Source organism: Notolepis coatsorum, assembly GCF_963971535.1.
Source record: "Notolepis coatsorum genome assembly, chromosome: 8".
Classification (NCBI taxonomy): Eukaryota; Metazoa; Chordata; class Actinopteri; order Aulopiformes; family Paralepididae; genus Notolepis; species Notolepis coatsorum.
The window spans coordinates 26,287,652-26,411,991 of NC_140172.1; the positions used below are offsets into that span (position 1 = coordinate 26,287,652).

At 42.4% G+C, this 124,340-nt stretch overlaps 2 protein-coding genes across 2 annotated transcripts; one reads left to right on the forward strand and one right to left on the reverse strand.

Moving 5' to 3' along the window:
- The first annotated feature begins 23,544 nt into the window (after positions 1-23,544).
- Positions 23,545-68,357, forward strand: gusb (glucuronidase, beta). Its single transcript, XM_084319961.1, has 12 exons — positions 23,545-23,773; positions 25,235-25,420; positions 37,805-37,986; positions 38,400-38,542; positions 41,612-41,799; positions 44,216-44,368; positions 46,998-47,176; positions 51,752-51,898; positions 56,786-56,870; positions 60,248-60,424; positions 61,281-61,416; positions 66,719-68,357. The coding sequence occupies exons 1-12, from the start codon at positions 23,561-23,563 to the stop codon at positions 66,871-66,873; spliced, it is 1,944 nt and encodes a 647-aa protein (XP_084176087.1). The 5' UTR covers positions 23,545-23,560; the 3' UTR covers positions 66,874-68,357.
- Positions 68,358-73,952: 5,595 nt separating this feature from the next.
- Positions 73,953-108,184, reverse strand: vkorc1l1 (vitamin K epoxide reductase complex, subunit 1-like 1; the record flags this gene model as incomplete). Its single annotated transcript, XM_084320217.1, has 3 exons — positions 73,953-78,773; positions 86,153-86,262; positions 107,991-108,184. The coding sequence occupies 3 exons, from the start codon at positions 108,182-108,184 to the stop codon at positions 78,547-78,549; spliced, it is 531 nt and encodes a 176-aa protein (XP_084176343.1). The 3' UTR covers positions 73,953-78,546.
- Between the last annotated feature and the right edge of the window lie 16,156 nt (positions 108,185-124,340).

Below are 124,340 nucleotides of genomic sequence, written 5' to 3' on the forward strand. Positions count from 1 at the left end.
ACACCTTGCATCCACATGGAGAGAGTGGGAGACGGAACTCCGCTCACTCCCAGGTGTTAATATACGCCGCAGCTACTTCCCACCCACAGTGAGGCCAGAGACATGCAAGATGGACCTGCACGTATTCAGCGACGCCTCCGAAGTAGCCTACGGTTCGGTGGCCTACTTGCGTGCTCGAGAGGAGGGAGGAGAAATACATACTGCTTTCATCCTGGCTCGCTCAAGAATAGCCCCACGAAAGCAACAATCTATCCCGCGTCTAGAGCTCTGCGCAGCCCTAGCAGGAGCGCAGCTCGCCACGTTAATCCAACGTGAACTCACCATCCCGGTGCAAAGAACAATCTTGTGGTCAGACTCCACGACCGTACTCACATGGATCCGGTCTGATTCGTGCAGATACAAGGTCTTCGTGGGAGTCAGAGTCACCGAGATTCAAGAGTTAACAGAAGTAGCGAGCTGGAGGTATGTGGACACCAAACACAACCCAGCTGACGTCATCACCCGGGGAATGTCCCTGGATGACCTCACCCGTCACAACCTCTACAGCAGGGGTGGCCAACCAGTCAGAGACTAAGAGCCACAAAAATTACTGTGGTACCACAAAGAGCCACACCATATACCAGCGTTTCTCAACTTTTTTTTCAGTCACAGCACCCTTCATGTGTTTATAGGTCTCACCCTCTGGCCTCTGAAGTTGCTAATGTCTTTTTTATTTGGGCCTCACAGGGTTAAAAGTACCCTGTGAGACCCACGGTTGCAAAATTACAAAATCACTTTTAGCCATTTAAAAAAATAATGTTTATTTAAAAAATGTTAAAGGGGAACTATTTTACTATTTCTTTCACTATTTGGGCACTTTTACACAATTCCTGTGAGTCTATGGAAAACCTAGGTTTTTTTCAAAAAAATAAATCATTGTTTTATATTTCTAATCAAGTACTAAAAACTGCATTTTTCTACCTCAAGATCTTAAGCCGTTTTGAGGCTGGGCTCCAACCACTGTGTGGCCTGGTGCCAACTGCCACATCAACTGCCACATTATTATGCAGCTGAGAAATCTCTGACATCACAGATATGCACATTTTCAGATGACTCAGTTTAGTGAGGGTGAATATTGTGAGAGGAGAATTGGAAGAATTCGCCAATATGAGAATTAGAGACATATATCCTATTAATATAAGTCCACATAGCTAAGAAACAATGGTAAACACTGAAAAAAGCCATTTATAAGATAGTTCCCCTTTAAGCACATGTATAGTCAATTGGTCCTGTTGTTCAGCCTCACAATGCTATTTGATAGTAAATGTGTTTATATGTCCCACCCTCTGGCCTCTGAAGTTGCTAATTTCTTTTTAATTTGGGCCTCACAGGGTTAACCTCTTAAGCCCGAGATATACAGTAAAAGTGAAATATAAGATTATAGAAATCTCAGGGCATTGAGTCGGAAACCGGCGCATATTGACAGGAGGAAGTGGCACAGCCAAAAGTGAGTGTAGTATTTTGAAGGAAGAGACTCAGGGCTTTCAAATTTCGAAAAACTACCCTACCCAGCTCACACCAGCCCCTGTCAATCATCTGACTTCTGGATTTACTTTTTAATTTCTCTTATTTTTTGGGATTATCTCCCACAAACCTGAACGTTATTGCCATAAAACAGAACGCAGTTAGTTTCTCTACCTTTCTGTGAACGTCTTGCAAAAAACGGTGTTGCAATATGATGAAAAATGGTGGAGAAATTTACATTATAAAAAAGATGGCAGAATTCAGTACTGTATCTACAAAACCTTCTGTTTAATCATCTTCCCTTTATTCATTTGCTTAGATTTTTCAGGTCTGGTCAATTTTAGCATGGTGTTATTTACAGTCAAAGATAATAATTTTTTTTTTAAATAGAATTGATATTCTCCTTTGGTTCATTACAATTTACTCAAGCCTAGTAACAGACACACTATTTCTGACACTGATCCATATATGTCCCTAGATTCAGATACCAAGAACATGCAAATGGACCATTTAAAAAAAAATTGTAAATGTGTATTCTACGTCCTTATGGAATGAGTGACATAAAAAAAAAAAAAAAGTAAAAAAAAAAAAAGAAAAAAAAAATTTAAACATTTTTTAACATTTTTTTTTATGGATGGAAGAGCCGCACATTGACGGGCAAAGAGCCGCATGCGGCTCGCGAGCCGCGGGTTGGCCACCCCTGCTCTACAGTGACGGACCAGAGTTTCTCAAGCTCCCCGAAGAAGAGTGGCCTACACCCACCCCACGGGAGGCGAGTAAAGAGGAGGCCGAAAACAAGAAACCTATGTTCTGTGGATTGAACACACTCGTCTCCACAGACCCCGACATAGACGATTGCCTCACCCTACAGAGTGCGCAGCTAAAGACATTTCTGTGGCACCACCCAGAGGTTCAGCCCACGACTGACATTTCAGCAGCTGACTACGAAGAAGCAGAACTTCTTCTACTACAACGAGCCCAGAGAGACTCGTTCCCCGATGAGCTAGCCTGTCTACAGGGAGCAAAGCCCGTCCCATCAGACAGCAGACTGCTCCACCTAGCCCCCGAGAGCGACGCCCATAGTCTCATCAGAGTGGGTGGTCGTCTGCGGAGAGCCCCAGACTTACCGGATGACGTCAAGTACCCGATAGTCTTGAACAGCCGACACAAGGTCACAGAGCTGATCATAAAGAAATACGACGAGGATGTGCACCACGCAGGGGCAGAGAGAGTCTTCGCGGAGATCAGACGTCGTTATTGGATACTGCAAGGGAGAGAAGCAGTGCGGCGCTTCCAGCGAACCTGTCTAGACTGTCGTAAGTGGCGAGCCCAGCCCAGTATACCCCGGATGGCTGACCTACCTCCCTGTCGCCTCCGACTCGGCGACAAGCCCTTTCACTCCACCGGTATGGACTGTTTCGGCCCGCTGTATATAAAGAAAGGAAGAGGAACCGAGAAGCGGTGGGGTATTGTATTCAAATGCATGACCACCAGAGCGATACATATCGAACTCCTTCCAACCATGAGCACAGACTCATTCCTTATGGCCTTCCGAAGATTCACATCACGGAAAGGAAAACCGTCTACATTATTGTCTGATCATGGGACAAACTTCAAAGGCGGAGAAAGAGAGCTGAGAGAGAGCTTCCAAGCTATGGGCCCAGAACTTAAGACCCACCTCGCTCCATCCCAGATTGACTTCCAGTTTAATCCCCCGAACGCACCTCACTTCGGTGGAACTTGGGAACGAGAAGTACGTTCTATAAAGACAGCCCTGTACGCCGTGCTTGGGGCCCAGACCGTGGCGGAAGAAGTCTTAATGACAGTCCTCACGGAGATCGAGGGAGTATTGAACTCAAAGCCCCTCGGTTACGTCTCAAGTGATGTAGCAGATGTCGACCCAGTCACCCCCAACACACTCTTGATGGGGCGGCTGGACCCCGCGCTACCCCAGACAATGTACAGGCCTGAAGAAGCGAACGGCCGAAGAATGTGGAGGTACAGTCAAGTACTGGCTGACAAGTTTTGGAACAGCTTCCTACTCCACTACCTACCGTCTCTACAGACCCGCCAGAAATGGGTGAAAGAGAGAGACAATTTGACAGAAGGAACAGTCGTCATGATTATCGACCAGTCACTACCCCGAGCTATGTGGCCGGCTGGCCGCGTAAGCAAAGTGATCACCGGTGCCGATGGAAAGGTCCGAGCAGCTGAAGTGCTCGTCCAAGGGCGGACCTACACCCGACCCGTGGCGAGGCTAATAGAACTGCCAAGGCTCCCTGATACTATCGATGACGACCATGACCCCATGACTTTGTGAACTGACTGACCTCACAGCGGACATTGAGTAGTGGACAGTGCGGTTAATCTGTCTCTGCTTAGCTAATTAGGTGGGACTAATTAGGGGGCGGCTGTTACGAAGGATCAGATTAAACCGAATATATATATTTATTTATTGATATATATTGAATAGTATTTGTATATCGTTTGATATCCCTTGTATATTCCTTGTACATATACACGGAATATCCCTTTAGCCTACTATAGCCCATAATAGTTCATTCTCTTATTGGACAAAAGGACCAGGCGCCAGGGGACCAGCCCCTGGCGTCAAGTTCAAAGGTACCGACGAGACATGTCCGTACTAGCCCCGGCTCCGCTCAGGGATACGGCTACCGAAATGAGAGTGGCACTATTTGTTCACCGTGCATATAAATATGGCGCAAGTAAATGTAGAAATCCCTTAGTCCTTTACCCTTCTACCCAACTTAGTAACAGAACGTGAAGCCTCACCCACGATACCGCATGCGGTGAAGTATGGCCTGTTTGGCCTTAGAATAGCATTGAGACCTCGTGCGAATTAATAGCTGAATTGTCAGAGTTTGGCACTGTACCGTCGAGTGCGACGTATTTCTATTAAGTAATAATAGTCTATCGTGTATGGTGCATCGTGCGGTTAGAGTTCTAAAGTGACCAGCATCTCCAACGCTTCCTCGTGTTATCTAGAGTCTTAACCAGGCTGGGCCGACCACATGGCGCCTTCATCCGAGGAGATCTAGACGAGGACCGAGGGACATGTACACTGGATTACCTACCCGACGACTGCTGAGCCCTATGCGGCTGGAATATATTTGCTTTGGTACTGTGATTTGTGGAGCGGATAATCGCCGACGCCTGTGAGTGTTGGATTTACCCCCGAGAGGAGTCAAGTTGAGTCGGCGCTCAGAGAGACTGAGGTCGCCTAGCTTCTTCTTCATTGTGGAGCTACAGCCTACAAGAGAACCAAGGTGTATTCATCTGCGGATCAAGAGTCTACTGCACTGTCTTCTGTACTTGAAGTCTCCCTAGATATCGTTGACCAGACGGTCTACTACCGACGGCTCTCCTACCCCCCCTACCGGCTTACAACCGGGAGGACCCCTTCCAGAACATCCCGCTATATCATTAAGTGTACCATAGATCTAATTCCCTAAGAGCCAGGTTGTATACTTGCTTCCTGCGTAACCAGAGATTGGACATTCAGTGTTGATTTGCCTACGAGTACTCATTTGCCTTACAAGTGCATTCAAATCATAAATGTAATAGTAAATATCATATCGCTGCTGTCGGGACAAAACCTCATAACTCCAAAAACCCAACTTTTCAGCAGATGAAAAAAACTAACACAGATTTGAGGGTGAATAGAGTTAGGATGTTTAGACAGATGATCGGTTTAATGCTTTCCCATTGTTTAAACTTTGTAAAACCCACACACACATATGGAGGATGATCTACGGAGTTGATTTATATAATAATTTTTTTTTTCAAAAAATGGAGTTATGAGGTTTTGTCCCGACAGCAGCGATATGTACCTTTTGCTATATTAAATATTTGATTATTACCTTTGTCTGGAACCGATTTCATTGTGGGAAAGTGTTCATCATATTTAGATATCGTGTACTGTATGGCCAGTAGTTAAAGTACATAAAGCGGTAGTGGTTTAATGATACCATACTTATCAATACAGTCAGGGAATTGTACCCCTCAGTTACACATATATTTGATTGAATAGCCTGCTTCGCTTTGATGACCTCCCAGCCCGAATAGGAGTTGATCTCAAGTGGCCAGAAAATGCAGAGCAGAGGGGTCTTCAGAGAACAAGGGTCTTAGAGACGGAGCCCTTTCTGTACCTTACTGATGTCACTGAACTCATCCGGCCCTACACCAACACCCGCTCACTCACATCTGCCGATCAGCACCTCCTGGTGGTCCCCAGGTCCAGGCTGATAACAAGGGGTGATCGAGCCTTCGAGGTGACGGCACCAAGGCTCTGGAATGCTCTCCCCCTGGACCTGCGAACTGACCCCTCAGAAAACTCCTAACCCTTATGCCCCCCTAACGATTGAGCAGAGTTGTCACCTTAGTGCATGAAAAGATTGCATCACGTTCAAGGTCATAAAAAACTTAATTTGTAATATTTCGTTCCAATTCTTTTTTTATGAATACCACTATGAACCTAACTCAACATATCTATCAAAGATTCCAAATATTTCCGTTTGTAGGGTTATGGTTAGGGTTAGGGTTAGGGTTGGGGTTAGGGTTAGGGTTGGGGTTAGGGTTAGGGTGAGGGTGAGGGTTGGGGTTAGGGTTAGGGTTAGGGTTAGGGTTGGGGTTAGGGTTAGGGTTGGGGTTAGGGTTAGGTTAGGGGACTGTTGAGCAAGTGTTGGGGTGGGCACGGGCACAGGGATGAGATTTTACCTTCTCCTAATCTTTCTGTCTGGGTAACCCTAACCCTAACCCTAACCCTAACCCTAACCCTCACCCTAACCCTAACCCTAATGGGAAGAAAAAAACACCAAGGTTTTTGCCAGGCTAAAGTGTATAACTTTTTTTTAGAGGTATTCTAATGATGATCCTTTTATATATTGAATATATATCAAAGATGACAAATCTGACCCAATTTCATGACATAATAATCAACACAGCCATCGTTGTACACAGAAACACAAATACATATAGGCAAAAAACACAAAATAGTCGCTAAGGGGGCAGAAGGGTTTTAAAAAACAGCTAAAAACACACATGTTTGGGGAGCTCCAGTAGCTCACCACGTACCGCGAGTGCTATTTCAGCGCCGTGGACAACCGTGCTCGTCACGGATCTGGGGCTGAGCGAGTTCGAATCCCGGACGGCAGCCGTGCCTTTCCCAGAGTGTCTTCCCCCCCATCTGAACCCTTTCAGCCTGCTTCTGTCGGTCGAACTTGACCAAGTATGAATGCGATGAAAAAAGCGATAAACGCTAAAAGAACCAGCTGACTGGTCAAAAGTTTTAAAAAAAAAAACACACATGTTCACACATGCTTTTGGTCATATATAGGCATCCTTTGTCCTCACTGTTCCTATAGTTTTTTTTTTTTTTTTTTTTGGTCTTTTTCCCCCTCCATTTTTCCTCCGATTTTCTCCCATCCCAATGTTAGTCGTATGCCAATTCCCAGTCCCTTCCTGGTCGCTGCGCACTTACCCCCCACAGTCAGATCATCTGGGAGAGTGGAGGCTACCACGTGCTTCCTCCGACACACGTCCAGCCAATCACCGCTTCTTTTCACCTGGCAGCGCGGATTCTCATTGAGAGGGCGTAGCGTGTGGGAGGACCACACTATCCCCCTCACGTCCAATCCGCGCTTAGCAGGCGCCCCGACCGAACTGTAGGAGTCGCTGTTTACAACGACCCGGACCCACCCCGCCAGCTTCTCCCACCCTCTGATACAGCCAATTGTATCAGTGCAGACGGCCAGCCAAGCTGGTGACAACCCCGGAGCTGTGAGCTGGATTCGAACAGGCAAATCCACTGTTCCTATAGTTTTTAGTTATTGACTGATGATTTTATTTAAATTATTTTTATTTTATTTTATTTGGTTCACTGTTTTTAACTGCTGTCTGTTATTGTTGTCATTTATTTCAGATATTTTATTTTTATATGTTATGCTGTAGTGTAAAGCACCCTGTGCATTCGTGCTGTGAAGGGTGCTATATAAATAAAGGTCATTCATTCATTCATGTCATCCTGTACCTTCATGATGTCATCCTGTACCTTCATGATGTCATCCTGTACCTTACTGATGTCATCCTGTACCTTCATGATGTCATCCTGTACCTTCATGATGTCATCCTGTACCTTACTGATGTCATCCTGTACCTTCATGATGTCATCCTGTACCTTCATGATGTCATCCTGTACCTTCATGGTGTCATCCTGTACCTTCATGATGTCATCCTGTACCTTCATGGTGTCATCATGTACCTTCATGATGTCATCCTGTACCTTCATGATGTCATCCTGTACCTTCATGATGTCATCCTGTACCTTCATGATGTCATCCTGTAACTTAATGATGTCATCCTGTACCTTACTGATGTCATCCTGTACCTTCATGATGTCATCCTGTACCTTACTGATGTCATCCTGTACCTTACTGATGTCATCCTGTACCTTACTGATGTCATCCTGTACCTTACTGATGTCATCCTGTACCTTAATGATGTCATCCTGTACCTTACTGATGTCATCCTGTACCTTCATGATGTCATCATGTACCTTACTGATGTCATCCTGTACCTTCATGATGTCATCCTGTACCTTCATGATGTCATCCTGTACCTTCATGATGTCATCATGTACCTTCATGGTGTCATCCTGTACCTTCATGATGTCATCCTGTACCTTCATGATGTCATCCTGTACCTTACTGATGTCATCCTGTACCTTCATGATGTCATCATGTACCTTACTGATGTCATCCTGTACCTTCATGATGTCATCCTGTACCTTCATGATGTCATCCTGTACCTTCATGATGTCATCATGTACCTTCATGGTGTCATCCTGTACCTTCATGATGTCATCCTGTACCTTCATGATGTCATCCTGTACCTTACTGATGTCATCCTGTACCTTACTGATGTCATCCTGTACCTTAATGATGTCATCCTGTACCTTCATGATGTCATCCTGTACCTTACTGATGTCATCCTGTACCTTACTGATGTCATCCTGTACCTTCATGATGTCATCCTGTACCTTAATGATGTCATCCTGTACCTTCATGATGTCATCCTGTACCTTCATGGCGTCATCCTGTACCTTCATGATGTCATCCTGTACCTTCATGGTGTCATCCTGTACCTTACTGATGTCATCCTGTACCTTCATGATGTCATCCTGTACCTTCATGATGTCATCCTGTACCTTCATGATGTCATCATGTACCTTCATGATGTCATCCTGTACCTTACTGATGTCATCCTGTACCTTAATGATGTCATCCTGTACCTTCATGATGTCATCCTGTACCTTCATGATGTCATCCTGTACCTTAATGATGTCATCATGTACCTTAATGATGTCATCCTGTACCTTAATGATGTCATCCTGTACCTTAATGATGTCATCCTGTACCTTACTGATGTCATCCTGTACCTTCATGATGTCATCCTGTACCTTACTGATGTCATCCTGTACCTTACTGATGTCATCCTGTACCTTACTGATGTCATCCTGTACCTTCATGGTGTCATCCTGTACCTTAATGATGTCATCCTGTACCTTCATGATGTCATCCTGTACCTTACTGATGTCATCCTGTACCTTCATGATGTCATCCTGTACCTTCATGATGTCATCCTGTACCTTACTGATGTCATCCTGTACCTTACTGATGTCATCCTGTACCTTACTGATGTCATCCTGTACCTTCATGGTGTCATCCTGTACCTTAATGATGTCATCCTGTACCTTCATGATGTTATCCTGTACCTTCATGATGTCATCCTGTACCTTCATGATGTCATCCTGTACCTTCATGGTGTCATCCTGTACCTTCATGATGTCATCCTGTACCTTACTGATGTCATCCTATACCTTCATGATGTCATCCTGTACCTTACTGATGTCATCCTGTACCTTCATGATGTCATCCTGTACCTTCATGATGTCATCCTGTACCTTCATGATGTCATCCTGTACCTTACTGATGTCATCCTGTACCTTACTGATGTCATCCTGTACCTTACTGATGTCATCCTGTACCTTAATGATGTCATCCTGTACCTTCATGATGTCATCCTGTACCTTCATGATGTCATCCTGTACCTTAATGATGTCATCCTGTACCTTAATGATGTCAACCTGTACCTTCATGATGTCATCCTGTACCTTCATGATGTCATCCTGTAACTTAATGATGTCATCCTGTACCTTAATGATGTCATCCTGTACCTTCATGATGTCATCCTGTACCTTAATGATGTCATCCTGTACCTTAATGATGTCATCCTGTAACTTAATGATGTCATCCTTTGCCTTCATGATGTCATCCTGTACCTTCATGATGTCATCCTGTACCTTCATGATGTCATCCTGTACCTTCATGATGTCATCCTGTACCTTCATGATGTCATCCTGTACCTTCATGGTGTCATCCTGTACCTTCATGGTGTCATCCTGTACCTTCATGGTGTCATCCTGTACCTTCATGATGTCATCATGTACCTTCATGGTGTCATCCTGTACCTTCATGATGTCCAGTGACACCTTCACACTCAACCTCATGCAGGGTCTTGACTGGGGAGTGACTGCGGTACCTCCGTTACACAGGGTCTTGACTGGGGAGTGACTTGTCACTCGAGGAGGCGACAGGGAGGAGAGGACACGGGCAGTAGTACCATTATTTATCCAAACAGTCCACCAGTACAGAGTTTAAGTGTCACATGTTTCCCCCGTCTCCCATTGGGTGACCCAGCCTCCAGTTACGTCAGCCTTGGTATCACCACCCTGCTCCCAGTTGCCATTTCTCCAAGAAAGAGTTCATGCTTATTTGTTGTTTTTCCTGTACGAATGTTTTCCTTCTTACAGGAACCTTAGTCAGTGGGAGGCATGGCCCTTCCTTTCAGTATTTTCTGACAAGTTGACCCTTGACCCGACAATCTCCCATCTTGGGTGCAGATGGAGGCTTCCTCTTGTAGGCCGACATTCTTGCCTACTTTACTTCATTCAGAGATGCCTGTGACCCTACATGGTACTTCTACACGTCCTATAGTTGGACAGTCTTTACACACTCAGGCGCAAAGGCATGTCGGGTGGTACAGTAGGGGGGGGGGGGGGGGGGGTCCATCCATGCTCCGATTGCATTATACCATTTCCACCCTCTATTAAGGATAATAGCTTTTTATTGTGGCATTGATTGATTGATTGATTGATTGATTGATTGATTGATTGATTGATTGATTGATTGATTGATTGATTGGTTGATTGATTGATTGATTGATTGATTCATTCATTGATTCATTGATTCATTGATTAATTGAAAACTTTATTAACAGATTGCAGAATGGGTACAATACAGTACGGCTCAATTACACACAATTGTTAAGGGGATGCAGACCAGAAAAATACTTTCATCTTGTTTACATCAGGGTCCCCCGTTTTCAATTCATAATGACATTAATGACATACGCAACATACAGATATATATCTTGACATTTCTGACATACATGACATACAGGTATGCTGTGGACAGCGACTCCTACAGGTCGGTTGGGTGACGCCGGTACGGCGGAAACAGGAAGTATCGGGGGCAGCGTGAGCCTCCCACGCGTTACTCCTCACCACTGAGAGTTCGAGCTGTTGCGGTGAAAAGATGCGACAGGCTGCCTCCTCATGTACCGGAGGGGACACGTGATGCAAGGCTTCTATCCTCACTACAGCCAACCAGTGGGAGGCATAGTCTAGCAACGTTCAAGACAGGGGAGGGAAGAATTGGAAATACGAAATTGGGATGGGAGAAAAATAAGGAGGAAAAGTGGATACAAAAAAAAGAAAATCCTAACAGAAAATATATACATACGAGGGGGAGGCATATCCAGAAAACCCTTTTTTTATATTTGCAAACTACTTTGTTCCCCTTTTTTGCCAGAACAGTAACCTATTGATGTAATGCTTTTGACATGTTCCATTGGCCTTAAAGGCATTATTTCTATGTTGTATGAGAAACTCTCTCTGCTTAGAGACTCCCTCTCTTGATAAGGTGAAAAAAGCAGAAGAAATCTTAAGGTACTGTACATTTCACAGAAGTGGTAATCTATCCTGTCACGAGCACAGTTCATCAATTTGTGCTCAATGCGGCCTCATTCAATTCAAAATAGTGCATAGGCTCCATTTGTTGAAATCACAGACGTCAAAGATCAATGACTGCCTCATGTAATAGATGTCGATACTTACCAGCCACATTAGTTCACACATTTCGTTTTTTCCCCCAAGCTCTCAGGTTTATGGAGTTCCATATTCAGTGATTTTTCTCAAATATTTGGAAAAACTATTGAATCCTACCTCCTCATAGCTCTTTTTTGGTATTCAACCAAGGTAACCCTCTGCCAAACAGCCAATTAAAATGTATTGCATACACTATGAATGAATGAATGAATGAATGAATGAATGAATGAATGAATGAATGAATGAATGAATGAATGAATGAATGAATGAACGAACGAACGAACGAACGAACAAATGAACGGACGAATGAATGAATGAATGAATGAATGAATGAATGAATGAATGAATGAATGAATGAATGAATGAATGAATGAATGAAAACTTTATTTAACAGATTGCAGAATGGGTATACAGTACGGCTCAATACACACAATTGTTAAGGCGCAGCAGACCAGAGAAAGACGTTTGTCTTGTTTACATCAGGGTCCCCACTCTTCTAACAACAAGATTAATCATGTTAAATTGTTAGGAACCCCCCCCCCCCAACAATTAAACACTAGATCAGAGAAGATGATATTTGCTATTCATGGGTCTAATGACAGATTATTTTAAAGTATGGCCACCTTTTATCACGTACCATGTTAACCAGTTGTAAATGTATTTATCTCCTGTCTGAATTAGTTCAACCACAACTTCTGTTAGGGTTCTCTGTCTTATCATTCTTTGGTACCAAAGAAACTAATAGGTACCAAAGAAATTAATTCCGGAGGTTCCCGGTTCGATTCCCGCTCCTCCCAGGCAGCGTGTCGATGTGTCCTTGAGCAAGACACTTAACCCCTAATTGCTCCCGATGAGCAGGTTGGCACCTTGCATGGTTGCCTCCGCCGTCTGTGTGTGAGTGAATGTGTGAGTGAATGGGTAAAAATAATAATGTGAGTAACAAATTGTGAAGCGCTTTGGATAAAAGCGCTATATAAAAAAGCAGCCTTAACAAATAAATAAATAAATAGTTTTGAAAAGCAGAGTCTGCTTCCTGCAGGGCTTTGACCGCACAGGTGTGCAAACCTGTGTGATGCTTAACAAGGAGGAGGGGAAGTGGCTTCATGGCAAGCTGAGACAACTGAGCCCCCCCCTTCCTCGTTCCCGGCAAGGAAACTATAAAAGAAGGAATTGTCATCGCGTCACTGTATAGAATAGAATAGAAATACTTTATTCATCCCGAGGGAAATTTGGCACTACATCATCCTGTGCGGCCTGAGGCATGTAAAAGAAGCCTATTTTATTTTGGTCCTTGACTTGGTCCTGGAATGACCTTTATTCTTTTATAGCTTCCTTGGTATAGAACGCTGGTATTCTGATGTGATGACCCTTCCTTCTTTTATAGCTTCCTTGGTATTGAACGCTGGTATTCTGATGCGCTGACCCTTCCTTCAAGCTTCCTTGATTGCCGGCCCTGTCAGCAAAAGCCACTGTTGGGACTTGATTGATTGATTGATTGATTGATTGATTGATTGATTGAAAACTTTATTAACAGATTGCAGAATGGGTACAATACAGTACAGCTCAATACACACAATTGTTTAGGGGATGCAGACCAGAGAAAGACTTTCGTCTTGTTTACATCAGGGTCCCCCATTTTCTATTCATCAGTGGTGGGACAATAGGATGATAAGAAGAGGATGGATCACTCACAGCCCTAGTGTTGCACAGAAGCTGTTCAGTGGGAGACGATGCTACTTCTTACAATGCCATTTGTCCCCCAGTTGTAACGAGGAGATAATTTTAAAATAGTTTCTATGACATCACTGACTCGTCCTCTTCTTCTTTTTTTTATCAACTTTTTCTCCTCCTGTTTTTTTTTTCTTCTTAGAATTGCAGTGACTCCTCTTCATATAATTGAAGTGACTATCCGGGCTCATCCTTTTCCACTTACCCACATGAGGGGCATACCTCATTTTCCTACAGTTTTAGAGTTGCAAAATGTCATCTGTGAATTGAGTTTGAAACTCAGAATTCTTTGGACATCCATAATGACATTATTATTATTATAGATCGCCTTTTTGAATAAAAACATGTCCTGCTTTGATTTCAGTAGAAGTTTACATGTGGAACATTGATTAGGAAAACGTGGAAGAACAAAGGAAGACATGCTGGGATAAATGACCATAGTTAAAGGGGAACGTTGCCCAATTTCTGAATTCATACATGTTATTCACGCACCCACCTAGGGCCAACCTTCTTTCGGCAACTAAACTGGCTTCCGGTCAATAAAAGGGTAATTCATATCAAATTAGGTCTTACGCACAAGATAGTTCAAAATAAGGGTCCTAAATATTTTGTCCAATTACTTCAATCGCTTCCGTGACAATCATTCATATTCCACTAGAAGGAGCAGTACAGATTTTATACTTCCAAAATTCAACACAGTAATGGGCACGAATACCTTTTTAATATTCTGCGGCATTGGAGTGGAACAAGCTTCCAGTGGCCCTGAGGGGGGAAGCTTTAGACGTGCCACAAAGAAATGGCTAGCCAGTGTAATGTAGAGCCACGTCTAGGAAGGAGAGTGAGGGCGTATCTGTCTATAGTCTCTTGTTAGTATGTGTAGAAGTTTAATACAGGTTATTGTTTTATGGGGATGTTCTATGTTTTATTATGATGCTCTATGTTTTATTATTATGCTCTATGTTTTATTTTGATGTCTGTCCATGTCCAAAATCAGGGACCATGATGGAAATAAGGGCTTGCACTTTCTCATGTTTTTAGCCCTTGGATGCTGTTTTTTACTCCACAATAAAAATCAATCAATCAATTCCTCTGGTCTAAGACAGTACAACATTATGAGTGAAAATGAGCAACTCTCTCCCCAAATCCAAAAACTGAGAGTGCTAAAACTTAAACTTGTGATGTCATCAAGTATAAAGTCTGAACCTGCTCTATAGACAATGAATTAGGAAGGATTTTTATAGATGACACTGAGAGACACCCAGGGGAATGTTCTGAGTTCATAGGTACATGTTCTGTTTCAGAACTGAGAACACTACTACTATAGCATAAAGCTCATTTGGATATAAAAAATTATAATAATAATAAATTAATAATAATAATAATCATTATATCTCTCCCGTTCAACGTCAATAGAGCAGCTCCTTGATGACATCACAAGTTTGAGTCATACTCCTCTGGTTTCTGGCTTTGGGAGAGAGTAGCTCATGTTCACAGTTCACACATATTGTTTGAACTGTCTTAGGCCATGGAAATAACATAAGAATGTTTCATTTGAGTGGTGTTCCCCATTAACCCCTTCACTGCCAGGCTACCAAACGGGTAACCCTTTCACTGTGACAATACAGGGGGTTAACCCTTTCACTGCCACACAACAAAGGGTTAACCCTTTCACTACCACACTACAGAAGGTTAACCCTTTCATTACAGTTAACCGCTGTTTGATTGATTGATTGAAAAGTTTATTAACAGATTGCAGAATGGGTACAGTACAGTACAGCTCAATACATACAATTGTTAAGGGGATGCAGACCAGAGAAAGACTTTCGTCTTGTTTACATCAGGGTCCCCCATTTTCAATTCATCATAACATATATGACATACATGACATACAGATAGACAGTACTGCTACATCTATACATTTATGACATATCAGATTTGCAAATACAGTACTGTTTGTGATACAAAAAGTGTCCAGAAAAAGAGTGTATATACATTTGACGTAGAAACTGTACATTGGAGGAGGTTGGGTGGGTGGGGTGGGGTTGGTGGGTGGGTGTAGTGTGGTAGTGAAAGGTTAACCTTCTGTAGTGTGGTAGTAAAAGGGTTGATGACAAAAATGAAAGGGGGGGGGTAAGTAAAAGTACCGTAATTGTAGTAATTGTACTGGAGCCACAGAAGAGGAGCAGCGTGTCACAATGTGTCTATTTATCCCCAGTCAAACAACTAATTGATCTATTCCTTTCACGATTAATGGATAGTCTCCAAAAAGAACTTTCTGAACATTATAATTGGCTTTTTACTTCTATTGGCACAGGATGAGCCTACTAACTGGCAGCACTGGCGTGTCCTATCATAATAGTGGTATACAAGACACACAAAAATGCATCCATAATTCAGCCAAGTCGAGATGAGAGGCCCTCTCTAGCGCCGCTGTGTGTCGACGTCACCGTCATTCCACATAGTCTCCAGCAGACGGTGGAGCGCAGCGGCGTGTGAAGTCAGCCTGTGATCATGGAGCTAGAGTTACAAAGCTAAATGTCTTTCTATTTCACACAGGCTTTGCCCTCTTAATGACCCGAATGGCTTAAGGGGGCGAAGCCAGGTGACTCCATGGGTCATCTGGTTCATAGACCATTAACCAAAAACAACTGTTTTAAAGGGGCACTTCACCAAAAAAACAATGCTGATTTATTTTGCACATAATCTCACACACATCCCAAAACTCCAAACAGTTTTGCACAAATTAATTTAGTTGGACAGTTATTGAGAGTAAGTTAGTTTGGATATGGCCACCAGTGATGTCGTCGGGGACATTTAATCATTGTGTTGTGTTACAGTAATTACAGCTCAATTAAATTATAAGGTAGCAGTCCCTATAAAACAAGCTATTGCTATTTGTTCATCTACAGTACATAATTTCATGGAGCTGTAGTTAACACAACACAAGGATTCAATGTCCCTGAAAGAAAGAAAGAAAGAAAGAAAGAAAGAAAGAAAGAAAGAAAGAAAGAAAGAAAGAAAGAAAGAAAGAAAGAAAGAAAGAAAGAAAGAAAGAAAGAAAGAAAGAAAGAAAGAAAGAAAGAAAGAAAGAAAGAGAGAGAGAGAGAGAGAGAGAGAGAGAGAGAGAGAGAGAGAGAGAGAGAGAGAGAGAGAGAGAGAGAGAGAGAGAGAGAGAGAGAGAGAGAGAGAGAGAGAGAGAGAGAGAGAGAGAGAGAGAGAGAGAGAGAGAGAGAGAGAGAGAGAGAGAGAGAGAGAGAGAGAGAGAGAGAGAGAGAGAGAGAGAGAGATAGATAGATAGATAGATAGATAGATAGATAGATAGATAGATAGATAGATAGATAGATAGATAGATAGATAGATAGATAGATAGATAGATAGATAGATAGATAGATAGATAGATAGATAGATAGATAGATAGATAGATAGATAGATAGATAGATAGATAGATAGATAGATAGATAGATAGATAGATAGATAGATAGATAGATAGATAGATAGATAGATAGATAGATAGATAGATAGATAGATAGATAGATAGATAGATAGATAGATAGATAGATAGATAGATAGATAGATAGATAGATAGATAGATAGATAGATAGATAGATAGATAGATAGATAGATAGATAGATAGATAGATAGATAGATAGATAGATAGATAGATATCCATCCATCCATCTATCCATGGATGGATCATGGATGGATGGATCGATCCTCCGTTATGGGTTGAATCAGCTCTTATCTGGTGGGCGAGGGCGAGTAGAGTAGCACAATCCAAGACAAGACTGACCTCTCGTGGCCAGATCTGGCAGCACAACATACAGGTCAGTCATCATATGAAAAGACATGAGACGCGTCAGATTGAATGTTTTAAGACATTTCTAATACGAATACAACAACGGGGAAATAATATTTGTTCAAAAGCAAAATAATAAGAAAACTATAATACAGTATACAATGCTGTTGTGTTACATTGTACATCTACATATTTCCCGAGAATTATAATTTAAGGTTTAATTCATTAATTAATAAACTGCCACGGAGGCGCGTGTGTCCGTTCTGTGCGCCACCTCGCGTGCAACTACAATATGATCACGTGATTTAAGCGTTGCTCACGTGACTGCCTCGCAATCACAGTGGTGTCAAGCTATCATAATTCAGATGAATTTCACTTTCCGTGGAGAGGTGTTGTCTTCAAAATAAAAGCGCGGAACTTGACTCAAATTCATGAGTGACCAAGTGTCAGGCAGTACAGAACAATAACAATGATATCACAATATTTTGGGGAGAACCTCTACATTAAACCTAGAGTGAATAAAAAGCTACAAAACATATGGAAACATTATTATGAAGCTTGCTGATAACAAACTATCATTACACCTGGGTAAAACAGAGTCCATTCTCTTTGGATCAAATAACAAACTCAGCAAGGCCAACGGCTTCTCAGTTACAGTGGGTGACAATATTGTCACAAGGAAAGATGAAATTAAATTACATACCTGGGTTCCATCCTAGAGGAAAATCTTTCCTGTGACAAAATGGCAACCAATTGTAGCAGGGTGTATTATCCCTGCTTTATGGGAGTGGTTGTACACGGCCACCTGGTAGCGGGACGCAGCAGAGCTGAGTCTAGCTGGATCCCCGACTGTAGGCCAGGAATGTCAAAGTGGAGGTCGAACAGCAGGAGCGGATGGGGCCTAGGATTCACTGACCTAGGGATGGTACTCTGGTCCTTCTGGCCCTCCAGGGCGATCAGCAGTAGCTCCCCACACACCCCCACTTCCCCCAATACTTCCTTAGCCCTCCCACACCTGGTGGCAGTAAGATGATAATGTTTTCTCTCCCCAAAGCAGTACCCTTCCTTAATGACCTGTAGAGACCTTTAACACTTTGGATGCCACGCCCGAGATTTCTCGGGTTTACCCCCAGCGGGTTGAATGCCCATCACAAGAATATTCGTTTTATTCGTTTTTTTATTAGCGATCTGAAATCATATTGCATCAAGTGAGCCTACCGTTGGAGTTCCAGGCATCCCCGGCGCTCAGATGTGAACAAAGCGCCCCCTATCGTCTCTCAGATGGTAAACCACCCTTTTGGATTGGACTCAATGAAAGTGAATGGGAGAAAGGATTTCTGACTCCACATTTTACTTCTCACTCACGCAGCCGGCATCGACCGGCATCACTCTGGAGCCTGAAGAGCAGCGGGGATTATGTGTTCTACTGTATACACGGTTGATCAATACAATTATAGATTTTTTCGAATGGCGATCAGGAATTGGAATAAACCATTTGGATACCATCTGATCTCAGGTAAGGAATCTATGTTATCAGTCTTAGGATAATCAGACTCGTTTTCACGGATATATAAGTGTTTCCCCTATATGTGATATAGCTGTTTTGACTGTAAAAGCCATCAAGAAATAAGAGTAGCGATTATCAGCGCGCAGCACGAGCGTGCGTGCGCACACATATACTATCTATTATCTAGCGTTTATTTGAAAACGATTCATCAATAGGCAGACAAATGACAACGTTCTAGAATATTCCAGTAAAAGGCGATTATCATAGAATGGGTTGTTTTTTCCGCGAAAACTAGTGATTTTCAAAATGCTATCAAACGGAAATGAAGCGATAAAAAAAAACAATCTGCTTTGACAATGTTGACTGGAAAATGAGTCTTTGATAAGCGACGGGCAGATTAGACACATAGCCATAATTTAAAACATAGATTAGGCGATATTAACGTTAACATTGGAGCGGATTTGGGCATTCAAGGGGGTAAAAAGGAAAACACGGACTGGCTCCCAAAGTGTTAACCATGAACTATAGGCAGGGGTGAGGAAAGGGTTAAATAATAATGAACGTTACCCGGAGGGAAAAGGGTTAGGCAAAGTGCACAGTAAAGACTCACACACAGTGTTCCCATTTACATCTCCTTTTATATAACCTGGTTCAAGGTACATGGGTATTACTCAATTGTACAAGCTATGTTCTCACTAGCACCTAGTGCTCTCGCTCTACAATACACATGGAGGAAAGTTATTCCCTAAATGAAAGCTCTTCCCACAATGACAGCTATTCCCACACCGGAAGCTGTTCCCACAATGTAAGCTCTTCCCACACTGTAAGCTCTTCCCACACTGAAAGCTCTTCCCACACTGTAAGCTCTTCCCACACTGAAAGCTCTTCCCACACTGGGCACCTTGTGCTCTCTCTATATTACAGACACAGTACGAACCTCTTCCCTCTAAGGGTTATCTACTGCTCCGCTTCGTGGTAGAGAACCAGGTAAAGAGTTCAATGGGAATTTTATAAACAACCACACATTATTATTACACTCAAAAGAAATTAACAGTGGGCCCACATTTAGCAAATAAACTCCTATCTAAAGCCGGCTTGAAATAGTTGGGGCGCCCCTATACACTGCTCTCCAGTGTGCGTTCAAAGCACCGTTTATCTTCACTATTTTTTTTTTAAACTTTGGCCATTCCGCTGGCTCTTTTTTGCGTTTATCGCATTTACTCTGGTCAAGAATGACCGACAGAAACAGGCTGAAGGGGTACAGATGGGGGGGAAGACACTCTGGGAAAGGCACGGCTGCAGTCCGGGATTCGAACTTGCTAAACCCCAGATCCGTGACGAGCACGGTTGTCCCCGGCGCCGAAATAGCGCTCGAGGTACGCGGTGAGCTACTGGAGCTCCCTATCTTCACTCTTACAGAGCTTGCTCCCCACAGGGGACTGTCTACCGAACACGTTTCCACACTCAAAACACAGCTGATACTTATCCAAGATGATGGGCCCAATCTTAGCACCACTAGTCCGGATGCTAAGATGGCAGACGGAGATCTCGCGATAACAGGCAGCGGGGCTGGGTAGACGCTGGGGCAGGTGAGCTGCTGGGGTAACGGCTTAGAGAGGCTGGAGAAGCGTGCAGTGTAGTGGCGTCCTCTGCTGGGCTGAAGAGGTGGGCCGGCGCGCATGCTAAACTGTAGTACTCGCCTAAACACAGCTAAACTGTGGGTCGTGTTGCACCCTCCTGCTATGACGCTGATACACAACTAACGCAAGGTGGCCAATGTCTACCACCTGTCTTCAGCGATGCTCGCCTGTTGATTCCTTCACAGTGTCTCTGGCACATGAACCAAACGCTAAACTACCGCAGATATTTCTAGGATAACCCGTTGTGTAACTGAGCTTATCCGGCGCATTATTCAAACACTCAACTACTGCATGTATTTCTGGAATAACCCGTTTTGTAGCTGAGTCTGTTCCTCTCCTGATGTCCTTCCTGCCCAGCGACCACCACCGCCCCCTGCCGGCACTTGTAGTGCAATGTAGTCCTGTCTCGCTATGAAACGCCAATGTTATGAAGGAGGAGAATCAGGGAGGGGTGATCAAAGAGAACCGCACGTTAATTGTCCATGTCCAGGAGGGATGATCAAGAGCGGTCAACCGGTTACAACGTCCTTGTGAACACAGGGAATGCAAAAGATTAACGTTAGACACCCTGAATAAAAGCCAGACATATTCAGGTGGCTACACAATGTAATCAAAAAAGTCAACCAACGAACAAGATTCTTGTACCGGATCTCCTCTCTGGTAAACAAGAATACCTTGAAGACTCTAACAGGAGCACTCATTCAAGGGTCTACGACTATGCGTGCATGGTACCAAAGCACCTCAAAGGCCCTAAAAACAAGACTACAAACATCACAAAACAACCTGGTCAGACTATTGCTTGACCTTATTATTCCTAAAAACCCACCTCACCCCTGCCCATTTTGACAACCAGGATGGCTTAGAGTAGACGACAGAGTACAGCAACTTGCAACGGGCCTGGTCTTCAAGATACACTACACCACTAAGATACCCATGTACATGTCGAAATACTTCCCAAAGGTCAGTGAATACCACGACCACAACACCAGAGGGAGCTCCACAAATCATGTTCAACAGTGATGCAGTGGTGGTCCCACTCGGTACCACGCCGTCCTAGCAGTTTTTTCTGAGCAGAAGTACGTACACGGATGTGCACGCACGTGCACACAAAAATGCGTTCACAATTTTCACTGGACTCGTCGCGCCGTGCACCAAGTACCCGGCACTTATCTATCACCTAGACTTTGCATAATAATAGGATACCGATAGCATAACAAAGAACGAGAAGAGCCAAACCAAAATACAAGCCCTGTGGGGGTTTGCTTGAGCTGTGGAACCTCTTGTGACAAATGGTCCCGACTGGAAAGATGAGACATTAAGTTGTGCTTCAGAAGGAAACTGTCCTTCTGTAAACTAAGTTACATTGTTAATTTAGTTTGTATTTACTTTTCTAGTTTAAGTTAAAACTACAATTACATTTAAAACATTGTTTGTTTTTCAACCATATCTGTTGACAATATAATTTCTTTATATATTGAAGGCTACATCCTCACCTGCTACCTTTTTCAGCTTCTCTATTTCAAGGCAATATTTACAAAAACTAAAACTAGTAATTTCCTATACAAACATGTTTCCTACTATTTATGCATAATAATCATCTGTTCTGTGCGCAAGCGAGGGAACATGTATGCGCATGCGCGTACACGCTCGTGCGCGGGAGCGCACGTGCACGTGGCGTCCAAGCAGTTCTGATATTACGACTGCATCCCTGATGTTCAACCCAGATTGAAACAAGGGACTTCGCAATTATGCCACAACAATGTGGAACACCCTACCCACAGCCGTAAAAAAAAATTATGTGAATCCCTACCCTCCTTCAAAACCGCTCTCAAAGAGGACCTACGGGTGGCTGCAATTCGAAACTGGCCCCGGTAAATGTCCAAACCCCCATCCATCCACCCAACCCCCTCCAATGTACAGTTTCTTCCCCCTCGAATGTATATATTTATTTTTATTTTTTTATGATCTCTTTCTCTTAAACAGTACTGTATATTTGTATGTCATGTATGTCATAAATGTCTTGATTAATTGAAAATGGGGGACCCTGATGTAAACAAGACGAAAGTCTTTTTCTGGTCTGCATCCCCTTAACAATTGTTTGTATTGAGGCGTACTGTATTGTACCCATTCTGCAATCTGTTAATAAAGTTTTCAATCAATCAATCAATTATTTGTCAATCAATCAATCAAAATGTGGGTGGAAATAAGACTCAGATACAAAACATATCCATATGATAAAGGAATCCCTCTTCTTTCATACACATGTGACTTTAAACCCATAGCAGTGTCAAATGTTAAATAAGCTGCATGTATAGCCTTAGCCTATACATGCAGCTGGCTAATGGCTAGTAGGCAGTGGTTATTTAGGCTGAATTCTAAAGCTCCCTGATATTAATTAGACACTACTATGGTCTATGGATGTAAACATGTGTTTATGAACAAAGAGGGATTCCTTTATCATGTGGCATATGTTTTGTCTTAGAGTCTTCTTTTGTTCACTTTTTACGAAGGCTATACTACATGCAGCCCATAGGCTATAACAGATAGTAGACAGTGGTTATCTATGCTGCATTCTAAAGCTCCCAAATAGGAATTGTATACTGCTATGTGGGTTTAAATTAAACTAATGTGTTTATGAAAGAAGAGTTGCCTGTATCATTTGGTAGGCTATATGTTTTTGGAATCCTCTTTTTTACATATATATAAAACCTATAGCCTATATGATATCATAGATATACAGTATAGATCATATATATATATATCATCATTATTATTATTATTATTATTATTATTATTATTATTATTATTATTATTATTATTATTATTATTATTATTATTATTATTATTATTATTATTATTATTATTATTATATTTTACTGCAATGAAGCACTCTGGGCTGCAATTCTTGTATGAAAAGTGCTATACAAATAAGTTAACGTTTATTAATATTATTATTATTTAACAGATCATTCATTTACTTTCGTTTTACACAGAAAACCTTATAATGGAATTGTGATGGTGACTTTTATTTTGACATTTCTAGTTTCCATTTTAGACCGGATGTTTCATACCTAATTTCAGATGACTTGACACACTGGTCAAAACAGCTCAGTTCAGTCTCAGTTTCAAAACTGTACAGGATGGTTGGCACACGACATCTATTATTGACATTTCTCTTCCTATGCCTACAATGGAATATCGTCCATTTGCTCAACACGGGAATGCTCTTCCCTCGAGAGTCGTCCTCGCGAGAGATTAAAGAAATCACCGGGCTGTGGAGCTTCAGGGCAGACCTGTCTCCTAACAGGAACCTAGGCTTTGAGCAGGCATGGTACAAGAGCCGCCTGGCAGAGGTAACTTTTGTCTCTCTCTCGCTCGCCCCCCCCCCCCTTGGATGTCCTTTTCTTGTCACAGCAGCTCACAAATCTTGCTGCACATTGTTGTAGGTATTTAGCCCCTTTCGTGACTGTGATGTATATTCAAAGCATAATATAGGCGTGCATCACAGTCACGAAAGGGGCTAAGTAGGTATGGGAGTTTTGAGTTATTTGCCATGTTTTCAAAGTCTCTTTGGGTGTTTGCAATTTGTGGTAAGTATATGTCTCTGATGTCTTGGTATAGTGGGCAGGTTGTTAAGAAGTGTAGCTCAGTGTCCACCTCTTCTTGTGTGCAGTGGGTGCACAGTCTGTCTTCTCTTGGGAGCCAGGTCGCTTCTATACTTTAGGCAAGTGGCTTGTCCTTCCGTGTTCCCGTTTTGCGCTCTGATTGGCCACGCGCGTTTCTGGTCATGTGACATGTGCGCCAATCGTGGGACAGCAAGTTTTTGGACGGTTAAGCTTAGGTGTTCTTTCGAAGTTGGTTAAGGTTAGAGTTTGTCTTAGAGCAGGGCGATAGAACACCAGCCCTGATTCCAAACTCTAATCTTAACCAACTGCGAAAGAGTCGCCTAAGCTTAACCAGTGATAAACTAGGCGTTAGGTAGTTTGCAGGCTGTTAGACCCAGAAATAGGCGCAGAACTTGCCGTCCCACGATTGGCGCACATGTCACATGACCAGAAACGTGCGTGGCCAATCAGAGCGCAAAACGGGAACGCGGAAGGACAAGCCACTTGCCTAAAGCATAGACGCAGCCAGGTCTGCCTATGGCGGCCTTTTTTTTTATCCACAATTTCTCCTATTTTTTTTTAATCCACCTTTTCTCCTATTTTTTTCTATTTTTCTCCCATCCCAATTCCACTGTGCCAATTCTCCCCTCCCCTGTCTTGAACGTTGCTCGCATATGCCCCCCGGTTGTAGGGAGGATAGAAGCCTTGCATCACGTGTCCCCTCCGATACACGAGGAGGCAGCCTGTCACATCTTTTCACCTGCCAGCGCGGGTCCACTCTCGCTGTGCAGGAGTCCCCCAACCGACCTGTAGGAGTCGCTGTCCACAACGTCCAGATTACCACCCATCGTACTTCCACCCGCTAACTCTGCCAATTGAGTTAGTATGACTGCCGACCCAAGCCGGAGGCCACGCCGACAGCCGGATTCAAACCCGGTGTCTCACGCGTTGGTGACGAGCGCAATGTCCGCTGCGCCACCCAGCCGCCTTACGACGGCCTTTCTTGATGGCTAGGCTGTGCTTGCTGAGTCTGTACCTAGTCAAGGATCTTCTTAGTTTTGGATCAGTCTCAGACTAGTGCTCAGGTATTCTGCCACTGTGTACTCTCTGTTTAGGGCCGAATAGCATTCCAATTGGCTCTGGTTTTGTTTTGGGTTGATTCTTTCCAATGTGTCAGATAGTTTTCTTATAATTCTCTCTCTCTCTCAGACCGGCCCTGTGATCGACATGCCCGTCCCTGCCAGCTATAATGACATCACCCAGGACCCCAAGCTGAGAGATTTCATTGGCTGGGTGTGGTATGATCGAGAGGTGCTGGTACCTGCGCGCTGGCTCACCGATGAGGACACCAGAGTAGTGCTCAGAGTGGGAAGTGCACACTACTATTCAGTGGTGGTGAGTATGACGCTCACTTCCCGTAGGAGAAATAACTAGATTTGTAGTCGAGGTGCGTATAGCACGAAATATTAGTATCAAACAATGAAGGATGGACAAGCAAGCGCCTCTTCAATTCTTCATTCCCACAACATTTCTATTTTATGTCATCTTAAAGGGGACATGCATTGCTATTCCTAGCACTATTTGGGCAACTTTACACAATTCCTGTGAGTCTATGGAAGACATCTGTAAGGTTTATTTAAAAAAAAGAAATCATTGTTTTATATTTCTAATGGAGTACTCAAAAGCATCATTTTCCAGCTCCGCCCATAAGCACCTTCAGTGACAGTCACCCACACAGCGTGATACGAGAGAGAGAGAGAGGGAGAGATATATATATATATAGAGAGAGAGAGATGTAAACAGGGCTGCGTCTGTGAGATTAGCAGGTCCCCTTGTCTCTCTCCCTCTCCCGTTTCAGGAAGTGTTGCACTGTGCCGCGCGCTATAGACGGGGCGTTAGTTATGCTCCCGAATCGAGAGAAAGAGAGAGAGAGAGCACTGTGTAAACAGGGCTGCATGTGTGAGATTAGCAGGTCCCCTTGTCTCTCTCTCTCCCTGACAGTGCGACGGCGTGCGACGCGCGCGTGTGTATGTGTGCTCTGTCGCGAGGGTGTATTTCTCCCTCTCTCTCTCTCGTTCGCTCGCGCTACAACCACAGAGCCAATCGGATCACTATCTGCTCCATCCTCGCCACGTGACGTCACCATGCGTCAAATCAGAATTACCTGATTTTTTGGTTGGGTAGGCGGGTGGGGGGGTAACTGTACATTGGATTATCGACGAAACCTTACTTGGTCCCAAGAAGAGGGTCTTGTGTATTATTGGGTTAGGACATTTACTGTACATTGGAGGGGGTTGGGTTAGGACATTTACAGGGGCCAGTTTCGAATTGCAGTCTCCCGTAGGTGCTCATACAACATACAACACTCATAACTATTTACAACCAGTGTCAGAGCGAGCACGCTCAAGTTGTTAGGAAATTCTGAGGGCTCAGAGTGCACACTGGACGCTCTGACCGAAGAGTCAGTTTATCAGAGCGGAGCATATTTTCAGAGTGAATTTATTAACTCACCTTAACTAGGGCCCTATGAAATCTGTTTTTATCTTTTCCTGTTTTCGGATATGTATTTTCCTGTTTTCGGATTTCTCGGTTTTTAATTTTCCTGTTTTCGGATTTCTCTGATTTTATATTTTTGGATTTAACCAAAGAAAACAATACAAATTTATGTATTTTTTTTTTAAAACAACGTTTTTTATTCAAAGATTACATTTACATTTATATCTTGCATGCAGATGTCATATGTTATTTGTTTTTTCCTTACTGAATATCCCTCCCTCCCGCCCCACCCAGAAAAATAAAAAAGACTACAAAAGTAAATAAATACATACAAAATAAAATAGGACAAATACAAAATGTGAAATTAGGATCCACTTTAACAGCATATGGTACTCTTAAAGGATAAGTCTATTTGATATGGATATAATGAAACATAAGTGCAATTCTAGGTCCGATACACAAGCCAGGTCGTATGACCCTAAATACGTGAAGTGGGAGATTAAATAAATACACACCCACTGTCTCCAACAACCCCAATCAACAGGTAAACCTACTCAGTGAAAATTGCCCCTCCCCCACATGGCACTCGACATAACTTCAGTCAGGAGGTAATGGATCTATTCTATTTACATATGAGATTAACGGTTGCCAATGTGTGTAGAATTTATCAGCGGATCATCGAATTTCCAGTTTTAGGAATGACATCACATCATTCAGCCATAATCTGGATGATGGGGGAGGTTCTGCTTTCCAATGCAAGAGTATCCTCCTGCGGGCAATCAGTGAGGCAAAGGACACTACATTGTATTGTTTTTTGGTCAAGATCACATCCTCCTCAGGGATCCCAAAGATAGCAATTTGGGGGCAGGGCAATATAGTCATCTCCAGTACCTCCGAGATGGTATCAAAAAAGAACTTCCAGAATGTTATCAGTTTAGAGCAGGACCAGAACATGTGGGTTAGATCCCCTGGTGACTGTGCACATCTGTTACAGTTGTCTGTCACATTGGGATATATTTTAGCCAATCTGGCTTTACTATAATGGACTCTGTGATGGACCTTAAACTGAATGAGGCCAAGTCTGGCACAGGAGGAAGAGGTATTAACTCCCTCTAGTGCGTCCCCCCACCATTCATCCGAAAAGGCGACCCCCAGTTCAGTCTCACACCCCGTCCTAATCCTGTCTATGGCCGTGTCTTTTCTAGGAATGGTATCATAGAGATATGAAACATGGCCCCTATCCATACTAGCCGAGTGTCAAACGCTCCACACCTGATGGAGGGGGCAACTGTGGAAACGTAGGGGAATGGGTCCTCACAAAATGCAGAATCTGGAAATATCTAAACCGGTCAGAGTGAGGTAAGTTATATGTGTCCATCTATGTATAAGTCACTCAATGTGATTAGTCCCTCTTTCTTCCATCTAGCGAACCCAGAATCCAGTGTAGCAGGTAAGAAAAGGTGGTTATTACAGATGGGTGCTGACATAGAGAGCTTAGTCCACCCGCATATCTTTCTCATCTGGGCCCATATCTTCAATGTGGAAACAACAATTGGGTTCTTACTATATTTTGTTGGTGACAGTGGCATTTCACCACAAGCTAAAGCTTGAAGGGAAGATGTTGGGCAAGAACTGGCCTCAAGTTGACCCCAGCTGCTGTCCGGATCACTCGTCCGGATCAATTTTGTGAAGATTGGCGGCCCAGTAATAAAACATGAAATTTGGTAGGCCCAGTCCTCCCTGTTTCCTATCCCTTTGCAGCAAGGATCATTTAATTCTTGGTGTTTTGCCCTCCCAGATAAATGAAGAGATCATCTTATCCAGATCAAGAAAAAATGCTTTGGGGAGAAATAAGGGGAGACTTTGGAATAAGTATAAATATCTGGGTAATACATTCATTTTAATGGAATGTACTCTGCCAGCTAAGGACAAGGTTAAGCCATTCCACCTCTGTAAGTCAGCCTTTACCTTTGTTGTTAATGTGGTAAAGTTTTGTTTTCGAAGAGAGCAAAGAGATTGGGAGATGTTAATGCCCAGGTACTTAAAACCAGTATCCGCTACATGGAAAGATGGAAGGCAATGGGAAATATTCTGGGCAAGATCATTAATTGGGAAGCATTCACCTTTCTGTACGTTTAATTTGTAGCCAGAAAAGCTTCCAAAAACCTTTAGAAGAGACAAAATATTTGGAATACCGGCCATTGGGTCTGATATGTAGAGCAATAGATCATCTGCATAAAGAGATACTTTATGTTCGCTACCTCCCCTCCTGATGCCAGAGAACAAGGATTCAGCTCTAAGAGCTATGGACAGGGGTTCAATGGCCGCCGCAAAAATCAATGGCGACAGTGGGCACCCTTGGCGTGTCCCACGTGTGAGTGGAAAGGGCTTAGAACTGAAGCCATTAGTTGTGACACATGCCTGGGGGAGGTGTACAGTAAGCGTATCCACGCCAACACTTTTTCCCCAAATCCAAACTGTTTTAATGTAAAGAACAAATACCGGTAGTCCCACTCCACTCTATCGAAGGCTTTTTCCGCGTCCAGAGAAACCACTACCTCGGGGACTATTTGAGAGCTTGTTAGACCAATAATGCTCAACAATCTACGAATATTTGTAAAGGAATGGCGGTTCTTTATAAAGCCTGTCTGGTCCTCCAATATTACTGTGGGGAGAACAACCTCTAGTCTACATGCCAACGCTTTAGCTAATATTTTATTGTCCACATTAACCTGTTCCACCCCAGGTGAAATCTGCATAAAATGTATACCTAGGTAAATGGAATATTGCTCCACTTCTACAAGGGCTATTTGTATATTCTTGGTATCTAGGAACATCTATGGACCTCAATGAATGTATTCACAGTGTCAGAAATATTGTGTCTATTACTAGGCTTGCTTAAATTCTGATGAAACAAAGGCAAATATGAATTATGATTTTTCTTTTCATCTTTGACAGTGAATAAAACCATGATAATAATGACCAAACTTAAAAAACTGCCACTGAGCTAATTCAGTACCCTCTTGAGATCATGTGTACAAAAGATCTAAGGAAATTAATAAAGGGAAGATGATAAAATTGAAGGTTTTGTATATACAGTACTGAATTCTCCCATCCGGACCAATGCAATTTGAAATATTATTATAGAATATAGAATATATGCTTATACATTACCTTATTATGGCCAATTCGCACATTTATATATATATATACATATAGTATCTTTCAAATGGCCGAGTTCAATTTGGATATAGTATCACCAGGCATGCATAATAACATATACAGATATTTAATGTAATCGACTGTACTTTTTTATTTCTCCCACAGTGTAATCATTTTGTAACTAATTTCAGATCTAATTATTCCTACATGATTACAATAGTGTGGAGAAACTGACTGTGTTTCAATATTTGTCAAAAACGTTACCTTTTGTAGCTTATTATCGCGAATCATAACAATTATTGATATGATTCATTCAGAACGCCGAACTTTGAACGACGCTTCCGCGTCAAAAACGCGAGTGAAAAATAAAAACTTAAAATGATATAAACTCACTTTTAACCTATTGCTAAACTATTGCCAACCTAATGTTTTACATTCTACATGTATTTGTGACATAGTAGTGATAATAATACTTGAAAATGTTTGATTTTAAAAACGTTAATTTATTGCATCACTCATAAAAATATTAATATATGATAATAATGTCAAAAAGGGGTCGGTACCATCCCCGTGGGGTGGAACAGAAGAGACACCGCTCGATAAGAGGAGCAGTTTATGGGGTCCTTATCCTTCTTAAGGAGTAAAGAGATGGAGGCCTGCGTGAGAGTAGGTGGCAGAGTACCCTTCTGTAATGAGTCATCAAACATCTCTAATAATAAAGGGGCCAATTGATTAGAAAATGTCTTAAAGAATTCTACAGGGTAGCCATCTGGGCCTGGAGATTTTCCGCTCTGCATCTTTTTAATAGCTGCTGCAACCTCACTTAGGTGTAGCGATCGATCTAAGTCCTGACAATCTTCTGGAGAAATTTTGGGAATAACTTGGCCTGAAAAGAAATCTAGCATTACAGAGGTGTCTTTGGGTGCCTCAGATGTGTAGAGCTGTGAATAGAATGACACAAATGCGTCATTAATTAGTTTAGGATCCGTTGTTAGTGAATCTGAACTATCGCGAATCTGTGGTATTAGTTGTGAGGCTGATCTGCTCCAGAAATCGACCCGCCTTGTCCCCACTCTCATATAGGGCACCCCTTGTTCTAAGCAAAAGTCGTTCTGCCTCTTTGGTGGATAAAAGATTATGTTCCGTCTGAAGGCCAAGCCGGTCCTTATAAAGTTCCGGAGTCGGAGCCACGGCATAGCGACGATCAAGATCTGTAATCAGAGTCTCTAATTGTTGTTGCCTTTCGAGACGCTGTTTGTTAGCATGAGCGGTGTATGAAATAATTGTGCCCCTAACATTTGTCTTTAGTGTCTCCCATAATGAGGGTGAGGTTTCGTCATTTTTATTTGTCTCGAGAAATAGGTCAATCGCTTGAGATACCACGTTAGTGGTCTAGTCTCCAGAAACAGGCCTCTTTGGGTTTAGATTTGAAAATAAGTTCAAAGGTTACGGGGGCGTGGTCTGAAATAGTTATAGCAGAATAGCTAGCTGAGGACAAAGACGGTAATAAGGCCTTATCAAAGAAAAAATAGTCTATGCGTGTGTAGGAGTGATGTACATGAGGAGAAAAAAGAGACTTGCTTATCTGTAGGATACAGAAATCGCCACGGGTCAATGTAGCCATTGTTATTCATAAAAGTGGACAATGTTTGAGACATCTTTGAGGGCACAGCAGTCCTGGTACTCGATCTATCAAGGTGGGGGTCCATTACACAGTTGATATCTCCTCCCAGTATTAAGTGGTGTGTATTCAAGTCGGGAAGTGAGGACAGAAGTTTCTTTATAAAGTTAACATCATCCCAGTTAGGTGCATACACACTCACAAGGACCACTGGGGTCTGATATAGTGAGCCAGTTATTATTATATAGCGGCCATTGGGGTCTGAAATAGTCTTAGCAGGAGTGAACTGTACTTTCTTGCCTATCAGTATGGCTGTCCCTCGTGTTTTAATTTCAAATTTAGAGTGGAAAATCTGACCGATCCATGGTCTAGCGAGTCTCCCTTGGTCAGTGGTACGTTCTTGGAGAAATATAATATTGCATTTAAATTTTTTTTATGTGGGAGAAGACCCGGCCTAGGCCTTTTAACCGGCTCATTTATTCCCCCCACATTCCATGAGAAGAATCTGACTGTGTTCCCCAGTCCCATCGAAACCTTTGTGTTAGTCATTGTCTGTTGTTAGTGGGTCAGACAGCATATATAATATGCAGAGTGTATAATGGTATCCCAACTAGAGAAGGGTACCAACCTAAACAGCCGTGCATCGGACCCAGAAGAGCACACGTTAAAATGTCAATCATAGTAAACAGACAGAGTGTATAAGAATAACAGAGTACCATAAAACAAACACAAACCATCCCACCACCCTCCCCCGCACATCAAGTGTTCCAGCCCCGAATGATGGGAACAACTGCGCTGACTCCAACAGAAGCCTTTCCCTTCAGTGATACTTACGGCTATAACCATGGCTAAAAAATAAAATAAAAATAAAAGAGCTCAGCAGGGTTATATGTAAATATTAGGCACCTAGAATACAGTGCAATCTGAGTCCAAATAAAGGATTATTTTATCTAATGTTTAATCTATGACTTTATGGTCCTTGAATGTAAATGCAAATTAAACGTGGTCAACTTTCAAAAATAGAAAACAACTGGTTATTGACCGACATCAGACCTTCTATGTAGTGGGTACACCCATTACAAAGAGTATTCAGGCTCTGGAATATCCCCCCTCCCAATGTCAACCTCATTAAACATAGAATACAGTGCAACTTAGATCTAGTGCTTAACCTACAACTTGTATGGTCATAGGGTATAAATGCAGCTTGAACGTGCCAATTTTCAAAAATAGGAGATAATTGGTAGACATTTAAATCCGGCGTGGTTAGGTATAAAAAATATATATATGGTATATCCAACCTCATACCATACATTTAGGGGGCACAACTGTTACTAAGAGCAATGATAAGAGTACAGTGCAACTTAAATCTAGTATTTAACCTATGACTTTATGGCCATATTATATAAATGTAAATCAAACATGGTAAATTTTCAGGTATAGTGAGTAAATGGTGTATTGACCAACCTCTCGCCTATGTGTAGTGGGCACAACAGCTACAAAGAGTAATGATAAGATCTTATTGCAACTTAATTCTATTGTTTAACCTACGGCTTTATGGCCACATATGATATAAATGTAAAATTAAACATGGTACATTTTCAGATATAGAACGTGTTCCCTTCTCAGTTATAGGGAATTTTAAATCTAGTGTTTACCCCCGACCCCATTGGCCATGTGCTATAAATGTAAATTAAGCGTGGTCAGTTCCCAGATACAGAAAACATCTGGCACTAACCGACATCACACCATGTGTGTCGTGGGGACAGCAGCTACAGAAAGTAATGATGAAAACACCTTACAACTTAAATAAACGTGGTACATTTTCAGGTATAGGGAATAAGTGGTAGCTTGATCGCCCTCGTACCACATGTGTGTACACCGCCCCCCACACGCACCCCAACCGCCAGACACGGCCCCACACCGCCCACAGGCGGAGGAGTGCCTCCCCCATGGACGGCGCCGGACCGCGACTAGAGCGCACACGGAGGACAGCGCACACACACGACACGAGCAGCCAGAGAATAATAATAAAAGTAAAAAAAAAAAAAACATTGCAATCATCATTACATCACAACAACATTATAGCCCGTTTTAGATTTAGGCGTTGAGCCTTTCATAGTTGGCCCAAATATGTCGTCGACTCAGTCCATGGAAACAAATCGAAAGCAGTCCCATCTTTAATTCAATCTAGTCCCCGTTTCTGTTCAACGATTTGACAAAAGTTTCAGCCTCTTCAGGTGTGTTGAACTGACTTTCTTTGCCGCGATAGGTAACGATGAGGCGGGCTGGATGGCGAATTCCAAAACGGAGCCCCTCCACATCTCGGAGCTGACGTCTCACCTCGTTAAACGCTGCGCGCGCCTGTGCTATCTTAGCTGTGTGGTCCGGAAAAACGGAGATGGACACCCCCTCGTACATGATCTTCCTCGTCTCTCTTGCTTTCTTTAGGATGTCGGTACAGTCTGAGAAGTAGTGTAGTCTGGCCACAATTGTGCGAGGTCGCTCCCCCGGTCCGGGTTTGGCCTGGAGTGTACGGTGCGCCCTGTCCAACACAGGCTCCTTCTCCATGTTGAAAGCCTCCTTAAGCAGCCTGGAAACGGCTGCAGTCGTGAGGGGGGAGCCTGTATCTTCAGGAACGCCAACAATCCGTATGTTGTTGCGACGAGACCTAGATTCGAGATCTTCACAGATCTTCTTTGACAAGATGTTCAACTTTCTCCTTCAAAATGGCGACGTCGTGGGCGCCCAAGTGGCGAACCATGTAACACGCTGCGTCGCGGCACAGCCGACCCGGGTTCGATTCCCGGACCCGCCGTCATTTGCCGAATGTCTTCCCCCCACTCTGTCTCCCGCTCTTCCTCTCTCTCTCTCTCTCTACTGGACTGCCCAGTAGAAAAAAGCGATAAACGCTAAAAAAGAAACCTTTAAAAAAAAAATGGCGACGTCGTCAGTGCATGTAGTTAGCGCGTCCTCCACTCCTGCCACTGTAACTTTTATCAACGTTACCTCAGATTGTAAAGTTGTTATCTTGGCTGACCATTCAGTTTTTATGGCTTGTAGTTCGGATTTGATGGTTGCTAGGTCATCTCCCAGAGCCGAGTGCAACTCAGCTTTAAAGATTTCAGCAATATCCTTGCGTACCATTGCGAGAATGTCCAACCTGAGGGCCGCGACTTCTGACTCCCTGGTAGCCACTGGGAGAGAGTGGGTCGAAGGCTCACGTGAGAGTTGAGTTATTTTCTGCTGCGGCTGAGATGTACACAGTATTTTAGTAGATTTTGGAGGCATTTTGAAGCCCAAACAAAAACTGTCTAGTTCACGGGTGTATTATATTCAATACTAGTAAAAACGTTTTCTTGAAAGGGTGCCTTTAGATTATATAATTAGGCAATTCTGCCGGAGCTCTTAAATCTGCGTGTTACTCCATAACCATTACCATTAAACCGGAAGTCCTCCAAAATTATGTTTTTAACTAACTTTAATAACAGTACATCTGCAAACAGTGCCAGTGCAGTTCAGTGCCAGTTCAGTTATGGGGTTTCTTTTTTCAGTTCAGTTCAATGCAGTTCAACTGCCAGTGCAGTGCAATAACTAAATAATAATTAAATAGTTAAATAATACAAAATAATAATTTGTTTAAAAGAAATCAGAAAAAAACTGTAAAATGTAATTTATTTCAAAGAGATGTCCTTTAAAGGTTCATGCTTCTCCCCATCTCTGGCTGACATCACCATTGTGATACATGATGGTTAGGCCTTTGTGTTTTCCTCAGTGAGGGATTCTCTTTTGTCGGTCAGCAGCGTTTTGCTTCTCTCTGTATAATAATTTTTTTAGTTTAAATATCAACATTATCTGGCCATCCTCAGTAAATACTATCAAACTTTCCAAAGACCAGAGTTGGGACGGGCACGCACGCACACACACACACAGAATGGCTATCCAGTTCATATATCAACTTATATCAACTATCCAGTTCGTCTTTATAGTGTAACGTTTGGTTACTTGAAAGAGAGAGGGAGAGCGAGAGAGACTGAGACTTGTTATGCGCAACGCTAGTCAGTCTTGGAATTGTCTCTGAGTTGTCTCGGAATGGATTTGGTAGCTTTTTTCTGCGTCTCCGTAGACCGTGCCACGCCATTGTTTTAATGTCTTAGTGGAGATTGATTAATATGAAAACCGATTTATGTATAATTTAGCTAGCTCGCCAACGTTACTGTGATTAAAGCTAACTTTAATAAAAAAATATATTTATTTTATTATTCAAATCTTTTCAGGAGGGGCGGGGGGTCCCGTTGGGGGGGCGGGCCGCCCCGCCAAGGCAATGGTAGGGGAAACACTGGAAGTTATTGTCTGCGTTCCCAGGATTTATTCAAATCAAATCAAATGTATTTGTAAGGCCCGACAACACACGTTAATGTCCGCATGGGCCGGACACGTCTTCTTTTAAACAAGTCAAGAAGAAACATCACAATAAATCAAGAACAAAACAAAAACACCATGAAATCCAAAATAAAATGTAAAATAAATAAATTAATGCAACACTCACAGACATACCCCACGCGAAGGTAAGGAAAAACTCACTAAAAACCTAGTAATAGGAAAAAAACACCACAGGCAATGTGGAGGGGAGAAACCTTAGAAGGGCCGTTCAATGGGCACCCTCGTGGCGCACCGCATAGTGCCTCGCACACCTACGCGGCCGTCCCGGGTTCGCCTCCCGCTCCCGGTGATATTTGTCGCACGTCTTCCCCACATCTCCCGTTCGCCCTCTCCTCTGTCGGTCCTGCATGACCAGTAAAGCTGTAAAAATGCAAACTAATAATAATAATAATAATAATAATAATAATAATAATAATAATAATAATAATAATAATAATAATAATAATAATAATAATAATAATAATAATAATAATAATAATAAAAAAAAAAAAAAAAAAAAGGGCCGTTCAAGGGGGTATCTCCCTTCTTAGATGTCGGTGATAGTAGTGTTGCTATAAAACAGGCGAAACAGTTGGTAAGGAAGGATGTACATATACATGTAATGAAACACAAATAAGTACATGCAATAGCAATTGGGGTACATAAGAACATTTTGAAAGATTGAAAATAGAGCTGATGACGGATCCATTTGAGGTATGGGGGCGGCGTAGAGAGGATCGCATCCTCCCGGCCATCACCACGGGACGTTATTCTTGCTATCAGTCCCTAAAGCCTGAACTGAACTGGGGAAAATGGCTTTTATCAGGATTCACACAAGGTCATTGAAGTGCTTAAAGTGATATACAGTCAAATGCGATTTTCACTAAAAGCGTTGCCGTTTCTCGCCTGTACAGCCTACTATTTCCAAATCAAATATATAAAATAGGTATTATGTTTCATCATGAATGCATGAAAGGGGGGGGGGTAGTTTTTTGATGCTTTGATCGTCACCAACGGCATGCGTTGTGGAGTAACATTACACACACATGTTGCGATCTAGGTGAAGTCATGGTTGGATCACAGCAGGATTGATATCATATGGTCCTTACCTTCACTAGGATGTACCCCAAAAAGAATATTCCAATTGTTTGATCGCGAGTCCAAGTACCGGTGTCCATCGTGTCGCCAACATAATCCACCACAACAGATGCATCGGAGGCATTTGACGCTTCTCAATGGGATCGGGATACCCGCTCGACTCGTCCCGACAAAGAAAAGTGGGACATTTGATCGACGCACAGGCCAAGAGATGTTTCAAAGGGTGCTCGATACTGCCATCTGGGTGGATGCGGCCGGTATTGCACTTTGGCATTCTCAGGATGATTCCCCATGTTAACTACTGTGTGCCTGTAATGAATGGAAATATCAAATAAAAGAAATAACGATGAAAATCCGACTATACTCGGGTCTGGCGCTGAGCGGTCTGCGAGATAACCCGACTATCATCGGGTCTGGCGTCCAAAGAGTTAAAAAGTCCTTGAAATTCAAATCAACCATTCGCATTAAAAGTTTTATTCATCCATGATCAAATTGTTCTGAATCAAGAAATTTAATTGTTTAATTTAAAGTCTAACGAATTGTCAGAAATTGGTTTTAAGCCATAACTATTGGATCAAAAAAAATTCTCTATAAAAAATTTTTTATCCTTTTTTAAATGCCCTTTTAAAATGAAAAATAGTGCTTAGAATAGTACTTGAATTTCATTTTGCAATGTCTGTGGGAACCCTGTTTTATGTATCCTGCTGCTCCCTCTACTTGGAATATATTGGAGGAGGATTTCAGAGCTGGTCTCATTGGGTGTATTTAGATCCATTCTGAATGAGATTACACGTTGTTGTTGTTGTTGTTGTTGTTGTTGTTGTTGTTGTTGTTGTTGTTGTTGTTGTTTAATATAAATCCACTTCCAATCTGTTGCATTCATACCTTTCTGATCTTGTTTGTGATTGCTTTTTTTTTTAGTATTGTCCTAAAATAAGAAAGGTAATTGGTCCTCTGAGGAGTCACTCTCCTTGCTCTTGCAGTGGGTGAATGGGGTGAAAGTGACCGAACACAACGGCGGCCATCTTCCCTTCGAGGCTGAAATCGGCGCGTTGCTCCGCGAGAGCCCGGCCTCGCCCTGTCGGATCACCATCGCCGTCAACAACACGTTGACCCTGCAGACGCTCCCGCCCGGGACCATCCAGCACATGGACGACACCTCCAAGTAATTTGATCCTTCATCTCTCTTCATCGTTTGTATAGTAAAAACCTATAGTATTCATGTGTTTTTTTTTGGTTTGTTTTTTACACTGGAGATCACTAATACTGTGTAGTGATTCGCCAGAGCATTTTTGTAGTGGAGTATTATAGAACATTTTAAGGTAAAATGTTACAGTCCTGTGGTTTTACCATAGAAATACTAGAGTATCCACATAGTATTTGGTGCATACAGGGGGAAAAACTATAGTCATAATAGAAATACGATATCATTTTTGTATGGGTTGACTCCCATGTTCTGCCCGTTTTAACCATTTAATTTTGTTATTGTGTTCTACATATTATTGTCTTTCACAATATCTGTGCTTAATTCAGAAGTTTAGGATTAAAAACATGAATGTTCATCTGATTGATTGACAGGTATCCCAGTGGATATTTTGTGCAGCACATCAACTTTGACTTCTTCAACTATGCCGGGATCCACCGGCCCGTGTCGCTGTACACCACGCCCCGCGTCTACGTGGACGACATCACGGTGGTCACTGATGTCACGGATAACGTTGGTAAATAAGAAATACTCATCATGGACGATGATGGGTAACCTCCATGTCGAAGACCTAGATACTAGACGACACCCCTCAAAAAAAGACATTGAATCACTTGTGTTGATATGTGCTTTTTTTTATTATTATGTTTTTGGTAGATGTTTTATTGGTTTTTGCTACCGGGCAGTCCCGTAGAGAGGGAGAGAGAGGAAGTATGGGAGATAGACGGAGGAAGACATTCGGCAAAGGACGCCGGGTCCGGGAGTCGAACCCGGGACGGCCGCATTGCACCGCAGCGCTGTACGTGGTGTGCCCGACATGTGCCCTTTTTATACTGTGTGTATATATATGAACTTGATATATGTATATATATATATATATATATATATATATATATATATTATGGATGAGCCCGAATACCAATATCCAATATTAATTCAGGAAAGCGCGGATAATGAGATGGACAAATATTATGTTATGAGCTGCATTAACACAGCACGCTCCACCTAGATACCACCATTGTGTTTGCTGTCAAAAGCGACCTGTAGGACTTCCCTGTATTTTCGTTTGGACCCACGGAAATATTATTATTTTTGGAAAGTTGTGCATCAAGAGAAAAGAGGGGAAAAAGACAATTTGGAGTCTTGTCTCCTATCTCCTATCTCCTAGCTCCATGACCAGCAAGGTCTCCCCTATATTTTCAAAAGCCTACGCAGGTCAAATTTATTATATTTATCACCATGACCACAACCCGAGACATGCGCTCCCTTCCTCTCCTACGCTACACTGCACTGAGAGCACGCCTTCACTGACACGCCAATTCCAGAAATAATGATTTATGGATATGATTTATCTGTTCAAAAGTTGTCATGGTATGACAAATACAAATGCAGTTACTGCTAACTTGCTGGTGTTTGTGATACCGATTCAAAACTGATTTAAAGGATTTTTTGTTCTGAATGACTATAGTATCTTTTGATGGCGGACACGATGCTTGTGTCAGTTTAACCGTCAGACACAGGGAAGCTATGTTATTGGAACTGGGCGGTGCCGGTGTTCACTCCTCCTTCCTCATTCATGCAAAACAGCCCATGAATTTCATATTTAGGCTATTTATTAGGGATGCTCGATATTGGCTTTTTTACCTATACCGATATTGTCCAACTCTTAATTTCCGATACCGATATCAACCGATACCGATATATGCAGGGTTTCCCCCCCCAAAAAACGTAATAATTTTAGGTAATTAACATTACATATGTCTTGTTGTGGAATTAACATAACATTATGCATACGTTTGACAATAAATAAAATCAGAATTTGTTCTTACTTGCTAGCCAGGGTAAATAAAGGTTATAGAAATGTAAAAAAAAAAAATATATATATATATATATATATTTTTTGAAAACCGATACAGATATTTTCCGATATCACATTTTAATGCCTATATCGGCTGATAATATCTGACATCCCTACTATTTATCATTCTTATAAAGAGTTTCCGAAGCGCATAATAAGAATCATGCTCAGACCTTTTCTGCTCAATACAACTTTAGTTAAGTTTAGTTAAAAGAAGAAATATATTTCATAATTAATTATATGCCAATATTAAATACATTTGATGCTTTGAAGTCACAACATTTGCATTGCCAATGAATATTAGGTTAGGAAATACAGTTGCCAGATTTAACGTGACTTCCTTTTAATCTAATGTTCATTTGTTTGATCTGTTACCATTTTGTCTCAATAATTTCCGGTAATAAAATAATAAAATCCAGTATAAACCCTGCACATTAGACACATCTCTAGAAGCATTGAGTCACTTACTGGTAGATTTAGTAAAATAAAAGTATTTTCAGATCATGATTCCCTCTATGTCAACACCATTCTACAACAGGATGGAAAATACACACCAGAAAAAATAAAGATTATCACACTACTCCCGTGCTTTATTTTCCCACACTAAAGATAATAATTTGTGATACCATAATTCTCATAATTGTGCAGGAAAATAAACTGGTCGAATGCTAGTAAATTGTAGACGTTTGGGATCCTCTGGCCTCTGTGGCTGGTGGGTGAAATAGTACGTTTCCTGGCAACTACCTCTTTCAAAACCCTACATACTAGTAGACACCATTCTACATTGCATCATCTACAACAGGGGTTCTCAAACCTTTTTATACCACAACCCCATTTTATTTAGAATTTCTTTTGGCAATCCCACACTTAATGTATCGCGTAATTTCTACATGGAATTAAGGAATATCAAAATAAAAGCACACACTGGGCGGCCGGGTAGCGCAGCGGACTAAGCGTCTGTCTACCACCACAGAGACAGTGGGATCGAATCCAGCTGTGGTTGGCCGACCGTCCATACTGACACAATTGGCAGTGTCAGCGGGTGGGAAGCCGGTGAGGGTGGGTCCTGGTCGTTGTAAACAGCGACTCCTACAGTTCGGTCGGGGCGCCTTCACAGCAAGGGAAGGATCTGAGAGAGGTAGTGTGATCCTTCCACACGTTACACTCTCCCAGTGAGAGTCCGCGCTGCCAAGTGAAAAGAAGCGGTGGGCTGGCTACACATGTGTCGGAGGAAGCATGTGATAGTCTCCGCCCTCCCAGACCGACTGTAGGGGGCAGAGCGTGCAACGACCAGGAAGGGGATTGGGAATTGGCATAACGACTAACATTGGGATGGGGAGAAAAACGGAGAAAAAAGGAGGAAAAAGATAATAAAAATAAATAAATAAATAAAAGCACATGTTGTTGAACTTGATCATGCCTATTTATTAGAAAATGTAATTACAGCACTATGTTATCAATACACATTTATAAAACTAGGCATATTTAGCCAAAATATGTTGGCAGAACATAAAAAAATATATATATATATTATTTCTTTTGCTTGCCAATGCGCTGTCAGTGTCACCTACCCATGACCCCACTTTGTGTCGCGACCCGTAGTTTGAGAACCGCTGATCTACAAGCATTGCATCATCATCAGTGCTATAGCTTTATGTATATGTTCTCTCTGAGTGTGTGTGTGTGGGGCCGACCTGCCGGCAGCTCAGATTCCTCTTTGTGCTGCAGGTCTGGTCGACTACAGAGTATCAGTGTCGGGCGCCTCCCAGGCGTCGCTGAAGATCACATTGATGGACAAAGATGGCCGCTGCGTGGCCTCCTCCAGCGGCGCGGCTGGAGTCCTGAAGGTGGTGGACGTGAACCTGTGGTGGCCGTACTTGATGCACGAGAACCCGGGCTATCTTTACTCTATGGAGGTACGCTTACTTTTAACCCTTTCACTGCCACACTACAGAAGGTTAACCCTTTGATTGATTGATTGATTGAAAAGTTTATTAACAGATTGCAGAATGGGTACAGTACAGTACATCTCAATACATACAATTGTTAAGGGGATGCAGACCAGAGAAAGACTTTCGTCTTGTTTCTATCACACTACAGACGCCTGCTGTTGTGTGGCAGTGAAAGGGTTAACTGTCTGTAGTGTGATAGTAAAGGGTTAACCTTCTGTAGTGTGGCAGTGAAAGGTTAACCTTCTGTAGTGTGGTAGTGAAAGGGTTAACCTGCTGTTGTGTGGCAGTGAAAGGGTTTAACCTGCCATATTGTCGCAGTGAAAGGGTTAACCCTTTGGTAGTGTGGTAGTGAAGGGGTTAAACTGTGGATACCAAACAGAAGGTAAAAGACGACTTTGAACTGTACAGTAACAGTAATCCTGAACTATTTTTATTGCACTGTAAAGAAACTTTGATTTTATAGTATGTCTGCACTTTATGGGCTCATTTCATCATTCATGTCTTATATTCTACTAAAACTGAATCAAACCATAAACAAGGTGGCCTGTTGGGATGTTAGATCCTAATGTGAAAAACTGATTTTATATGTCTGCTCATTTTACCTTTGCTATTATTTTACTTACTTTTACTTTTATCTTTACGCCCTACTATCCGCTGGGTGCATACTATAACCTTTATCATGTTTTGTAACAGATTACAGAAGCCTATTGGAACGTGAGGTTCTGATATGATTTGATTAATATATCTGCATTATTTTATCCCACTTTATGCTTTGCGCTTGCTGCTTGTTTTACACTGATTTTATGTCTTATTTCTGACTGATGTAAAGCACATTGAACTGCAATCCCCTGTATGAAAGGTGCTATACAAATAAAGTTATTATTATAAAAGTTATTATTACTTAGAGTAGTAGAGTAGAGTAAACTTCATTGTCCCAGTGGGGGACATTTGTCTTGGGCACAGTGCTACTACAGTCTATAAAAACATAAAACATAAAATATATCTTTTTTAAAACACAATGCTAGACATTATGCTAGACAGTTGCTTCACATATTAAAATATATATATGTATTTACACGTAAAAATTACTAAAACTTATTTACATGAGGACACCTGAATGATTGTCTGGGTTTTTATGACCACTGGCTCATGATCAGTCGCTTGCCTCAGGTCACAGGTCAATGGTCAAATGACCTGTGTTTTGGTGGCATTTAGAATGAGATGATTGACCAAGAGCATGTCATTGGAGTCACCAAGTGAGCACTTCCCATCAAGGATGTTTCATAGAATTAGGACCACAATATCTCAGCTTCCAGCTTCCTATAACCCCCCAGTGTGTATACAGCAGGCACGTGCACACATAGAGGCCAGGGGTGCTTGAGCACCTGCCTTTTTGAGCCTCATCAAAAAAGTGCCCTTTTTGAAAGATTTTTTTTTTTTTTTTTACGTATATAGACTGCCCTTCCAACTGAAAAATGTCAGGATAGAATCAAAATATTAGGTAAAGAGAGAGATGCCCCATATTCCATTGCAGTTTGCACGGCCTCCTCACATATTTTATGCATAGTGTGGGTGGTGATGATGATGATGATAGAAACCGCTGTGGCGCATACAGTTGAATGCTGGTATTACACTCATTGAGGGACACGAAGAAGTCAAGTCCGATGGGATTTGGGAATCTCAAATACAAATCGGGATTGGAATAAAAAATGCATTTATATTAAACAATACAGAATATACAGCACTTCTTGGGGTCTGTAGGGTAAGCACTTATTTCCCTCCCCCCTGAACATTTATGGAGATGTATGGGCCTTTTAAGTCAGTGATAAAAGTGTCTTTCAAGGATAAGTGAGCTCCTGCACTGATTATTATAGTTCAATATTCAATATTTGATCACCAAAACCCCCCAAAAAGCATAAAAAGCCCCCCCCCCCCGCCCCCTCCCGAAAAGGGCCCTTAAAAATCGGGCTCATGCGCTACGCTCGCTCGGTTATTATATACATCCAAGTATAGTGCCCTTTTCAGCCTTTGAGCACCTGCCCCTCTAAAGTCCTGTGCACGTCCCTGGTATACAGTATGTATATATTATATATATATATATATGTACTGCCTCAATGCTTCAAATACTTTAATATATGGTCCATCTCAAATGGTTAACAGTCTCTGTGACGGTGTCTATTCTGCCTCTAACCACAATCCCGAAGGTCGTAATTCTGTAAAAAATTTAATAAAAAAATTCCTATCTTTTCCATAAATTCAACGATAACAAAAAAATAAATAAAAAACGTCTGCTAATGTTTATAAGATCTGCACTTAAAATGTGTGTTGCATTGTGCACACAGTACACTGCATGACTGAAGCACCCCCCCCATACCTACAGGTTCGCATTACACCCGCCAATCAGAGGGAAGGATATGGGGATGTGTATACCTTACCAGTGGGCATCCGAACGGTCCAGGTGACCAGCACCCAGTTCCTCATCAACAGCAAGCCTTTCTATTTCCACGGAGTCAACAAGCATGAGGACTCTGACGTGAGTACCACTAGGGGGCAGCAAAGCCTTACCAAAATGCAAGCCTGACTGTCTTTTCATGGTTTTCATGTCGAGGACCCCCACATTGATACACATTAGGACCCCCACATTGATACACATTAGGCCCCCCATATTGATACACATTAGGCCCCCCATATTGATACACATTAGGACCCCCACATTGATACACATTAGGACCCCCACATTGATACACATTAGGCCCCCCATATTGATACACATTAGGCCCCCCATATTGATACACATTAGGACCCCCACATTGATACACATTAGGACCCCCACATTGATACACATTAGGCCCCCCATATTGATACACATTAGGCCCCCCACATTGATACACATTAGGCCCCCCACATTGATACACATTAGGACCCCCACATTGATACACATTAGGCCCCCCACATTGATACACATTAGGACCCCCACATTGATACACATTAGGCCCCCCACATTGATACACATTAGGCCCCCCACATTGATACACATTAGGACCCCCACATTGATACACATTAGGCCCCCCGCATTGATACACATTAGGACCCCCACATTGATACACATTAGGCCCCCCACATTGATACACATTAGGACCCCCACATTGATACACATTAGGCCCCCCACATTGATACACATTAGGATCCCCACATTGATACACATTAGGACCCCCATCTGAGATATTTGTTGTTAGATATGACTTAGTCCAGAATTGCCTAACTGTAGGTGGGGAGATAACATTGGAGAGAGTGAAACCTATTCTCTCATTAGTCATTAGGCTTAACTTCTAGTGAATAGTGAATTTACACCATTCACAGGAACCTCGTTAAAAATCACTTGTCTATTCTGCTCAAAAGCAACAGCTCCTTTGGCCTGGCCACACTGATCCCTTGTGTTTGTCTGTCTACATCTGATTATAGTGTCCGTGTTGTTGGACAGGGCTGGTTTTTTGACGGACAGACAAACTTGACATGGATGAACTCTTTAACTCATTGACCGCCGGAGGTCGCTGTGGGCGTATGGCCGTTTGTGCCAGGGCTGTAATGAAATGGGGGTATATGCCGGTGTTTGTAGTGCTGAAACTATATTAAATATTATAGCTATGGATCTAATGACATAGTCGATTGTCATTGAGTTTCTTCCGGTCAAGTTGCAAAAAACAGATTTTATACCGTGGTGAATATGAGTATAGTTTTAGGGTAGTTCTGTGTAATCCCGGGAAACGCTGCTAAACAGCGTTTTAGTGCAATTCACTAAACACGTTGCCATTCCTTGCTTGGATCAACAATCAATCTGAAATCAACGCTAGATTATCGGTATTATGTTTCATCATGCATGCGTGAAGGGGGGGACGGAGCGCCTGTATTCGAATACCAACCGGTTCATGCTTCCACGTTCGTGTTTTGCGCTCTGATTGGCCACTGCTGTTTCTGGTCGCACCAATCGTGTGACGGCAAGTTTTTTCGCCGGTTAAGCTTAGGCACTCTTTCGAAGTTAGTTAAGGTTAGAGTTTGTCTTAGAGCAGGGCGATGGAACACCAGCCCTGATTCCAAACTCTAACCTTAACCAACTTCGACAGAGTCGCCTAAGCTTAACCAGTGATAAACTAGGCGTTAGGTAGTTTGCTGCTGGTCGCGGCGGAAATGGGTGCATCACGCGATTGGGCGCACATGTCACATGACCAGAAACGTCCGTGGCCAATCAGATCGCACCAGAAACGGCAGTGGCCAATCAGATTCGCAGAACGCGGAAGCATGAACCGGTTGGTATTCGAATAGACGCGGACGGGGCGCCCCTCCGTGCTTTGATCACTACCAACGGGATACGTTACACACACACCCCACACACACACGCGCTTCGATCGCGGGGAACGAATTATCGGATCAACGCAAGATTGCTAACATATACCTTGTCTATGATGTACTGCAAAAAGAATAATCCAATTATCTGATCGCCATTCCAAATACTGGTCGTGGAGGTCCGTACCACATTACAGACCATTACACACTGACGGGCGGGCGGGGTTACTGTTCCAATGCATCGTTGTTGAGGCCTACCTCGCCTGAGTATTTAAACCCCGCCCGCACGGGGTTTAAATGGGGGCAATACCAATGGGGGCAATACCAGCGGTAGTATTTGCCCTTTTGCGAGCTCAGACCCATTCCCAACGATAACATCAGGCTGGATGGATGAAAATTAATGGATATCGCTAATAAAAGAAATAACTATTAAAACCTGACTATACTCGTGATTGGCGCTCAAGCGATGGCGAGTTAACCAGACTATCATCGGGTTTGGCGCTGAATGAGTTAAACACAAAGCAATGTTTAAGTTAGCTAGGTCCTAATTAAACACAAACCAATATTTACATTAGCTAGGTTCTAATTAAACACAAACCAACGATTAAGTGAGCAAGGTTCTAATTAAACACTAATTACGTTTGTTTATACCTCCGTTTTGTGACGGATCAGTGTGGCCACTCTCTCAGGTTCATTTCGTACACATTCTAAGGCTTGCATGTGGACATGTCTATGGTCAAGGAGAATTAAATACACGTGAAATGATGTGCAAAAACTATTAATCCACTCGGGGGTAACGCGTGCCCACTGTTGCGTCGTAGATTCGAGGTAAAGGCATGGACTGGCCCCTGATGGTGAAGGACTTCAACCTGCTGAAGTGGCTGGGGGCCAACTCGTTCCGCACCAGCCACTATCCCTACGCAGAGGAGATGCTGGCCATGTGTGATCGCCACGGCATCGTGGTGATAGACGAGTGCCCGGGGGTGGGCATCAAAGACATGTAGGCGAAGATTACCTTTCTGTGACCTTTTTGTATGTGTGATAATACTAGGGCTGTCCCCGACTAAGGATTTGTATAGTCGACTTTGATTGGCTGAAATTTGCAGATAGCAAAACAAAACAAAAAGATTGTCTATATATATAGAGAGATTTCTTTTTCCTTCATTCCATTTGGGCTGTGGGGGGTGCTTAATGTCTGAAGGAGTCGAATGAAGGCTTGTCCTCTGTGAAAGCATGCAATTGGTCCACTGAGTGATGGATACATCTTGATATTTGTCTAGTCTAGTGTGTTCATTAGGTCAGGGGTTCCCAAACTTTTCAGGCCGGGGCCCAGAAAATAAGGCGTCAGAGAGCCGCGGCCCAATGCACATCGTCAGGCTTTTTTCTTTTTTTTTTGCCAGGCGACCGATTTTTTAAGCCAAATATCACTTCAATCCTATTAAGTTAGTTCAAGTTAGTTATTCATTTATATGTGCTATTTATGAGAGGGCTAACTTGTTGCAAAATAATAATGATAATAATAATAGCCTCATTAACACTTTGACTGCCGGGACACGTCTTTTCACGTCTTTGCTGGCCATGCTAAAGTTGCCAGGGGACGCTGTACAGCGTCCTTATATCAATATTTCAAAAATCTGCGATCGGATTCATATTCCCCCTCCGCTGGCCTGAGATCCACCAGCAGGACCCACTGAGCTCTCTGGCGGTTCAGGAGCGCCATCTGGTGGCCGATCGGCGCAATCGCCACACAGGATATTGAATAGAGGTTGTCATGACGACCGTAGTACTTCCGGGCGCTCGTTATGGTTCATGGGACTCTGGCTCGTCACGCTACACGGTGATCGATTGGCAATAACTCGATAAACAACATGATTTGGACGTATATACCATTATACAAGCTGGAGATGGACCGGGTAAAAATATATCCCATAATGATAAAATGTCTACTCGACGATGATCGCCCAACGGCGCGCGGAGACTGGGGTGAGTTTTAGCGTGTAACGTTACCGTCTTAGATACTAACTGCTATTATCAACATTTGACCCACATTAGATGATTGGTATAACGCTGCCCACGGAATTATAAACGCCCCCTCGCCCATCCGGTCAACATCAGATGACGTGTAGTAACTTCTAGAAGTACGTCTAGTTGGAATTTTTTATATCGCGCTGATTGCCATCAAACTGTATTTCATCATCAATATAATGCATTTGGGGCTATATATCACGTTCTGGAGAAAGCTGCAGAAAGAGATGAAAACATACTTATACATTAGACCATACTTTACTATGAATATGTGAATGAAAAAGTTTAACGTTGCTACACAATGAACAATACATATAGGACTTTGAATGGGCCCTAATAATGGCAATGTAGCAATAGAATTTAAAAAGTTATAGCCCTGCAAAGAAGGGGACTTTCTCCATAGACAAATAGCGCTGGCAATCTATGGTATATCATTAATTTAACCCAAGGCAACCAAAGTGTTAAAATACTATTATTGCTTCGGTTGTTTTCAGCGTTTTATGTGCATAATCTGTTATTTAGTTTGAAATGTTCGTTGAAATAAGTAGATTTTTCGTTTTTGTTTATTTATTAAGTTAATATAAAACCATATAGTCACATTTTAGAATACAATAGAATAGAATTTTAGAATACAACTAGAAACACTGTCCTGGCCTGCTTCTAAAAAAAGAAAGAAAAAAAAAAAAGTTTTTTTGGATTTTTTTTTTTTTTTTTTTTGGAAATCATCTCGCGGCCCTCCCGTGGCTGCTCGCGGCCCACCTTTGGGTCGCGACCCCGACTTTGGGAACCACTGCATTAGATGATGGTGAAATCCTCTTTCAGTGCCTCTGTGCCCGTTTCTTAGGCAGTTAGCCTCGCTGGTATGCGCGCCATTAGCGTTAACCACGCTTCTAGGCCTCTTTCTACCCCCCTCAAACTGAACAGTGACATCTCCTTAGCAAATGATCTCAATTCCTTCTATGCGAGGTTTGAGGCTGTGAATAACAACACCAGCCTACAAACCACGGCAATGGGGGGGGGGGGGGTCTGCTGATGGAGACTCAGTGTTCAGGGTAACAGAGCATGAGGTGAGACGGATCTTTAAAAAAGTGAATATCAGGAAGGCAGCAGGACCGGACGGCATCCCCGGCCGCGTCCTAAAAGTCTGTGCCGACCAACTGGCCCCGGTATTCACTGACATCTTCAACCTGTCCTTGGAACAGGCTGTCATCCCCACCTGTCTGAAGAAGTCCACCATCATCCCTGTACCCAAAAAATCTACGCCCGCTTGCCTCAACGACTACCGCCCTGTAGCCCTCACCTCCATAGCCATGAAGTGCTTTGAGAAGCTAGTGAAGGGCTACATCTGTTCCTCCCTCCCCATCAACCTGGACCCTCTGCAATTTGCATATCGCCCCAACAGGTCCACGGAGGACGCCATAGCCCATGTGCTGCACACAGCAGCATCACATCTGGACAAGAGGCAGGGGAACTATGTGAGAATGCTGTTCATCGACTACAGCTCAGCATTCAATACCATAGTCCCCTCCAAACTCATAGCCAAGCTCAGGGACCTGGGCTTGAACTATGACCTGTGCCAGTGGGTCTTGGACTTCCTGACGGGCAGACCCCAGGTGGTAAGAGCCGGCAACTGCACCTCCTCATCCATCACGCTCAACATAGGGGCCCCCCAGGGCTGTGTTCTGAGCCCCCTCCTCTACTCCCTGTACACACATGACTGCGTAGCACAGCGGAACAACAACACCATCATCAAATTTGCTGATGACACAGTAGTGGTGGGCCTGATCTCTGCCAACGACGAAAGGGCCTACCTGGAAGAGGTAGAGAACCTGTCACAGTGGTGTCAGGAGAACTGCCTCTCCCTGAACGTCAGCAAAACAAAAGAGATGATTGTGGACTTCAGGAGGTCGGGGGTCAAGGACTACAGCCCCCTCAGCATCGACGGGGCACCGGTTGAGAGAGTGAACAGTTTCAAGTACCTCGGAGCCCACATATCCGAGGACTTGACATGGACCACACACATTGACAGTGTTGTGAAGAAGGCACGACAACGCCTCTACTTCCTCAGGCGCCTAAGGAAGTTCCAAGTCAGTCAGAAGATCCTTAGGAACTTCTACTCATGTACAATAGAGAGCATCCTGACCGGCAACATCACCTCCTGGTTTGGGAATAGCACTGCACAAGACCGTAGCAGACTACAAAGAGTGACACGTGCAGCCGAACGCACAATTGGAGGGGGGCTTCCCACCCTCCAGAACATTTACGACAAGCGGTGCAAGGGGAAGGCTAAGAGAATTATTAAGGACTCGAGCCACCCGAACAACTGCCTCTTTGAACTGCTGCGGTCAGGCAAGCGATACCGGAGTCTTAAGGCGAGCACAGAAAGACTCAGAAGAAGCTTCTATCCCCAGGCCATCAGGCTGCTAAACGAACAATAATCGCTAAACGAACAATAATCACTATGCAACAACCATCAAATGCACACAGCACACACACCCACACGCACACACTCACTCAAACAAACAACACACTGCAGCACCCACTCTCCACACTTTAGATCACACAAACACACTTACACTTTATATTTATTGATAAAGGATTTGCACTACAACTCGTACACCTACTGTGAATTGTACCTAAATTGCACCTCGTCCCATTTCTCCATTTCTGCCTTGCACTATATAGTATTGTATATTAGTACACTGCACAGTATTGTATATTGTATGGTAACTACGTCTATTCTGCATCGAACATTGTACATATGTCTAAACTGAACACTGTGACCTCTTTTTTTTTTTTTACTTCTAATTTTACTATGTTTTTATTTCATACTTATCTTGTCTTGCACAGTCTCTGGAGCGCAACAGTAAGAAGCATTTTGTACAAAAGTATTCTGTACTTCTGTATGACAACTATTAAATAAACTTGAAACTTGAAACTTGAAACTTTGCTTTTGGAAAGAATGATAATTTTTTTTACTAATTTTATTTATTTTTTGCATTCAACTAAGAGGTTGGCAGTCGACTACGGCTCTTTTTCATCGATTAGTCGACTATTCGACTAATCAGGGTCAGCCCTAGATAATACTATGTATTATGTGGCCATAATATATATATAATATTGTATGCTATATTCTGACCAAGTGTTTAGGACAGAGCTTCTCTCACACTGTTGTTCGACATCCATGTTGCCTCGCTGCTTACATGTACAGTAGCATCCATCTCCATGTCCTCAAATACTGTAGCAGCTTAACATGGTTAGTGAACCTTCATATTATCTAAAGTTGTCACACTCAAAGGCCAGCTGCAGCCACATTTATAATCTCCTGATTTTAAGTTGAAGGCTGGACATATGGTGTCTAAATATATATTTATTTGATTTGATTGAAGCAAAATTTGATTATGCTTTGAAATGAAGAACTCAACAGACACACTCCTATATCCTCTCTCTCTCTCTCTCTCTCTCTCTCTCTCTCTCTGTATCTTCTGAGCTCTCTCACTCTGTTTCCATAGTTGGCTAACTGTGGGTGTGTGTGTGTGTGATCCTCTAGTCGTAGCTTTGGGAATGCCTCCCTGACGCACCACCTGGACGTCATGGACGAGCTGGTCACTAGGGACAAGAACCATCCCTCTGTGGTCATGTGGTCGGTAGCCAATGAGCCGGCGGCTGAGATGCCCCCTGCTGGATTCTACTTCAAGTGGGTATTATTATTTGTATTTATTTATTTGCACTTCTCTTATAAGCCATATTGGAAAGAGAGAGAGAAAAGATTGTGGGCGGCTTGTCCAACTGGGGACAAAAGCACCACCCCCAATTTAGAAAACACAGATTTCCGGGTCAGTGGTTAACACATCCGGTGCCATTAACGTAGAACTACGTTTCTGTCGCCTGACCGCTGAGTGCCGGAAACGTAGATCTACGTTTTTCTCACTGTATTTCTTTTAATCCCTATTGCCATTCATAATTGTTGTTTTTTGCGTCTTTTTCCTGGAATTACTCAGAAGCACCCAAACTATATTCATACTCAAAACGGTATAAAACGGAAATGTACGCATGAAAAAATTATCTGTTTTTTGCACGTTGACTGGAAGCAACTAACTGACACTCGACGGCGTTATTAGACCCATAGCTATACTATAAAATATAGGTTTAGCTCTACAAACTACAACTACGTTTACATGGGGTTAATGGACGGCTAGGCCAGGTCACTTCCCGGAAGGGGCGTGGCACTCAATGTGTTAAGGTTAGGGTTAGATTAAGGTTAGTGTTCGGGTCGCCTAAATTCTTATCCCAACGCATGTTTGCTTCCGCGTTCGCGTTTTGCACTCTGATTGGCCACTGACGTTTCTGGTCGCGCCAATCGTGTGACGGCAAGTTCTTTCGCCGGTTAAGCTTAGGCACTCTTTCGAAGTTGGTTATGGTTAGAGTGTGGATCGTAGGCGTTAGGTAGTTTGCTGCTGGTCGAGGCGGAAATGGGCGCGTCACGCGATTGGGCGCACATGTCACATGACCAGAAACGTCAGTGACCAATCAGATCGCACCAGAAACGGCAGTGGCCAATCAGATTCGCAAAACGCGAACGCGGAAGCAAACATGCGGTGGGTTAAGAATAGACGCGTTCGGGTCAGGCATGTCGTTGTTATGGTTAAGGTTAGGGGCTATAAAATGAACGTTAATGTTAATGTATTGTCCCCAAAAGTGGCCTAAGTAAACGTGTGTGTCTGTGAGCATGTGTGTCTGTGAGCATGTGTATTGGAAAGGGAGAGGTGGACGGGTGGTTTTGGAGATAGAGATCAGTCAACTCCACTCTGTGGAATGTGGGCAGAGCAGCCAGTGAACCGACCCATTCAGGACAACAAAAACAGGTGGAACTGAAAGGCAGCCCGAGGCTCTGAGAGAGACACGCCCCCCTGGAAGAGACACGCCCCCCCCTGGAAGGCAGCTATGTGATGACTACTCTTCTGTGTAGAATCTTTCTCTGTTGGCACAGCCTACAATAACTGCAGCACAATGCGTGGAGTACCTACCGGAAAGGTTTTTATAAACAATGATAACAATAACAAACCCAAACCCTTCATTTTAGAACTGACTCCAGCTCAGTTCTGTACAGCTGCCCCCCCTGGCTACAGGGCCAAGGGATAAGTTGTGTCTTTTTGAGCCACGTTGACAAAAGCCAGTCATATTTCCAGATAGCGAAAAAGGAGTGCTATGTAGCTAAACGGTATAATAACTGTTATCTTGAACCAACGTTAGCAAACACGGCAGCAAACCCAACATACGTCTGCTCTGCTGGTCTGTGAAGGTTTGTCACAGTCGTCTCTGTTTGTCTTGTGAAATTACCGTTGACCTAAATGTCAGCCACACAATAATGGAATGCCATGTGTGTGTGTGTGTGTGTGTGTGTGTGTGTATTCAGATTCCTTTATTGTCACGTCATTCAGTAACTTACAGCAAAAAGAGTGAAATTCACTTCGTTGTGGTTCCTCGACCATAGGCATCATCCAATATAATATAAATTAAATTAGCATAGAATAAAAATAAGATAAGATAAGAGCAAGATGACTATATACAGTTCTAAAAAAAAGTTTGCAGTGCAGATAACAGGATGTAGATATTATACTATATCAAATTTAAATAACAAAATGGCTATGTACAGTTCCAGTTTTGTGACGTGCAATGAGCAATAATTTGCAGTGGGTAAAATGCAATATGCAATACAGTTTATCAGCAGAAACAGTGTTTCTCAGTCAAGTGTAGTCCGGGGGGGGGGGGGGGTTAGAGCAGAGGGGGGGGGGGGGGGGGGGGGGGGGGGGCTGTCGATGGGCTCTGTTGCCGAGTCTGATGGCTTGGGGGGAAAAAGTGTTCTTCAGCCGGTTGGTTCTGGCTGTGTGGCTGCGGTAGCGCTTTCCAGACCGCATCAGCTGGAACAGTCCATGGTTGGGGTGGTTAAGGTCCTTGATAATTTCCCGGGCTTTAAATATAAAAAGATATCTAACCCTAACTAACCTTACTGTCATGCACTTGTCCTAATAAACTAACCTACACTGTAACACGCAACACTTTGATGAACATTGTTACTCAGCTGATAGAGTTGTGCCCTTCCTGATGGCTTGTCGTACAGAACTTGTAAGTCGCTTTGGATAAAAGCGTTCAGCTAAATGACTAAATGTTTTCCACATTGAGGGAGAGGTTGTTGTTCTCCTGGCACGACTTTGCCAGGTTGTCAACCTCTCTCCTGTAGGCCGTTTCGTCACTCTTGGTGATTCGGCCTATCACCGTGGTGTCATCGGCAAATGTAATCACTGTGTTGGAGCTGTGCGTGGCTACGCAGTCATAGGTGTACAGTGAGTAGAGGAGAGGGCTCAGGACGCAGCCCTGGGGGGCTCCAGTGTTGAGTCAGGGGGGGGGGGCGGAGGTGTGAGGGCCCATCCTCACCACCTGGCGTCGATCCGACAGGAAGTCCAGGATCCAGTCACACAGCCTGGGGTTGACTCCTAGTTCCCTGAGCTTGGTGTCGAGTCTGGTGGGGACTATGGTGTTGAACGCTGAGCTGTAGTCCACAACCAACCAGCATCGTCACATAGTTCCCCGCCTTCTCCAGGTGGGTGGTGGCCTCATGTAATGTTGTGGCTGTTGCATCTTCTGTGGATCTGTCTTGTCTGTAGGCGTATTGGTGTTTGTCCAGGCTGAGCGGTAGGTTGTTGTTGTTGTTGAGCAGTGTCTTGATGTGCTTCTCAAAGCATTTGCTCAGTATGGGGCTGAGAGCAACTGGGCGCCAGTCATTGAGGCTTGTTACCGTGTGTATAAGTATAAGTCTTTATTTGTCATCAGATTAACACACACACACACATGCACTGAGTCGCTGGCAAAATGTTCTCTGCACCTCCCATCCCGTCATCCTTCCCTTCCAAGGGCAGCCGGGAGCAGACAAGGGCTCCATTGGGTTTATCTTTATCGGGAGGGGAAACCCTTGCGAGTACGGGGGGAGAACATACAAACTCGCAGGAATCGAACCCACGACCTTTTAGCTGTGAGGCGACAGTGTTAACCACTACACCACCATGCCGTGTGTGTCTGTGTGTGTGTGTGTGTGTGTGTGTGTGTGTGCGCGTGTGCGTGCATGCAGGAACTTTCTTTTGTCTCACACAGCTCAAGCATAGGCCAAGGCTTGGGGAAATCCTCGTTAGCCAGGGCTCTTTCACTGCCCCCAGCTGTATCGCAGCACACGGTATCAATGAAGTGCGTAGCCTTTGTTTCTACAGAGTATAAAGTCTAGAGTTCCCCTGCTGCACGTTGTTGCAAATTGATTAAAGTATTTTCTTCAAATCCAACACTGCAACATTATCTTGTTCGTTTGGCCACTTAGCTTACTATGGTATTTTTGGCTTAAAATATGACCACCGTCTAATTCATAAATGAAATCCCACACTTTAATCTCTAGCCATTCAAGCAGCGTGTGATGATTGCCCCCCCCCCCCCCCCCCCCACCCACCCTAACCCCCGCTAATCAGCCACAGTGGGTGGTAGATTCAGAATATCACCAGCCAAATTCACACATTTCAAGCATCAGTGATGTAACTTTCAGGAATGAATGCTTTACGTTTGCCTGGTCCACTCTAGCGTTAGCTGTTAGCGATGACAGCAGCCAGCTAGCTCGCTTGTTGGATTATCTCACGTTCGTTATTAAATAAAAAACAAAACCATAGGCGGTTAGGTGGTCGAGCGGAGATTGCGTTCGTCACCAGCCCCGGAGCTGTGAGCTTGGTTCGCCTGTTCGAATCCAGCTCACAGCTCCGGGGTTGTCACCAGCTTGGCTGGCCGTCTGCACTAATACAATTGGCTGTATCAGAGGGTGGGAGAAGCTGGCGGGGTGGGTCCGGGTCGTTGTAAACAGCGACTCCTACAGTTCGGTCGGGGCGCCTGCTAAGCGCGGATAGGACTCGAGGGGGATAGTGTGGTCCTCCCACACGCTACGCCCTCTCAATGAGAATCCGCGCTGCCAGGTGAAAAGAAGCGGTGATTGGCTGGACGTGTGTCGGAGGAAGCACGTGGTAGCCTCCACTCTCCCAAATGATCTGACTGTGGGGGGTAAAGCGCAGCGACCAGGAAGGGACTGGGAATTGGCATACGACTAACATTGGGATGGGAGAAAATCGGAGGAAAAATGGAGGGGGAAAAAGACAAAAAAAAAAAAAAAAAACATATGTTAACATGGAAGCTCAGACATTTCAAGCATTTCAACGATGTAAACTTTCAGAATGAATGCTTTTGTTCCTGGAAAAAATAACGTTAGCCTGCTGCGACTTGAATATATCTAGCGGTTTGCAATGACGGCAGTCAGCTAGCTCGCTTGTTTAATTATCTCACGTTCACTATTAGGTAAAAACAAAATCATATGTTAATAGTTCCCAGTGACTGGAATATACATTTTGTGAGATTTGCCCATCCCTAATACGGACGCACTACCTGCCAAAGTAGCCAGTGGAGTTGACGCTAACTGAACAACACAGACCAGATTCACCCAGCATCTGATGTTGATTTGAAGCACTGCACTCAAGTTTACTGTCACCCTTTTTCTTCTCAGGACCTTGATAGCGCACACCAAAGCACTGGACCCCACCCGTCCCGTCACTTTCATCACAGACAGTACCTACAACAGGGACAAGGGGGTGAGTTCTGACTGACTTCAGTCTTATCTCCTAGCAACAACAGGTGTATTCCTGACACCTTTTTATATCTTTGTTAATGCATGCAATTCTTAATACCTTCGTTCCATACTCCTCACCAAGAGAGACCAGACCTTGACATTTTAATTCAGTTTGTTGTGAGAGAAGTGTTTATTTTTTGTATTGGGACTAATGTTGACACACAATAGAGAAAAAAACATATAGTTAGCATTGATTGACTGATTTATTGACACCAATTAGTAGCTAGGTCATTAGCTTGCACCTGGCAGGACATAATTAGCTTTCCATGTGGAATCCTAACCATGCTAATGAGCTGATTTCAGGGTAGCCGAGTTACACATTTTTAACACTGAGTAGCACTTCACTACGGAGTGTATTTCCCTGTGAAGCAATGTGAGGCAAGTCACACTCCCAGCTGTGGAATGCACTCATAAAGGGAGGAGTGTAAAGAAACGACTGCCAAGTCCTCACCACCATTGCTGAACTATATGCACCAGTAGAAAACTTAGCCATCACCATGGCTACCTGCAATTATTACACATCACCAAAACAATAATATTTGTATTTATGAATATATACAAGACCGTTATTGATTGCTGACTTTGGACAGTTTGAACTTGAGTGTCAACATTTTAATAATAATACATCTTGTGTAAAAGTGCTTATTTCAAGGAACAAAGACAAGTTACTGAAAGTAAAAAGAAAAGTAACATTGAAACAAAAACACATTGAAAGCCAATTGTACAGTTACCTAGCAACTTTCTGTAGGCAACATCTCTCTAAATATGCCAACTCAGCGGTTCTCAAACTACGGTTTCAAGTTTCTTTAATAGTTGTCATACAGAAGTACAGAATACTTTTATACAAAATGCTTCTTACTGTTACGCTCCAGAGACTGTGCTAGACAAGATAAGTATGAAATAAAATAGTATAGCATGTAAAATAGAAGTAAAAATAGAGGTCACAGTGTTCAGTATAGACATATGTACAATGTTCGATGCAGAATAGAAGTAACTGAGTTACCATACAATATACTATGCAATGTACTAATATACAATACTATATAGTGCAAAGCAGAAATGGGATGAGGTACAATTTAGGTACAATTTACAGTAAGGTGTACAAGTTGTAGTGCAAATCCTTTACCAATAAATATAAAGTGTAAAGTGTGTTTAGGTGATCTAAAGTGTGGAGAGTGGGTGCTGCAGTGTGTTGTTTGTTTAAGTGAGTGTGTGCGTGTGGGTGTGTGTGCTGTGTGCATTTGATGGTTGTTTCATAGTGTTTATTGTTCGTTGAGCAGCCTGATGGCCTGGGGATAGAAGCTTCTTCTGAGTCTTTCTGTGCTCGCCTTAAGACTCGCTTGCCTGACCGCAGCAGTTCAAAGAGGCAGTTGTTCGGGTGGCTGGAGTCCTTGATGATTCTCTTCGCCTTACCCCTGCACCGCTTGTTGTAAATGTTCTGGAGGGTGGGAAGCCCCCCTCCAATTGTGCGTTCGGCTGAACGTGTCACTCTTTGTAGTCTGCTACGGTCTTGTGCAGTGCTATTCCCAAACCAGGAGGTGATGTTGCCAGTCAGGATGCTCTCTATTGTACATGAGTAGAAGTTCTTAAGGATCTTCTGACTGACTTGGAACTTCCTTAGGCGCCTGAGGAAGTAGAGGCGTTGTCGTGCCTTCTTCACAACACTGTCAATGTGTGTGGTCCATGTCAAGTCCTCGGATATGTGGGCTCCGAGGTACTTGAAACTGTTCACTCTCTCGACCGGTGCCCCGTCGATGCTGAGGGGGCTGTAGTCCTTGACCCCCGACCTCCTGAAGTCCACAATCATCTCTTTTGTTTTGCTGACGTTCAGGGAGAGGCAATTCTCCTGACACCACTGTGACAGATTCTCTACCTCTTCCAGGTAGGCCCTCTCGTCGTTGGCAGAGATCAGGCCCACCACTACTGTGTCATCAGCAAATTTGATGATTGTGTTGTTGTTCCACTGTGCCACGCAGTCATGTGTGTACAGGGAGTAGAGGAGGGGGCTCAGAACACAGCCCTGGGGGGCCCCTATGTTGAGCGTGATGGATGAGGAGGTGCAGTTGCCTGCTCTTACCACCTGGGGTCTGCCCATCAGGAAGTCCAAGACCCACTGGCAGAGGTCATAGTTCAAGCCCAGGTCCCTTGCGACCCAGAGTGGGGTTGTGGGTAGGTGACAGCGCATTGACAAGTAATTATATTTTTTTATAAATCAATCGTTTTTTTTTTATGTTCTGGCAAGTGGCAACATATTTTGGCTAAATATGCCTCATTTTATAAATGTGTATTGATAACATAGTGCTGTAATAAAATGTTCTAATAAATATGCATGATCAAGTTCAACAACGTGTGCTTTTATTTTGATATTCCTTAATTCCATGTTGAATTTACGCGATACATTAACTCATTCTACACCAGCCACGAGAAAACTCAGGTTTTAATCGTTATTTCTTTTATTAGCTATATCCATCCAGCCTGATGGTATCATTGGGAATGGGTCTGAGCTCGCAAAAGGGCAAATACCGCCGCCTACCAGCTGGTATTGCATTTCTTAATGGTGTAGTTTCTTTTCTGGGACGAGCCGTGCGGGCGGGGTTTAGGTGCTCAGGCGAGATAGGCCTTTGCAACGATGGCATGGAACAGCAACCCCGCCCGCCCGTCAGTGTGTAACGCTCGGTAAAGTGGGACGGACCTCCACGAGCAGTATTTGGAATGGCGATCAGATAATTGGATTATTTCTTTTGCATTACATCAGATACCAGGTAAGAACACTATATATAAAATCTTGCGTTGATCTGATATTTCTTTCTACCCCGATCAAAGCTGTGTGTGTGTGCCGTTGAGTGCAGGAGGGGACTGGGGGAGCCCCGTGGTCCAGGGCTCTTTTCATTCTTGCATGAGGAAGGATAATAATGATGATCTAGCGTTGATTTCAGGAAGATTCGATAATCAGGCGAAAGATTTCAACGTGTTTAGTGTATTCCACTAAAGGGCTATTATCGCGTATTTTCCTGGAATTACTCAGAAGCACCCAAACTATATTCATAAAACGGAAATGTACCGATGAAAAAACAATCTGTTTCGTGGATGTTGACTGGTGTATTAGACCCATAGATATAATATAAGATATATTTTAAGCACTCGCAAGTGAACAAAGCGCCCCATTGACTTACAGCGCTGGCGTAATAGCGCCCTCTGGCGCCCCGACCCGTGGCGCAGAATGAGTTAAGTGTGGGGTCGCCAAAATAAAACGGGGTTGTGGTATAAAAAAGTTTGAGAACCCCTGCACTAACTAATGCACCACCAGTCTGAGTCCCATTTTGTCTCCCGTCTCCTCAGGCTCCTTATGTAGACGTGATCTGCGTGAACAGCTACTTCTCTTGGTACCACGACCCCGGCCACGTGGAGGTCATTCCCCTCCAGCTCAACACCCAGTTTGAGAACTGGTACGGCCTGTACCAGAAGCCCATCATCCAGAGTGAATACGGAGCCGACGCGGTGCCCGGCCTACACAGTGTGAGGGTCATTAACGTAACACCCAGCTGCGTCTTGCTGCACAGCTCCGTTTATAGCATCAACAAGCAGCACTGTGTCTTTTATAAATTACAGATTGTGGTTAAACTTGACCCTTTCACTACCACACTACAGAAGGTTAACCCTTTCACTACCACACTACAGACGGTTAAATGAAGTGTGGTGGTGAAAGGGTTAACCTTCTGTAGTGTGGTAGTGAAAGGGTTATCCTTCCGTATTGTCACAGTGAAAGGGTTAACCATTTGTCGTGTGGCAGTGAACCTTCCGTATTGTCGCAGTGAAAGGGATTTGGTAGTGTGGTAGTGAAAGGGTTAAAGGACAACACTGGTGTAATGTTCATTTTAATGGGGGGACATATTATGGAAAATGGGATTTGCCTAGTTTTTAAATAGCTAAGTTGCTACATTCACCAAAAACCTGTTCAATACAAGGGAAGGAAGAGGTGCTGGAAAACGTAAAATTAGATGATTACCGGTAAATTGGACTAGTTTCACAAATAGAATATAAATACTTTAATTATTCCGAGGGAAAGTTGACACTACAAAATCGCTCACATTAAACATTTAGACAGAACAAAGTCACAAATAAGAATAACTAAACAAATTGCCTAAGAATAGAATAAAATAGACCCCTTTAATGACTTCCTGGGTGTAAGGCAAAGAGAATAGTAGCGGTGTGGGAAACGCTTCAGATGGTTTATTAGATTCTTCATTGACAGTGTTTAAATTAAAATGACCCCAGTGTTATGCTTTACACTTCAGTACTATCCCATAAAAGAGGTGTTAAAACAGGTTCAACAGGCCTAAATGAACTGAAGCCTCCACGTTCCTCCCCGTAGGACCCGCCCCTGATGTTCACGGAGGAGTACCAGAAGGCGGTGCTGGAGAGCTACCACAGCGTGTTCGACCTGAAGAGGAAAGAGTACGTCATCGGCGAGCTCATCTGGAACTTCGCCGACTTCATGACCGTACAAGGTAATTTTAATGGGTTGGAGTTGCACAAGGTAATGCAACTGATGGAACCAGGTCTATGTACGTTACAGTACGTACTTCAGTTTGAACTTGATCTGTCCGCCCTAGGGCCAATTACAGCAGGAAGGCGTGAGAAATAAAAACAAACATACATAAGAAACGTCACCAAAACTACACACTCGGGCGGCTGGGTAGCGCAGTGGACTAAGCACTCGCCTACCACCGCAGAGACTCGGGGATCGAATCCAGCTGTCAGCGGCACTTCAGCAGTGTTAGCGGGTGGGAAGCCGGTGGGGTATGTGTCCAGTGGCGATTCTAGGATTTTTTTAGCAGGGGGGGCATGAGCTAGTATGGGGGGGGGGGCACCACAAAAAAATACATGCATTTTTATATATATATATATAATATATATATATATTAAACTAAATAAGACTCGTGCACATCTGGTTGGACCCCGACTGGAGGTGCAGGTCAGCGCAAGAGAGATAAATAAACTAAAAGGAGAAAACCTTCAAGGGAAAGAAGGGACCGCACACTCCACAGGACTGGTTTTTGCTTATTTATTGTTGCACAACGCGTTTCGCTATCGCTTCCTCAGGTGCTATGCCAGAGTGGTATAAGATGGGCAAACTGCGTGGCACAGAATGTGTTAATATGACGTATGTCCAAATTATCAGGTTGCAAGAACACGGCCCATCACATCAACCTTTGATTTGGATTTTTAAGTGAACACAAAAGGTGCTTTGTATAAACCACCAAAGTAGAACATGACCAAATATTAATAACAATAAACACAAGTGTTGAAGGGCCCAAATGAGAGCAAGTGCTTCTTTTGCTATGACTGAGTACAGGGTTCGCACAAGGTCCTTGAAGTGCTTAAAGTGCTTACAAGAAATGCCTGGAATTCCTTGAAAACAGCCAATTAACAAGGTGCTTAATAAGTCCTTGAAATTTAAGTTTTGTTCATCCATGATAAAATTGTTCTGAATCAAGAAAATAATTTTTTTTAATCTAAAGTGTAACTAATTAGGGATGTCCGATATTATCGGCCTACCGATATTATCGGCCGATATTGGCATAAAAATGTGATATCGGAAAATATCGGTATCGGTTTTCAAAAAATTTATTTATTTACCCAGGCAAGCAAGTAAGAACAAATTATTATTTTATTTATTGTCAAAGTATGCATAATGTTGTGTTAATTACACAACAAGAGATATGTAATGTTAATTACCTGAAATTATTCAGTTTTTTGGGGGGGGAAACCCTGCATATATCGGTATCGGTTGATATCGGTTTTGATTGATTGATTGAAAACTTTATTAACAGATTGCAGAATGGGTACAATACAGTACAGCTCAATACACACAATTGTTAAGGGGATGCAGACCAGAGAAAGACTTTCGTCTTGTTTACATCAGGGTCCCCCATTTTCAATTAATCAGGATATCGGTTGATATCGGTATCGGAAATTAAGAGTTGGACAATATCTGTATCGGTAAAAAAGCCAATATCGAGCATCCCACTTTCAAGCCATAAATATTGGATCCCGATTCATTTAAAAGTGAATTGTATCCTTTTAAATGCCCTTTTAAAATGAAAAATAGTGCTTGGAAAAGTACTTGAAAGTCAGTGAATTTTATTCTGTCTGTGGGAATGCCTTTGGTACACTTGGCAACTGCTCTTTCAACCCCCTTTTCACCCATCTGCAACAAAATCACACCTACACGAACATCACTTGCATCAACTTGAAACTTGAATGGCAGGTCCAGCCAGGGAGCCGTGAGATGAAGACAATAGGCTCTTCTTCACTTTGGGCAAATGCCTGGTGAGAAATTGGGAGGCCAAACATATTTAACATCAGCCTTCAATAGCTCAGTCAGTGGGGCCACTACAGATGTCCCGACTGATGCAACAACTCCCGTTTAGTGGAAAAGTGTTCTTTTGCATGGATGGGACGAACCTCCCCTTTGCCCCACAACTTTACCTAAATAGGTTGCTGTGGCTTTCGCAAACTCACATTTTGACAGGTTGATCCTCGAGCGGGCCCAAACAAGCCTGTTAAATAGAGCCTGTAATCTGTGGTGTTCCCACGTTTCACTATCAATTACCACATCATCCAAATAAACTACACAGCCTTCCAACCCACACACAACTTAGTTCATTAACCCAGGGTTCCCACAGACATTGTCAAATGAAATTCAAGGACTTTTAAGTACCTTTCCAAGCACTATTTTTCATTTTCAAGGATGTCACTCGAAGGATACAATTCACTTTTAAATGCTGTTTTTTTAAGCATCGTCTTGGCCTGCTTGCCAGCTAGAGCATCACACACGCGAAGAGATGAGGAAAAACAGTTGGAGCGCGCAAGACAGCGACTCGTCAGATTTTATTAAAACGGAATAAAGGAAAAATATTTCTTGATTCAGAATAATTTGATCATGGATGAACAAAACATTCAATGCAAATGGTTGCTTTGAATTTCAAGGACTTTTTAAGCACCTTGTTAAAAATGTGCTCTTTTTAGGGGATTCCAGGCCTCGACTTTTTTGTTTAAAAAAAAATCAAGCACTTTAAGCACTTCAAGGACCTTGTGTGAACACTGTTAACCTTTGAAATGTGGCTGTGGCATTTTGCAGCCCAAATGGCATGACTATAAGAGTAGAGGCCTGAGCACAGGCCTGAGGGCGTCACAAAAGCACAAATCTCTCCGGCTCTTTAAGAAAGGGGAACCTGTCAGTAACCCTTGAGAAGATCAAACGTGTTGACATGTTTGGGCCCCCCACCTGATCACAACACAATATTTTGAGGTGCGCCCAGGCAGCAGTGGTTCTGCAAAAAATATATATCTGCTTAAAAAACCAAAGTCACTTTTTCACATGGTAGGTCACAACATGTTTACAGAAAAGTTTTGGAGTTGTATTTGGAGTGTATTTCATGACTGTTGGGAACTAGGCTACACTGGCACACCTACTTCCAGTGAATGGCGCTAAGCTAGGCTAACGGCGTGGCTGTTCCCTAAGCCTAATGCAATGCACAGAGAAGAAAAAGGTATGTATCTGCTTGTCTAACTCCAGGGTAGATGGCAAATAACCGAATTTCCCAAAAAGTTGGCGTGTTCCTTTAACCTTTCGAAAATGTGTGGAGGTTTTCTAACCGACAGACAGAGAGAAGCCTAACTGGATGAAGAGGGTTCAGCAGTACCATGTATGACACTTCTGAGTCCAGGGCTTTCCTGAATGATGGGCGTAGCATCCCCCGCATTAACATCACGTTATATTAGATGAGTGAAAGTCTGCGTATCTGAGAGCAATCATGGGTCACTTTGAATAACCTCGACCAGCTGTTAACTTTTATTTTCATCCAAATGCCCCTAGTAGTGTAGGTAACTTTTGCTAGGGTTTGAAATCTTACGTAGTGGTTGCAACAACAAACATTATCCTCCTCCTTCCTCAAATACTGACTGAATTACTTGCTATTAGAGCTGGATAACCTTGGGCAGCTTCACCTGAAGGATCTCACTCATGATAGGGTTTAGTGTGATTTTAGTCTTACTTTCTTTTATTTGGCATTTCGATCATGTCTTTTTTTTTGGTCTGAAAGCCTACAGATTACATCTCATGGACCAAATAATTTCACCCGAAAAGGGGAGTCAAACCATCGGCAGCAGAACCAAAACCTGGTCGGCGGCATTTTTTCGGAGAGACTTGTTTTGTTCTGCCATTTCCCCAGCCTCATAATCTTAGCTTGAACCCAAGTAATCAAGTTCTGTGGGGGATCAGTCGACATCCATTGATCCTCCACCACAGACGAGGGATCATGGACAGTTAATTGGGACTAAATCCTGTACTTATTTAGACAACTTCTCTAGCTGCCAACAAGAGCCATGGCAAACCATCCTCCCAATCTGCCTTCAGCTCTGTGCAATAAAGCACACCGCAGCGGTTCTAGATGCTGATGAAAGCGCTCAAGTGCACCTTGGCTCTGTGGATGCCCAACACTATCACACATGCCATGTCTGGTCTCCCTGTTTCAGTACGCTACATTATTGACTTGCTGCCTCACCCTCCCAAGAAAATTACGCAAAGGGATTTGGTATTTGTGTATAAACTATAAAGGGTTAAGTGTATACACAGTGAGATTCAGTAGCTTGATTAAGCTCTGGGAGCATTAAGGAAGTATACTTGATGTGAAACATAATGGATGTCTGGAATCTGACCAGTAAATTGTTCCCATTGGAGACTCAGGTTATTGAAACAGCCTATGCCGTCTGTTGATTTTACGAAATAGTTTTCCTTATTGACCTGGGGACAAAAATCCTATTGTTTCCTTATCTATTTATTGGTCTCTTTGAAGAGGATGAGCACAGATTACATTAACCCTTTCACTACCACACTACTACAGGTTAACCTTTCATTACCACACTACAGACGGTTAACCGCCTGTAGTGTGGTAGTGAAAGGGTTAACCGTCTGTAGTGTGGTAGTGAAAGGTTAACCTTCTGTAGTGTGGTAGTGAAAGGTTAACCGCCTGTAGTGTGGTAGTGAAAGGGTTAACCGTCTGTAGTGTGGTAGTGAAAGGGTTAACCGTCTATGTAGTGTGGTAGTGAAAGGGTTAACCTTCTATATAGTGTGTTAGTGAAAGGCTTGACCCTTTGTCATGTGGCAGTGAAGGGGTTAACCTTCCGTATTGTCGCAGTGGAGGGGTTAACCATTTGGCAGTGTGGTAGTGAAAGGGTTAATACTTGTTTACAGCATTCGATGTGTGCACAGCTGAAGCTCATCTCCAACACCATGGAATGACACACTGTGGTGCAGAGGGCCGCTCTCAACCCAAAGCAATTCAATGACGTCTGCAGTACCTCGCGGCTGCGTACGCTCCTCTACATCAGAACTAGGCTGGACAAGATTAGATATGCCTCCTAAAATGTCTAAACGGAAGTACAGGCTACAGGCTTTCCGGTTTCGACAAAACAATTATAGAAACGTGTATAAAGTGCACAATATTTCCTGGTTTAAGCCACTGCAGCGGCTTTGCCTGAAGAATTTACTACATGACCGGGACGTTCTATAGCTTGTTTGCCGACAGGATTCGGGAAAAGTTTGGTCCGTTCGGAGGCAGCTTCCAGGGGAAGTACACACACCGTAAATTCTACGCCACAGACACTTTCGGCCGTAGTTCTTTACCAGGCTTTATCTCACAGTACATCAGAACTGACTTGAACGCTGCTACACTCTGGCTGCTGCTTTGGGTGAGAACGGCCCGTGACACACTGCCCTGTATAAAAATATCTCTCTCTCTGCAGGGGTAACACGTGTGGTGGGGAACAAGAAGGGGATCTTCAGCAGACAGAGGCAGCCTAAAGCGGGAGCCTTCATCCTCAGGGAGAGGTACTGGAGACTGGCTAACGAAACGGGCCTGCTGCCCCCCTGGACCAAATACCCGTGCCCGCTCCGATGAAGCCCTGTGGTGGGGAACACAGGGCAGCCAACCCCCTGGACAGGGACCGATCCATGGAAGCCTAGTGCCTTGGGATGACCTCCGACCTAGTGCCTTCAAATCAAATTGTGATCAAAACTCTTATCAAATCAGTCACACTCTACAATCGGACAATAATGAGATCAAATTAATGTTTAATATGTAGCCTGTACTTTGAATACACTCTAAATATACACATACTTTCAGTTACCCTTTTAGATTACTTCATATAGTTGTATTAATATGATAGAAAAGGGAATATCAAAATATGTTCCCAGCATCTCTGCAGTCTCTTACACTTATTAAATCTGCAATGTCCGCCTCCTCTGATCACCTTTCTATTGCACAAAAGATCTAGTAGACACAGTGGAACTTTTAATTTTTTTTATCAGTGGACAACAATGGCAATTTGATCTCTGCTTGCTTCTCTGACCTTATTACTGTATTACAGTCATCTGAAACAAGAGAGAATGGTGCAGCTATTGTGTTTGTGATACAAACCATATTATTATTATTGGCAGGTGGTGAGAGTTGTTTAGCTCCGGGCAACCGTGGTTAGTTAGTTAGTATTTTTAAACTCTTAATGTCCACCATGCAGATACAAAACTGTTGGTCAACTCATGGATATAAAATAACATATCAGTTCAGTACATCAGAGAATCAAGCAGGGAAAACTTTTATTTTTCCCTCAGGAATCAAAGTAGCTTATTCACTAAGGTTGAGGAAGTGTGAATAATAATGCTGGGCTTTGGCAGGTGATTGTAGTATTTCATGTCGGTCATTATATAACACATTTGAACCCTTTCACTACCACACTACCAATGGGTTAGTTAACCCTTTCACTGCGATGATACAGAAGGTTAACACTTTCACTGCCACACGACAAAGGGTTAACAATTTCACTACCACACTACAGAAGGTTAACCCTTTCACTGCCACACTAAGGGTTAACCTTCTGTAGTGGTAGTGAAAGGGTTAACTGGGTCATTTTAACCGAGACGCACCAACACCAAGACTTGATTGTACTGATTATTAGAGAATTATCGAGGTGTTTTTGTTCTGTGTGAAGCTGAGCTTGCTTGTCAAACATCATGCTCTTCATTGTTACCAACCATTTAGTTTGTACATTCCTATATCCTCTCTCTCTGTCTCTCTATCTGCAAGGTATCTCCGTCAGTAACCCTTACACCTATAATCAGTTACAGCCGGCAGGAACAATACAGAGTATTAAGACTGATGGTCTACTGCTAGCAATATTTGTGTCAGTAACGAGCTACAAACTGTGATTGTATTTGAAATGGTATAGTTATTGTTGCAAACGTGTTATATTGCTGGAGAAATAGCTGATTTGACTGAAATTGCAATATGATTGTGTTTTTGGAATTTAGTCATTTTGTGTTTGTGTGACTATTTGTGTAAATGGGATTTCTTTGAACATGTACTATCATTAAAACATACAAATTTTTCCACCACTGGCTTCACTTTCATGTTTGTTTGTTTACAACTGCAATGACTCACTCGGTTGAGCTATTTTTGTAACCCGAGTCGACCGATTGTTGTTCACAGGCCTGAAAGCCTCGAGTCCAAAGGTCAAAGTTCTCTCAATTAAAGGGGGTTGCCAGTGAATTTCAACTTTGAAATGCGTTATTCCTACGCCATAGGACTGTTATCTTTGCGTCAAGTCAACATTGACTATTTTCTCCGAGACTAAAAGGAGAAGAGTGAATTTGTAACTGGGAAGTTTCCGACCTCAAAGTTGGAAAAAGACCTCTTGAACAGCAACTGAACTCGGACATCTGAGTGGAGTCTGAGCATTTGTAGAGTTCCGTATCTCAGACGAAACATCACATCAACAGAAAAACACATTAAGTTGCCTTACACTGTTTCGGTAGGCCTAAACCTTGTGCATTTAGCTGGTTGCACTGCTGTAGTAAGGTGGAATATAGGTAGGGGGATAAACTATAACTGATAATAGTAGTAGTAGAAATCACTGGAGCTCTGCTTGCTAGTAGCTACCATAACCTACTGTACGTCATGTTTTCCAGCCTGAATGCTTAGACGGTAGGAGGTTGGAGTTCTGAGGTCATTACATTGGAAAATTCCCAGTTCCCACTTAACTTATTGGTGTACTACATTGAAGTCGCAACTAGGAAAAATGCAACCTCCAATTGGGAAAAATGCAATGGAACGGCCTTCAAAGTTACAGCCGGCAGGAACAATACTGACTATTAAGACTGATCGTCTACCGCTAGCAATATTTGTGTCAGTAACGAGCTCAGACTGTTCTGATATGCAGTTTTCTGACATCATGGAATCTTTAGAAGACAACTGAAGCTAGGGCCGGCTGCACAAAACACCCTTAACACTTCCAGTGCCACTGGTTAACATGGTAAAACGTGGTTGAATGCCGGCACCCACTTCAATGATAGCGTTGTGAACGCATAATCTCTGTCTTAAATTATGGCTATGTGTCTAATCTGCTCGTCGCTTATCAATGACTTGTTTGCAGTCAACATTGTCGAAACTGATTGTTTTTTAATCGCTTCATTTCCGTTTTATAGCATTTTGAAAAGCCCTCTTTTTCAAGGAAACTATAAAGATTCCGTGATAATCGGCATTTACTGGAATATTCTGGCATACGCAAAAACGTTGTAATTTTTCAGCCTATTTATGAATCGTTTTCAAATAAACGCTAGATTATCGATAGTATATGTGTACTTATGCACGCTATAGAAGCGGGCTGAAATATCGATTCTCATTTCCTGATCGCACACACACACACGCATAGGGCAAACGCTGATATCTCTGTGAAAACAGCTCTGATTATCCTAAGACTGGTAAAATAAATTCCTTACCTCAGATCAGATGTTATCCAAAAAGATTATTCCAATTCCTGATCGCCATTCCAAATATCGATCGCGTTTATTAATTCAGCGTTGGGTACTGTAAATACCTCGGCACGGTCGTGTAGTGGTTAACACTGTCGCCTCACAGCAAGAAGGTCCAGGGTTCGATTCCCGCTTGGTGACCAGGTTTCCATGATGCCAGGTACTCAGGTGGGGTATCTCCCAGGCCTTTCTGTGTGGAGTTTGCATGTTCTCCCCGTGCTCGCAAGGGTTTCCCCCCCCGTTAAGATAAACCCAATGGAAAAACATGCACAACAGATCGCTACCGCTGTGGCGTCCTTGACGAAGACAGACAGGAGCACTTGGATTGGTCCCCGGGGCGCGGCTCACGTTGACGCCCTATCTGCTCCCGGCTGCCCATGGGGGGAAGGACAACGGGATGGGAAAAGTGCAGAGAGACATTTCATCTGCGACTCAGTGCATGTGTGTGTGTGTTCCTGTGGGTCGCCCATCTCGCGTGTGTTAAAACTGCATGACAAATAAATACTTCTAGTCTAACCCCCTACCTATACCTAATCCACGCGTTTTCCGGGCCGGCGATCACAATGGATTCTTCAGTTGGCTTGACGGAAAAGTAAAATGAGGAAACTATGCAATATGTATAACTTGAATAAGTAATAAATACAGAAACATGTTTAACAATATGTAAATGAGTAGCTACATTTATTTTACATTACATTAACATTTATACGGTCTTTGGCCCTTTGAGGGCAACCATAATGCTGATGTGGCCCTCTGAAAATGAGTTTGACACCCCTGATCTAATAGTTATGTAGTCAGGTGCATTCCATGTGGGGAAATGGGAAGTAGGGAGGGGATACATAAACTACAACATTCATTTTGGACCAGGGGCGGCTAGGTGGCGCAGTGGACATTGCGCTCGTCACCAACGCAAGAGACACCGGTATCGAATCCGGCTGTCGGCGTTGCCTCCAGCTTGGGCCGGCCGTCATACGAACTCAATTGGCAGAGTTAGCGGGTGGGAAGTCGATGGGTGGTAATCTGGACGTTGTAAACAGCGACTCCTACAGGTCGGTTGGGGCGCCTGCACAGCAGAGACAGGAAAATGGCGGGGGCAGTGTGAGCCTCCCACGTGTTACTCCTCGCCAAATGAGAGTCCGCGCTGGCAGGTGAAAAGATGTGACAGGCTGCCTCCTCGTGTACCGGAGGGGACATGTGATGGGCTTCTATCCTCCCTACAACCGGCCAGTGGGGGGCACATGCAAGCAACGTTCAAGACAGGGGAGGGGAGAATTGGCACGGCTAAATTGGGATGGGAGAAAAATTGAAAAAGGAGGAGAAAAAGTGGACCACAAAACATTCATTTTGGACCTGCCAAAATGTTTTAAATTATAAATTCATTAATCAATCATTTCTTTGGGGGAAAAGCAATACTTTTATTCCGCACCTTTCTAAAAGCAGTTTTTTTTGTAATGATTATTCTGCATAGAAATTTTATATATACCACCTTTAAGTCTTCTCCTTAATTAAGGTTTCCTTAAAATGTTCACTTAAGCATTAAAAGGTTTTCTCCTTATCTTGGTCTTTATCTTGAGTCCATTAAAGTTAGTTGTTAAACCGTTACACAAAATACCATAGCAACCAAAGTAAGGGAAACAACTTGTTGAGGTACCTCTGACTCGATAGTACCGGCAACATGGCAGAGTTTATAGTCAAATGTACTTTTCAGCATGTGCTTTCTTTTATTGTATTCCTCCAATCTTATATTTTCCTCCTGTGACCAATTAGGTTTTCTTGCTTTACTTTCTTCTGCCATTTTTAATTTTCTTTTACTGTATACAGTTAGGCCAACTTTGTGAGACGACATAGGTGATGCTATCCCATGCGCACAGAGTAACTCGTTTTTTCCGCTGTAAAATCTCTCACTGCAGTAAATGCCTTAATGTTTTTCTTAAACTAAAGGAAATCAGAGGGATTGTGTGTAACACACGTGAGTTCCTCAGCTAAGAAGAAATTAAGCCTTACGTGTCATCATTAAGGAGAAAACTTGAGGTGTTCTGTGCAACCCTTCTTGTGGGAGTACAAGAGAAACTACACATTTTACATATCTATGGTTTCTCCCTCTGTATTTCTGGGTTAAACATTTGGCACTGAGGTTATAATTCCCATCTCCCTCAACTGGGAGCTTCGGACCTCTGACTTTGAGTGGAACACCGCAATTAGTCCCCGTCTGTGATGAGCTTGATTGTATTTTATGATGTCACACTGATGTAATTAGAGCTAGATGGAAAAGATGTTTCTGCCAGCAGCCACGCCATTTTCCGCAGGGATCAGGGTACATTTTCTAGTTTTAGTAATATAACGTTTACTTGAACAGACTGGTAGGAAACTATAAGATTTTTCTCATCCTAGTCTGACTCCATTGTGCAGCTCAAGGCGGTACATCCATCCGACATCAGACAAGAATATTTTATTTCTAGCATTGGGAGATAGTTGCTCACGTTAACAGATACCTAGGCTGGTAAAGATATGCCTCCTAAAGTGTCTAAACGGAAGTACATGAAGTACAGGCTACAGGCTTTCCGGTTTCGACAAAACAATTATAGAAACGTGTGAAGTGCACAATATTTCCTCGTTTAAGCCACTGCAACGGCTTTGCCTGAAGAATTTACTACATGACCGGGACGTTCTAGCTTGTTTGCCGACTCGGATTCGGGAAACGTTTGATCCGTTCGGAGGCAGCTTCCAGGGGAAGTACATACACCGGAGATTCTACCCCATAGACACTTTCGGCCGTAGTTCTTTACCAGGCTTTATCTCACGGAGATACAACTGGGAACGAGGTTAACCCTTTCACTGCCGCACTACCAAATGGTTAACCCTTTCACTGCGACAACACACGGAAGGTTAACCCTTTCACTGCCACGTGACAGAAGTTGTGATAGTAAAGGGTTAACCTTCTGTCGTGTGGCAGTGAAAGGGTTAACAGATAACAGTCAGTGTACTGTATGTAGGCCACGTGAATTGTGAAACAATGCTGTGTTCGATTATAACTCAAGAGGTCGGGAAATTCCGACTTCCTACTTTGCAAACTCGGGTAAGATTTCTCAACCCACAGTTCAAGCCTCAAGTCGCTGCTGTCGGGACAAAACCTCATAACTCCAAAAACCCAACTTTTCAGCAGATGAAAAAAACTAACACAGATTTGAGGGTGAATAGAGTTAGGAGGTTTAGACAGATGATCGGTTTAATGCTTTCCCATTGTTTAAACTTTGTAAAACCCACACACACATATGGAGGATGATCTACGGAGTTGATTTATATAATAATAAAAAAAAAAAAAAAAATGGAGTTATGAGGTTTTGTCCCGACAGCAGCGAAGTGTAATTTGACGCCATTTCAACATGGCCACCCACATCGCAATACGGTGAGGAAAAAATATAGAATTTATAAATATTGTATGAATCTTTTTTTTTATAACTTTTTCTCCTCCTGTTTTTTTTTTTTTTTCTCCCATCCCAATTTAGACGTTATGTCAATTCCCCCCTCCCTGGTCGTTGCTCGCATGTGCCCCCCACTGGTCGGTCTAGGGAGCCCTGAAGTCTATCAGATGCTTCCTCTGAGACATAGGAGACAGCCAGCAGCATCTTTTCACCTGCCAGCGCGGACTCTCATTGACTCTCACACTATCCTCGCCATCTCCCTCCCTCGCTGTGCAGGCGCCCTGACCGACCTGTAGGAGTAGCTGTTTACAACGACCAGAATACCACCCCACCGGCTTCCCTCCCGCTGAATCTGCCAATTGAGCGTTGGTGACAAGCGCTTAGTCCGCTGCGCCACCCAGCCGCCAAATATTGTATGAATCTTAACACATTTTTGATTTTCAACTTTGTATGCTTTCAGACCAATCAGCATACCAATATAACTAAGTGTGACACAAAGTTTTAGCGTGAGCATCTATGTTTTTCCCAACTTTGTGGCTTGAGGTCAGAGATACAGTAGGTTTCCCACTTCCCACCTCAGACCATAAACAGCATACTCCCTTAAACCGTATTTACTATATTGAGGGTTAAAAATGACAGAGGTGGTTCCAGAGGGAATGTTTTAATGGTAGACCATTTCCACGTGACAATGACAGTTTAAACTGTTCCAACGTTGTGTCAACTTTTGTAACAGTTTCCGATAAAACTGGATTTAACTGGTTTTTTCTGCACCCTCCTACCATTCATGTAACACATTTCCATGTAAGAAAATACAGCATTTTTAAACTTATATTTGGCAAATACAGAAGCAAACCTCAACAGTTTTCCTCCACAAACAAATTGAATAAAAATGTTACGCCGACACATGGATTTCTAGCCCTCCTCCCCCCATTTTTTTCATACTAAAATAACCCAGAATGTTAACAGTCTATACAGCTAAAGGGCATCGTTAAGGATGTGTGTGTGGTGGTGGTGGTGGGGGGGGGGGGGGGGGCATTACAATCTTGTAGTTTAATTAAACATGATGAGCTAACAAACATTTCCTAGCTAGAAAAAATAAATGAAGTGGAGTTTAGATCAGGGAGAATGGGAGAGAGAAAAATAATTATTCAACAGGGCATTTTGACTGGTATCTTTATATGGATATCTTTGCAGATATTGGATAACAAATCTTTGGGGATTACCAATGATCAGATGACATTTTAAAAGGAAGGCAAGCAGGAAGTGCCAATTACAGTCATCCTTCTTCATCTCACAAGGCGTCTTACTGTTGCTCTTCTTTGGCTCTGGGCCCAGTGATCAAACAGAAGGCACTTTTGATGGCATTGGTGATGCGACAAACATGGCAGTTATAAACCTCAGGGCCTAATTTCAACATTTATGAATACCGGTATGCAATCGTACAGGTGCTCGGAACAGGTTGGGAGTCATAACGGTATGTATGCTAATCAAATTTGACCTTTCATTTGACAAAAACTAAAAAAAAGTTACTTCTTGTCCAGTAAAGAAAATAATAAATAAAATAAAAGAACATACTGAAACCTTCTTGGGGTTTTGACTTAACATGCCATCCTCCTCACCCACCTCTCTACAGTAACTGGGATTAGACTGTTATAGGCTCACATATATGAATGCTATGGCAGCGTGGACTCAACGTTAGGCTACCAACTCTCGTCATATATTCTAAATAGTTGCGCAAAGGTCCCAAAATGGTTGCCAAAAATTTACAAACTGTTAACAAACTTCCTGCCATAGTAAACTCCAGGGACAGTTGTCACAAATATTGAGTACACACAGGTTTTCCCCCCCAAATGTGGATGACAAAACAGTGTAGTTGGTAATCTCTAGGGCTGACCTCGACTAGTCGAATAATTGACCGAAAGGAGCCGTAGTCGACTGCCAACCTCTTAGTCTAATGCAAACAAATTAATAAAAATAAGTATAATCTTTATTTATCATTCTTTCCAAAAGCAAAGAGGCCTAGAAGCGCGGCTAACGCTAATGGCGCTCATACCAGCGAGGCTAACTGCCTAAGAAAACGGGCACAGAGGCACTGAAAGAGGATTGCACCCGTCTAATGAACACACTAGACTAGACAAATGTCAAGATGTATCCATCAGTGGACCAATTGCATGCTTTTTCAGAGGACAAGAAGCCTTCAGTTGACTCCTTCAGACATTAAGCACCTCCCACAGCCCAAATGGAATGATAAAAAAAATTATAATAATAATATTTATATATATATATTTTTTTTTTGCACAGGTAGTCGACTATCGGCAAATTTTGGCCAATCAAAGTCGAATATACAAATCCTTAGTCTGGGACAGGCCTAGTAATCTCATTAAGTGAGTTGGACTTCTGGTTCAAACAGGATAATACTGTTTTTAACAGTATTTTAGTGACTGATGCAGAGCTAGGATCTGATAACACAACTGTTTACCTCAGTCTATCAAAGAGCATAGGTTTACCGGACGACCAACACCGGTTCCTGACAGGCAGCGAGCGAGCGAACTGGAGACGAAATCGCGCGCGACACTGTCCTGATATGACGCGGCATGTGTCCGAGTGTGTGTGTGTTACCTGGAAGCACAGGGGCAAAGCAGCCTGCGATTCTCAACCAATAAAAAGTGTTTAGGGGCGGGACTCGGCCACGTCATTCGCTCAACTAGAGACACAGCGAGCGAATATTTGAGGGGTGAACGACATCGCTGCTCAGTTCGCTGTCGCTCGCGGCAGGTCAGGATAGTCTGATTGAAACTAATACATTTTTATCACTTTTTCTCGCTTGCTCGCGTCGCTCTGTCAGGAAGGGGTGTAAGGTGGGGAATGTACCGGGGGAAGAAAATACAGTGACTATCGTGTTTCTCCATTTTCATATACCATGAATGACTTGATACGTTTATCACAGGAAGTACGTCACCAAAATTCTATGTTTTAACATCTGCCATCGACAATAACTTCTAACAGGATTTGCATTCCATGACACGCACATGAAAAGACATGGAGACTATAGCAGCGGTGGAAGTGGAAACCGTTTAACCGACTGATATTAAACTTGCACCAAACGTATCGATCTAAAATGGTATCTGTGAGATTTGTCCCAATGGCAGATATATATGGTTGAAGCCAGGACATCATTTGTACCATGCATTTTTGAAAAGTGAGAAACTTTGCAAACATGTACAAAAAAAAAATCAGTGTATAGTTTGGATGGAAAAAGATGGTTCTAAGTTCTATGGTACCGCAGGGTTGGACACCAGAGATCCAGCGGGTTGTGGTTCTTCCACACATGATTAGACAATACTGCGAGGTACTGGTAAGGCCACGAGAGCCGTGGTCTTCCTTTTCATACCCTCGTCTGTCTGCAGTTCTGTATCACTCATGATTTGGATCCAAGATCACACACGCCTCCACACTAAAAAAAAAGAAAAGAAAAGGGAAAAGAAAAACATCTTCCTCAATAAATAGAGATCCGGAGCCACGGTACCCACTGGTAACGAGGCCCGGCAGAGACCCACACATCTCCACGAGCAGATACCACAACCTACCAATATGGCTTAAGAGTTCATCTTGGTTTTCTTATCAAACAAGCATCTTACACCTTGTACACTTATATTGTTCATTTATATCCAAAACATAAATGTGTATGTGTGTATCGATTATTGTTCACATTCTGCAAGTTATTTAAGTTTGAGAACACCTCCACCTAAAATGATGTAGGCATTGAGGGGCCCAGACTCGAGAGCTTGGAGGGAACCGGAACACTTTGCGTTAAATGTGCAAGACGTCAAGATGCTTCCGCCCACCAAGCGATCTACCCTCCAGCAGCCAATCACAGTTTAGCAGCCTGTGCCACCTTGTTTTTAGACTCAATTGGAGAGGGTGAAACACTATACTGGCATTTTAGTTTACAATTTTAGTAAAATAAAGCCTCGGACCTACAACAATGATAGGCGACAAAAAAAGAAAAGAAAAGGTGTTACACAACATTACATCCCTCCCAAAAAAATAAAATGTTAAAGAAATAAAAAAAATTAAAGTTATTCACCTCACACTCCTTTAGGCACATAAGTCTTCATGGATCCCACTTGTAGTGTGTGGTGGTCAGGAATGCTTTTCACACAAAACAAAAAGAAATACAAGACGGTGGGGGTGCTGTTATGGAGAGTAGTCTTGGCATTATGAATCTTTATGAATCTCATGTTTTGTTTTTTTGACCTTTGTGACTTCTGACCAGATGAGACGGTGACCACTTACAACAATGAAATCCACACAACTCTGAACAGCATGCCTGACCTGGGTTTGCAGGAAATAATTTGTCCTACACTAAACCGCAAACACATCAGACTTATTCACCAAGATGGTGACTTAAATCACTTTTTTTTGTTTGTTTGTTTGTTCCAAATTTGTTTATTTAATTCCCTGTTTTGTTGGTATTTTTTTTTATTTTGTTTTTACTTAAAAGTCTATGTCAACACTAACTCACAATCTAGCCTGAAATATTGCCCAGCAGTTATTTACAGAATTGAAAAAAAGAAAAGAAAAATAAACTATAATCTGATCTACAAACAATTCCTCACATTCTCCCAAGTTTGTTTTAGTGGTCCTCTTCAAAAAAACTAAAACAAATGTGCTATATAAAGTGTAAACATAAAGAGGGAAAGGGCAAAAAAAAAAAAAAAAAAAAATCCTTACGATGCAATAGTTTTCGCCCGCCTCACAGAGTCACTGCATCGCACGATGACCTAACGACTGTGCATGTCTCATTCTTCTCCAGGTTTTTAGTGCAGATCCACTGTGCAGGAATAGGACCGTCCTAAACTATTTCAAGTAAAAACACCTTTTTTTATGTTCCGCTTTTCCTCCCATTTTCCCGATCCATTTTGTTCACGAGGGCGGTCCTCCATTGAAGATATCTATCTCTGCTCGCTTGGGTTGAATGGACCCCCACACACACACACACACACACACACACATACATACACACACAGCCCATTCCTTAGGTGAGGAGAATATTGAAGAAAAATTAAATTAAAAGAAAAATGAGAAAAAAAAAGATTTAAAAAGGGGGGGGTGGGAAATCACTAATAAATCCTTCCGTGTTTGCAATCAACAATGAGATGGCCCCAACTTTTTTGTCTTTTTTTTTTTAAGTTAATTTTCTTCTGGTTTTCTTTTCTTTTTTAAACACACAGCAGAATAAACATTGGAAGCAAAGTCTCCTGGTGGCAAGTCAAATGTTCAGAGGTCACATTTCTTTTTCTTTTTTGTTAATATTCTTCTTGCCGCGCGTCTCTCTACGTCCTCTAGTCCTCCTTGGCTTGGAGCTGCTGCTTCCAGGCCTCGTTCAAGTAGACGAGTCGCTTGTAGTTGAGGATAAAGAGAATGAAGTTCAGCGCGTATGTGGTGATGCAGATGATGCACAGGTCCTTCAGGACGAAGTAGAGGATGTATCCCAGGTAGAGGGAGCCCATCACCGACAGAATGGACGTCGTCATCAGGATAAGGGCGGCCATTGCGCTGACCGTCATTCCTAAAACACAAAGACGCATACTGTGGCTTAGGCAACTGATGAAGACGCAATAAAATACACACATTCCTGCGATAAACAAGCACTACATAGACGGGCAGATTTGCCTGGGGGACTATGTGGGAGGGGACCGCCCCTTGGGAATTACTTTTAGTACTGTAGCCAGGTAACATTTATGTCTTGGATAGAGGATTGTCTTGTGATAGAATGGGAGAGGCTAGAGTACCATAACCAAGAACGGTAAAATGAAGAAAAAAAAACATTGTAAAATAATTTATAAAAAAGCACTACATAGCACTTCCAGCTTGAAATATAGGTAAGAAAGAAAACATTATTTGAACCAGTAACCCATAATGAAAATGGAAAAATCTTTAGAAAGGAATGCCACCCATTTGAAGAATTCACACAATGTTATTGCTGCGGCCCGGGACGGTTCAGTCGGTACAGTATTTGTGAACGCGCACCACCCTCAGAGAGAGAGAGAGAGAGAGAGAGACCCTCCCTGGGACGGTTCAGTCGGTACAGTATTTGTGAACGTGCACCACTCCCAGAGAGAGAGAGAGAGAGAGAGGACCCTCCCCGGGACGGTTCAGTCGGTACAGTATTTGTGAACACGCACCACTCTCAGAGAGAGAGAGAGAGAGAGAGAGAGAGAGAGAGAGAGAGAGGACCCTCCCTGGGACGGTTCAGTCGGTACAGTATTTGTGAACGTGCACCACTCAGAGAGAGAGAGAGAGAGACCCTCCCTGGGACGGTTCAGTCGGTACAGTATTTGTGAACGTGCACCACTCTCAGAGAGAGAGAGAGAGACCCTCCCTGGGACGGTTCAGTCGGTACAGTATTTGTGAACGTGCACCACTCTCAGAGAGAGAGAGAGAGAGAGAGAGAGAGAGAGAGAGAGGACCCTCCCTGGGATGGTTCAGTCGGTACAGTATTTGTGAACGCGCACCACTCTCAGAGAGAGAGAGAGAGAGAGAGAGAGAGAGAGAGACCCTCCCTGGGATGGTTCAGTCGGTACAGTATTTGTGAACGCGCACCACTCAGAGAGAGAGAGAGAGAGAGGACCCTCCCTGGGACGGTTCAGTCGGTACAGTATTTGTGAACGTGCACCACTCTCAGAGAGAGAGAGAGAGGACCCTCCCTGGGACGGTTCAGTCGGTACAGTATTTGTGAACGTGCACCACTCTCAGAGAGAGAGAGAGAGAGAGAGAGAGAGGACCCTCCCTGGGACGGTTCAGTCGGTACAGTATTTGTGAACGTGCACCACTCTCAGAGAGAGAGAGAGAGGACCCTCCCCGGGACGGTTCAGTCGGTACAGTATTTGTGAACGCGCACCACTCAGAGAGAGAGAGAGAGAGAGGACCCTCCCCGGGACGGTTCAGTCGGTACAGTATTTGTGAACGTGCACCACTCAAAGAGAGAGAGAGAGAGGACCCTCCCTGGGACGGTTCAGTCAGTACAGTATTTGTGAATGTGAACGCGCACCACTCTCAGATAGAGAGAGAACCCTCCCATCGGTGACGTCACTAAGACCTATCTCAAACCCTGCCCTCTTTTCTTGATCCTCCAATCACAACTGTCGCTTGCCTCGGACAGAAGCAAGCGACAGTTGTGATTGGAGGATCAAGAAAAGAGGGCAGGGTTTGAGATAGGTCCATTCTGGGGCTGCTCCACAGACAATGAATGGGACTCTGACCTTATGAGGTCATGAAATGTTTGTGTGAGCTTACACTAAGGCTGTCCCGTGTCCCCGAAGCCTGTTTTTGGGATTCGAACTTCGTCAGGGTTTTTCGAACGAACGTTCGAACCTTCGTTTTTAATAATAAAAGAAATTTCAAATTGTTATATCCTCGAACTAAATCCTCAATTTGAATAAAGTGATTAATGATTAAATTAGTCTTTTCTTTTTTATTAAATCAACTTTCCAGCCCCAGCCCAGGGAGAAGCCCCAGCCCAACTAAATCAATTAAATCAACTTTCTTTAATGAATATTTCTTTTAATACTATAATATTAGTGTAGCCTAATCTTTATCTGCAACCGTGAAGAAAAACCCCATTGGTTTAAACAGAATTAATAGGATTTCTTTTTATAAAAAAAATTTAATTTGAATTAAATAAAATAAAAAAATAAATTCGAATTTTGATTTAGAATTCAACTGCCAACGTAACGAACGAAGGTTCGAACGTTCGAACGTTTGGGCTCAGCCCTAGCTTACACCCAAATTAGGTTTATATTATAGGTCTCTGAACCAGAAGTAAAGCCTTGTGTGGGTGTTAAGTGCTCACACAAAAATGTTATGGCCTCATAAAATCAGAGCCCCACATAGTGTCTAAAACAAAATGGGGGAGGGGGGGGGGGGGGGGGGGGGAATTACAAACGTACGTACGGTCTTTTACTTTATGCACTTTGCTAAGTAATCTACTGTGCCTGCCTATATTACCACCTACTACGCTATTGCCAATATGTCTATACTACTTTGAACTCAAGTTCAACACCGTTTGACAAACAATATCACTTACCCTTAGCTGCCAGAGATGTACCCTTCCTGCTGACTTGTTGTACAGAACTTGTAAGTCTCTTTGGATACACACGTCAGCTAATTTACTAAATGTAAAATCAAATGTAAATGTCTATAGAGCAGCCCTCTGAAAAAGGCCTCTTGTGCAGGGATACCAGTGGTGGGCGAAAATATCGACACAGTATAGTATCGCAATATTTGCGTGGTGATACTGCATCACAAGGACGCCAAGTATCAATATTTTATTATGCAAAAATAAATATATATATTTTTTTCTTTTTTTTGTATAAGGAAGTTGCATTGTTCATTTCAATACCTGTAATAGTACAGTAGTCCACACACACGTGCAACTTGGAATATGACTGTAATACAAACAGTTCAGTTTGTCAGGTACATGCAACACAGAATACAATCTGTCTGCTTGAGAAAATCCCATTTGCTGCAATAAAAATTATTGAAGTGAGATGAACAGACTGAAAACTTTATTTTATTAGATAAAACATGTTGACAGTTTTACTTGCAGTTGAAAAAAGGTAATAAATCGCAATATATCAAAATATTAATATCGCAATATATTTTTTATCACAATACTATCGTGACTTAAGTATCGTGATCGTATCGTGAGGCCTCTGGTGATTCCCACCCTAGAGCAGCCCTCTAAAAAAGGCCTCTTGTGCAGGGATACCGTTCAGCATCATCCTGGAAGTAGGCACAGTCTCACGTGAAGTTCCCCTTTTTATAAATCCTAGACTTTATGAATGAAAAGATATGTATGCATTTCTAGGTGCTTGGAAAGAGGAACACCTCTGCAACTAAGTCTAAGTTCAGTCTGAACTTCTAGAAGGCACAATTGTTTTGTGCATGCACACCGTTACGTTAATAGATCTGGGGTCTTATCTGCTGTGTGTGTATATATATATACAGACTGTATTTATAAATATAAATGACCGCTAAAAGACACCGTCAAGACTTTAAATCCTCCTGCCTGTCCATCTAGTAGGGTTCAGCCGATACTTATGAGGACAATAGACAATATATGGGGCCAATATTCAATTGCATGAAAAGGGGACATTTTACTATCAAGATGTACAGTGACACAAACACAAAGCCGCCTTCAAATGAACATAATGGTTAATTCAATAACTTGAAAAATACAAAACATTTTAACAAAACATTTTTAAGTGCATGGGAGTTCCCATCGGGCAAACTGAACAGAATTTTTAAACAGTGTAAATAAATAACCAAATCGTAAAACATTTGAATGATAACTTAAAATGAACTTGTAGCCTACTTGAATGACAACTTTCTCTTGTTGGTCAGATATTTTGGATTCTTGCCAGACAGAGGGAGCATAAATGTAGCTTGCCAAAATATTGCGAAACTTTAAAGGAAAACTCCAACATTTTGGGAAATTAGCTTATTTGCCATCTACCCTGGAGTTAGACAAAAAGATGCATACCTTTTTCTTCTCTGTGCATGCAGTAGGAGTAGGAAGACGTTGGGAACTAGGCTAATGGAGGAACCTGATTGACGCTAAGCTAGGCTAACGGTGCGCGTCTTCCTACTCCTACTGCATGCACAGAGAAGAAAAAAGGTTTGCATCTTCTTGTCCAACTCCAGGGTAGATGGCAAATATGCTAATTTCCCAAAATGTTGGAGTTTTCCTTTAAATATCAAATATTGCAGTAATTTTCCCCATCAAATTATAGAAAAAAATGGGGAGCACTATTTAGCCCGTTTCTCTTTTTTGTCAATTTTTTTTGTAAAGATGGCATGTACAAATGTCACATTCAACATGTCTCCGCATCCAGCCTATCAGTACCTAGTTACCTACCTCATAGGGTACGAGTAAAAAGCAGAGAAATTACACTATCAAGACACAGGCCACCCCGCCCCCCCCCCCCCCCCTCCCTATTTAGCCCCTTTCTCTATAAATCTGCAAACTCTGTGTGACTAAATGGACTGCACTAGTTTAATTTGGTATCACTATTTTCACTCGGCATGAAACACGCATTAAGATAGAGCTTGCAAAAGATGGTAAAGCAGATATTCCAATTTCAATATCAACCGATACCGATATTTTAAAAACAACCAATATTGGCCCGATATATCGGCAATACAATACAATATATCAATCCATCCCTACCATCTCCTGTTAATACGTGTAGTGGGAAAGGACACTCCACGATAATATAACGTTCATTTGTACGGGCCTTTAAGGTCAGTCTCCCATTCAATATCAAAACTACGCAGCTCCAAGTTATACAATTGGTATATCATCACAGATTTGAGTTGGGGAGGAGTTCTTGGGCTGTCCCAAGGCTCTAGGAATATTGTGAATTCTTAAATTGAAGCGGTATTCCGCTTTTAATATGGAAATCTTAACCCACTGCACTGGGCAGGCAGTTTGGCTTCACAGGGCCTGTGTTTGTGTTAAGGCAAAAGAGCGTTAACTGCTGTGGGTAAAAAGAGCCTCTTGTTCGATGCCAGTACCAGGTGGCTGCGCAGGCCCACAGGCCCGGCAGCGTGGTGTGACTGACTCAGCAGAAATGTGCTGCTACTACAAGGACAGCCGGGAAGACATCAAGAGAGTGCGACATATTAGGAAAAATAGCCTTTCAAAAGGGAACAAACCCCAAAGTAAAATATTTAATCTATAAAGACATTGATGAAACATTAGAGTCTAAAGATTAAAAAAAAAATTAAAATGTTTAGCCTTTGTTGCCATTGTAAAAATCTGACAAACTGATTAACATAACATGTATCGGACTGATAAAGCACTTGCTAAATCGCATACCATGTCCATGTAGCATCCTGGGTTTCAAGCCAGTCTTGCCAACTTTGTTGCATGTTACCCTCTCTCTCCTATGTTACACTCTCCCTCCTATGTTACCTCTCACTCTCCACTGTCCTTACTGAAGGAGATTCCCCCCCCCCCCCCGCCCCCCCCCCAATCAAATCCAATGAATGTTAGCTTTATGAACATGAGAGTTAACATAGTGGAGCTGATTTTCCCTAGGCGGGTTGGAATTGGAGGCTAAAGTCACATTTGAGACATTTGACGTTCAAATAAATAACCCACTTTGTTGCCACTGTTTATTCATAACCATCTCTATTTTAAGCGTGTATGAAAAGTCATTCTCGAGTGTAGCCGCCACATAGCAAAATTAAACTGGCAACACGAGCCATGCACATGGAGAGGAATGTGCGACAGCGTTTAATAAGTAGGGCTGGGAGAGGTTAGAGGTATACCGAATATTACATCCACAAAAGTGTTTGACAAGCCATAATAGTTCCGTTTCACATGGTGACGCCTCAGGATCTGACTAATACCTGGAATACTATTTATTTATCCTTTATTTAGCCAGGAGGGACCCATTGAGATACAAGATCTCTTCTTCCAGGGAGTTCCTGGTCAAGACGTCAGCATAAGTGGTTTCACATAATAGAACACATACAATACGTACAACAAGGGCTACACAAGGGAAAGCGTAAAAAAAACAATGTTTTGCAACTTTCGTTGCATCGTGTGACATTGGGTTTCACTCATTCACTTCTAAATCAGCTGGTGTGAATGAACCGTCCTCTGACTGCACTATGGTCTGAAATGTTGTTGCACTTGCCTCGTCCTCGCTGTTTTTCACAACTCTGTTTTATTTAACTTTCACTTTCTCCCTCAGTTGCAAAGCACGTTTGGGGTGCACGTTCGGGGTGCATGTTCGGGGGGTGCACGTCCGGGGGGGTGAACGTTCTCTGATCAGAACGTCAACTGCGCAACTGTGAGTGGAAACGTTCTAACACATGGCGTGAAGAAAATAGGCTACACAATTATAATTATTATTTACAAAATAATTGCATTGCTTTTATTTCAGATCACATAACACAACAATTGGAACATAAACAATAGGCCTAAAATAAACAGGATACACACACTGTGACGCAGTGATCAGTGATGCGATTGCGTCACCGTGGTAACTGCGCTAGCTCTATATACAATACATATTTTATTTTATTTTTTATCCACTTTTTTTCCCATTTTCTATATTTTCTCCCATCCCAATTTCGTATCATCCAATTCAACCCTCCCCTGTCACGAACGCTGTTTCTTGCCTCCCACAAGCCGGCTGCAATGTGGACTAAGTCATACATAGCACAAGTCCCCTCCGGTACTTGAGGTAACAGCAGTCGCATCTTTTCACCTGCGCAGCTCGATCTCTCAGTGGCGAGGAGTAACGCGTGGGAGGCTCACGCTGCCCCCGACACTTCCTGATTCTACTGCGCAGGCGCACCAACCGACCTGTAGGAGTCACTGTCCACAACGCCCGATCCCCACCCATCAGTTTCCCACCGCCTAATACGGCCAATGTGTATTAGTACGGACAAACAGCTAAACTGAAAGCAAATGTGGAGCGCTGTATATACAATACATCTTTATATAAATATCCGTTTTATCTAATAAGATACAGCTTTCAGTCACCTCACTTCAATAATTTTTATTGCACCAAATTGTCAAGCAAAAATAAAATATATATATAAAAAAACATTTTAATCTATACCTGGCATCAGTGTATCTATACGATATCGCTAGGCAAAATATTCCAATACTATGCTGTATCGACGCCCCCCCCCCCCCCCCCCCCAGTTGGTTATGAGCCAATAGCAAATCTATACTGGTGCCGTCCTTTAAAAAGACACTTCCCTCCCCAGTCATGTCTTATCTGACTTGGGGGAGGTCAAATAAATATAGAGCAGGCAGAGAAGGTGAGGGTGCAAACAGAAGCATGACTAGTAGGGACACGTGTCACTTTCAATTCTCCATACTGAGCAGATCACACACACCACACGCCCACATCACACTCTTACCTAGTAGCAGTTGGAAGACATAAAAGAAAATTCCATAGACACTGTTTGGCTGGTTCAGTGCACTGTCGTTTCCAAAAATGGAGCCCAAGAGTCCAAAACCTCGACCCCACCTGAACAACGAGAGAAAACACAAGTGGCTACATTATAATATGAAAGTTGCGACCTTCATTTCAACAAGGGGGGGGGGGGGGGTGTAAGAGTGGGAAACCAAACAGAGGCGTCATAGTAGTATTGAAAGCAGAGGTACAATTCCATTTGCCAACCCATAATGTGCATGTTGTACTTTGAATGATAAAGGCATTAACTAGTTGGAAGATTTCACCCAATTGACCATACTCACATGGCGGCAGGGCTCGTAATTGTGACCGAATTGGTCGCATATGCAACCGAAATTGTATGCGTGCGACCTCAAAATATAATTGGGAGCATTCGTGCAAATAATTGTTCTGGTGTGTATTAGTGTGTCAGTAGACTAGACTACTCTTAGATTTTTTTGAAACTTTTAATTACATTATTTTTGAAAGCATCTTCATGGTTTAATGCAGACATATGTTGCAGGGACTATTATAATCATCATGTTGGCGTGACTGTATGCATCAAAGGGTTAAATCAAGCATTTTTAAGTGCTTTAAAGGAAATGTCAAAATACTGTGATGTATATCGTAGGGCTGGGCGATAAAACGATAACGATAACTATCGCGATAAATTATTTCCTCGAAATAAACATGAAACGTGGTCGCAAAGTTTCGATATATCGATTTTCCAAGCTTGGATATGAGCACACGCACTAACAACCAATCAGTGAAGGAGATGGCCGACAGCGGAAGGAGACCCGGAATCTAGGACTCCAGTAGTCAACAGGCTGGCTAGGATAATTAGCTTGCACGGCGCTATTTTACAGTTTACCTGCCGAGTTGGTGTGTGTTTTGAATTCTGAGGGTAACTGTTATAGTAGTGTGGGGTATACGGTGGACGTCGTTGCAATGTATTGGGGCGGAACAGAGTATTTTATGGTCATATTTAGTACATTGTCATGGAATACACCCTTGTAAACGAGGCTGGCTAGGATAATTAGCTTGCACGGCGCTATTTTACAGTTTACCTGCCGAGTTGGTGTGTGTTTTGAATTCTGAGGGTAACTGTTATAGTAGTGTGGGGTATACGGTGGACGTCGTTGCAATGTATTGGGGCGGAACAGAGTATTTTAGGGTCATATTTAGTACATTGTCATGAGATACTCCGCTTGCTCTGGCTAACTGCTAACGTGCGCGGACTGATGACGACATAAACTCGACTCGAGACATTCGCAGCAGCAAAACAAGTCTATTAATAGCCCGTCCATCGGCGCCGGGCATAAAAAGTTAATTAAACTTGACAGACATTATATCGACGATAATAATCGATAGAGTTATATGAAAATAATTTTATAATTTTATCGCGATAACGTTTTTGGCCATATCGCCCAACCCTAGTATATCGTGACATAGCCAAAAAATATCGTGATATCATTTAGAGGCCATATCGCCCAGCTCTACGCGGTCTAGCGGGTGTGCATATTTTTTAATACAATATATAGATATTGAATAGAATTAAAGTCCTATTTGTTGCCTGTCGATTGTCGTTTCAGGCGACAAAATCCGTTCAGCGGTTCTCGAGTTACATGCCAATATGTGATGTGTGCGCCGAAGTACACGGCAGACTTTTCTTTTTTTCGAATACAACCCGCGACTCCCGAGGCTCTACCTCCGTCAATCATTTGGCGATCTCTAAAATTATTGGACAGGGTTGTAAGTTGTAACCAATGAGTCTGGCTGTCCAATGATACCCCAAGTGGGAATGAGCGAATCAGGGATCTCAGTGAAAAGTCACAAGCACAAACAGGAAGAGAAATTTCCGCGGAATGCATTGGAGTCGATGAGGAAATGGTTTTCTGCAGACTTTTTTTTTCCTTCTCACTATTTTACCAAGATCGCTCCTAAATAATCACAAAATTTCTGAATGGATTTTCTATGAGATTTGGACAAGTACTACACAAGACTTCAGGCTATGGGCCCAGGGTGTTTTCTCAGCCATACCAATTATTTTGGAAATACTACTTCTGGGCTACCAACTACTACAGAAGAACCTGAGTAACACGTTTTTCTACAACTCAAGTTCAGACCTGTGTTACTCTATTTCATTAGCACTCAAAATTTATTATCTTTATTGTATCAACTACAGAATGTCCTCTTTCAAAAGAGACCAGGCTCATGCATGTGCTATAAGTATAAAGTATAGTATACTATTTTGGTTTGCAAAAAAAGTATGCAGTCCTCAAGTTCAAGTAAAACAATTGCCACTTTTGTGGGTGCCTGTTAAGAGGTTAAGATATATGGATTGTGTTACTTATATTACAACAATCTCTCACTGTACAAGGTATGCTGCCTGGCTGCCACTACTGTATATTTAGCTGATCCTGCCAGTCACTGGCAGATATCAGTCAGGTGGCTTCATAAGAGATGTTCATCAATCAATGTGTACACTCCAGGGTTCCACAGTGAGTTCACGATAGAAATCTTTGCAGGGAAGATATTACAGAACCTTGATAAACACAGGTCTAAAGCCTGCAGCATACTGTACTTATAGCTTGATTTTAAACCCAATTTGGACATCCTGGTTTATTTTTAATTAAGATTGAGCGGAGTCTGACTCAATAAATACCGACCACGGTATGATATTTGACACATTTCTGATGTCTTTACAATTGTCATTGTGCTGCTTCACTCAAAAGGATATTTCAATCAAAATGTTCTCACCCAGAATCTTTATAATACAGCTGCTAGGGGACAATTTTTAGATCAACTTAAGACGAGTGCAAAACCGCAATAGCTGCAAAAGCATTCACACACACACTTGACCTACCTTCATGCCAAATTTCAGCCACCAAATTGACCGACCAACCACCCAACAGTGCGAGCTATAAGAGCTGGTGGTCGCAGCTAAAAACAAGCACATAATTCATGTAGGTGCTCTCAAAGTAGCATTGAGCTTTTGGAAGTGCTGTAAGTGTTTTGTAAGAGTTGTAAGTGCATCTTTACAGTGAAGCTCGCTACCGAGTCCAATGATGTCTCCCACAGAAGTGTGTATGACAAACGGTTAACAAGTTATGAAAGGGGGCATGGCTAAAGTATAGGGGATGGGGCACAAAATCGTGTGCAAGTCTGTGAATGAATCTGGAAGTTGTGCAGAATGTGCGCCTTTTAGCAATAGGCCACTCCCATTCCCACGTCCCCTTTTAGCCAATTGGCATGAACACACACACGACCTCCATGCCAAATTTCAGCCTCCTAGGGCGAAAACTGTGGCTAGAGAGTGATGATGGTATAGTAAAAAACTAAAAATCCATGACCTGAATCTTTGGTAAAGGCCAAATGTTTAAAATGATGAGGCAATTGCCTGAAGCAGCACACTGAGGAAGCATCACAGGGGTAGCAGAGATACTGACTGAGCTTCCAATATTTGGACAGTGAAATGAGATGCTTTGGCTCTATACCTTATCATGTTGGCTGCTGTAACTCGAGACAGTGACTATGAGATTAAAGGTAGAATCTGTAATGCCGTCAAACAGTGACTTCCCATGTTTGGTATTGCATTTTGTTTAAATTTTTTAGTTTCGGTCTGCTGTGTGGGTCTGAGTTTGACTTAATTATTATACAATGAATTTCTCGGACCGCAGAGCCCGAGGTGCCCCCCCCCCCCCCCCCCCCCCCTATCCCCACTCAAATCCAATCCCACGCATAGACCAAAACTAAATATATCAAGTCAAGTCAAGTCAAGAGTTTTATTTGTCACGGCATACAAGTATACAATGAAATGCAGGTGGTCTTGCCCGCTAAGATGTGCAATACAGTAGTACAACATATAATAGAATCCAATAGACAACATTGTGCAATAAACAGGTAACATAGTGGGACATCACGGTATTTGTACATAGTTATTTACAGAGCATGAAGGACATGCTAGGTCCCTAGGTAGTGCAATACAGTTACTATACTATTTTTAAAGTGACCTTTCTTTGTGGCCATAAGTGTGGGCGTGTGCAGCATGAGTGAGTGCTTTCTCATGTTAAAGTGGCTGCTAGTGTGCGAGCGTGCACAGCGTGTGTGTCGTGTGTGTGCTAATGTGTGCTTGTGTGTGTAGGGTTCAGTGTTCTGTGACCCTCAGTGTTCATTGTTAAAGGCTCTGATGGCCTGGGGGAAGAAGCTGAGCCGAAGCCTCTCTGTCCTAGTAGCTGGTGTTCGCAGGCGTCTACCTGACCTCAGCAGCTGGAACAGGCTGTTATTGGGGTGGTGAGGGTCTTTCATTATTCTGCAGGCTCTGGATTTGCACCTCTTGTTGTATAGAACCTGCAGGGGAGGTAGTGCAATACCCGTGGTACGCTCGGCAGAGCGCACCACTCTCTGTAGGGCCTTCTTGTCCTGTGCCGTGCTGTTACCATACCAGGCAGTGATGTTTCCAGTCAAGATGCTCTCTACAGCTCCGGAGTAGAAGGACTGGAGTATCTTCCCCGATACTCTGAACTTCCTTAACTGTCTCAGGTGGTAGAGGCGCTGCTTCGCCTTTTTTACAAATGTGTCTATGTGTGTTGACCATGTCAGATCCTCTGAGATGTGGACCCCCAGGTACTTAAAGCTGCTCACCCTGTCCACGGTGGCCCCGTTTATCCTCAGGGGTGTGTGTGTCTCCTGCTGTCCTCTCCTATAATCCACGATCAGCTCCTTGGTTAAACAAAGTGCAATACCAAGCGGTAGGGCTGTCTTAAATACTTCGAAGCTTCGAAGCTTCGTTCGATGGCACAAGCTTCGAACATTAAAAAAAAATCGAAGTTTAAAAAAAAATATATATATATATAAATTTTTTTTTTCAAAAAAAAATCTTTTCAATTATTTTTTTTTACTTCGATTTGTGTGTGTGCGTGCGCGTGCGCGTGTGTGTGAACTACCCATCCCAGTTAGGACAGCCGAATCCCGTCCAATCTTTCGCCGTCGACTAAAGACTCACTTCTTCAACCATTATCTGAAATGATTAAAAAAAGAAAAGAAAAAAAATCTAACCGTGACTAACCTTACTGTCATGCACTTGTCCTAATAAACTAACCTACACTGTAACACGCAACACTTTGATGAACATTGTTACTCAGCTGATAGAGTTGTACCCTTCTTGCTGTCTTGTCGTACAGAACTTGTAAGTCGCTTTGGATAAAAGCGTCAGCTAAATGACTAAATGTAAGTGTGTGTGTGTGTGTGTGTGTGTGTGTGTGTGTGTGCGTGCGTGCCTTGTAGAATTCCACACATAAGAAAGAAAGATACTGGGATGAATAAACAAAATAGGAAATAAAATGTAGAAATGCATGCAATACATAAATAAATATGAATCTCCATATATGAAATATAACATTTAGATAAGGTGCTACTGAGATGTTTTGGTGAGTTCTTTGTTTTTTTGTGGAAGTTGCCCTTCTTAAAAATGCATGATGAACATTCACTGATAATTGGTCTGTAGTGGAGTCTACAAGGTCTACATTGCCGGACCATGTAGAATCCGGACCTTGTAGACTGACATAATTCTGTGCATAGTTTAGTCTACACAGGCCATATTTCAAATAATCAAAATCTTACTTCATTCATCTTAAACATTCTTGATTTGGGGGATTGGTAGTTCCCATGAAATCTGAAGTTGTTCAAACGACAACAGCGATCCACCTTGAATTAAATCACACAGCCGAGTGAAACCTTGTAGGATGCGTCACAGTCACGAAAGGGGCTACTTAATTAATTAATCCAACCCACTTTATTTATAGAGCACATTTAAAAACAACAAAGTTTACGAAAGTGCTGTACAAGTCCTACAACATAAGATAAAAAAAAAAAAAAATTAAAAAAAAAAAATAAAAAAAAATATATTTTTTTAGAAGCTTCGAATTAAAATCGAAGCTCGGCCCCGAAGCTTCGATTGCCAAAAAAAGCTTCGAAGGTCAGCCCTACCAAGCGGTGCTCTTTAGCCTAGAGGTCGCTGTTTGAGAGCAATACAGAGTCTACCTTTAAGTACAGTTTAAGTACAGTTTCACAGTGCCGAAAGTATGCCTTTGGACGTATAACAGGGTTCCCACAGACATTTTCCAAGCACTATTTTTCATTTTAAAAGGGCATTTAAAAGGATACAATTCACTTTTAAATGCTGTTTTTTATAGAATCGGATCCAATATTTATGGCTTAAAAACTATTTTCGATAATTAGTTACACTTTAAATAAATAATTTTGTATCATGGATGAACAAAACTTTGATTGATTTGAATTTCAAGGACTTTTTAAGCACCTTGTTAAAAAATTTGCTGTTCACTTTAAGTGGACCATGGTCCCTTTAGATCAATAGTCCGTTTCGTTTGTACAGGTGTGAACACAAACCGAACTATTTTGAGGACCAAACAACCGAACCATGGTCCTCTTGAAAAGTTGGAACTCTTCGTTTCAAAGTGGACCATGGTGCGTTTGCTGTTGGTGTGAACGCGATCGAACTTTATATAGTACCACTACCTAATCTAGAGCAAATGAGTGACAGACGCCTAGTGGCGGCTGGCGCGCGACCCAACTTGACAGCTCCAAGTGACAGCTTGCGCGCGACCCAACTCAAATTAATGACAAGCGCGGGGACAGTCTCTCTCTTCCTCTCTCTCTTCTCTCTAGACTCGCTCCGCGCGCGGACAGTCTCTCTCTCTCTCTCTCTCTTCCCCTCTCTCTCTCTCTCTCTACTCTAGACTTGTGCCGCGCGCGGACAGTCTCTCTCTCTCTCTCTACTCTCTAGTCGACTTGCGCCGCGCTCCGCGGCGCTCGTAATGACAGTATCCCTCTCTCTCATTACGCTGTCGGCAACCGTTTACGTTTGTGAGTGCTATAGTCCAATAGATGAACGACTTGGCGACTGTATGTCCTTTGTTTACAAATTAGATCCGCAGGGCGGTTAGGTGGTCGAGCGGAGATTGCGTTCGTCACCAGCCCCGGAGCTGTGAGCTTGGTTCGCCTGTTCGAATCCAGCTCACAGCTCCGGGGTTGTCACCAGCTTGGCTGGCCGTCTGCACTGATACAATTGGCTGTATCAGAGGGTGGGAGAAGCTGGCGGGGTGGGTCCGGGTCGTTGTAAACAGCGACTCCTACAGTTCGGTCGGGGCGCCTGCTAAGCGCGGATTGGACGTGAGGGGGATAGTGTGGTCCTCCCACACGCTACGCCCTCTCAATGAGAATCCGCGCTGCCAGGTGAAAAGAAGCGGTGATTGGCTGGACGTGTGTCGGAGGAAGCACGTGGTAGCCTCCACTCTCCCAAATGATCTGACTGTGGGGGGTAAAGCGCAGCGACCAGGAAGGGACTGGGAATTGGCATACGACTAACATTGGGATGGGAGAAAATCGGAGGAAAAATGGAGGGGGAAAAAGACCAAAAAAAAAAAAGAAAAAATTAGATCCGCACCAAAAAGGGTAGTGTGAATGCAGACCAAAATCAAACAATGTATAATTTTCACATTTGGTCCACCAGAAAGTCCTATCCGCGGACTTTCAGGTGTGAACACGCCCTAAGGAATTCCAGGCTTTGACTCTTTTTTCAAAAATCAAGCACTCACTTTAGACAGTTTAAGCACTTCAAGGACCTTGTCCGAACCGTGGTATAATGACACAGAACATGTTGGTACGTTTTATGTCTGATTATCACATGTCCTCCTCACAACAGAAGACATGTGATAAATGGTTGAATGTTCTGCTATGAGATTATGTTCCCTTTTGCCTACATGGCAGAGAATACTTCCCTATATACAGCTTCCATGTTGTAAAGTCAAAGATCAAAAGTCAAAGATTTTATTTGCCATGTATGGACGAATCCACATTTGAATACAGGTACAGAGCAAACACTGTGTCTACAACTAATCCAATACAGGTGCAGAGTAGAGAAACAGTACAGGAAAAATATGTAAAAACACACAGTACAGGTCTGCACACAGCGGGCGAGCGACATCGCCTGGCGATGCAATCGTCTGTCGCTCAACGACAATCGCTTGGCCCCCCACACCAGAGCCGACCGTTCAGGTATAATAAGCTATATGTGTCGCTCTGTCTAGCTGGGGGTGTGGTTACTTGTTTCCCCCGGAGGGAGATATGAGAGGACGGACCGGACGTTAGGTTGTTGTGAAGAGAGCGTATTAGCAGGTAGCTGTGTTGTGCATTACGAGGGAACTAAACCCATATTGAGCTGGAATTAAACCACCTATACAAATACAACCTCTCCTCATTCTTCCTGACATTACTGCATGACTGATCGCTACAATACGTTCATTACCACCGATTGGACAAGTATTATGCACCTGCTGAGAGAGAATGTTTTTTCACTGAAGACGCTGTTTTGTTCTCAACCATCATTTTCTTTGGACAATAAACCTTATAATTATAAACCACATCAGCTGTAGCCTGGACATTAAACTCTGTCAACATCCACAACTTCTTTTGTTACCCGAGTATAAAAACATCTAGTAGGTGCATCGTGGCGCATTGTTCATTTATTAGTTAATGACAAGCGGCCACTATAGCTTCTCCAACTAACGTTATTTATTTAAATTGTTCCTGTTAATAATAATGAACATAAGTAGCATGGTAATAACACGTAGGTTATTGATCAATGAATGTATTGATAAATTAATGGTGTACAAATGATACACCAGTAGAAGTCATGTTATTTCCTCACTGTGTCGCCTGCCGTCGCCTAAAAAAATAGGATCGGGGCGATTTTTCGCCAGGCGACAGAAATTGCTACGTGACCGTCGCTTCAAAATCTCCTGCCGTGTGGGTTCTCTCATTCATAACAATGGAGGCGATAGAATTCTGTCGGTTTGACATAGCCTAATGATGTGAATGCGTTTCTGCTACTGGATATACCAGATCCAGAGAGATACACCTGTGTGATGTTGCTACGGAGTTAAGCTAATAAAGGATACTCACAACTAGGGATGTCCCGGCCCCGATCACGTGATTTTCCGAAGATCGGGATCGACAAAAAAAAAACATGACCATGTTCACGTCTTAAACTCATACTGAGGCCTTAGCTTTGGTTTTAAATTGCATATCATCATTCATTTATTTATTGTCACACAGAGCAGAAGAATTTTGCCAAAACAAACCAATAGTATCCAGCTGCAGAACGGCAGACCAGCCACACTCGGACCCAAATAATTTTTTTTTTATTTATTTATATTTTTTTTTTATCCCAATTTCTCACATTACATTCACCCTGAATGTTGACGTTATCCAGGTGAAAAGTTAACTTCATAAATCATTTGATGTATAATTAAATCAAAGGAAATGCGTTTGGGTCTGAGAGTGTGGCTGGTCTGCCGTTCTGCAGCTGGATACTATTGGTTTGTTTTGGCAAAATTCTTCTGCTCTGTGTGACAATAAATAAATGAATGATGATATGCAATTTAAAACCAAAACTAAGGCCTCAGTATGAGTTTAAGACGTGAACATGGTTAAGTTTGTTGAATAAAAAAATAAAAGTAAAAAAAATAAAAAAAAGATTATCGGGAAATATCGGTATCGGTAGATACTCAAAATCACATGATTGGGATCGGATCGGGAGCAAAAAACGTGATCGGGACATCCCTACTCACAACCACAGCAGAGGACTCACGTATTTGTACTGTGAAGTAACACGACAATGACAAATGTGTTGTTTCCGTTTTTCTTTTTGACATAGTTGCGGCACATGGAACAAGTTAACAACTCACCACTACAGCCCCCAGTAGCCTAGCCAGTCTCTTGAAACACCGCTATCTTCAAACTTCCATTCCTCTCGAAACTTTCTTTTGTTAGGTGGTCCTGCTCATCCTTTTTGTCTGAGAAAACCACGGTGGGTTTTCTTTTTAGTGGCCGGCTTACTCCTTCCATTTAACGCTACTAACATTAGCTAATCGGTATAGCAGGCGTGCGTAACGTTACAGTGCAAGCAGGTACATAAGCAGGTGGTGGATGTGACGTCGGTAACAAGGAGAGATTGACGCGCGACTGGAGGCTGCAAAAAAGGTGACTGTCGTAAGACCAAAACACACCGCAGTTTTAATTATTTTACATGACTATTTTGTTACCCGCCATGTGGCGGACAGACCTCTCAGACCTCGCAAATGTCACTCGCCAAACCTAAAACCTGTACATTGGTGGTTGGGGGGGGGGGGGGGGGGGGGGGGTTGGGTAGGAGGGGTGGGAGGGGGACACTGTACAACTGTACAAGCAAAACTGTACATAGGAATATTGACAAAACCATACAGGTAATTTACTGTACATTGGAGGGGGTTGCGTTAGGACATTTACAGGGGCCAGTTTCAAATTGCAGTCTCCTTCAAGTTTCTTTCAAGTTTCAAGTTTCTTTAATAGTTGTCATACAGAAGTACAGAATACTTTTGTACAAAATGCTTCTTACTGTTGCGCTCCAGAGACTGTGCAAGACAAGATAAGTATGAAATAAAAACATAGTAAAATTAGAAGTAAAAAAAAGAGGTCACAGTGTTCAGTTTAGACATATGTACAATGTTCGATGCAGAATAGACGTAGTTACCATACAATATACAATACTGTGCAGTGTACTAATATACAATACTATATAGTGCAAGGCAGAAATGGAGAAATGGGACGAGGTGCAATTTAGGTACAATTCACAGTAGGTGTACGAGTTGTAGTGCAAATCCTTTATCAATAAATATAAAGTGTAAGTGTGTTTGTGTGATCTAAAGTGTGGAGAGTGGGTGCTGCAGTGTGTTGTTTGTTTGAGTGAGTGTGTGCGTGTGGGTGTGTGTGCTGTGTGCATTTGATGGTTGTTGCATAGTGATTATTGTTCGTTTAGCGATTATTGTTCGTTTAGCAGCCTGATGGCCTGGGGATAGAAGCCCCCGTAGGTGTTCTTTGAGAGTGGTTTTGAAAGTGGGTAGTGATTCACATCACATTCCTTTACAGCTTTGGGTAGGGCGTTCCACATTGATGTGGCATAATTGCGAAACGTGTTTAGTCCCTTGTTTGAGCCGAATCTGGGTTTAACAAGATTTGTGGAGCTCTGATGTTGTGATCGTGGTATTCACTGACCTTTGGGAAGTATTTTGACATGTACATGGGTACCTACCTCTCATTACAAGACACAGGTATTGAACAAGTGAAGGAGGCCAAATTGTTGGGTGTAACTATTGACGAGGCACTACTTTGGTCTACCCAGATTAATAACATGGTTACCAGGATGAGTAGAAACATCTCCATAATAAGAATAAATGCTTACCTCCTAACGAATACAACAATTAAAATGGTAGTACAATCTTTAGTCTTGTCCCATCTTGACTACTGCCCAGCAATTTGGTCTAGCGCGTCAAAGCAAGAGCTTAGTAAACTCCAGCTCACTCAAAATAGAGCTGCCCGACTCACTCTTCACTGCTCTATAAGGAATAGTGTGGAGGGAATGCATGCTAGACTGTCGTGGATGAGGGTGGAGGAGAGACTAGCATGCAGTTTGATTAGGTTTTTAAAGAACATTTGTACCTTGGGTAAACACACTCAATATTCTATGCTTTTATCCACCAATGATAGACATGACCATAATACCAGACATGCTTCAAGTAGTCGCTTCACCCTACCTCTGCCTAGAACCAATGCTCTAAAGAAAACGGCAATGTATAGAGCCATAACATATTGGAATAGGATCCCATTACACGGACGGAAAACAAGGACAGTTTCAAAAAGAAACTTAAAGGAGCCATAATCCGGAAGGAAATTATTATATGTCATGCATGAGTGTAGCTGCAGCCATGTTATCCAAAACTTGTTTACTTTGTGTGTTTTTTTCTTTTTAAAAGGTATGGTGAAATTGATGTTTTAGTAACATTGATGAGCATTCTGAAAGCAATTCTTAAAAAGATTCACTTTTAAAAACAATCTTAAATTGTATTTAACACTGTAAAGTATTTTGTTTTGTTTTTTGTTTTCCGTTTCTTTGCTTGCATGTAATTTTAGCCATCTTAATTGTTAGTTTCGTTGTGCATTGTGTGTTGAGTACTGACTTTTAATAATTCTGTTTTGCAATAATAATTGTTTTTGTATGTTTTTTTTGTGTGGACCCCAGGAAGATTAGCTGGTTGCCATGGCACCAGCTAATGGGGATCCGTAATAAAATCAAAATCAAACCTTGGTCCGTATAGTGCAGGGGTGGCCAACCAGTCAGAGACTAAGAGCCACAAAAATTACTGTGGTACCACAAAGAGCCACACCATATACCAGCGTTTCTCAACCTTTTTTTTCAGTCAAGGCACCCTTCATGTGTTTATAGGTCTCACCCTCTGGCCTCTGAAGTTGCTAATGTCTTTTTTATTTGGGCCTCACAGGGTTAAAAGTACCCTGTGAGACCCACGGTTGCAAAATTACAAAATCACTTTTAGCCATTTAAAAAAACAATGTTTATTTAAAAAAATTTAAAGGGGAACTATTTTACTATTTCTTTCACTATTTGGGCACTTTTACACAATTCCTGTGAGTCTATGGAACACCTAGGTTTTTTTCAAAAAAAATGCATTGTTTTGTATTTCTAATCAAGTACTAAAAACCGCATTTTTCTACCTCAAAATCTTAAGCCGTTTTGAGGCTGGGATCCAACCACTGTGTGGCCTGGTGCCAACTGCCACATCAACTGCCACATTATTATGCAGCTGAGAAATCTCTGACATCACAGATATGCACATTTTCAGATGACTCAGTTCAGTGAGGGTGAATATTGTGAGAGGAGAATTGGAAGAATTCGCCAATATGAGAATTAGAGACATATATCCTATTAATATAAGTCCACATAGCTAAGAAACAATGGTAAACACTGAAAAAAGCCATTTATAAGATAGTTCCCCTTTAAGCACATGTATAGTCAATTGGTCCTGTTGTTCAGCCTCACAATGCTACAGTATTTGATAGTAAATGTGTTTATATGTCCCACCCTCTGGCCTCTGAAGTTGCTCATTTCTTTTTAATTTGGGCCTCACAGGGTTAACCTCTTAAGCCCGAGATATACAGTAAAAGTGTATATTTTCAGCATTACGTTTGTTTACCAATTATTTTAACTGTTATTAGTGAAATATAAGATTATAGAAATCTCAGGGCATTGAGTCGGAAACCGGCGCATATTGACAGGAGGAAGTGGCACAGCCAAAATTGAGTGTAGTCTTTTGAAGGAAGAGACTCAGGGCTTTCAAATTTCGAAAAACTACCCTACCCAGCTCACACCAGCCCCTGTCAATCATCTGACTTCTGGATTTACTTTTTAATTTCTCTTATTTTTTGGGATTATCTCCCACAAACCTGAACGTTATTGCCATAAAACAGAACGCAGTTAGTTTCTCTACCTTTCTGTGAACGTCTTGCAAAAAACAGTGTTGCAATATGATGAAAAATGGTGGAGAAATTTACATTATAAAAAAGATGGCAGAATTCAGTACTGTATCTACAAAACCTTCTGTTTAATCATCTTCCCTTTATTCATTTGCTTAGATTTTTCAGGTCTGGTCAATTTTAGCATGGTGTTAATTACAGTCAAAGATACATTTTTTTTTAAATAGAATTGATATTCTCCTTTGGTTCATTACAATTTACTCAAGCCTAGTAACAGACACACTATTTCTGACACTGATCCATATATGTCCCTAGATTCAGATACCAAGAACATGCAAATGGACCATTTAAAAAAAAAATTGTAAATGTTTATTCTACGTCCTTATGGAATGAGTGACATAAAAAAAAAAGTAAAAAAAAAATGTATGGATGGAAGAGCCGCACATTGACGGGCAAAGAGCCGCATGCGGCTCGCGAGCCGCGGGTTGGCCACCCCTGGTATAGTGTATCTTGTAGACCAGGCCCATTGCAAGTTGCTGTACTCTGTCGTCTACTCTAAGCCATCCTAGGTTGTCAAAGTGGGCAGGGGTGAGGTGGGTTCTAGGAGTAAGGTCAAGCAGTAGTCTGACCAGTTTGTTTTGAGATGTGTTGTTATTTAGTTTTTAGCGCCTTTGAGGTGCTTTGGTACCATGAGGTGCAAGCATAGTCGGAGTACCCTTGAATGAGTCTGTGCAGTGCAGACTGTGGGTGACTTATCACTTATCACTTGGGCGGAGCCCAGCCCAAAACGGCTTGAAATCATGAAGTGGAAAAAAGCTGCTTTAGAGTACTTTATTAGAAATACAAAACAATGAATTTACAGATGTGTTCCATACTCACAGGAATTGTGTAAAGTTGCCCAAATAGTGAAAGGAATAGCAAGACATGTCCCCTTTAAAACAAAAACGCCTGGATGTAACTTTGCCAAAACAGCATGAGAGCGACTCTTTCACCTTTTACATAGCTAGCTTGAGCATGGAGCGATTGTTTAGAGCACATGACGAAATACACTCCAAATCTTTCATGTACAGGGCTGTACAGTGCTACGAGGGTGTAGCATATTGCCCCTAAAAATAGCCTGTGCTAGTAGAAAAAAATATTTGGGGGGCACCCTTGCTAGTACTGATTTCAACCCTTTCATTCGTATTTCTAGGGCTGACCTTCGATTTTTTTTGAATTCGAAGCTTCGGGGCCGAGATTCGATTTTAATTCGAAGCTTCGAAATAAGAATTTTTAAAAAATAATTAAAAATGTTTTAATGTTGTGGGACTTGTACAGCACTTTGTTCAACTTTGTCAGTGCTGTAAAGTTTAAACCTTTTTAAATCTTAGACAAACTAAACACTTTGCTTCCATGAAATATTGTAAGCAGTCATTTGAGGCTTTATAAAAGCAGCACAATGAACACAAATCTGTCAGTGCCGAGTCCGACCTCATCTTAAATAACAAACAGCATTGCTTGTTGTAGTCAACAAAGAGAGGCAGAGTTTATTTTGCACAAAAAAAAAAATAATAATAATTCATATATATTTTTTTACTTAATCGAATTTTATTTTCATATTCAAATCCCATGCCCATCGAACGAAGCTTCGAAGCTTCGAAGTATTTAAGACAGCCCTACCCACCACAAATAGATTTCCCAAAGATTTACACAATAACACAATGCTTGTGTTACCGGTATATACGGTATAGCCTAGTCGTTTCCACTGATGACTGTATCTAATGCTCCCGGGGCGTCCACCACCACTAATAACCTAAGAATCGAATGCACCCTGGCCATCCACCACCACAAATAACCTAAGAATCTAATGCAGGGTGCTCCAGTAGCACACCATGTTACTGCGCTGCGTCGCGGGACTCCGTGCTGCGTCACGGATCTGGTTGACTCCGAGTTCGATTCCCGGACTCGCCGTCATTTGCCGAATGTCTCCCCCTGCTCTCTCTCCCGTTTCACCCTACAACTGTCGGTCATGCTTGACCAGAAAAGCGATAAACGCTAAAAAATAAAGTAAAAAAAAAAAAAAAAAAGAGAATCTAATGCACCCTGGCCAGACACAAATAACCTAAGAATCTAATGCACCCTGGGGCCAGACACAAATAACCTAAGAATCTAATGCACCCTGGCCAGACACAAATAACCTAAGAATCTAATGCACCCTGGCCAGACACAAATAACCTAAGAATCTAATGCACCCTGGCCAGACACAAATAACCTAAGAATCTAATGCACCCTGGCCAGACACCACCACAAATAACCTGAGAACCTAACGTACCTCAGACAGACACCACCACAAATAACTTGAGAACCTAACGTACAGTACCTCGGCCAGACACCTCAAATAACCTGAGAACCTAACGTACCTCAGACAGACACCACCACAAATAACCTGAGGACCTAACGTACCTCGGACAGACACCTCAAATAACCTGAGGAGTGAGGACCAGTGTGGAACACTGTACCACTACAATAAATACTAGGGGTGGAACGGTACGCATTCGAACAGTGTACCGAACAATACACACATGCCCCGAACCGTGGAGGTCGTACCGAACGGTACGCATTCAGGGCATGTGTGTATTGTTCGGTTATATAACGTTACGTTAGCTACGAGCTAACTAACTTTAGCCAGTTCGATTAGTGGGGAAGGGGGGTATATTGACGAGTTACTACTTTGACAAATGTTGCCTATATTTTTCAGTCAGTTCGGTCTTTGTGTGACAAATATTATTAAAGGTAAACCTTTTTTTTTACCAAATAAATGAGAAGCATGTTTAAATCAGCAATGCCTCCCCTCTTGCTGTACCAAAATCTCTCCTAGCTCTAACCGTCACTGTCAAAATAATGTGCCTGATGTCAAATGGGCTCATTCTTTCAGTTTTTGCATGACTACGTCCTTGAAAATAACTGAAAAGTTGGATTATTTTTAGGCTATATATCGTATGTTGATGTATGGTATTTTTGGAGTGTTACATTTTTTTTTTATAAAAAAACAACGTATAGCGAACCAAACCAAAAACCGTAAACCTAAAACCGTGATACGAACTGAACCGTTGATTGTGAACCGTTCTACCCCTAATGAATAAATACGAATGCTGAAAAAATACAGGGTGGAGGACTTCTGTAACAGACAACTGTATACCTAATTATTAATATGATCAACCAACAAGGTAGTAGGTAGGCTTGGGCAATATTGAAATTCCCCTACTGACAATATTGCTGACAAGATTAGTAGATTCAAGCATAAGTGGCCGGTGATGGACATATAGCGCTGATAATTAACACTTGACATGTTTGTGGTCAGTGCATATAACTATCCCCAACTGCCTCTTTCACATCAGAAATGACATCACGTTATCTGCAGCTTGGTAATTCATATTGCGAATCCAATGTGTTGCGTTTGTTTAAACCTCGACTAAACCTTCTCAATTGGCGATTGTTCCTTTAGAATATAGAATCAGTTTGTGCCTTATGGTTATACCGTATCTTACGCTGCGCAGTTTGAAGAGCTAGGAGGCCTCATAGTTCAGTGTAAAGTGAAAGTAAGAGTTGTCACGTTAGGCGCATTTCTATTATTTTGCCAACGAGAGCCGACATCTTTCCAAAGTTTTCTCCACTAAGTTAGGCTCCATGCAGTATAACTTTATATATATATATATATATATATATTATATGGTCCGAACGTAGGCTCACTAGTGTGGTCAGGATATGAAAATGATGACTTTGATACAATACCTACCTAAAATATCTCAATACTTGAAACGATTCCTCGAGTAACTTGATTATTTGTATATTTACTATTGCTCTTTAGAGCAAAAGTTATTTCTTATCAGATTACTCGATTACTCAAATAAATCTATAGCTGTAGGCTGTAGCCCTACCAATACTGAAACAATACTACAGCAAAAACCTAAAACATCATGAAAAGTAATGGTATAATATATTAGACGACAGCCCTGACATGACAGAAATACTTGAGATTTAAAAATGGACAACAGAGGATATGAATGTACAAAGTTTGAGTCGTTGTACAATTTATTAATATTATTATTGTAGAAATTAACTGGGAATCACAGTTCGTCTTACCTTGAAAAGTCAAGAAGGTTGTGGGGGAAAATATAGATGTTTAAACTGCACATAAAGGCTAAGGGGTGTGTGTAATTAAACAAACTACAACTACACATCGAAAATAATATTCAGTTAAACTATTTTGGTAAAATGACCAGTAAAACGATGATACTTAACGTCACAGAAGGAAATCATCCCAGGTATCTTTGATGACACGTCTGCACTGTGAGTTTAGTGGAAAGGATTGGCAATTTCAGTAGCAGCAGCTGTACAGTATTACTGATGCTTCCCCATTTAGCCTAAGCACTTCAAAAAGATTTTATATGGCCACTATGTCTGAGTGGGAAACAGAGTGCTGCACACAAGTACCAGTACTAATAAAACGAGATATTGTGCTGTTTTCAACAGCAGGGTATCGCAATGCTTTTCTAGTATGGTATGCCATGTAACACTAAGACTCACACAATGTTTCTAAAGAGAAAATGGAAAGAGAGAGACAGACTATAGACCTGTTCGTTGTATACGTCAGACTCAGTGTGTGCACGCATCAAGGGGGCAAAAGGAACGTAATCCTGGTCAGAACAACAGGGCAGACTACAATATATTTGCATTTGTTAGCCCTGCTAGTAGTAGCGATCTAAACAATCAATCCATGCCAAAGCATGTAAATATGTAAAAGGTGATGCTGATTCGTTTGAAACAACTTTTAGTCAGGGGAGTGTTGTGGTTTCTCCATAGAGCCCCGTCGTACCTTTTTAGTGCAGCAGCTTGCGCAGTTGTTTAGTCACGTGACTCAGTTGGTATCGCTGATTGGCTGGAACACAGTATGTTTGTATACAGCGAACAGGTCTATAGTGCAAGATTAATAACGGGTGTTGCATAATTGAATATCATTCTGTTATTGGGGACATGCAAGCAAGGGCCATTATCGTGGCTACGTGCACAATACTGGCATGATAACGATAATCTCGTCACAAACTGGTTTCAAATTAGAACCTGTCCAAGAAGGGGCGGTTAGGTGGCCGAGCGGAGATTGCGTTCGTCACCAGCCCCGGAGCTGTGAGCACGATTCGCCTGTTCGAATCCAGCTCACAGCTCCGGGGTTGTCACCAGCTTGGCTGGCCGTCTGCACTGATACAATTGGCTGTATCAGAGGGTGGGAGAAGCTGGCGGGGTGGGTCCGGGTCGTTGTAAACAGCGACTCCTACAGTTCGGTCGGGGCGCCTGCTAAGCGCGGATTGGACGTGAGGGGGATAGTGTGGTCCTCCCACACGCTACGCCCTCTCAATGAGAATCCGCGCTGCCAGGTGAAAAGAAGCGGTGATTGGCTGGACGTGTGTCGGAGGAAGCACGTGGTAGCCTCCACTCTCCCAGATGATCTGACTGTGGGGGGTAAGTGCGCAGCGATCAGGAAGGGACTGGGAATTGGCATACGACTAACATTGGGATGGGAGAAAATCGGAGGAAAATGGAGGGGGAAAAAGACCAATAAAAAAAAAAGAACCTGTCCAAGAAGAACAGTAACTAAGTATTCTATAAGAAACTCAAGTTTCAAATCCGTTTATTGATTCCTAACTACAGTGTATTTCAGTCACGCTAAATCAAACGATACGAGTGAACTGCAATTAGGGATGCACCGATCCGATATTGATATTGGATATCGGCCCCGCCCCCGATATGACAAAAATAGCTAGATCGGGTATCGGAGACAATTTTAATTTTTTTTAAATATATTATATCGTTTTTTTATATATATATATATATATATATATATATATATATATATATATATATATAAATAACAATTCAGTACATTTATATCTGTGTTAATTTGTTACATTGTGTTTCACTAAGTTAGGAAAGTAATGTTTTAAGTCAAGCCTGATGTTGCCTTGCACAAAATAATGATCTCAGTCTCATCCACACAGTGAGGCATACAGAGTTTATTAATTACAATGGGTATCGGATCGGAACTGAAAAAGTCAGATCGGTGCATCCCTAACTGCAATACTGATAAGTCGTCTGCCAGGACCTAGTGCAGAGACCAAACATCATATCACTGGGTTACGTAGTGGTGTCAGTCAGTCAGCCAGTCAATTACTTTTGTTTACAGGACCATATACATGGACTGCAGCAATGTCAGCAAAGGTTTTGGCTGCCTGAGCTTCACACAAAAAAGATAGTGTTGTGACCTGCAATGGATTTCTACCATGGCTAGCACTGTATATAGTACTAAAGTATAAAGGCAGGTTGTGGGGAACTTCTACAAATGTATACAACTGTAGTAGTAGTAGTAATAATAATACAGATTGGATGCAATGTATGAGGGACTTTCAGATTAACCACGACTGTATGGTGCAGGGCAGGCAGACTTGTGCCACTGTTTCCATACATAGATTTATTTGTGGCCACAATATCAAACAGACCCACTACAAATGTTTTCCTGTACGATTTCTCCATTGACTTCAAATAGTAAAATGGAATGGACATGAGAAAGTAATTGAAACTGCACCTATGTGTACCACCGTCCTAAAGGGATAGTTCCGAACCCTAGCCCTATTTCTAGTTTACCAAATTATGCTGTTGATCGGTAGAGTCCTTTCTCAGCCCAATCCATGCTGTTCCTCATACTAGCTCCAGATAGTTAGCCACAAACCAATACAGAGTCAATGGGGTCACGCCCCTGTCTGTACAAGCCGAGTGAGGCTTGGAGAAATGTACTTTGTGTGCACTGTGGAGTACATTTCAGTGAGCCTCAGTCAGGTTAGTCATAATTCGAGCAAATAGCTAGCTTAAAAAAACATGAATAACCTAAATTAAGCTTACTTGATGAATTTGAACAAAACTTTGTACATTTGGCCATTGGTTTTTGGTATGCTGAATGATGAGACACGACAATGATCAGAAGTTGCCAATTACATGATAAATTAGCCTAGTTATAAAATGGACCTAGGCCACCATGTCTCCCGCCAAACTCTAACAACACTAAAGCCAACACGGTTACAGCAGTTGCCAATTAAAACATTTAAGCGATTAGCTAATACATGTAGCCTGGCTAGTACCAGTAGCGCCGATCCAATGACTAACTAGGATACCATTGCCACCATTATATGGTGACAGCACAGGTTTATCCAGCTAAGTTATTTTTGTTGTGATGTCAAGGTGAATTTGTCCTAATCCAGTATCCCAAATGAGAAAAGTAGTCAATCTGAGATCTAATGCATACTAGTAGCAACTCTCATCACGAGGACCCACCACAACCTATAGTCAGGTATAGACTACTATTACCAGTAACCATATAGTAACCATAACATATTAATAGTTGTATCAGTCCATTCAGGGCAGGCCGGTTGGGCTGATTGATGGTGATCAGTTAAAGGAATATTTGACTTTAGTATAACTAAAGTTGAGCAGCCTTACATCTATGTAAGTGCATCTACAAGTAAGCTAGAGAGACAACTGTTGTTGTCCCCGTCAGCTGCTGTCAACACCACCATTCCGCCCAGGTGTCAGACTGACAGACTCCATATCACTTTCATTAATTTGGGGGACCTAATCTAAATATCATACTTCTGAAGTATTGTGAAAATTGTGTTCATAATATTTGACCATAATAAAACTGTGGAGTTTCCCTGTGCAATCTATCAGCTTAAAATGTATGAAGGGAGTAACTGCTAAGGGTTGATCCCCAACCAGAAGTGACACAAGACATAACAATGTTATTACCATGACGAATGAATGAATACAGTTAGTGATATTCCCCCCAAAGCTAAGAGAGAGAGCAGCAGACTATAGCAACAACTAAAACCAGTTGTTTGACGATGAATGAATGCATTCATTGAATCATGAGCACCACCATCATCACACCCCACTTGTCAAACCAAGAAAGTAACGTCATTCTTCCAACGTTACTAGACGAGGAGAGAACCATAGGTTAGCAATGTTGCTGCTAGCTAGCTTGTTCAAGAAATGGGCAGCAAGCTAACACAAGTAACCAACAGCTACGATGCGATAGATAGCTAGCTAGATATGCTAACATGGCTAAATTGAGCTAACGATTGCTAGCTACTGATATTACTATTAAATGTAGTCTGGGCAGCTTAGGTAACGATGATGCTAACGTTAGCTGGTTTCGAACAAGATTAAGCTAGAGTATTACACGGCCGTGTTTATGTATGTTTTCCAGTTAGAGCTGTAGTAGCACTAGCTTGCTGCGGTTCAGCCCGGCGCCTCTCTGACAGCAGCTCCCCCCAGCAGCCCTTCCTCCCTGCAGCCACACAGCCAGCCCGTCTCACTGATGCATTCAAAATTACCTGGAGGTGAAGACTTTCGAACAGCTAATAGAACTGCTGACGTCGCACATGGCCTGGTAATTCGAGTCCCTGGCCGTTTCCCTCTCCACGTGAAAGGCATATAAAGACAATATTATGCCTAATAGGCAAACGAGGAGCCGGGCTATTCTTTCCCATCGAGGGGTGGTTACTCTCAGGACGGGCGCCGCCATCATTCTCTGGCCTCGAGCTCGAGAGACGCAACGACTTCGCGTTGTTCGGGACGTAGAGGTGCGACGTGGAGACGCGTCATCATAACGTGCCGCGTCATCATGGGTGTGTCTCTCTGCTATATCTGACATGCACCGATCATGTAGCAATATCGTTTTATGAGCGACATGCACAAAACATACAATTTAGAGATAGATTGCACAGATAAACAAATGCTGTATGTTCAACGTCTGATGTAAACAAACCGCGTGAACTTTGGAAATTACTCAATAACCAACTAGGCTGCAGTAAAAAACTTAAAACCAGATTCTCAAACATAAACATAAAGACGGACAACACGCTCATCACAGAAAAGCTGGATGTAGCCAATTACTTAAATAGTTTCTTCACAAACATAGCCACAACACTGGTAAACAAACTACCCTCCCACTCAGGGCATTATGGGGTAGAACACATAGTAGCATACTACAAGAACCTAGGGGTCCACAAAGACGACTTCAAACTGGAAATGGTAACAACAGATGAGGTACTCAAAAAACTGAGCGCCCTCCAACCCAACAAGGCCACTGGCCATGACAACATCCCCTCCAAATTCCTCAGAGACTCAGCAGCCGCCATCACCCCAGTCATCACACACATAATAAACCTCTCCATAAAACAGGGACACGTCCCCAAGGACTTCAAAATTGCGAGAGTGACCCCTCTGCACAAAAAAGGCAGTAAATTAGACCCAGGCAACTACCGCCCTGTTTCTATCCTTACCTCCATCTCGAAAGTCATGGAAAAAATTTTATACGAACAGGTCGAAAAATACCTTGCGGAAAAAAATCTAATCTACGAATTCCAATCTGGCTTCAGAACATCCCACTCCACTGACACATGCCTTCTCTATTTAAACGACCACATCAAACAAGAGGTGGACGCGGGCAAATACTGCGGCATGGTCATGCTGGACCTACAAAAGGCCTTCGACACTGTCAATCACACCATTCTGATTGACAAGCTAAAAGCAATTGGTTTTGATAGTCTATCAGTGAGCTGGATGCAATCCTACCTGGAGGGGAGAGAGCAGATGGTGGAGGTAAACGGTACCCTATCCCCCCCCCTCACAGTAAACTGTGGTGTTCCACAAGGAAGCATACTAGGTCCGCTACTGTTCCTAATTTATGCAAATGACATGTCGTCAGCTTGTGACTGCAACTTGTTCCTGTTTGCGGACGACTCAGCCCTGCTGGTCTCTGACAAGAACAAGTTACAGGTTGAAAAAACCCTCAGCTCAGAACTAGGCAAAATCTGCATATGGCTCGCTGATAACAAACTATCATTACACATGGGCAAAACAGAGTCCATTCTCTTCGGTTCAAATAACAAACTCAGCAAGACCGACGGCTTCTCAGTTACAGTGGGTGACAATATTGTCACAAGGAAAGAAGATATTACCTACCTGGGTTCCATCCTAGAGGCAAATCTTTCCTGTGACAAAATGGCATCCAATGTAATAAAAAAAGTCAACCAACGAACACGATTCTTGTACCGGATCTCCTCACTGGTAAACAAGAACACCCTGAAGACTCTAGCAGGAGCACTCATTCAAGGGTACTACGACTATGCTTGCACCTCATGGTACCAAAGCACCTCAAAGGCGCTAAAAACAAAATTATAAACATCTCAAAACAAACTGGTCAGACTACTGCTTGACCTTACTCCTAGAACCCACCTCACCCCTACCCACTTTGACAACCTAGGATGGCTTAGAGTAGACGACAGAGTACAGCAACTTGCAATGGGCCTGGTCTACAAGATACACTACACGACCAAGGTACCCATGTACATGACAAAATACTTCCCAAAGGTCAGTGAATACCACGATCACAACACCAGAGGGAGCTCCACAAATCATGTTAAACCCAGATTCGGCTCAAACAAGGGACTAAACACGTTTCGCAATTATGCCACATCAATGTGGAACGCCCTACCCAAAGCTGTAAAGGAATGTGAATCACTACCCACTTTCAAAAACACTCTCAAAAAACACCTAAGGGAGACTGCAACTCGAAACTGGCCCCTGTAAATGTCCGAACACAACCCCCTCCAATGTACAGTAAATTACCAAGTATGGTCTTGTCAATAATCCAATGTACAGTGTTGTTTGTACAGTTGTACAGTGTCCCCCACCCACCCCTCCTACCCACCCCCCCCCCCCCCCCCCCACTCATACCCAACCCCACCCACCCAACCACCTCCAATGTACAGTCCCCCCCCACCCCCACCTACCCAATCCAATGTACAGTTTCTACGCCTAATGTATATACTCTTTTCTTTCTGGACTCTTTTTGTATCACAAACAGTACTGTAATTGCAAATCTGGTATGTCATAAATGTATAGATGTAGCAGTACTGTCTATCTGTATGTCATGTATGTCATATATGTTACGATGAATTGAAAATGGGGGACCCTGATGTAAACAAGACGAAAGTCTTTCTCTGGTCTGCATCCCCTTAACAATTGTATGTATTGAGCTGTACTGTACTGTACCCATTCTGCAATCTGTTAATAAAGTTTTCATTCATTCATTCATTCATTCATTCTTTCTCTGGTCTGCATTCCCTTAACAATTGTGTGTATTGAGCTGTACTGTATTGTACCCATTCTGCAATTTGTTAATAAAGTTATCAATCAATCAATCAAAACAGTTTCTCGTTTAGCTATATTTTGTGAAATGTTTTAGCACTATGCTGTTTTCCTTGGAGGTGTACCGTGTAGTGAGCTACCCCTTATTATGTGGCCACCCTATACCATACTGTATTATGCACCGTTGTCAAACTATTCTGTACCAACTAAAATACCATAATTGTCCAAATGTTTATTTCTTGTTAGTGTGATAAATAACCGATGCCTTTCCTCTGACGTCACTGGTTGTTCCACCCGTATAGGGATTTAGCATTGGGAAAATGGATTATCGGCTATTGTAACAATTCTGCCGCATGAACATTGGCAATCTTTCCATTTTTGCACAAAATGAGTTCCCATCTACCACTAACATTATTGTTTAAAGGGGACATGCATTATAAATGTCTTTTTTCAGTGTCTAGCATTGTATTATAGTAATAGGAGTTAGTATCAATGTGTTTGTGTCTCTAAATACCATATTGGCGGATTGCCATCATTCAGGTCATTCATTTCCTGGTCCATTTTAATCAGGTCATTCTGATTTGACTCACATGGTGACGTCACGTGGCGCTGGGGAAGAGGATAGTGATCCAATTGGCTCTGTGGTTGGAGCCAATGCCCGCCCACAATCTAGGCAGCCCACACAGCAATAGCAGAGCGAGTGGAAATCACTTCCTCCAACAGCGAGGCAGATAGTGTAATCCGACACCTCGACTGCACTCTGCGAGGGAGAGAGAGAGAGAGAGATAGAGAGGGAGAGAGGGAGAGAGAGAGGGAGGGAGAGAGAGAGGAGAGATTGCTCCGAGAGCCCGCGTCTGCGTGTGCTTGTTTACACAGTGCTCAGTCTCTCTCTATCTCTCTCTGTCTGCCAGTCGCTGGGAGAGAGAGAGAGATAGAGAGAGAGAGGGAGAGAGAGATAGAGAGGGAGGGAGAGAGAGAGAGAGGAGAGATCGCTCTGAGAGCCCGCGTCTGCGTGTGCTTGTTTACACAGTGCTCCTCCGTGCCTCGGTCTATCTCTCTCTGTCTACTAGTCGCAGACTGTGTGGGTGACTGCCACTCAAAGTGCTTATGGGCGGAGCCAGGCCATCACAGCCTGAAATACTGATGCTGTGAAATGAGGCTTTTGAGTACTTGATAAGAAATATAAAACAATGTGTAGCAGGGTGGATTATCCCTGCTTCGTGGGAACGGGTGTGCACAGTCACTGGGTAGCGAGACACAGTAGAACTCTGGCTAGCTGCACCTCCGTCTTTGGGTCCGGAGCGTCAACTGGAGGCTGGCAGTGGGAGTGTATGGGGCCCGGGATTTACGAACCTGGTCCGGTACTCTGGTCTTCCTCTCCCGTCCAGGGCGGTCAGCAGTACTCCCAAACACGCTCTCACTTCCCCCCAGTTACTCCTCTAGCACCCTACCACACCTAGTGACTGGATTGTAAATAAATAACTTGGTTCCCCCCGCAAGCAGTACCCTCCCTCGTAAACCCTAGAAACCTTACAGTAGGAAAGGGAAGGTTGATGGGAAGGGATTAATAGTATATATGTTACCCGCATCAAAAAGGGTTAGGATTAGGCTCAGTAAAAGACACACACACCGTGCTCCCATTCAGTTTGTTATTATTGCACCATTGTTATCGTTACACAATAGTTACAGTCTGGTATTCATGTAATTACGCCCTAGGCACCAAGTGCTCTCGCTGTAAACAGACTAAGTGCTGCCCACGTCTGGGCTAGACACAGTACCAATACCTTCCCTAAGGGTTTACATATACTGCTCTAGTACTCCCAACTATGGGGGAAGAAGGGAGGACATGGGAAAGGAATAGAAGGGTTCACTGAATGGGAATTTACTATAAATAAACATACACGTTATTACACTTAAATAAGAGGAAAGAAATCAACAAGTGGGCCCACAAAATACCAAACAGAAGTCCTATCTTAATGCCGGCATATATTGTTTGGGGTTCCCCTTATGAACTGTAATAGCAACGCTGACTTCGCCCGCGGGCTGCACCACACTGTGTACGGTGTAAGGCTCCGGAGCATAGACGCTCATTTATACTCATCCAAAATGGCCGCCTCGCCGCGCCACTGTTGTCCGGAAGGCAAGATGGCGTCGAGCACTCTCGGCGAGGACACTAGCAGGCGGAGCTGGAGCAGAGAGGCAGTGCTGGCTGAGAGCGTGTGCGGGGCGACGACGACCTCTGCTGGACGGGGCGAACTCTCGTATCCTGCAGGCAGCCTGGTGCAGATCTGGTCGCAGGTAGCCGGGGCAGACTGGTTGCAGGCAGCCGGAGCAGACTGGTTGTAGGTCCACGCGTGTATCTGGGCTCGCACTCTATACGTCACACTGCTACTGTAACCCGACTATTATGGACTCAGATATGTTGTTAGCCGCACGCTACTTATACCGCCACACTACTACTGTAACCCGACTATTATGAACGTTAGTGCTTTGTTCTGTACCGTTTGCTCACACACTATCGCTAGTACTTCTAGGATATCACGTCAACTAGCAAGTACTTCCTATCACCCGTTGCTATCCCACGGGGCCCTTCAACATAACTTCTGCAACAGGGCTCTTCCAGAGCACACGCCCGTTGCGACTGTTCATGGTCAAGTTCACTGCCGAAGAGGCTGGTTCCTCGCACTTCCGTCTCAGTTGGCTTGCTTCCTTCTCCGTCGCTCTCGTACGCTCTCTGCTTGCCACCGTGCCCCCTGCTGTAGTGGTACCGCCTACTAGCTCCACAGGGAAAAGGATTGTAGAATAGAATCCAGTAATGCCGTTTATAATCCATATTTCGGTCGGTGGAAGAAGGAGGGACTCGCATCATTGTTCGTGAGAATATCAATGATGTCTTTGTGCACAAAGGGGAAGTAGAAGATTACGTTAGCACTTCTGAATAATAGAAGAATATTCAGGATGCTACAAATGCATTTAAAAAAAAAATAAAACGTACAGATGTCTTCAATAGACTCACAGGAATTGTGTAAAGTTGCCCAAATAGTGCTAGGAATAGCAATGCAGGTCCCCTTTTGTAACTGAGGGGTACAATTCCCTGACTGTATTAATAAGTATGGTATCATTAAACCACTACTGTCTTATGTACATTACTACTGGCCATACAGTACACAGGTATCTTAGATGAACACTTCCCACAATGACACGGTTCCACACAAAACTGGGTTTAAGAATATTTATTAGCAGCAATGATAGTATATATAACAATACTTTACGTAGGGTGCGCTTATAAGGCAAAAGAATGTGCGTAGGCAAATCAATAACGTATGTCCATTCTCATATTACGCAGGAGATAATGAATACAACCTGAATATTAGGAATTATATCTATGGTACTCTAGTAAAGGCAGCGGGAGATACTGGTAGGGTCCCTCCGGTTGTAGGCCAGCAAGGGGAGAGGATTTGTCGGTAGTAGAGTCTGGGTCAACGATGAATAGAGAGACTCCAAGTACAGGAGACGGTGCAATAATCTCTTGATCCGCAGACGAATACAGCTGTTCTCCGTGGCATGCAGCTCCGCATGGAAGAAAGCTAGCCGGCCTCAGGCTTCTGAGAGGCGGGCTCGACGTTGCTCCTCACAGGGTAAATCCCACACAATTGTGGGTGTAGGCGATTCTCCGCTCCATCAATTACAGGACCAAAGCAAAATATAATCCAGCCGAAAAGGGCTATGCAGTCGTCGGTAGGTTATCCAGTGTACATGATCCACACGGTCCTCGTCTAGGGCTCCTCGGGTGAAAGCGCCAGGGTAAGCAGCCCAGCCTGGATAAGCACACTAGCTGGTACGAGGAAACGTTGGTGATGCTGGTCACTGTAGAACGGTAGCCGCACGATACACTATACATAAATAGACTATTACTGAAATAATAGAATAGGTCGAACTCGACGGTACAGCGTTAAACTCTGATACTTCAGTTATTAATTCGCACGCGGTCTCAATGCTCTATTTGGGGCCAAACAGGCCATACTTCACCGCACGTTGTATCGTGGGTGAGGCTTCAACTTATTGGGTAACATACTTCTGTATTCACCTGCGCCGTATTTATACGTTAGGTGAACAAACTAGTACCAGCCCTATTCCTGTCTCGTATCCTTGCGCAGAGCCGTTCATGCCCAGGCATGTCTTTGACGGTGACTTTGAACTAGACCCTGGGGGTATGGCATTGGCGCCTAAGGGACCGCTGTCCAATAGGAGAACGAAATATTATGGTCTGTACTAGGTTAAAGGGATATTCCGTGTATATGTACAAGGAATACACAAGGGATATCAAACGATATACAAATATTATGCAATATATATCAATCAATAAATATATATATTCGGTTTAATCTGATCCTTCGTAACACCTTTAATGTTAGCTAGCTAGCTAGCTTGATACCAGCTTGCCGTGACGTTGCAACAGCCTAACAGGCTGCCTACTGGCTACTGAACAACAGGCTGCCCCTGTTTGGTGCGCTACAACCACAGAGCCAATCGGATCACTGTCCGCTTACCCAGCGCCACACGACGTCAGCATGCGCCTCAAATCAGAATGACCTAATTAAATCTAGCAGGAAATGGTCTGAGCTGAATGAGAGCAATCCGCCAATATGGTATTTAGACACAAAAACACATTGATACTAACTCCTATTACTATAATACAATGCTAGAGACTCAAAAAAGACATTTATAGTGCATGTTTAAGTGGAACAGAGGGTGGAACAGGAAAAAAAGAAAATTACGTAACCACTACACCCCCCTCAACAAAAACGCGACAACGATCACGTGACTGAACGCAGCCTATATAAACACTGGGTGACGTCATCTGTGTTGTTTACTTGTCCAGAGCTGGCTGTCTAGAAGAACGTGTTTACCTTCTCCTCATGGCTACAGACGTTGAAAGACTTGCTTCTTTCGAAGCATCACACTATGACCAATACGAGTACTATAATTTAGTTGATTACTCGTGTCATGCTAGTGGAAAAGGAAGAACAAAGAGAGAAGTTGAACTGAACACCAATCGGCATTCCCCTGGTGGGCACGAGAGAAAGATTGCTGAAAAATATCATAACAGCGAAATGAAACGACGAAGAACAAAGAGCTGTTCGTCTTAAAAGAAACCCTGCCACCAGAGGTAGAACTATAAATCGATTAGTGTGACTTGCTTTGTTCAACTATGAGCATGATACAGGCATAAGCACAGCCGACGACGAATGAAGACTTGTTTACACATAATTCAGTATTGGTTTCATATGGATAATCGTCGTTTTTCAGGCCATACCACTGCAGAAATATCATCTTTATACCGATTTTCTTTATGTGAGCTGCTAGTGTACACAATTAAGTTGATATGCCACTGTGTTGGTAGAATCTGCCTTTTTGAATGTCTATGATCGTAATAGTTGAATTGTTATTTCCTTACAGATTCTGGAACAACTTGACTATGTGAAATTGATCATGGCCAAAAGTGATTCTGCCTTTTCCTGACCCAGCGACTGGGAGTTATTGTTTGACGTCTGGAACGCCGCGTTCCGAACGCGCCTGGGCCAAGTCACGCGAGAGAGATGGCTCCTATTCCACATCTTGCCCCTGTAACAAGATCTCGCGATTCCCTGTTGCAGCTGTGCAAGGGTAGTTTGTGTTGAGTGGGTGTACACACTACAGTAGGCCCAGAGACAGTGGTGTATGTTAAGTGTACTTGTAAGAATGAATGATGAGTAGAAATAAGTACATGTTAATGAATAGCATATTAATGACAACACTTGTCTCATACTGGTTATTAAAGAGTATATTGATGACATCACTCCTCAGACAGGTTATTAATTAAAGAGTATCTTGATGACATCACTTGTCTCAGACTGGTTATTAAATAGTATATTTATGACATCACTAATCTCAGACAGGTTACTTGGCACACACTGGGTTCCAAAGGCCAAAGACAACATTTTAACTTTGACCCATTTACACTATGAATGGTACAAATGCCTGTTCCTGTCACCCATATAAAGTTAATAGTTGCTTTGCATTTGCATAGTAGTAATAGTAATGCGTAATGTGTAAATGTGTGTATGCTTGTTTTGTCCTGTCTACCCCAGAAAGGGTCTGATGTGCATGAAATTATTACATGTGTATACAGGTACAAATAGGCCTAAAAAAAACTACAAGAAAAGTTGGAAGATCTAGCATAAATATATATGATGTAATATAATATGTAATCTGAAGGGTTGGGGATTTAAGAGCACCACTAATCTATTTACGAGATACCTCTGAAAAAACATGCCAAAACTCCTATTTAAAATGTTCTCTATAATAACATCATTGTTTTATATAGGGGTGTTTTATTAACAGATACGTCCAGAATGAAGGCTTTTTATTTCAGATATAGTCTTAATGTAGCAACTATTCCTACAAACAATATATGGAAATTCTGTCTTATTCATTAATTTCACCTGAGCTTTATCACATAAACACAGCCTCTATAGGGGTCCTTGTTCTTGTGTTTGATGTGGGCCAGACACAGGCCATTCCAGACCAGGGGGTTCTGGCAGCGTGTGGCTCCTTGAGCACTATAACCCTTTCATTACCACACTACCAAAGGGTTAACCCTTTCACTGCCACACGACAAAGGGTTAACCCTTACACAACCACACTATGTTAACCTTCTGTAGTGTGGTAGTGAAAGGTTAACCTTCTGTAGTGTGGTAGTGAAAGGTTAACCTTCTGTAGTGTGGTAGTGAAAGGTTAACCTTCTGTAATGTGGTAGTGAAAGGTTAACCTTCTGTAGTGTGGTAGTGAAAGGTTAACCGTCTGTAGTGTGGTAGTGAAAGGGTTAACCTTCTGTAGTGGTAGTGAAAGGGAGACCATTTCCATAATGGAACGGGACATCTCCACAGTGTGTGAGGAAATATACCCTGGAAACACATCTCCTGAGTTAATCCCATCCTGTGTAAAATCAAAACTGTAACACTTAGAAAATACCCTTTTCCATTTTGGATACAATTGGCAACCATGTCACCTCCTAAGGAAACCTTTTATGGTTGTGTTGTATTTGTTTAACCCTTTCACTACCAGACTACAGAAGGTTAACCTTTTACTATCACACTACAGACGGTTAACAGTCTGTAGTGTGATAGTAAAGGGTTAACCTTCTGTAGTATGGTAGTGAAAGGGTTAACCTTCTGTATTGTCGCAGTGAAAGGGTTAACCATTTGGTAGTGTGGCAGTGAAAGGGTTAAAGACTGGGGATGTAAAATGCAGTGCAGGGAGCTGAGAAGTTGAGGTTCTCTTCTGTATTCAACATTTGAGTACCTCAAGTCAAGACCAATAACCATATAACTAAAGTTTTCAGAGGAAAATACATTTCAGACTTTATTATCTAAATATGGTTAAAATGTCGGGTTCATTTATAATTAAAGACAGTAGAGGTCGAGTACTTTCTGGCGATATATCACGTTCACACTCAAAGTGATATGGGGTGACTTTACAAACGGAAGAGAGAAAAAAAAAGGTTATTTAGTACAATGGTTAATTTATGTCTCCCCTGCTCTTACCTTATTGAAACACAGCTGCTTTAGCATCTGGGCCTCTGCTGCTCCATGTAGTGTAGGTATACAGAGTATACACCATAGTACACCCCTCTAACTATGGGCCTAATTACAACAGACTTGGATGGTGGGGTCGCAGTACAGCCATCTATAGACCTAATTACAACAGACTTGGATGGTGGGGTCTAAGGCTGAGACAATATGCCATTTGGAAGAATCGATAAATCGGGACAAAACTATCGCTAAATATAGATATTTGTATTAGTATTTTTTTAAATAGATATTTATTTTTTATTATTATTATTTAAACAACAAATTTATGTTTATTTTGCAGCAATTCTTTGTCGTTGCCGCCATCCTTAGTGTTACAGATTTCCCCATTCAAAACTACCACAGTGATCCTTCTCATTTTATAGTCGGTGGTCTCTCGATGTGATGGAGGAGTGCACTGCATATATTGAATGCACAGTGCAGAGTTGCAATTCAACTGAATTTACATGAAATGGTGATGTTTTAACTAAAACATGCCACAAGACCTAGTATTTTAGTATAGTATAAAACAAAAAAAGTGTTATTTTTACACATGCAAAAAAATCGATAAGTGGTCTCAGCCTTAGTGGGGTCACAGTAGAGTACACCCATCTATGGGCCTAATTACAACGGACTTGGATGGTGGGGTCGCAGTATACCGAGCTCTCCTTAAAGGGGAACTCCAACATTTTGGGAAATTAGCTTATTTAACATCTTCCCTGGAGTTAGACAAGAAGATACATACCTTTTTTGTCTCTGTGCGTGCATTTTAGCTTTGGGAATAGACGCTCCGTTAGCATAGCTTAGCTTCATCACTGGAAGTGAGGCAGGACAGTAGCCTTACAGTGCCTTACAGTGTATTGCAAGGTCTGACATTGACCAAATTTGATATGCATGACCTTGGTGGGCTCTAGGTCAACTCCTGAAAAGGGGGTCAATGTCAGACCTTGCAATCAAAAGTTAGGGGGCGCACTGAAATTATGGCAAGGGTTATTAGCCCCCTAACTTTTGATTGCAAAGTTTGACATTGACCCCCTTTTCAGGAGTTGACCTAGAGCCCACCAAGGTCATGCATATCAAGTTTGGTCAATGTCAGACCTTGCAATACACTGTAAGGCACTGTAAGGCTACTGTCCTGCCTCACTTCCAGTGATGAAGCTAAGCTATGCTAACAGAGAGTCTATTCCCAAAGCTAAAATGCACGCACAGAGACAAAAAAGGTATGTATCTTCTTGTCTAACTCCAGGGAAGATGTTAAATAAGCTAATTTCCCAAAATGTTGGAGTTCCCCTTTAACAGTAGGCTATATTCATAGTATTCTCATGACATGTTTTGCCATACAATATGGCGCAAAGCCACAGCTCATTAGCCAATGGTTGTAATTTAATGATAATCACCTGCTATTCGATTACAATTACCTGTGACCAAGATGCTATTTCGAATACTATGAATATTACCCATTTATAAATAATTATTTTTGCCATACAGCCATTGATTTGCCTTGGAATTGTGGAGTCAAAGAGTTGCCTGATGCATTTTTTACTCAAGTCCCTATTAACTCTGAACTGTGAAGTTGAGTTTTTTTTATGTTAGCACTAGGCTACTACTACCACCAGCTGGAATTTTTATGTGGAATGAATGGATTTCTTATTAAAAAAAAAGTGTGTGTTGCTTAATGAGAGCTGTCTTGTCAATTATCCTCTGTGCAAGCCAAGCTGATTTAAATATAATTATGTGGAGGAAAGACAGCTGCATTTTAGTACAGGGAAGGTGTGACATTGTACTGTCTATCTGTATGTCGTGTATGTCATAATATGTTATGATGAATTGAAAATGGGGGACCCTGATGTAAACAAGACGAAAGTCTTTCTCTGGTCTGCATCCCCTTAACAATTGTATGTATTGAGCTGTACTGTACTGTACCCATTCTGCAATCTGTTAATAAAGATTTCAATCAATCAATCAAAAACACTGGAGCTATTGTTTTACAACAATACTAGCAAACTACAGTATTTGATGGAGGCAACTACAAGTGTATGACTGCAATAGTTGGAATACATGAAATTAAAGAGGGGTATAAAAATCCATTCCTATTATTGTCCTGTGATTGCATAGACAGTGAGCATAGTAGACCAAGACCAAGCCCCCCCCCCTTGTCATCTATGATGTTGCTAAGCAATGCTAAACTAGCACTTTATTATGTTACCTTTGGTAGATAATGTAACTAACTTGTCATTGTTAAAGGACATGGAGAAAATAAAATACTCACACCCCCCAATAGATGGCAGTGTGTGCCATTAACAGAGTGTCTAATGAAGATCATGATCACTTTTCTGATTGTTAGTCATTTAAGCAATATCACGAGAGGATGTGCAGTTATACTGAATATTAGCACGGCTGTGATTCAGTCGTAGGTCTGCGGCCTCATACCGAAGATAATCACAGCCGTGCTAATATTCAATATAACTGCATGACTTTGAGTGTGACCTCCTCCAATGTACAGTTTCTACGTCAAATGTATATACTCTCTTTTCTAGACTATTTTTGTATCACAAACAGTACTGTATTTGGAAATCTGGTATGTCATAAATGTATAGATGTAGCAGTACTGTCTGTCTGTATGTCGTGTATGTCATATATGTTATGAATTGAAAATGGGGGACCCTGATGTAAACAAGACGAAAGTCTTTCTCTGGTCTGCATCCCCTTAACAATTGTATGTATTGAGCTGTACTGTACTGTACCCATTCTGCAATCTGTTAATAAAGTTTTCAATCAATCAATCAAACATTGCTTTTATAACAGTTCTACAATTGCCATTTATTAGTTAACAGTATTAAGTGGCGGCGCCCCGGTGGCGCACCACGTATATACGTTCAGCATAAACCACAGCGTCCTGGGTTCGAATCCGGCCCTTCCGGACTTGTGCTGCATGTCCTCCCCATCTCTCGCTCTCTCCCAAATTTCCAAAATGGTCCTATCCACAATAAAGCGCAAAATTCCCTAAAAAAAAATACCAGTATTAAGTGACAACAGATTATGATTTGTTTGTTTATTTAATCATTTATTTAGCTCCACCAACAAATAGTTCCGACAACTGTCCTCCATGCTCTGTAAATAACTTATGTACATATACCGATATGCCCTAATATGTTACTTGTTTATTGCACAATGTTACTTGTTTATTGCACAATGTTGATTCTATTATATGTTATTTGCACATCGTTGCGGGCAAGACCACCCGCATTTCATTGTATACTTGTATGCCGTGACAAATAAAACTCTTGACTTGACTTGAACTGCACTGTTGAACGTGGACCGTCATGGTTATTAATAGAACACCTGTGCGGCGGACTGATACATACAGTATAATATACAGTCGTTAAAAGTCCCAGTGCTGTTATACTGAATATCAGCACTCATGAAATGCCTCTTGTCCAATCAAATGACTTGGTCGAAACTAACTGTTGTAATAACTATAGCGCATTGTGTCAAGCGTGTTATACACTGACTTTTGTTCATTTGTGCTGTGCGTTTTTATTGATTTAACGTTTTGTAGTCAACACTTACGGTCAGCGTTTTTGAGTCAAGACCACCTCAGCCGAGATCAAGACCCAAGACTAGTACTACTTGAGAGCCTAAAGCCAAGACTAGGACTGGATGAAGTGGAGTAGTTTCTGAGACACAAGTGTGCACTCTTCCCCAATTTTCATTGTTATTCAGTGATTCAGTTGACTAAATAACCACTAATGCCCCATTTAAATCGATATGGAGGTATTAAAAAGCATTGTACGTCAATATCTTGGTACATGGCATACTAGTGTCAGTATATCATGAAACAACACATCTGGTTTAAGGTTATATTAGTCAGAATAGGGCTGGGCATGGATGATGGTATAGTAAAAACCATGCATGGATCCATGACAGTATACCTTCCTATTGGGTACACCTCCCAGACCTAAGTAGCCCCAGATGTAGATATCATGTTCAATATACAAGTAATTTTCACAAGTACTGTATAGACAGTCACCGAGGCAGCATAGCATGACAGGAGGCTGAGTCAAGTCAGTCACTTTAGTGGCAATTCAAACAGCAAATAGATCATAAATACATATCCCTATCTAGCTATCAACAGAGCTGTCACCATCCTCAAGCGAGGTGGTGAATCAATATGTTCTCTTAGACCGTGATAAAGTCAAAGAGATGCTTGTTTACTGTGTCATTTGGTTTCAAGTGAAATATTCAGCAGCAAGATGAAGGTTTAAATATTAAAAGGTGCTATATCAAGAGATTCAGCCACTAGACCGCACTAGGGCACCAGCATCTCAGACCAAAACAAAGGGGTGCTTACAGCAGTCTATGCTTCCATTACACCTCCCCCCTCCCTTTGCGTTCTGCGCAATTTCAAGGAAGTATTTCTAAGAAACTATTGCTCACCTAAAAGGTTGTCAGAAACACATCTTAGTGAACCATTTAGGTGGAAAAATAGTTTACTTATGAGCGAGTCGCATCAATCGTACACATACGATAATCTGGCATCACTATACCATCAAACTAAATTCAGATCAAACTGTCAAACTAGGTGTTGCGGATCAAATATGAATCAAGATCCAGCAATTGCGTGTTCTATTTCAACGTATAAAATGTTGTCGGAAACCTTTTTTAGTTTCAACTTTAGGTTGAAAAAGAGTTGACGAGCAAGCAAGGCGCCATTTTCTTTTTGAAAACGGGGAGCAGAGAACCCCAGGACCACCCAACTAGCAGTGTGTTTATCCAATCAGGTGCATGGAAATGGTAAGTAGGAAGGGGATACATGCACATAATGCACTAAGTGTGCGGTCTGCCCGACTACCAAAACAGAGAACAGAGAAGCTGTAATAACAGCACACACAGTGTGACGTCATTCTCTGCTAAGGACCCCATTACTAAACTATGTCTTGACATAGAAAATAGTTGTTTGCTGCTATATTATTGTTCAAAATCTGAGATAGCACCTTTAATAATGAGCATTGGCCTTTATATAAATAATGTGTCCATTCAAAAATAAAACAAGTTAGTGTTCTCCTACTGTACATGCAAAACACTGAAGTGTAAAAACATAAAAAAAACATTATACAGTACTTACACAAATACCTTGAACTGTAGTTGATAAAAGCTTTACATTTGGTCCGTTATCTGAAATATCGAGATATAAAAGCTGGAAGTGGTTTTATAAGTACATATTTCCCAGATGAACGTACTGTATGAATCAACATACTTTATCAAAGACTTAAAGCTGTGATTTGAGCTTTCTGTCATTTTGCACATCACCCAGACAACAAAGTCAGATAATTCATAAATAAAAAATGAACAGTACATTCTTGAGTTAAAGCCTGATTTGGGGAAAAAGGCAATTATCAGAGGCCTTAAGACGTACAAAAAAATATCTAATGTTCCAAAAAGGCAACTACAAGATTCCCTGGTTCTCTTATTTTTTAACGGTGCAAAGATTGTGACATGCGTTACGGCTGCCAATTTTCTAGACATATAGTTGAAGCTTAGATCACTGGACAAAGTAAGTCAACTGAGATCAAGTTTCATTTGAGTGATCGTATGTCGCTCAAAATGTAAAATAAAATAATAAGACTGAGACAATATGCCATTTGGAAGAATCGATAAATTGGGACAAAATTATCTATATATATATATATATATATACATATATACAAAAAAATTATATTATTATTATTATTATTTTTATTTATTTATTTTATTATTATTTAAACAACTAATTTATGTTTATTTTGCAGCAATTCTTTGTCGTTGCCGCCATCTTTATTGTTACAGATTTCCCCATTCAAAACTACCACAGTGATCCTTCTCATTTTATAGTCGGTGGTCTCTCGATGTGATGGAGGAGTGCACTGCATATTGAATGCA

Bases quoted from the DNA above. Each gene is read 5' to 3' on its own strand.
- gusb (XM_084319961.1), top strand. From the start codon at position 23,561: ATGGTTGGCACACGACATCTATTATTGACATTTCTCTTCCTATGCCTA. The intron at 23,774-25,234 runs GTAACTTTTGTC...TCTCTCTCTCAG, and splicing joins ACAAGAGCCGCCTGGCAGAG to ACCGGCCCTGTGATCGACAT. The intron at 51,899-56,785 runs GTGGGTATTATT...TTTTCTTCTCAG, and splicing joins CCTGCTGGATTCTACTTCAA to GACCTTGATAGCGCACACCA.